At 40.3% G+C, this 144,179-nt stretch overlaps 1 long non-coding RNA gene across 1 annotated transcript; it reads right to left on the bottom strand.

Annotated features, from left to right (window-relative positions):
- Nucleotides 1–87,775: 87,775 nt before the first annotated feature.
- Nucleotides 87,776–127,790, bottom strand: LOC120318003. Its single transcript, XR_005559382.1, has 3 exons — nt 127,692–127,790; nt 97,370–97,492; nt 87,776–88,498 (listed from the first exon to the last, which is right to left on the bottom strand). It is a non-coding gene; the product is annotated as an uncharacterized LOC120318003 (long non-coding RNA).
- Between the last annotated feature and the right edge of the window lie 16,389 nt (nt 127,791–144,179).

The following is a 144,179-nucleotide window of genomic DNA, read 5'->3' as shown; positions in this document are numbered from 1 at the left end:
ACCTGCTTGTGTTTTCAAGTTCCACTAAGGTTAAAATTCAGCAATGTGAACAGCAAATGAATAATTACAAACTAGAACACATCACCATGTTCTGTGGCAATGAATCCCTTAGGCTGATAATACTTAACATATGAAATACTTAATATATAATAAAGAAGTTTCTGATCTTCTTTATTGTCAATTAATTTAAGTAGGTTACTGATCTTTAATCTATTGTCAGTTAATTTAATACCCACAAATTCTGAGTGCAGTATTTCCCACCTGTTTTTCTAACTGTTTACATTTTTTCAAAATTCCCACTTGTCATATACGATGTCTACACACTACCTCTAAGCCAGGGCTTTTCAACCAGTGGTATGGGTACCACCTGTGGTACATTGGCACCTGGCAGGTGGTACGTGACCATCCTAGAAAAGTGGTAGCGGGGGAGGAGAATGAGTTGAACCAGTGGCAGCACTGCACAAGCCTGAGCGAGAGATGGCTGGAGATGCAGGGCTGTCAGGGCTCAGCTGATCCTGACGTTTCTTCGGGGCTGTCAAGGCTCAGTGGAAACACCAGCTGGAGCTCAGCGCTGATCCTGGTGCTTCTGCTGAGCCCTGAAGTAGCACCAATCAGCTGGAAAGCAGCACTGATCCTGGCGCTTCTGCTGAGCCCAGAAGAAGCACTAATCAGCTGGAATGTTGTAGCATCTCCAGGGTCTTGTGATTTACATTCAGATGCTTGGCAACTGATTCATATTTATGATGGTCACATTATCCCAGGGTCATGTGAAGTGACCAAAACCTGCTGCAATCACCCAGCAGATAGGGGGAATAAAAACCAAACATCCCCCACCCCACCCCCGCTGCCAATCCTCCACAGAAATGCTCACAACAATGAAAACCTCGGACAAGAGGAAGAGCGCCGCCGGGTGGGCAGGCAGGTGTCTTGCTTGGCTGTGGCTTGGGGGGCACTTTTTTCAGTGCCATTGTAACTTCGAACAGTCACTAAGCAAACTGTTGTAAGTCGAGGATTACCTCTATTTTATCATTTTTGATAGGTTTTGATTTAGGAGAAAAGGTTAAATTTATGATTAATAAATTTACTTGGGTTTGGGGGGGAAAGAGTTAAGAGCCAAGTTTATATTGTTTAAAAGAAATATACATCTCGGTGTGGAGAAGGTGGATAAATTATATGAAAAATAAATATGGGATTTAATGGATAAATTATGATTAGAGTAGATGTGATTAAAAGTATCATTTTGATTATGAATAATTTTTGGTTTAAATTTGGAATTTTTTAATTCGCTTTGTATTTGATTTTTATAGTTGATTGTGAATAATTTTTGGTTTAAATTTTTTAATTTGCTTGAATTTGTTGTTTAAATTTGTTTCGTATCTGAGTTAAAGTAAGTTATTGATTTTGTTATTTGTATAGTTGGATAGGTTTAGTTAGATTCAGTTTGTATTAGTTAAAGTTAAGTAGATTTTGTTTAATATGTTTGAAAACCCTGTGCCAAGCTCTGGGAAGTGGGGGGGGGGTTGGGGATGGGTGGGTGTTCTGGGGAGTGGCGGGAGGGGGGTTGGGGGTGGGTGGGTAAGTAGGTTAGATAATAGGATTAAAGTAAGATAATAGATGGGACAACTTATGAGAGAGATGTTGCTTGGGCATTTCCCCGGCACTGTATCCGAAGAGGGATGAGAGTGGAGGAGAAAGGTTAGGGAGGAAGTAGGACGGTGAGAGGAGAGGGGGAGGGGAGAGAGAGGTGAGGGGAGGTGAGAAAGAGGAGGGAAGTAAGGGAGAGTGTTAGAGAGGGCGGATGCAGTTTGGGGGGGTAGGCAAGCAACACCTATGTGTATTTATTTTATTTTGTCAAGTGTGAAATTTTTTCTTTTTTGTTTATATAATTGATAAATGAAAAATAAAAACTTTTTATATATATATAAAAAAAGACTTCTCAATGACGCCCTTAGTAACTTCTTTTTTATATTTTTTTGTTTTTTTTTCATCCAGTATGCATCAGCAATAATATCTTGTGTTCCTCAGCCTTGCCTAAATCCAGCTTGAATATCTGGCATCTATTATTTTGCCAGTATATGAAGTTAAAGATGGTATATGATAGTTTGTACACACTGTTAAGTCTCATTTTTTAAGTATCAGAATGTAGATTGATCTCTTCTATCAATTGGCTACTATGTCATTCTCCACATTTGCTAGCATAGCTTGATTCAGAATATTCTTCTGCTGTTTGCCAAATTTTAGAGGGTATTCCATCAGTTTATTTGTTTGTTTGTTTTATTTCTATAGCTGCCCATATTAGCTATAAATGATTCTGGACAGTTTATAAATCAGTTCCTATAGCCTTCCAACTTGATAATAATGAAAGGATTAATTTAGCTCAACATCTTGCACTAGAACAGTGGTTCTCAACCTGTGGGTCGGGACCCCATTTAGGGTCAAATGACCATTTCACGGGGGTCGCCAAACAATGCAGTCCACCATTTTTTCCCCTTTTCCTTAGCTGTGCTACTCCCTTTTATTCTATTGGCTTTTGAAAGCCAATAGAATAGACTCTCTTGAATAGAGTCTAATTCTATTGGCTTTCAAAAGCCAATAGGAATTGTCCAGGCTGTCTCTGCCCTGCTGAGCCCGCCAAAAGTCCCATTCTGCAAACGGTGCTGCACCAGTTGAGTAGTCCTCGACTTAAGACCGGTTGAGTAGTCCTCAACTTACGACCAGCTGGGGGTCACGGCATTAAAAAGGTTGAGAACCACTGCACTAGAAGTTCTTGTAAATAGGGAATATCTTCTAAAGTATCTTGGATGTTAACATCTCTACTGTATAGTGCTTCAATATACTTCTTCCATCTTTCTTTGATCTCCCTTGAATCCTCCTTTACTATCTGGCCATAGGTATCTTTTAGCATAGTAACTGGAGGTTGAGACTTCTTTCTGAGTTCAGAGATCTTTTAAAAATTATTATTCCATGTCTGTTTCTATCTTTAATGTATTTACAGATATTGTTATAATACTGCTTCTTGTCTTTTCTAATCACTTTGTAAAATCGTTAACTTCCTTTCTCAGATTTTTACCTTTCTTGACTTTGGCTTCTCTTCTTGGTAATGATCATGAATTGTTTACTTTATTCTATTTCTGTATTTTTGGCAGTCTCTTTTTACATTCATCCTTAACAACTTTTTAAAGTTCATTCCATAATTCTTTTGGTTCTCTATCAATGATATCGATAAAAATATTCCTTTTTTTCTCTTTGAAATATGCCAAAAGGGGGTATAATACCATGTTTCCCCAAAAATAATACCCGGTCTTTTTTTTTTTTTTTTGCCTCCAAAAGGGGCACCAGGTCTTATTTTCCAGGGGGGAGGGGTGTCTTTTCCACTCACCTCCAGCACTGACAGCCCTGCCCAGCCAGCCCACTTCTTCTGTGGCCAAAGAAGCGGCTTCATTCTCCAGCTGAGAATGGAGCTTCGCCTGCCTTTCGCAGTCAAAGATCTTTCTGGAAGGCCTCTGCAGCCAACAACCAAGCAATGGATTCAATCCATAGGTCCCTTCTTGGCTGCAGTGGCCTTCTGGAAAGGCCTCTGACTGCAAAATGCAGGCCTGGAGATGCACAGAAGAAGTGGGCTGGCAAGGAGAGGCCTAGCTGCAAGGTAAGTGGGTATGAGGTGTGTGCAGCAGTTCCAACCCCTCCATCCCCATCCTAGCTTGATTTTTAGGTGTGTGCCTTGCCCTAAAACTAGCTTATTTTGGGGGTATGGCTTATATTAGGCCCACTCCCAAACTCAAGCTAGGGTTTATTTTCGGGATAGGACTTATTTTCAGGGAAATATGGTAATAATCCTCCTTGGTCAAGTTTTTTTCCCATTTTAATGTAATCCTTGCTAGACATTTGATTCATAATTAGGCCCTCTGCCTCCCAGAATGCAGGGGACATCACTGAAGTACTACAGCAGCTACTTTGCAACTATTGTTAAAAGAAATTAATTTATCCATTTCAGCAAAATCTATCAACTTCACCAATCATTCCTCCTAGTGAGTAGTGTCAAATCATTCTATCTCTGTGCATATAGCCATCTTGCCAAGTAATCATACATTGAAATAATTTTCTTTTTTTCCTGTTTATCCATTAGTTCTAAAAGGAAAAGTTCTGGATTCAATTGAATCTTGATCTTCCAGGTGAAGTTTATGGATTCTGAATGAGGTTTTTATGGTTGGTTACTGTAAATGTTTTTTTTCCAAGTGTCTATGCAAGTGGAGGCAGCACAACAGTGAAATCATCAGCCAGAAGAGAGTTCTGGTTGGTGAAAATTTCACCAGAGGAAGGAAAAATTGGGCAGTCAACCACTTGTGCTCTACAAGAGCTGTTCCTCATGAAGAGATTGCAGGAATTTTCTTGTACTTGATATGAGTTGAGTGTCTTGGGAGCTGAGGGATATACATACAACATGCACTAAACTGCTGTGCAGCTTTCATAGACAAACCCTAACTGGCAAACACCTCATCTTCTTAACCATTTTACAATTTAATTATTTTATTATCTAAGAGGTTTAATCAGAAATGGTTAAAAATTCTTCTTTTTAAAATTGAAAAGAAAAATACTGTTTTAAAGGATTTCAATTTAAAAGCAAAAAGTTTAATAAGATCATGATCTAAGAAAGTTCTAAACAAAGGGGACAGTGACTTTAAAAAGTAGAAGAAATATTTTTTTCAGACAAAAATGCCTTGGAAAATAGTAAAATTAATTAGATTCTTCTGCTAAAATTTTCTGGTTTCTTAATTCCTTGACTCCAGCAAAGCTCTTTTTGTCTATTAAAGGTAATTAGACTGACTGATTAGGGCTTATTTGAGGAGTGTCATTGTTAACAAGCAAATCATCATTATTTTATTCCTTTCTCTAAAGCCTTTGACTAATTATTGTCAGATATCCTTTGCGTAAGGAATTACAGTTTTTGTGCTTTGGAGAAAGAGACAGAAATATATGGAAGTTTAAGTTAAATAAGGACTGTTGATTAGAATAAAAAAAAATCAAACCCAGCATACTAAGCCCAAACAAACACTATTTAGTGCATATGGCTCGTCATAATTCTCTACATCTCAATAAGCCACTTTTTTCTATTCCCTGCCAGGAAGTAGAACAAAAGACAGAATAGAAGAGATGAAGTATTTGGCAATTACCTGTATGAATGAGTACTTATGTTCAGCACTGCAAAATACTTTGCATGGTATTTTAAACTCCTTCGAAGTATTTTCTCCTTCCTTTTCCAATAACATTTTGCTTGTCCATAGAATTTTAAACATTGGAAAAAAGAAACTTTGTGAAAGCTTGATTGTATACCCTCACAGCCGTGGAATGGGGCAATTCAGCACAGCCAGCTAGGATGGCCAGCTGGGGAACAGCCTCCTTGCCATTGTCAAGTTGCTTCTGCCAACTCACTGCCACCAGGTCCTTGCAGGACAACTCAACATGAGCAATTCCCTGTGGGAGCAACTCGCTGCAGGCACCCAGATGGAAAGCCAGGTGGGCAGGTGAGCAGGTAAACAGGTGGGCAGAGTGCACAGCAACTGCCCACTTTTCTGTCTTCCATGCATGCAAACACCCCGTCCCACAGACCTGCATGGGGATTAAATGTCTCTTGAAATCTGCTTCCCATTTACTGTGAGGAATTGAAGTTCTTCCACTCTTCTCTGCCATCTTTTCAGTCCTTGGATCTATTGACCCTTTCTTCCCCACTCCCAAATCCAATACCCCAAACACTTTTCTTAAAAGCAGCCTGCTTTTCAATTTTTCCTCTATTGCATTTCTCTCCCCCCTCCCTCAGATTCCCCAGGGAAAACCTTGGCCAACTAAGCCAGGGAGCAAAGAAATAGGGGCATCCTGTTTTGTAGCAGCAGCAGTTGCAGATGTTTTGGCATGTTTTTATTTGTTCACTCTTGGAGAAGAGATGTTTTCCCCTGTTCCTTCCTGCCTGGCTTTGTAAGCACCACATATTTATGAGCAATTGTGGGCTTCCCAACATGCTAAAAACTCTTATCTCACTTTGGCTTGGGCAGGATCTGACCCCATCCACTGCTGCCACACTGCACACTCTGCCCACCAACTCGCTTACTCGTTTGCTCACCTGCCTGCCTGATTCTCCTCACTCATTCACCCACTCACTCGCTCACACACACCGCCCCCCTGGCTCTCCATCCAGGTGCCTGCACTGAGTTGTCCTCACAGTGGATTGCCCATATTGTGATGTCCTACAATGATCTGGTATCAGTGAGTTGGCATAGGCAACCTGGCAGTAGTGAGGAGCCCTCCTCCAGTTGGCCACCCTCAGCTGGCTGTCCCGAATTGTCCTAGATCCGTTGGAACCATATGTTTATTTTTCTGATACCGAATAGTAAGTCTTTTGAGTGGAAGTCCATTTTCTTTATTCAGAAGTAAAAAATAAAGTGCAAATTTCATTGCATTTACAATAACTTAAATACAATAAAGTCATTTTAAAAATACTTCTTGTTGAAAAAGATACAATTAAAAAGAACCAAAGAACCAAAATAAGATGTACACATTTAAAGGGTTTTGGAAAAAAAGATACAATGAAAGAAAGATTTTAAAAATTAATAAAATTATTAAAATGCTTTCAAAATTATATTCTAGGTGTCTTGGTATATGATTTGCTGTCATGTGATTGAATCTGATTAAATATCTGCTATAATAATATTATATATAATATTATTTATAAGTTCAGCAATTTAGAACTAATATAGATCAGCTATGGATGTTTGTATAAATCATGGCATTCGTTCATTGTGTATATTTGTAAATATACATCTTGTATGTTGTTTCTTCTTTCAGTTGTTTTCCCCCTTTTATAATTTTTTGTATATAATAAAAAAAAATAAAAAGACAACCCCCCAAGAATAGAATTTTAGATACAATGAAGCAGTACTATTGTTGAGCACTTATTACAAAACTTTGAATGTTTATGTACATAGGTATGTTCTTAAAATAGAAAAAACACGAAAATGAACAACTTTACTCAACTAAATGTGACATTTAGCATTCCTTTTACAATAAGCTGTATGATGTGCAAAAACAGATTACATAGATAAAAAGCAGGTTTTGATTCATTATATGCCATCAACTTTTAACAACCACATAAATAAATTTTCTCCATGACAATATATGCCCAACCTGATCTTTAAGTCTTCCTCTATGCCCTCTTTTCCATTGTAATTGAATTCATTCCCCTTACTGTGACTGGTCATCTTCTCTTCCCTTTCACCTTTCCCTGTGTTACATTTTTCCAGAACTGTCTTCACATAATGTATTCAAAATATGATAATTTAAAACTGGTTATTTTAATTTTGAATGACATTTGTTTGGTTATCCATTTTGTTTTCTTTGCCATCCATGGTATTCCCAGTAGTCTTTCACCAACACCAAAATTTAAAAACAAATTTTAAAAGCAAGAAGTATTGTTAATTCCTAAAGAAAAACATCTCATTGGGACAATAAATATTCTTAGCCTGTTGGAAAAGCAGGACTAGAAGCAATGACTCTAGGCACTTTTTATCCCATTAATCAGCAGGAGCAGTAGAAGTAAATATAGAAAGCAGTGAACTTCCTTTGTGTTCCTGCCTTTTTCTAGTTTGTTTTGTATGGGAAAAATAGAATACTTGTTATCAACTCCTCTTTCTCCTCCATCATGAGAGCAACAAACTTTAGAGAAACAAGCTTTCTATCTCAGTATAAACTAAATTTGCTCCTTTGGAACCTTAAGCATTTATCTTTGTATTGTCTTAATTGGCTCTATGCACTAATGTGTTCTGCTAAACATGCATGCTAGGATTTCCACCACAATTACCTCAAAATCTTCCTGACATACTGTACTTCCAAAAAATGAGAAACATGCTAGTTTTTCACATAACTGTACCAATGTTGTTAAGTATTTTGCACTGTCCTTCAAGTGCCTGCTAATCAGCACTTACTGTTAATAGGAGGAACAGGCAAGGTACAGCTTAAATAAAAATATGTTACCAGGCAGTTTAATAACACTTATTCCTGCTCATTCCGTCTGAATCATATTCAATCAGCTGCAGGAAATTAAATAAGATTCAAGTAGATTTGGTCAGGTTTTGTTTCCTCTATCCTTACTAATTTGCATTTTTCCTTTTGGCATTAAGAAGCTGAATTCCTTTCAGCCCTCCTGGCTATTTTAGAAAAGCATCCCCCATGTTGACAAAGTAGTCAGACATATTGGATATAAAGGCACCCCTGTTAGAAAAACTAAAAATGGTTTCTGCAAATTAAACGGCAGGCTTTTGCAAATTAATGCCTGATTAGTTCTGGAATTTGGACTTAGAAGGTTACTATGAAAAATGATGAAAGATGGCCAGGAGCATAGAAACCACAAGGTCTGAAAGCATGATGTAGAATACGTTAATAGTCGGGCTAAAATTTGATACAGGAAGACACACATATTAAAGGAAGCTTTCCACATTAAATTTTTGTATAAATGAATCTTTGTATTCTAATTATAAAGAAGCTGTAGCCATTGTAATTAAGCAGTGATACAGAAAGAAAAAGGCTGCATGACACAAAGCCCTGTTCTATTCTCTACTTGAAGTCTATGTTTGCAAAGCAAGAGTACAACATAAAAATCAGGAGCCTCACTATCCATATATCTTTTGATGGGAAGCCACATTCTATACTAGCATAAACTGTGCTCATTCATTATGCAAAGCCATAGTTTGTGTAAGTCATGACTTAGCAAATTGAAAAATTTGGCTGAAATGCCTATGCCAAACCAATTGAACATCCAGCACATTCTTAAGTGTGATACTATATATTATTTCAGATTTACATTACACTTTGCTTTGTAGTATTTTAGTTTGTTCTAAATATAGTGTCAAAATGTTTTACAATCTGCACTCCGTGTCAGAATGCTGGGTTTAACTTTAAAACCCTAATTCACTTGAAATTTGAAAAATGTTTTTCTTTGTTCATCATTCAGCTCTTGACTATCTCCATTTAAGGTTCTTCCTAAGGTAAAAATGGATACATAGTGACAAAAGGTGAGAAATAAATAAATAAAAGAAAGCACTATTCATTCACGATGCCCCCATTTTTAGAATGTCTTGTAAGAGGGCTAATCAGTAAGGGGGTCCTCTCTCTGTTAATCATTGCATCCATCATACCTCCAAGCTCTGGAAAACTGGAAGTCTGATTGCTATATCTGTCATAAGTGTGGCACATCTTGCATTGTATTGGTGAAGCAAGTCTGCCAATATGTCTATTGTCCCTCAGTTGAATTACTTTGGTAAAGGAAGATTTAACAAGTTTTCTCTTTAATAGAAATGATCTTTCATGCAACAGCTCTTTAGGTTTCACTTTTTTCAAACCAATTTTTATCTCATGATGTCAATTCATTTCCATTTGTTACAGAGGAAATTTAAAAAAGCATACAAAAAAAGTTTACTCTTAAAAATCCTTTTAATACTCATTTTTTTAAATTGTTGAGCCAGATTGATTTGCTCTCTCTTGTTTAAGAGATGGATTAAAATACGAAACAAAAAAGGTGGGCAAACTGAAAGAAATTGTATGGCTAAAAAATGCATAAAATACATATGCCAACTCTTTTCAGAAATATAACATTTTAATAACGTGAGGCACAAAATCCAGAAGAAAATATTTCTGATTAAACCACTTTGAAATTTAATGCAGCCTGTACCTGAGAATTTGCTACTGAATTGTGCCCATGTATCTTCTTCAGAATCTTGGAGATTACGGGGCCAGTCAATCTCTCAACCCAACCTATTTTGGAGAGTGGTTGTTATGGGAAATATCAAAAGAGGACACTATACGTTTCAGTATAATCAATTGTTAGGGAGGTGGAGTTTAGATCAAAAGGTTGGTATTACTTTAGAGGATGTGAATTTGGTAAAACAGATTAAAGATCAAACTCGAGCCCATATAAAGAGAATTTATAAAGTTTTAATAGAATTGGATTCTGAAACGGAGTTAAAGATTGTATGGTAAAATGGGCTCAAAATATTCAAGAGCTGATTTTATTGGATACATGGGAGACAATTTGGGTTAGAAATGTAAAATTTACTCAAGCTCAAAATTTAAGAGAAATTTTTTATAAAATGTTTTATAGGTGGCATTTGGATCCCCAAAAGTTGTCCCGCATGTATCCTAATTTACAGCCCAAATGTTGGATATGTGGAAGCTTAGATGCAACCTATTTTCATATTTGGTGGACTTGTAGAGACATAAAAGCTTTTTGGATTAAGATTTGGTGGAATATTCAAAAGATTTTTAAGAGAAAGATAAAGTTTACTCCGGAATTATTTTTGTTGGGTGTTATTGTAGATTTTGATGTTAAAGAAATTAATTTGATGTTGAATCTTATAACAGCTGCAAGATTACTGGTGGGGCAATATTGGAAGAAAAATTCTTTGCCTACTATGAAAGAATGGATACTTAAGGTGTCTAATTTAGCAGAAATGGCAAAAATCTCTGCTTATTTGAAGGACTATTCACAAAAAAAATATATTTCGGTTTGGAGAAGATGGATTGATTATATTCAAAAGAAATACCAGGCTGAAAAGTATTATCTTGCTTATGAGTAATTTTTAGATTATTATTAATAGTTTAATATGGTCGATTTTATATTTTTAGTATTATGATTTAATTATATTATTATTTTTGTTTTCAATTTGTTAATATTTATTTTGAAGAGGAGTTAAAGTATGTTATGGATTTGATCGATAGTATAGTTGGGTAATGTTATTTAGATTATGTTTGTTTATTTGTAACCCTGTAATCAGCTCTGGGAAGTGGGGGAGGGGGAGGGGAGATTGGGGATATATATTGTTTGAAATTTTTAAAACATTTAATAAAAAAAGGGGGACACTATACATAATGCCTTCAATTTCTGAAAGAAAGATATAAATCTAATAAACAAGTACCTACCTCTACCATCCTAGATCATGTACTTGGGAAGCAGACTGCCAGCATATATGTATTTTTTTTTCCTTAAAGAATTACTCTTTTCTTTTAAGGTTTTACTTAATTGGAAACATAGTTGCATTAACATACTATTTTTAATTAGAATTTTTCAGTACAGTAGAAGTATAAAAATTAAAAGAATAAGAAAATAAAGAGTATAACACTAAGGGGAAAAAAGAAATGAAAAAGAAAGAAAACATAGAATTATGACTGCCATTCTTCTTTCCATCTATTGAGCAATTGCCTTATTATTATTTCCCCTTCCTCTTCAACCCTTTTTAATCTCAAATCCATGAAACATCAGTTCAGTCTAATCTAAAATGATCCTTCTTGTTATCCACATTTCCAACATAAATTTGAATTTTATATATTCTAGTTAATTTTTCTGTAGTCATATACCAATAGTACATCAATTTATTAGTTTTCTTTAAGATTATAACATAGTGCAAATCTCAATGCTTTCAGTCACACAATTTCCCATTATTTTGACTGCATATTATAATCATTTGTTTGGCCTACAGTACTTTATTGTACATTGTTTTATTTGTTCTATTTCAAATATCAGTAAAAGTTTATACTCTCTAGCAATCACATGTTCATCATTAAATGTGTATTATTATAAGACTGACTGTTTCGAAGTCAGTCTTATAATATTCATTACCATAAATTTATTTGTCTACTTTGAATCTTTCTGATAATTGTAAATAAGATAATCAAGTTTCATTATAATATTAATCCACAATATCTTTCCCATTGTTGTATATATCCAATTTTTTTCACATTCATTATGCATGATAAAAAGTCCTCTCTTCCTTTTCACACTTCAACTGGTTTGTTATTCCTTTGTACATTTTTGACAGCTAAATGGTCTCATATGCTAATGATACATCATTTCATAACAATTCTGTCTTAAATTATGACACAATGTACATTTTAAAATGCCTGAGATACTATTATTATGCACCCTCATTCAATACTTCCATATGTGGCAATTTGTCTGGCATATAGAATTACAATGCATTGTAATTAGCCAAACAGAAACTGACTCAAAAACATAGACAGCATTCAGATTATATCAGATCACAGAAACATATGAAAAGAAAGCAGTAGTTAGTATATCCCAAACTTCCAACATTCTGATTTTCCAAACAAATAAACAAAAAACAAACAAGCAAACAAACAAACAAACAGGAAAGCCTTTAAGTCTAAGCAACAAAAGATGCCTTATGTTTCAAAATGTTTTAATGAGAAAAGTAAGATTTCTCTTTGATCCCTGTATGTTTTTTTCTGGTACACACATACCTGAAAATAAATGAACTCAATGGTTTAGGCTTGTACAAGCATGTAAACCAGACATATTAAATTTTTAAAATTTTCCCTTCCTTGTCTCTTTTTCCAGTTTTTCATGATGTTGTCTCCCTTGTCATTATTTTCCTCAAGTTAAAGAACTAAGATTAAAACCAATAATATTTAAGAGTGAGAGGGGTTTCCCCCACAATATCCTCCCATAGATTCAAGAGATCACAACCCACCTCGGGCATAATTACAAAGTGTCCTTCTTATACACTGAGGCTTGCAGACAAACTCTCAAGAGTTGTTGGGTAGCATCTTTAAACGTAAATAATCTGTAAATAATCTAAATGTAACAATATCTGCTTCACATAAATAAAATGCTACCTAGATATGTAAGACAACCTAAGATCATAAGTAAATTTTGAAAATCTAACTAAATGTAAGAAAAGGAGAAAGAGAACTAAATGAACATTCTAGGCAGACTCCAGATGGACACAGAAGTCAGTACAGTAAAAGTTTCAAATGTGTTAAATTCTGTTGGAGATATTCCCCAAAAAGGGAAAAAAAGACCCTCTTGTTCATCTGTTAATGCAATCTGTATATTTATGCAAAGAAAATTACAATAATGATGATGGAGAAGATGAATGCTTTATCTACAGAAAGTTCCAGATTGAGTCCATATGAGATAGCAGAAAGGCAGACTTTATCTCATCCTAGACCAAATGATTGGTTCTTCTTGCAGCCAGTTTTTCTCAATGCCTGGTTTTCTTAATGTCTCTTAAATTATTCTGATCTTTGTCTCACAGAAATATCCTTCATGATCTTGTCTAATGTAGTTATTGCTTTATTCCCTAAAATTAATCTCCTCTTTACCTTCCCAGAACACCTTCACTTTCAGGAATGGGACAACTTGCCACAGCCAACTCATTGTGACCAACTGGCTACGGCCAACGGAGCACAGACAACTTGCCACAGGACAACATGCCACAGCCAACTTGTGATGGGATAACTCACTGCGGAACAATTTAACAATTCTATTATATTATTTAAAAAAAATTAAAAATTCATTTTTGTTGATTACATTTCATTCTGTCCCTCCTTTTGCATCCTTTCTTTAATGATTCTGTTCCACCATTTCTTTGTTATTGGTGTAAGTTTTGTCCAGCAGCGAGTTGTTCTATGGCAAGTTGGCCTTGGTGAGTTGGCCATGATGAGTTAGTGAATTGTTATAGACTCTTCACTTTCATCAATTCTTGACCTTCAAAAGATACAGGACCACCTTCATTTCTTCACTGTCGACTGTGAATTTCTAAGCAAGCTGATTGACAGTATTTACTTCTTAATATTTGACACTAACCTAGATCATTCATTTTTTTTACTTTCATAGTAAGCTATTTGGTCTTTTTTTCTTTCACTTAATGAAATTGTTTGATTGCCTATGAAACTTGGGCACTCGAGGGGCATAGACCTGGAAAGAATCTAATCCTTGGATCTGAGAGAGGAACTCTCAATGCTTTTTCAAAGTTGCTTTTTTGTTCTCCCCACTCCTCCAACAATATGAACCATAAATATTTCAGGCAAATTAAAAGGCTTTTTATTAAGGGAAGTCTAGGTTTTTATATAGGGTATACATGGTATGTATACTCGTTCAATATATGTGGCATGTGAAAAAGCAAAATACCAAACAATAAAAGACTTTGATTAGATGTGAAAAAAGACAACCATTCCTAAAATATGTTGCATTTCCTCCTTTCCCGCCAGGGTTTGTTTCTTTAATGCTTCAAGAACTTCATAATACAGCCCTATTGTTTGATTGACAGTCATTGAAGGGATTGGTTTTTATACATCAAAGGAAACAGCTTTAGCTCAAATGAAAAAATGGTTCCTAAACTTTAAAAAGAGGCATGGATGCCATGTTAAAATGCTAATATCACTTTTAATAAAATGTTAAAAATAAAGGCTGAAATGTCATATAACAGTTTTATCTCCATTTTCAATTTGTTATTCTTTCAATATTGAATCGATGTAGCTATCATGTCTCCCAATCCTGTCATAATATACTACCACACATGTTATAGCAATATGGAGGGAATGTGCCTCTTTATCACCCTTCCCTTCCTTTTCTGAATCACAATTTTATAGTTCTTACCATGTTATGATGCCCAGGGAGAATTATCAGTTCATCCAGCATACTCTTAACATGTTCTACATTCTGTTATGATCCACATAATTAAAGGTAACCTTCAATTCTATTGCTTTCTTTGTTAACTGTCTTAAATCAGATATCTGATCTCATATCTCTCTGCCATTTGCTGAAACTAATTTTTTTTTAAATTTGGCATTTCTCTTATAAAGGTTGCATAGACATCTGGTGTAAGAGGCTTTGGAATTACTATAGCTGAAGCCGTAAAAATGACTGAGTAGAGTCTGGGGACTATCAAAGCCTTTGTGATCATACTGGACAGAGGCAGTTGCTATGACAACAGCTTGAAGCCATACTCTTGACAGCAGGCATGTTCCTTCCAACTGATTTTGAGTCTCCATAGTCAACTGTGGAAGATAAAGTTGAAAAGATTGATGGCAAGTGCCTTTTAATTGCCTTATTAGACTTCACTATAGCACATCATATTAATGTGGGGATAGAAGATTCACTATATTATCATCAAAGCCATTCAATGACCAATATTTGAAGTGAAAAAGTATCCAACTTCTGACTGACACTAAAACATAGCTTAAACTCCCTAGCAGAAACATATTCTCCAGCATTTCTCAGATGAAAACTGGCAGCAGGTGATTTTCCCAATGGACACACCTGAACTTTAGTATTCTCAAATTATTTTTCTCTCTTACTACCATTGTTCCAACATGGTCCAACATCATAGGTTGTGTTCCATCTTCATACCCTTATATTATTTATCTTAAGACATCAATCCATTTAGCCTAGAACAGTATTCTCTGGCATTAGCTCCCAGATGCAAGCCTTTCCTAATCTAGCGCCTGACAGGGAAAAGGTGGAGAATAGCTTGCTCTATCCATGGAACCGTGATATCTAGCCTTGCATCACAATAAATCTGGCACAAACCAGTTTATATATGCTTTTCAGCCAAAAGAAGTAGCATCCAAAAGGCCACTTCCAGAGCTTCTTACTCTGTAGCACAGGAAGTTGAGAGGAAAGGCTTTTTTCAGTGCCTTTAAAAATATTGCACCATCCCTCCCCCCTCCTCTAAATTAGCACTACAAGAGTACAGGAATGCTACAGATAGGTTCAGATAATTATAATTAGGTTTTGTTAACTACTATATATACACTGCAGTCTGCAAAGAAATTCCACCCTTACCAAAGGCTTACCAAACTATATGCTGAGGTGCATGGAACACTGTTACCTTCCCATTGAAGTGATATCTATTTATCTACTTTCATTTGTATGCTTTCAAAATGCAAGATGGGCAAGAGTTGGAGCAAGTAGGAGGTCAACCTGTTGCACAAAGGGGCTTGGGTCTCAAACCCAGGCTGTCAGCTTTCCAGCTGACAAGGACAGTGTCTTTAACAGCAGAGTCATCACACTTGCTAAGAGATAATATAGCATAACCTAAAAATGAACTGCAGGTATAGTACAAAACACAGGCAAAAGATAATGCAAGAAATGTCTTTTAACATGCAAAAAAAAAAAGTCTTTTAACCTGTTAAAATGATTTTAACATGCCCAGATATCCCCAAAGTGGGAAAAGGTTTACTTCTGGGGTTCTCTTTTGCTTGTTCATAGCAGTGCTCCCTGTGTCATATAACCAAAGGAACAAAAAAAGCAAGCTTCTAAACCACTACCGACCTGTGGTTTCTATATGGATGCACTGAAGTAATAACTCTACAACAAACCTGACTGCAGCCATCTGGCTCGTTCTAAGTTGTCACAGAACTGGGAGGGGGTGCGGAGGATTTTTGCTAGCTTAAACATTTCATTGTCCTGTGGGAACCAAGGTCATTTCTTTTTTTTTATTGAAAAATTTTTTAAATTTTACAAAACAAATCCCCTCCCCAGACCCCCCCCACCCTCCCTTACCCTCCCCCACCTCCCCAAACCTCCCAAACCCTCCCCCAACCTTCCCAGAGTTGAGTACAGGCTTAATTAAAATTTTCCAGAAAAAGAAAAGAAAAACTTGAAACACATATAAATCCTAAACAAATCTAGATACCTTAAATTAAATAGATTATCTTCTCTAAAAAGTAATAATTACAATCATTAAACACATTATAATATACTCTAAACATTTTCTAATATGCTTATAATGTTATCCATCATTCTATATAAACTCCCTCCAAAACACAAATTTAAACATTACTTTGTTTAAAAATCTATACCTACAATATAAAATCTAATATAAATCATAGGCAAATCTGAATACATTTAATTAAACAAATTATACTCCCTCCAAAGCACAAATTTAAACATTACTTAAAACTTAAAACATTAGAATCCCCTTATACGCTTTAAAATCTTTACCAATAACAAATTCCATCTTAAAAATAATAATAATAATAATAATTAAAAAAACCCAAACATTGAACACATTATAATATACTCCAAACCTTTTCATATCATACTTATATTATTATCCATCATTCTTTATAAACTCCCTCCAAAACACAAATTTAAACATTACTTAAAACTCAAAACATTAAAATTCCCTTATACACATTTAAATCTTTACCGATAATAAATTCCATCCACAATAGACACATTAAACATTTAAATCTTTACCAATAGTAAGTTCCATCCACAAAAAAACACAGTCCTTATCAGTCTCGATTGTCCATATAAAATTTTCATTCGATCTCCATCCTTATCAGTCTCTCTTATCCATAAGGCGCGAAAGAAATGCTTTGAGATCTGCCCTTAAAGGTTGCTCCGAAATTATAAATCCTGACTCTCCCGCCGGCTCAGAAGCCAATACATGTGAAGATTCCTTAAACTCCTTCTTCTATTGGTCTTTTTCTTTACTATTATATGTTGCACAAGTTGTCCTCCGCTCCTTCCTCTCAGCTTGTTGAAGCCCCTCAGACTGAGATTTCCCATTTTCCATTTCTTCAGACAGCAATTTTACCCTTGAGGGTTGCTCCCGAAACTTTATAAGTCTTGCTTCTCCCGCAGGTTTAGAAACCAATAGATGTGAGGCTTCCTTAACCTTCTTCTGTTGCTGCTTCTCTTTACAGTTGTATGTTGCACAAGTTATCTTCTGCTCCTCTATCTGAACTTGTTGAGGCCCCTCAAGCTGAGGTTCCCCAATTTTCATAAGTATAGGCTCTTCAGGGTATAATTCTACATTCTTTTCTTCCAAGGCTTTAAACTTAGTAGATGGCGATGAACATACCCCCAGGACCGAAGTATAAAAATCTTTTGCCTGAAAAACAGTATTAAGTCTATAACATGTCCCCAGGTAATTCACCACCATTCCAATCAGAACATCCGATCTGAACGAGATTCGTCTCTTTTTAAGTTCATCTGCTAAAAAAGCAAACTCCTTTCTTCTTCTTAAAATTTTAGATGGGATCTCCTTTAAAATTATAACGTCTTGTAAGGCAATTTGAAATCTCTTTTTATAAAAAGCTTGTATAATTTCATTGCGCAGGGATCTTTTCCCAAAGTAAATTACCACATCTTTTGGCAAATTCTTTTGCACTGCCACCACAGAATTAACTCTAAATAATTTTTCAATTTCACTAAGTATTTCCTCTTTTTCTTTATTCAAAATCACAGCAAAGTCCTTTGCAACCATCTCTTTCAGATCTCCTTGCAAAGACTCTCTCAAACCTCTGATTCTTAAGGCGTATTCCATTTGTCCATATTGAAGCATAAGAATCTCATTTTCCATTTCTTTTTCCATACTTTCAAATTTTTCCTCCATCAATTCCACTTTTTCTGTTACCTCTTCCACACGGGAATTCAGCTTTTCAAAAACAGAGGCAACTCCTTTTAAAGCCAAAACTATATCTTGCCTCAAAATCTTATTATTTTCCTCTAAAATCTCTTTCATTTCTGCCCTAATTTGAGATATAACATTTCCCATCATATCTTGCAGATCCTTCACCATTATTGGCTGAGCCAAGGAAGAAGGTGAGGCTATTGATTTAGGAGCTGTAGGAATCCCTGGACGCTTTGGAGCCATCTTAAAAAAAAAAATCTTTACTCCTTCTTGAGAATTACAGAAATTAAACAAAAGAAAAAGAGAGATTAAATCCAAAAAAAAATTTCAAAAAAAACTTCAAAAGGAGGTCATTATAGCAAAAAAAATACTAAACACTTTGGGGCCACAAAAATTAAACAAAAGAAAAAGAAAGATTAACTCCAGAAAAAAAAATCAATAAATCCTTCAAAGGGAGATCATTATAATAAAAAAGGGAGAAAAAAAAGGAAAGAAAAGGAATTAAATAAAAAGAAATCCATTCCATTTTTTTTAAAATACAAAAAACAAAACAGAAAAGTTAAAACATCCATTCCAATCATTAAAAAGAAAAGAAAAGAGAAAGGGAAAGAAAAACCAAGGTCATTTCTGTCGGTTGGATGGGGGAGGGCATGAGCATTTGGTGGGAAACATAGCTGATTGCATAGCATCGGGGTGGGAAGTTTAACTTTGTAATAGTGTTTCTCTTTGAAGGGGATTTCAGATGTGGTTTTACTTTTGACCGTGCCAATACTATGTAACCAATAAACATGTTCTTTGAGGAAATCTCTAGCCTCGGAGCTCTGATTTGTTTGGTCTCATCTATCGGAACCTTGACAGTAATCTATTTTTAATGTTTTCCCTCCAGACCCATACAGATGAAACTTAGTTTTTTATTGGCTGTATTTTTCACCTTACAACAAATTTGGTCCCACTCTGTTCAATTTTCAGAGCATTATTTGGAGTACATACATGGAGTGTAAATAATTTCTCTCCAATTTTCCCTTGGGAAAAAATGAAAAGGAATTGTAAGATAAGAAAGGAAGATAGGCATAAGTGATTCAAGAGCATGTAAAGAGGGAATTAATGTTTTATCCTATTTCACAGTTTCAGGGATGATTCATATAAAGTTGGTGGAGAAAGATTACAAATGAATTTTGACTAAATACATGATAATAAGAAAGGCAAGCTGTCATTATTTTCTTCTTCCTTACTGTATCAGTAAGTAACATTCAGAAAACTGCCAATAATGAACATGATTTGCTGGGCAGTCAACTGAAGGAATATATGACTTAATCTTTAGCATTTTTTCTTATTCCTAGGCCTTACTCATATAAGCAAAATTAGAGTTTTAAGGAAAACAAAGGAGGGAAAGTATGCACTTTTGCTAGAATTGCGTATGCAGTTTCCAAACTCAGCTTTTCTTGATATAGAAAGCTTTCCCTTCCTAAACACAGAGGATACACAGTCCTGTTTATACTACAGCCAGCTGGTAATATAATTTCAGTATTTACAAACTGCAGTAAGCTTAAGGAGACTCTTTAATTGTGTAATAAGCTCCCCCTCGGCTCTTTCAGCCACCTCAGAGCTCTGTTGTACAATTGAGCACCAAGATAACATCCATTCCCCTATCATCCTCTTTGCCAAATGGAATCAAAACAAGCTTTGAATTCAATAGTTTTGTAGCATGGTTAGAAAAGCATCAGAGCTCACTGCATGAAGGGCTAGCAACTGAATTCTCAGATGAGTATAAGCAAAGCTCTGAAATGACATCATGGCCATGGAAACCACCAAACTTGTTCAAGTTCTACTAGGGTGATAAAAACTCTTTCATGTGGACTTGTTTGCATATATACATATACATATACATATACATATACATATACATACATACATACATACATACATACATACATACATATATATATATATATATATATATATATGTTTTCTGAGGTTTTCGCGGGTATTTGTATGTAGGTCTTTGGTTGAAACAAATCCCTCCTCCCTCACAGCCACACATGAAACAAACAGTGCATAACATCTCAGATAGGATCCTCACCAAAGCCGAAACCAATGTCCTTTCCAAAGGATTCAACTTTGCAGTCGCTCCCAAACACATCCCCACTGAAACCATTATATGTGGAGTTGAAACCAGCCTGACCAAAATCAACCCCGACGACGCTAACAGAATCAGACTCGAAATCACCAACATCCTCTGCACCAGCAAGCCACCCAAAAGCAACTTACCCAAAGAGGAACAGACAGCACTACGTAACCTGAAAGAAGACACCAGCATAATAATCCTACCAGCAGACAAGGGCAACGCCACGGTGGTTATGAACACATCTGACTACCAAACCAAATTAACCAACCTACTCCAAGACTCCACATACAAACCCCTAAATACAGATCCCACCACCTACCTGGAAAAAACCACCAGATCCAAAATAAAAGCCTCCCCCATTAGCGAAGAGATCCAGCAAAGAATCATTCCCAGAGAGAAATCATCCAGATGCCCCAAACTCTATGGTCTCCCAAGATACACAAAGAAGGAACCCCACTCAGACCTATAGTCAGCTCCATAGGCTCACCTCTACAAAACCTAGCCAAATTTCTCGCCAAACAACTACAGCCCTATGCAGAATCCATCACCTCACACGTAAAAAACTCATTCCAGTTTATAGAGATCATAAAGAAACAAAACTTACAGCCCAGCGACCTACTAGTGAGCTTCGATGTCATATCCCTCTTCACCCAAGTGCCTATCAAAGAAGCCTTGACAGCTATTCAAAACAAATATAACCCCCCCAAACACATCTTAGATCTGACCAACCACTGCCTATCCAACACATACTTCATCTATAATGGACAAAAATACAAACAAACAGAAGGAGCACCCATGGGATCACCCCTCTCACCTGTCATTGCCAACCTCTACATGGAACACTTTGAAACCCAAGCTCTAGAAAAATCGGATCACAAACCCAAACTCTGGCTCAGATACATAGATGACACCTTCATAATCTGGCCACATGGGAAAGAAAAACTGGACAACTTCCTCACACACCTCAACAGCCTACACCCCAAAATACAGTTCACCATGGAAACAGAAGCTAACAACCAACTTCCCTTCCTGGATGTCTTAGTCTACAAGAAATCCAATGGCTCCCTAGGACACACCATCTACCAGAAGAAAACACACACAAACCGCTATCTGCATGCTCTCTCACACCACCACCCAGCACAGATCAACTCTGTAGTCAAGACACTCATCTCCAGAACAAAATGCTTAGCTGACGAACAACACCTAAAACCCGAACTACACACTCTCACCAATGTACTAACATCCAATGGATTCCATAGAATCCATAGAATCCATAGAGCTTGGGGAAGGAACTTAGCAGAATAGGCTGTAGGCTTACTTTCTCAGAGGTTTTACCAGTGTATAAGGAGCAAAACGGAAAAGGCCAGCGCATAGCACAATTCAATATGTGGCTAAAGGAATGGTGTAAAGGGGAAGGCTTTGGATATATTAGTCACGATGTCAGTAGCTGGTCCAATCAAAAGATGTACAAAAGAGATGGTTTGCATCCATCAAAAAAAGGGACTGAGTTACTCGGCTATAAATTCACAGATTTTCTGGAGGGAAATTTAAACTAAACAGCGGGGACAGGGAGTTAATTGATACGGAAAAACCCTGTCCCCGGCAATTTAAAAACTATAGGGCTATCAGTGCATGTAGCATAGATGTGTGTGTGGACAAGAATACCAACCTTGCTATCAATCAAAATGAAGACTCTAATAGCGAGTGCCACATAAAGTGCACTAACCAAATAGGTGGTAAGACAATAGGGGAACTCAGGCACCACACAGGTTATGTGGAAAGGAAACACAGGGCCACCCACAAAGGGCTCAAATGTTTATACACCAATGCATAGAGTATGAACAGCAAACAGGGTGAACTAGAAATTCAGGTTAATGAGGGCAGATACGATATTGTTGCCATTACGGAAACATGGTGGGATGAAAATCACACATGGAACACACAGCTAGAGGGATTTAAATTATTTAAAAGAAACAGACCAAATAAAAGAGGAGGTGGAGTTGCTCTCTATATAAGAAATAACTACATCTTCACAGAAATAGAGTACAACAATGATAAAAACTGTCTTGAATGCATTTGGGTCCATATAAAAGGGGGGGGGAATGACATTGCCATAGGTGTATACTACAGACCACCACCAACAACCACAGAAGAAGTGAAATAACGAGGGCGGTCGGTCGCCGCCACTCATGATCAGGAGCAGGAACTACCAGGGATGGTGCTGTCAGTCAGCTAACCTAAAGTATGTAGGAGCACATCACAATTAGTGAATGGGGGACTTCTAACTACCTGACCATCAAATGGAGACAAACTCCGCACCAAGTGGAAGATCAACAGGTTTCCGGCAAACCTCAGCAGACAACTCTTGTCTCCCCAAAAAGTAGAAGGATGGAAAACTAGGGGATTGCCATTTTGGATCTAATTCTCACTAACAGAGATGAAATGATAGACGGTGTTGGAGACATAGGAACCCTGGGAGGAAGTGATCATGCAATATTAGAATTCAACATTATAGAAGCACAACCAATAGAACACAGTCAAACTAGAGTCTTGGACTTCAAGAGAGCTAATTTCAATAAACTTAGAGGGGGCTTGGGAAGGATTCCATGGATGAGAATCCTCAAGGGGAAAACAACTCAAGAAGCTTGGGAAATTTTGAAAAATGAGATAATAAAAGCACAGTCTAGCACAATACCAACAAAGAGGAAAAATAACAGCTCTCAAAAGAAACCAGCATGGCTGCATAAAGAACTCTCGGACAAATTGAAAGGAATAAAAAGGCAAGTATAGAAAGGAAAGAGGGGAACATAACTAAGTCAGAATATCAGCAAATAGCCCGAGCCTGCAAAGATGAAGTGAAGAAAGCCAAGGCTCAAAATGAACTGAGGCGTGCGACCAAAGTCAAAAATAACAAAAAAAGCTTCTTTCAACATGTAAAAAACAAGAAAAAAGTGAAGGAAATGATTGGTCCATTAGTGGGTGGAAGTGGCAAGAAGGTGACAAGCAACAGGGAGAAAGCAGAACTATTTAACTCATTTTTTGCATCTGTCTTTACACAAAGGGAAAAAACAGACCAACCTATCAAAAATAGTGCCACAAAAAACAAAACAGAAACACAAGTTAAGATAGGCAAGAAAATCGTTAGTGAGCACCTGTCCAGCCTAGATGAGTGCAAATCGCCAGGACCAGACGGATTACACCCCAGAGTTCTCAAGGAACTGGCAGATGTGATATCGGAGCCACTGAACTATATTTTTCAAAGATCCTGGAACACAGGGGAACTACCAGAGGACTGGAAAAGAGCTGATGTAGTTCCCATCCTCAAAAAAGGAAAAAAAATGGATCCAGGAAATTACAGACATATCAGCCTGACCTCAATACCTGGGAAGATCCTGGAAAAGATAATCAAACAACGAATCAACGAACACCTAGAGGCAAACAAAGTCATTACTAAAAGCCAACATGGGTTTGTCAAAAATAGATCATGCCAGACAAATCTTATTGCATTCTTTGACCAAGTGACAAAATTAGTGGATCAGAGGAATGCTGTGGACATAATTTACTTGGACTTCAGTAAGGCATTTGATAAAGTAGATCACAACTACTACTTGACAAGATAGAAAAATGTGGGGTAGACAGAACCACCACCAGATGGATCCGTTAGTGGGCTGACGGCCGTACTCATTGCGAGTGGTCCTCAATGGAACCACATCTTCAGGGAGGAAAGTGTGTAGTGGGGTGTCCCAGGGCTCTGTTCTGGGCCCAGTGCTCTTCAACATCTTCATCAACAATTTGGATGAAGGGATAGATGGGGAAATCATCAAATTTGCAGACGACACCAAGCTGGCAGGAATAGCCAACACTCCAGAAGACAGACTTAGGATACAGGAGGATCTGGACAGACTTGAACATTGGGCACTATCTAACAAAATGAAATTCAATGGTGAAAAAAGCAAGGTTCTACATTTAGGCAAGAAAAACCAAATGCACAAGTACAGCATAGGTGGCACCATGATCAATAGTAGTAACTGTGAGAGGGACCTCGGAGTCCTAGTAGACAATCACTTAAATATGAGCCAGCAGTGTGCTGCAGCTGCCAAAAAGGCCAACACAGGGCTAGGCTGCATTAACAGAGGGATAGAATCAAGATCACGTGAAGTATTAATACCACTCTTCAATGCCTTGGTAAGGCCACACTTGGAATACTGCATCCAGTTTTGGTCAACACGATGTAAAAAAGATGTTGAGACTCTAGAAAGAGTACAGAGAAGAGCAACAAAGATGATTAGGGGACTGGAGGCTAAAACAGATAAGGAACGGTTGCGAGAATTGGGTATGTCTAGTTTAACGAAGAGAAGGACAAGGGGGGACATGATAGCAGTATTACAATATCTCAGGGGCTGCCATAAAGAAGAGGGAATTAAGCTATTTTCCAAAGCACCTGAAGGCAGGACAAGAAGCAACGGGTGGAAACTAATCAAGGAGAGAAGCAACCTAGAACTAAGGAGAAACTTCCTGACAGTTAGAACAATTAACCAGTGGAACAACCTGCCTCCAGAAGTGGTGAATGCTCCAACACTGGAAGTTTTAAGAAGAGACGGACAGCCATTTCGTCGAAATGTGTAGGGTTTTCCTGCGAAGCAGGGGTTGGACTCGATGACCTCAGTCCATTCCAACTTACTACTAATACTATTACTAAATAAGATTACCAAACCTAATCAAAAGAAACCCCACTAAAATCCACGACAAGAACAAGGAACTCCCCCCAAGAAAACGGCAAAGCCTCCTCCCATACATAAAAGGCACCACAGACAGAATCAGTAAGATCCTCCATAAACACAACATCCTCCCCCCAAAAAAAAAAAAAAAAAAAACAAAAACCAAAAAAAAAAGATTTCTGCACAAACAGAAAAATATCCACCATCCTTAGAAACGCCAAAGCATAAAATTGAATTAGAAAAAATAAGGAGTATTACGAAAATCCAATGCACCACTTGTTCCCACCCACATACATCGGACAAACCAACAAGAAGAATTAAGGAACGCCATGAAGAACATAAGAACTCAGTCAAAAAAAGAGGAACCAACATCTTCCCTGGTCCAACACCTTAAAGCCACAGGACATGAAATTGACTTTAAAAATACCAGAACCATTGCCAAAAGTGAACATTTTAATAACAGAATAATCAGAGAAGCCATTGAGATAGAAAAACACCCACACAGCATGAACAAGCGAGATGATACCTCCCGCCTACCAGCCACTTGGAAACCCGCCCTTATTGACAAACGACTCCCTAACACAAAAAATGATACCAGACCCACACTCACAAAAACCACACAGGATGTCACCACCACACATCCACGCAAAAAACAAACCCAAAGACACACCGATGACGAGGCACGACCACAAACCAGAAGCCAGACCACAGCTGCATCATTAGCCACTTTAAACCCCTCCAATCCATACATGAAGCAAACTGACACCCTCCATAGAGAGGAGGCACGACCACGAACGTGAAGCCAAAAAAAAAAAATAGCAAGGCAGCCCAAAATCTTAAACCCCTCTGCAACTCAGACTAACCTGAGCACAACCAAACAGAACACTCCCCCAGCCAATCAGAGCACAGCCAAGCCCCTAACCATTCAGAACACACTTCCACCCAATCAGAACACAGCCAAGCTCCCACCCAATCAGTTCATACCCCCACTGGCAGTTAAAAGGAAGAAACAGCTAAGACCACACATTGCTGCTCAAAGCACGAAGCTGAAAACACCAGCCTGGAGATTCGAACCTGGGCTTATCTGCATGTTAGGCAGTTGTTATAACCTCTAAGCCACAGGCTCTCTCCCACTCTGTTAGCTATCAGGAGAGAGACAGGGGGAGGAGATTTTTACCTTGAATGTACACCCTGTCAGCCCAAACATGGGAGAAAGAAATCTTCTTTCTTTCTACACATACACACATTCTCTTAGTTGATCTCCTTCCCTTCAACCCCAGTATTTATTTCACTGTAGTTTATGATAGATTGATTGGGTTTACATAACATGCTTAATTTAGCTACTAATTGGCCCATTTTCTAGGCTCACACAGTATGCCTGAATCCCAAACTAATGAAACATACTGGGTTCACTGAACATATGAAACCAGCCAAATAATATGACTTATACTCATCATTCTGGTTTTTTTGGGCATATGTGGCATTGTGTAAGGCAGCGGTTCTCAACCTATGGGTCGCGACCCAATTTGGGGTCGATCGACCATTTTTTGGGTGTTGCCAAAGGCAGCGATCCGCCATTTTCTCCCCTCCGGGGGCGGCGCCGCGCCTCTGGGGGCGGTGGCACGCATGCGCACCGCGCATGGGGGCGGTGGCACGCATGCGTGCTGCGCATGGGGGCGGCGGCACGCATGCGTGCCGTGCATGCACATAATGTTTGTGTGGCGGGGGTCGCCGTCACACAAACGTTGAGAACCGCTGGTGTAAGGTATAGAAAGAGAGTAAAAAATAGTGATAATCAGAATATATTAAATGAATGCTGAAATACATACAATAATATATTCTTATACATGGCCTAAGAAAAAGAAAAGGATGCCTGGATAAATCCAGTTTACACTAGTTCATATCAAGTCCATTTACTATACCCTCTATATCTTTCTATTTGCTTCCTGTACATCCATATTATCCTTCATACACTGCTTCTTTCTTCTCACTTTTTTCCTTTTTGATGATGTCTTTAGTTCCATCCAACCATTACTTTCTTAGTCTCAGACGATTCACTTTTCCTCCATAACCTGAGATTCACGTTAATTTTCCTATATGACCAAACCACCTCAGTGGTGGAATTTATTTCTTTGGTATTAGTATTGTTTGCTGCTTTTATAAATCTCACAGCAGCATTTGATATGGTAAACAGAGAAGTACTATGGCGTAAACTGACAGCTCTTAAAATAGAACCTAGACTGCTGGTTTTGATTAAAGCTTTTTACACAAGTACCTGTTTGAAGGTGCAATATGGGGTTAATGGGGCTTTAACTAACAGGATTCACACAAATAAAGGGATAAGGCAAGGGTGTATTCTGGCCTCTTATTATTTAGTTTATATATCAATGATTTGCTAGGGTTATTGAAGGATCCCATGGTACATATGATCCTAAATACATACTTAACAGTTTGCTCTATGCTGATTGTTATGTCCCGAGCCTTGCAAACGGCTCGGGCGTTTGCAGGCAGTCCCGGGCAGGTGCAAAGCTGCCCGGGACCAGACAGGCTGTCGCCAGCGCCGTGCGCATGCGCGGGTGCTGGCGCGGGAAAAGTAACCCATTTACCCGGGAGTTGCCTATATAAGAGGCTGCGAGGCGTTTGGGCGAGGCTGAAGCCATCTTACTGTAAGCTGAACGCTGAATAAAAGAAACTGAGAACTCCAGCTGCTTCTCGTGTCTGTTTTCCCGCCAGGACTCAACACTGGCGACGAAGGTGGGATGCCTTGCACTACCTGGAAAGGAAGAAGTGTAAGCTTACCCAAGGAGTCCTGAGCGGCGGAAGAGGAACGGCGTCGACTCGGCAGCTGCCCGCCAATCCGGTGCGCATTCGGGGGTAGGCTGGCTGATAGACCCGTCTCCTGAAGATCCAAAGATGGCGAAAATCGGAAGGCTTTCGGAATTCGACGTCTCACATCCAGAGCGGTGGGAGTCCTACGTATCCAGACTGGAGAACTACTTCAAGGCAAATCAAGTGAGGGAAGATAGCTTGAAGGCGGCCACCCTGCTTTGCGTTTGCGGCCAAGACGCCTTCGAAATCGCAGAAAACATTGCAGCACCTATCCCAGTAGAGTCTGTAAGCTACGCAGACCTGAAGAAGCTGCTGAAGGAGCACTTCAACCCCAAGGTGTCCGTTATCTCATGGCGCCACATCTTCGAACAGAGGGATCAACGGCCCGGCGAGTCAGCCAAGGAATACATCGCCGCATTACGGAAGGCCGCCAAGCCCTGCGAGTTCAAGGACCTCGAGGAACGACTGAGGGACCGATTCGTGTGCGGGTTAAGGCATCGCGAGCTACAACAGAGACTTTGCGCAAAGGAAGAATTATCCTTCCAAGACGCCTTAAGGGAAGTCACCGCAGAAGAAGCAGCAGGCGGCGCCATCAAAAACATGCGGCCGATCAGAAACAGTGCAGAGGGTGCGTCCGTGCACCAGGAAGACGTCCGACGAAACTCCGAGGAGGATCCCGGACGAGGAAGTCGACCGTCTCCACCACGCGAGGAAAGAACCCATAAGGGAGCTCTTCGGCCTCCGCTCAAGTGCTCGGCTGTGAGGTCGCAACGGGAGACCGACTGCAAGTTCCGCTCCGCTACCTGCCGGGCATGCGGTAAACACGGGCACATTGCAGCTGTGTGCCTGGGCCGACGAAAGGCACAACCCCAAGAAGAACGCCTGAAGGGTAACAGATTCCCCAGCCAGAATAGGGTAGGTTTTTGCGCTTCGCGAAGAAGCATCTGTAGAACAGGCACACACCAGCCCATGAAGAAAAAGCTGTCACTCAACGTGAAGCTACAAGGGGGTCCATTATCTATGGAACTAGACACAGGGTCTGCCCTGTCCATCATTTCATTGCATACATTTAGGAAGATTTGTTCCAGAAGTGGGTCTAAGGCCAAGTTAAGGCCTTCTGATATTGAATTAACAGATTTTCAGAACTCAAGAGTGTGTGTTAAGGGGGAGGCCACCCTTAACGTGCAATACAAGAGTTTTGAAGGTCCACTAGACTTATTAGTAGTAGGGGGTGAAGGAACGAGTCTCATAGGACTCGATTGGTTTGAGGCCCTGGGGATACACGTCACAGGACTCAATAGCTTACAAACACTCGACCTACAGAAAGTCTGCACAGACTTTGCAGATGTTTTCAGCCCCCAGCTGGGCACATTCAAAAGGACACCTGTGGTCCTTACAGTGAAACAAGAAAAAGAAAAGAAAAAAAAACCATGTCTACAATCCCATTAGATTAAAGCGAAAGGGTCCCTTTTGCTTTAAAAAGTAGATTGAACACTGAACTAGACAACTAATCCACAGGATCCTAGAACCTGTTGATTCAGCCCGTGGGAGACCCCCATTTTCACTACCTCTAAAGGCAAATGCGGGACATTCGCATTGTGCTGATTACAAATGCACACTCAATAAGGCAGTGCAGCAACATGCCTATCCTGTTCCTGTGGTCAGTCACATCCTGGCCTCTCTCAAGAGGGGGGCGTGTTTTTGCAAAGCTTGACCTAGCTCAAGCATATCAACAGCTGCCTGTTGATGATGATGCTGCCATAGCTCAGACCATTGTGACCCACAGGGGAGCCTTTAAAGTAAAAAGTCTACAGTTTGGAGTGAATGTCGCTCCTGGGATTTTCCAAAGCGTTATGGAAAACACACTACGAGGTATACCAGGGGTCTGCCCCTACTTTGACGATGTCTTGATTGCAGGAGACTCCACACACATTCTAGCTGAAAGGCTTAGGGCTGTCCTGTTAAGATTCAGGAAATCAGGCCTCAAGCTCAGAAAAGACAAATGCCAGATTGGGTTGCCTTCTACTGAATTTCTGGGATTCAAAATTGATGCTGCTGGGATTCATCCTGCTGAATCCAAACTAACTGCTATTTTAGATGCACCCAGGCCAAAGTCTCAGGCCGAACTTCAGGCCTTTCTAGGCCTCCTGAATTTCTACAATTCTTTTCTTCCACATAAAGCTAGTGTAGCTGAGCCTCTTCACAGGCTACTAGACAAACAAGCTGTGTTGCTGTGGTCACAAGCACATGAGGCTTGCTTTAAAGAAGTCAAGGCCTTGCTCACTTCTAACAGTGTTCTTGCACATTTCAACGAGTCTCTTCCTGTGTGCATCGCTTGTGATGCATCCCCCTACGGGGTTGGAGCTGTCCTGAGTCACCTCAGGTCTGATGGAACTCAGGTTCCTATTGCATACTACTCAAGAACACTGTCTTCTGCCGAGCGCAACTACGCTCAGATAGACAGGGAGGCTCTGGCTGTTGTTGCTGGAATTAAAAAATTCCACGATTTTCTATATGGCAGGCATTTCACGGTCTTCACTGACCATACGCCTCTGCTGGGACTGTTTTAAAAAAACCCCCACACCAACACCACCAACAGCCACCCACCACCTAAACTACCCACAACCCCCCACCCCCTAACCCGAAAAACATCCCCCGACCACCACACGTAAGCAGACTCCCCACATCATTTCCCCTATAATGCTTAGGTGGTCTATTTTCTTGTCTGCATATGATTTTTCATTACTCCACAAGCCTGGGAAAGAAATGGGCCATGCTGATGGACTCAGTAGATTGCCTCTGCCAGTAGTAGAAGCTGACCCCGCGCCAGCTGTCAACATTCTATCAATCCAAGCCTTGCCCGAGCTCCCTCTTAGTGCCAAGGGATGTTACCCGCTGAAACGGTACAGATCACGCACTTTCACGTGCCGCTCCTGGTCCCTGTTCCGGTGGCCTGAGCACTGCCCTAGTCCTGAGTTTCAGAGTTTCTGGTCCAAAAGAAACGAACTGTCCCTTTCTCAGGGTTGTCTGCTTTGGGGAAACAGAGTTGTCATGCCCACCTCAATGAGGACTAGGGTCTTAGAATCCCTCCACGAGGGTCATCCTGGCATTGTTCGTATGAAGGCTCTTGCACGCAGCCACTTGTGGTGGCCTGCTTTAGATAAAGACATTGAGGCTAAGGTACACGCATGCCACCTGTGCCAACAATCTCGCCCAGAGATGCCCCAAGCTCCTGTGCATAGATGGGAGGAAACACAGTCCCCATGGTCTAGGGTGCACATTGACTACGCTGGGCCCTTTCAGGCCAGTTCTTCTTGGTCCTTGTTGACAGCCATTCAAAATGGCTTGAGGTTGTACCTGTCTCATCCACCACCACTGCAAAGACTATTCAGGTACTGAGGGGGATTTTTGCTGCACACGGGCTGCCATATGTCATTGTGTCCGACAACGGCCCTCAATTCACCTCCTCCGAATTCCAAGCTTTCTTACAGGCAAACCTGATTCGTCATGCCACGTCTGCGCCTTTTCACCCTCCACCAACGGTATGGCTGAACGCATGGTGCGCATCACAAAGGACGCCTTGAAGAGACTCACCTATGGGGACTGGCATCACAGGTTGGCTGACTTTCTCCTTTCTTATCGCACCACACCGTCCACTTCTACAGGGAGAAGTCCAGCTGAACTTCGTTGGTGGCGCCAACTTACTACTAGACTTGACCGGTTGCATCCGGACAGACTGCCTTCATCTACCTCACATCCTAGGGCACCTAGACAACTACTTGTGGGTGCCCCGGTTTTGGCTCGCAATTACGGGCCTGGTCATACATGGGTCCCCGCTTCTATTTCCAGGGTCACAGGTCCTCTCTCCTATGAGGTAGCCCTGGACAACGGTCGTGTCCTGCGTCGGCACATCGACCAACTCCGCCCTTGGCGGGACTTTTCCGATGAGACTCCTGGGTCTTTTTCCAGGGGGGGAGGGGGACCCTTTGGAGCAAAGGGGAGGGCACGAGCTGTTGCCCATCTCCACTGATGGAGCCACAAACGGCCCATCCCAGGGTTCCGCGAGAGCTCCGAACAAGAATTCTATGAGCCTACCTAATTACCAGGCATCCACGCCTACTCCAGCCAGGGAGTCCCCCCGGGGGCATACTCATTTTCCACACACATCACACAGCACTCCAGTCACGGAGGATACCCGGGGGCATCCCAACAAATCATTCCCCGCAAGAGAGCTGGCACACAATTCCCAAGGTTGGCCTGACCTTACCCCAAATCCTACAGGGGGTCAAACATACAGGGAGGTGGTCGAGGAACCAAGTCCCGACTACAACACCTCTAGCCCAAATCAGGGAGTAACTGAGTTTTGGGAAAGTACAGAAACCCACACAAGCCCGGACACAGAACGGGGTTCAGGGAATGGACAGCCTCCTGACAACTCTTGGATGGACCTAGAGGTTCAACAGAGACGCCCAGCAGTGGCTATCACTTCAAGGGGCCCGAGGGTCTACAGCTAGGCAGGTCAACCAGGTCACAAAGTGACAGAAGCCCTGGCCTTACGAGCCCGGTGGGCGAGCAAGCAGGCCAGGCAGCGGGGCACAGTCCTTGGAAGGCACCAAGGCAAAATAAGGAGAACAGGCTCACATCTCCCTCCAGTCAGGGAACTCATGCTAGTAACCCAGAGCTGAGAAGGTCACAGAGAGCAAAGAAGTCTCCTAAATACTTAGAGGATTACATAACATTGCTGGCTAAACAAAAGCCAGGTAACGATAGGAGCACTGAGAAGCAGAACACTGCATAAAATAAATGATTATATGTTGGTAGTAGTTTTAGCCCGGGGGAAAGGGGTGTTATGTCCCGAGCCTTGCAAACTGCTCGGGCGTTTGCAGGCAGTCCCGGGCAGGTGCAAAGCTGCCCGGGACCAGACAGGCTGTCGCCAGCGCCGTGCGCATGCGCGGGTGCTGGCGCGGGAAAAGTATCGCATTTACCCGGGAAATGTCTATATAAGAAGTTGGGAGGTTTTGGGAGCTGCTGAAGCCATCTACTTGTAAGCTGAACGCAGAATAAAGAAAACTGAGAACTTCAACTGCTTCTCGTGTCTGCTTCCCGCGACGGACTCAACAGTTGTCATCCGAAAAAAACTTTTTAGAAAAGAAAAGATAGTTACACAAATTTGGTTGATCTATGCTGATTTACAGTATTGACTATTTTTGAAGGAAAACCTAAATTAAAATCAATAAAAATCAAGCTAACAACTGGAAGAGAAAGGTCATACTTTTCAATGATTTGCTCATGTTCAGTTGACAGAAAAAGTTAAATTGGACGAGAAGAATTATGATTTTACAAATGAGAAAACTGACTTTAAATTGGATTTGTGTACGAACGATGAACATGTTATTGATAAGATGTAGCAGTCACCCAGTGATAGTGAGATGGTGGTATATAAATGTAATAAATAAATAAATGAATTATACACTTTTATTGAAAATGAATATGGAAGATGAACATATTAAAACTGCATGATCAAATGGGCCCACATTTTTGGATACAATATGGTGCTTTATCATTGGGAAATACAATCCTCAACCAACCTTTAATGCAGGGGTGGGCAATTAATTTTTCCAAGGAGTCACATGAGAAACTGGGACTGTTGTGGAAGATCAAAGCAATAGGGCTGTGAAGGCATGTAGGCCCGTATGCAAACACAGACATAAATTGGGGGAAAAATAGCAGTCGCCTTCAAAATAAAAACTATGCAACTGTATTGTGTGCATGGCATACACTTATTTATATTTGATTTCTAATTTCCAATTGACCTCAGATGTGGCCCTTTCCAGCCCATATGAGATCTTTAAAATGCTTTAATGGAATTTGCTTTTTCAAATGCTATATTTTTAAATAAGATATTGACAAGCTTAGTATTATTTTCATTTTAATCTTATACTGTGGGATGTCCTTGAGACACGATCGTATTGGAGTCTGCCCATTATGGTTAAATGTTGTGATGATGGTTAGGTGAAGCATCTGACCTAATGACTCCCCCCATCCCTGCCCTCCCCAATAAATTGTTAAACGAATGCTCGAACCATTGAGCGGAGCAGAGGGAGCTCAGGGTGGAGGAGGCCCTTGAAGGCCTAGCACAGGCCCACCTACCCTGGCCCTCCCAAGGCCTTCCTTCACCCTCCCAAATGCCGAGCTCCACTTTCTGCCACTTGGGTCCCCCCCCAGCGGTTTACCATTTCCACCAGGTCCCCACAGCCTTTTTCCAACTCCCACCAGGTCCCACCAGGCCTTAGGTCTGATACCCATCCACCAGATCAAATACTATCCTCCTCACCTTTTGAAGAGCTACAAGGCCTTTCAGAGCACTGGAATGGATTACTTTTTTTATGGGCCACAGGGTGCAGTTCTGGAAGTGGCTGCCATTTTATCCTACCCACAAAATGACACCTTCATTTGGACTGGCAGCCTCCAGATGAACTGTTTGATTACGCTGTCTTAACAGGATCTACACAGCGCTACAAAACTTTTCTGCAGCATTCAGAAGCTTCTGCAGCACTGTGCAGACCTCATTAAGGCAGCAAAATAAAGTAGGTGGGACAAAATGGTGCTGCATTTGGGTTGCCTCCGCTCAGCCCAGGAACACATGGCCTGCCCTCCTTCCCCAATATGAAATCCAGAGAGCTTCAAAAGATAAGTGCGATGGATGACAGGAATGAGGGGCATGCGGGAAGCAGGATCAAGCTCTGCAGGGTCCCACAATTTGGCAAAACTTATGTGTCATAAGTAGCGTTTAAAGCACAAATTGCTATGAAGCCCTTATAAACATACATGCCACATTTTTAGCTTTAAACCACAGGAAAGATATATAAATGTGCTTTCTTTATGGAGTCATTGCTATATATCCTTGTTCACTATTGCAATGTTTTAGGGGCCACTGCTGTGCAATGTAACGGCTTGATCTGATGACCCATAGGAGCATCCTTCTTGCAAAGAGCATTCAAGGTTGTGATTGGGCCAGGTTGACAGCAGCAGCTGTTCTATGACTTACTTTAGGTCTTAAGAGATCATGGTGGGAACCAGCACACAGAGCATCCTCCGAAGGAGAACAGGCCAGGTAGGCACAAGCCTCATCTGCTGTCTCCAGGCTAGATGGATTCCTCAAGATACTGGATAATAGCTTTTCTTATTATTCTTTGTACAAAAATTGTGCATAGATCCTGTATTTGGGATAGGGAAAAATACATATCGGCATCTATTTCAGGTAATCCTCATTCTGACAACATAGGTGCCTCCCTCCAGAATAGCTTTATTACTTCTCCTGGAAGACCACATTTTAGTAAGTGTTAACCATTTCAGCAAACACTGTGGCAATTATATTCCTTTGAATGCCTTCTGTTTCAACTGAGCACAGGGAGGGTTTGCAATTCCCAATGTCACCACAGAATTGAAACATTTATAAAGTTTTTATAAAACAATGAAACTGAGATGCAAGTATTATCTAACTTGCAAATCTTCATTCAAAGATTTTTAGGACAGGACCCAAGAGAGCCAGAATTTAACTTAGATGTATTAATCTTCATGAATATTAGTCAAGTTTACAGTATTTCAGGCAGATGAAAAGTAGTCAGTTTCTGAATGATCTGCACTGTCTTTGCAGTATGAAATAAATTATTCTGACACTAGCTCTTCCCCAGGCTGCATTAACAGTTCTCCTTCCCATCTTTGAATCAGGAGGAAAATAAAACAACATTAATAAAACAACCACCACCACCGTCTACATTTACTACTCCTCAGCATATTAGAGTTGGACAGTGTTGCTGTTCTCATAAAATTTACAGGAGTGTCCTTGCTGGGGAATTCTGGGAGTTGAAGTCCACATGAAATCCTCCATGTCTATTTTGCATCCAGGGGCAAATGGGAAAATTATGTGGTATCTCTCAAAGAAGTGGATGTGGTTTTGGGATCTGATTACCAGTTTCTGCATTAAGTATCATTCTTTTTTTTATGCATGGCTCAATTTTCACGACACATATTAATTGCCTGTCATCCACGCCCACCCTGGCCACACCCACCCAGTGGGCCACACCCACCCAGCACCTAGCGATACATAAGTGGGTTTTGGGTTGCAGTTTGGGCACTACACCATTTCAGTACAACACTATTTTTATAGTAGTTAAAGAGAAGCAATCTGGAATTAAGGAGAAGCTTCCTAACAGTGAGAACAATTAACCAGTGGAACAGTTAGCTTGAACTTCAGACGCTGGAGGTTTTTAAGAAGAGACAACCACTTGTCTGAAATGGTATACGGTCTCCTGCCAGAGCAGGGGGTTGGACTAGAAGACCTCCAAAGTCCCTTCCAGCTCTATTCTGAATTTGAATTTGAAAGAATATTGCAGGCTATGACCACAGTAATACTGTCTTAATCATACTCTCCAAACTAATATTTAGAAACATATTGCTTTTGATAACAGAACTGAAATACAGCCACCAAGATTAAATTAGTCCAGGCCTCATTTATAACTGTCCAAGTTGATGGTCATCATTACATTCTAGTAGCAAATGCAATTGCCTATAGCCCGCAGCTGCAAAAAACAGTGGCACGTGCAACCGTTAGCTGCCCCATAAACTTTCTAAAGCTCAGTTGGCTAGCAGAAAACACATCACTCATCTGTCTGCTAACAGCAGGAAGAAGTCAGTGATACCCAGCAAGGTCACGGAAGGGAAGAAAAGTTTCATCTCTCTCCCTCTTGGCAATTCGCTTTGATTCTTGCATTGTTTCCTCTACTGATGTATTTATTAACATAGATTTTAAGAATATCCAACAACTGAGTGCTTTACATTTCAGAAAGCTAGTAAAATAAAGGAGAGAGGTAGGAAGGAAGGGAGAGAAAAAGAAATGAATATGCATTAAAAAGAACCATGCAAAAACCAAATCAAATCTTACAGTGGCTTACCACCACCCCTGCCCCAAGACCTGGGAAAATAACCCTATTTCCAATGCCTATCAGAATGTCATCAGGGTGGAAGCCATACAGATCATTTTGTTTGCAGATATGTGTACATACAGGTACCAATATTGAGCCATTTTATTTTTAGTTTGGGACACAATAACTATTTCAATGTTTGAGATTGGACAATTCATCTACTCCTGAGTTGCAAAGTTGGAGAAGTCCTGTACGTCTATGGAGATTCTCAATCATTCAAGTCATGATTGTCCCAAAGGTATTTTTTCCAAAAGGCAACTGGACTTTCTTAGTTTATTCCCTTTAAAAATGTTTCACTTCTCATCCAAGAAGCTTCTACAGTTCTAACAGCTTGTGCAGTTCTAATAATTAGAACTGAAGAAGCTTCTTGAATGAGAAGTGAAACATTTTCAAAGGGAAAAAAAAACAAGAAAGTCTAGTTGCCTTTTGGAAAAAGCATCTTTGCAACAAGTCCTATTCTTTCATCTAGCTTGAACTCATGCAGCTTCAGTGAATATGAAAATGGCACAATCATCTTCTGATTATGCATGCCTCCCCCTTTTTTCTGTACAAAGAATCCCAAATATTTTCACAACTTCTTCACTGGGTGTTATTCCAGTGCCTGAACATTCTAATTGCCATTTTCTACCAAAGGCACAATATAATTTTTGAAATACAATGAATGGAACTATGGGTTAAATTCCAAGCGTCGCTGCATCCCAGATTTCTGAAACTGTTTTCTAATCAGCAAATATATACAGCAATGGTTTCCTTACTATAGTAGTTTACTGCCTTCCGCTGATGCTTGAAACTACTGCAATAATTAAGTATCAGGTATCTGCCCCCATCCTCCCCATCTGTAACTAGATGACAGCATTTGCGGGTATTATGTTTGTGTGTGTGTATGTGTGTGTGTGTGTGTGTGTGTATTACACAGATTGATTTTATGATTGTAAGCCAACAGAGTTAGCTGATGGTAATATGGGTGTCAATAAAATTTATAAATAAATAAATCAAGCTACAGCTAATGCTGCTAATAATCTATGGCAAGAGCATTTCAAAATGTAGAAGCATTTTTATATTACTCTGGTTGAAAAAGACATTAAAAAGAATGTATAGCCTATCCCTTTGCTGTAGATAAGCCTGGTTTCTGGCTGCTGCTGCAGTTTCAACTAGGCTTGCACACCTGAATATCAACCATTCTTTTTGGGGAAAGGGAGATCTTGATAACTACTGTAAATAATGCTGTGTATGATTTCTGTAAGAGTCAGAAAACTTTACTCCCAATATTATACTTGACTTTATTCTGTGAAATAATGCAGAATTGCATTACTGTGTATGTAAATATGTAAAAATATGTAATATGTAAAAAAACCCCGCATATTGTACATGAGTAACTGCTCGAGAACAGGATCAATTATTGTAAAAATGGCTACATTAGATGATTTTTTTTCCCCACAGTGGTTGCCCCAGTTGCTTTGGTACACATCCCTATTCTGCTCTGATGTTTTACTCCATATGAACATTGCTTGGGTGAATGACACATAAAAGGGTTGACAAAGTGTCTCCTTGATATCCTTATTTTGGAATATCACACAGAGGTCGTGTTTTATACTATTTGGTGAGGACAACATACATAAACACACATAGACATACACACACACAAACACACATTCATATATACATACACTATTTTGTGCCTCCAAGTCAGTGTTGGCTCCTGGCAACTACCTAGGCAAGTCCTTGCAGTTTTCTTGCCAAAAATTTGAAAGTGGTTTGACATTGCCCACTTCCTAGGGCTGAGAGTGTGTGTGACTGGCCCAAGGTCATCCAGATGGGTTTGTGCCCAAGGTGGGACTACAGCTCACAGTCTCCTGAGCTCTAGCATGTTGCCTTAAATCACTACACCAAACTAATACTATATGTCTGTCTGTCTGTCTGTCTGTCTGTCTATCTATCTATCTATCTATAATATTTATATATAAAAAGGAAAAGGGTAAAAAAATCCAACTTCTGTCTTTAAAATATATTTTTTTATTGTTAGAATAATGGAATACAAGTAACAAGGGGCTGAAGTTCTAGACTGGATGGTAATAGAAATAACTACTAAGTATAAATAAAATATACATAAAAACATTCCCCTTCTGTTTATTTCTCTAATTGCTAACTACAACCTAAATATTTATACTATACAATAGTCCTCCACTTATAACCACAATTAACTCCAAAATTTCCATTGATAGGGGAGACAGTTTGCCCCATTTTACGACCTTCCTTACCACAATTGTTAAGTGAATCACTGCAGTTGTTAAGTTACTAACACGGTTGTTAAATGAATCTGGCTTCCCCATTGACTTTGCTTGTCAGACAGTTGCAAAAGGTGATCACATGACCCTGGGACACTGCAACTGTCATAAATATAGGCCAGTTGCCAAGCATCTGAATTTTGATCATGTGACCATGGGGATGCTGCAATGGTTGTAAATGTGAAAAACAGTCATAAATCACTTTTTTCAGTGCTGTTGTTACTTCAAACAGTCACCAAACGAATGGTTGTAAGTCAAGGATTACCTGTACATAAAACAATAAAAATTATTGCTAGTACCCAAATAAATCCTTATCTATAAATTATAATTGCTCTCATTACTTTCTTTCAAAAAGCTATACTGCAAATACGGTATATTATACGGTATATATTTCGTGCTGAAGCACGAAACGTCGAAATGTCGCCAAGACATTTCCAATTTTACGCGGGAGAAAACCCGAACAACCAAAGACCTACATACAAACACCCGCGAAAATCTCAGAAAAAGATATATATATATATATACACACACACACACACACATACACACTCTCATTTCCATGGTGCTCTATAGCAGTCAGAACATTGAACAAATTGAAACATGCCAACCTATATTTACAATTGCTTGGTATATGCTTATCAACTTTAATTTTATGAATTATGAAAGACTAGGATTTATGGTTAAACTATTCACTTATAGCACTGCAGTTATGGAGAGGTAATTATACCAACTGAACAATGCATGCCCCATTGATTTTATTTTTTTAGATTCTTTTAATTAAAAAAATGAGACATGAGCATGCCGCAAATGAAAGCAATAGCCTCAAGCATGATCTTTATTTCTAAGAATGCTTCCTGATTCTGCACATGCCTCAAAGATATGCTTAGGAAATAAAATGCTTTCTTTGTCAGAGATCCAATAGGTAACTTCAAGTTTTGTGACAGGTCAAACTTACTAGGGCAGCCATTTTGTGAACATTCCCACAATATGATGTCAACATCCTATCTGTATCAATTTAGCCCCCAAACGATCCTTGCTTTATTAAATGATGTCTATGGAGATTCTCAATCATCCAGATCATAAATGTTCCAAAGGAGCTTTTTCCAAAAAGCAACTGGATTTCCTTGGCATTGTAAAATTAATCTGTCTTACTCTTTCGTTGAGCTGCCTTTTGGAAAAAGCCAGTTGCCTATTGGAAAAAGCACCTTTGGGTTTATTAAATGATCCATTCTTCTAATCCAGATCTCTTATCTTCTTATTGAGCACAAATTCCTTATGTTTACCCTTCAGTTTTTCTCATGATTGCACATCCCTGCAACTTTCTCTTACTAGATTCCACTTTCCATCATCCTGCCATTCTCAGGGGTGTTAAAACTGCCAGCCTACGGGCCAGACACATCATCCGGAAGCCGCGCCCACCCCATTGCCAGCAATGGCAAAACTGTCCCGATACGTTGCGCGAAGTCACGTGACGTCGCGAGTTTAACATGTCTGTCTTAGATGATTCTTTTCTTCCTGGTGGACAAAAGTAAAGAGGAGCACAAACCTGAAGAATTAACAGCACAATTAAAAAAAATTACCCAATTTATATATGCATATCTCACACAATGTTAAAACATTGCTTTAACTATGGTTTATTGAACAAAGCAGAATCAGTCTGTAAATGAACAGAAGAGATGATTTCTCTGGTAAATTCCTAGTTTGTTTACTTTTCTTCTTAACTAGTGACTATCTAGGGAAAGAAATTTTCCAAATTTTCAATAAAGAAAGCACTTTGGAAATTACAAATACACTAGCTTAATGTGAGCAAAGACCACATCCTTGAGCTCATTATTGATCAACTCATTGGTGAGTTCTCAGATAGGTATACAATAAGATTCAGCATGGTTTTATCACCAACAAGTAAAACTAGACTGACCTTTACTTCATTTTTTGACAGACTTTACTTAGCTTAATATATTGGGGAAAATAATATGGCAATAGTATACATTAACTTCAGTAAAGCACTTGACAAAGTCTCTCATAATATTAATAAAACACTAACATATTGGCTCAATAGTACCTATTTATCAAAGAGTTTAATAACTGGCTGAATGGCAGCACCCAGAGAATATTAATTGGTTCTACATCAATTTGTAAAATTGTATCAAGTACAGGAGCATATAGCTCAGAAGGAGACAGGGATGACAGAATGATTATCTATTTGCAGATAACACAACATTCTAAAATTCTCTTTCAAACGAGAAAGCTGAGATTTTTAAAGATTTAGAAAAAGATGATTAAAAATGTTCTGCATCTGAGGAGGAAAAAACAAAGTATAGGATAGGAGAGAATTGGTTTGATAGCAATTACAAGTGAAAAGGATCTGAGCATTGTAATAGATCACCAACTGAACATGAGTCAACAATGTGATGCAGCTGCTAAAAAGGCAAATGTTGTTTTGCAACATATTAATAGAAGCATAAAATCCAGACAATTCTCCTACTCTATTCTATCTTGGGCATGCCCGACTTATAATATTCCAAATATTGTGCTGGCAATGCAATGTAAAAAAAGGTCTGAGAAACTGAAACAAATTGCAGGAGAGATACTAAGATGGTGAAGTGAATGAGCCATAGTTAAAGGAACTGGCTATGTTTAGCCTGCAAAAGGAAAGACTGAAAAGAAATATACTGTCTTCAAAGATCAAAAGAGTCGTTCTCTTTTGATTCTCTCATTTTCTCTAGTCTAGAGTCATTCTCTATTGTTCCAGAAATCAAGATCGGAATCAGTAGGCTGAAACTATGAAAAGTAGATTTAGGTTAGATATTAATGATGAATTCCCCAATATTAAGAGCCATGAAGCAGTGGAAGTGATATGCTTCCACTGGAGGCCTTCAAATAGGGGTAGTATGTTCAAATAGAATCATCATCAAAAATGGGGATCAGTAAATTTCTTAAGAGGCAATTGATGGAACACAGAGCTACCACAAATGGTGATATCCAGTGTTTTAATGAGCCACAGGATCATAGAGATGGAAGGGGCCATTTAGATCAGTAGATTGTACTCCCCGCTCAATGCAGAAATCTAAATTAAAGCATTCCAAATAGAGAACTGCCTAAACACATCCAATGATAGGTGACCCACCATCACTTCACATCATTTGGAAATTATACTTTTACTGATACAGTCTAAAAGAACCTTCATCTTCTTTTGCAGGTATATTCATATTACTGGCTTGTATTCAGTTTGCAACCGACTATACCACTGAGATCTTTTTTTTTTTTTTGCATGTACTATTTTCAAGCCTTCTGGAGTAATCATGTTTTACAAGATTCCAGAAGGACATGATTATTTATTTAAAAGATTTGTATGACTGCCCACTCCAAACAACTCTGAGCAGTTTATAAGAACTATTGGAGCCACCCACTGTCTTGAGGGGCAAGTTGTTTCAGAGGGCAAGAAATGCCACAGAAGATGTCCACTTTTGGCCCCCTTTCCACCACGCTTCTTCAGCAGGCAGATTCTGACAGCAGACAGAGAAGTTCATTCCAGACTAGGAAGGGAGAATCTGTTTGGGATAAACCATCTCATAGATACCCAGACCCTTAGTCATATAGGGTTTCATAGATAATTACCATCATCTTGAAATACACCATTTTTGTTTGTTTGTTTATAGAACTTGTATATCTATCTTATATACTGATTCTAAACAGTTTACAACAATCCATAAAAACAAAGATTAAATCAGAAGTACTTGTCCCCTGGGTATCAGATTAAACAACTTCCCAGGTCAACCTCCATCTTAGTCTTCATGGTCTTCTGGAAGACTAAAAGATCTGCCTCAGATCTCAGGTGGAGTCTACTCCAAAAGGATGGGGCAACCATCGAGAAGGCATACCTCTCAGGTCCCATCAAGTGACAACATTTAAGGGAGAGAACCTGGAGCATGCCCAACCTAACCTAATAGGACAGGGTGTCCTACAAATAACCTTTCTACCATGTAGGGCAGGGGTGTCAAACTCACATCATGTGACATTTCACGACATATTGCGACTTTTCCCCCACTGCCGGCAATGGGCTGGGCGCGGTTTTGAATTGATGCGTCTGGCCCATGGGCCGGCAGTTTGACACTCTGATGTAGGGCTTTAAAGGTGTAACTGACACCTTGAATTGTACTTCTAAGGTACAACTCACGTAGCATCATTGTTACTTGAATGAATCACAGAGCATCCAGAACTGCCCCTGCCCCTGCATTCCAAACCAGTTGCATCTTCCGGATGGTCTTCAAGTCCAGCCCAATGTAGATGTGTTGCAATAATCCAATGGGAGATGAACAAGGCATGAGTGACTATCAGCAAACAATAAAATAGGCAATCAGCACTTAACACAGCAGAGATATTGCAACTGAGGGTGTTCTTGCAAGCATTCTAGCAATTGCATTTTATATCAGTAGAGGTTTCCTGATGGTTTTTAAGGGAAGTCTCGGGTAAAATGAACTACAGCAACTTTTGGCCCCCCAAATGACAAACATGATACCCTATTTCATTTCGTTTTGTTATTTTCAGACCATTTATCCCACCAAAATAGTTTAGAATTCTGTCTTCCAGGGTATTAGTTGTCCATTCAATCTCTTCATCCAAATCATTAATGAAAATACTGAAGAGCTGAGGACCCACGTCTAACCCTTGTGAATATGGCACCTTTTTACTATTACATTCTTTATAGCAGTGCCAGCTATATATCTACCAAAAAGCCTTTTTAAACTTAAAAGGCTTTCTATAAATTCATGAACAAAATCTCCAGGTTGAAAGGTCTTTAAATACCAATCACTGAAAGGGATGGCGCTCGTTATTATAAGCCTCCAAAGCAATGTCAGGGTGGATATTTTTATGAACCAGTTTAGATGAATCCTTGGTCTAATCCAGCAAGGTGTTTGGAATGTATGAAGATGCAGATATGTAAATGTGCATCTTCCTGGGATTGTGCTGTAGCTGGGAAGGCAGAGAGGTGGCTGAGAGGTATTATGTGAGTACTATGTACTCCTAAGCAGCCTTCTGCAGCTGAATACAAGACACTGCAAGCCCTACCTCTGATGATGATTGTTCTACTTTTGGTTAAGATGTGTCCAATAGCAGCAAAATAGTGACATTTTAGAGTAGTTCCATTTAAAAAAAAAAGTGACAACAGGCACACAAGCCGAAAATGATCACTTTATCTTCGCAATCTCACTGGAGCAAGAGTTATTCCTATATATATCCACAACAGTCTGCTGTGGGTGTGAATTTCACAGATTGCTTGTTGGCAGACTATTTACTCTCAATTCATTGCATGCCAGGTTATTCTTATGTGAACAAGCAGGCTGGGAAAGAGAGCTTCAGCTATTCTGGCATAGAATATTTTAGCTCCTCTGTTCAGATCTCCTTCCCTGCTATGCCATCCCAACTGTTCAAATTTGTGTCAACATCTTTTCTGCATCTATTCCTTCATTTTTATGTTACCACTGTTACTAATCAGTCAGGTCATCATATTTCCAGAGATCATTCTCCAGGTCTTCAGGCTTCCTTAGTAACTATTTATCAAAGATAAAATAGGATAAATTGGGTTACTTTGAGGAATGCCCCCTCAACTTCAACCTGTGGAACTCCCCAGCATCGTCAGGGCTAAAAGACCATTACAATAAAGGTGGTTTAAGTAGGTTCAAGTAACGTTTGCGCACGGCTCCTAGACCGTGTTACTGGCCCTGATTGGCCAGCTGATAACCAAGATGTGTCTATAACGTTATGTTCTTTTCTTCGGATGCCCTTCCCTATCCCTCCACGATTGGTCTTTGGAGGCGTTAGTAACCTTGCATCCCCTCCTCTTCCGATAATACCAACGCCTGCCGTATCGGGGGGAGGATTCAATCTGATGTTTTCTTGTGTCTTATAATGGGGATAGGGTTCCACTAACTGTGGGTTAATATCCCTTCCCAATTGTATACCTCTCTCCTCCTTTGTCGTGTCAACAGCTCTTATCTGAGTATGGTGTGCCTCAGCAATCATATCTTGTAAGGAGGACTGGGGATGTAAGGAGGACTGGGGTGGGGAATAAAGACACATATAGACACATCTTTGTTATCAGCTGGCCAATCAGGGCCAGTAACACGGTCTAGGAGCCGTGCGCAAACGTCACTTGAACCTACTTAAACCACCTTTATTGTAATGGCCTTTTAGCCCTGACGATGCTGGGGAGTTCCCCCAGCGAAAGCTTGGCAACTTTTTAGTATAAGTATATTTTTAGTAAAGTATTCTTATTTTAACCCTCCCGGTGATCGTATTTTATTCTTTTATTCATAAATTATGCCTGGGAGTCGCATTTTTACCAATATTCTTGAATATATATATATATATATATATATATATATATATATATATATATATATAGATATATATATATATATAGGTCTTTGGTTGTTCGGGTTTTCTCCCGCGTAAAATTGGAAGTGTCTTGGCGACGTTTCGACGAAGTCCCATTCGTCATCTTCAGGCTGGTGCTTTCAGCTTCGTGCCTCGAGCAGCAGTGTGTGGTCTTGGCTGTTTCTTCCTTTTAACTGCCAGTGGAGGTATGAACTGATTGGGTGGGAGCTTGGCTGGGGGGTTGGCTGTGCTCTGATTGGCTGGGGGGTTGGCTGTGCTCTGATTGGCTGGGGGAGTGTTCTGTTTGGTTGTGCTCAGGTTAGTCTGAGTTGCAGAGGGATTCAAGATTTTTGGCTGCCCTGCCATTCCTTGGCTTCGCGTTCGTGGTCGTGCTTCCTCTTCATGGAGGGTGTCAGTTTGCTTCATGTATGGATTGGGGGGGTTTAAAGGGGCTAATGATGCAGCTGTGGTCTGGCTTCTGGTTTGTGGTCGTGCCTCATAGTCAGTGTGGCTTTGGGTTTGTTTTTTGCGTGGATGTTTGGTGGTGACATCCTGTGTGGTTTTTGTGAGTGTGGGTCTGGTATCATTTTTTGTGTTAGGGATTCGTTTGTCAATAAGGGCGGGTTTCCAAATGGCTGGTAGGCGGGAGGTATCATCTCGCTTGTTCATGCTGTGTGGGCGTTTTTCTATCTCGATGGCTTCTCTGATTATTCTGTTATTAAAATGTTCACTTTTGGCAATGGTTCTGGTATTTTTAAAGTCAATTTCATGTCCTGTAGCTTTAAGGTGTTGGACCAGGGAAGATGTTGGTTCCTATGTGTGTGTGTGTGTGTGTGTGTGTGTGTGTGTGTGTGTGTGTTTTCGCGGGTATTTGTATGTAGGTCTTTGGTTGTTCGGGTTTTCTCACGTAAAATTGGAAGTGTCTTGGCGACGTTTCGACGAAGTCCCATTCGTCATCTTCAGGCTGGTGCTTTCAGTTTCGTGCTTTGAGCAGCAATGTGTGGTCTTAGCTGTTTATTCCTTTTAACTGCCAGTGGGGGTATGAACTGATTGGGTGGGAGCTGAACACAGCCAAGCTCCCACCCAATCAGTTCATACCCCCACTGGCGGTTAAAAGGAATAAACAGCTAAGACCACACATTGCTGCTCAAAGCATGAAGCTGAAAGCACCAGCCTGAAGATGACGAATGGGACTTCGTCGAAACATGGCATGAACATTAGACATTTGCAAGGAGGAGTGAGTTCTTGGGGGCAACAACTCTACAGAGCTACAAGTAGGGAATGGCAAATAGTAACCATCCTGGGGCATTTATTCTGGGTTTTGGCCATGACAAATGATCAGTGGAAGAAAATAAAGATCAGCAGCAACAAAAAGTGCCTTCTCACCAAGGCCAGTTAAGTTGCTACAATATTGTATTGTATTGTATTGTACTGTACTGTACTGTACACTATGGCATTGCATTCAAAGCCAAAAGATTTAGGAGATGACATTTAGCAACATTTTGGAAAGTTGCGTATTACCCTATTCCTGACCTAGAAATCATTATTCCTTTGAAATTAACGCAAGAACTTTAATTTATCACTGACATCCTTTTGTGTGTGTATCTACAACTGAATTTGAAAGCCCTCTTCTAAACTAAAGTGCTTACTTTAATCCTACAATTTATTTTCTGAAGATACACTCAAATAAGCCTTTTCAGGGTAGTACTATTTATCTTAATCTCTATTAATAATTACCATTTCTATATTGCACTTTCATGTATTGAAATTTCTTTGTATCAGTCCTATAAAAACTAGATTATTTTTATTAGCTCAATACTCTTTTTTATTATCTCCTTAGATTGTCAATAGTTTAAGAAATGTATTAGCCAGTAATGCAATGCTGCCAATTATCCCCACAAAGGGAGAAAGGGATTAAGCTGCAAAAGAGGTTTTGTTTTTTTTTAGAACAGTCTTAAAATGCAACCCATTCTTACCACAGACTGCATATCATGTGAAAGCATAGAAAAGGGTATTGCTGGTATAATGAATCTAGATGATAGCAGGTCGCAATACAGTAACAAAAGGAAAAACAAATGGAAAATACTTTACGAATGAGAGAGGAATGGGAATATTCCCATATCCATTCAGAGATATCTATTCAGAGATCCATCTTAACACAGAAGCAGCACCAGCAAAAATCCCTCTCACATCTCCCAGAAACATGGGGAAGAAATTTCCCATACTCTCTTGACATTATACATGGCAGATAGTTAAAAAAAAACTCTGCACTGCTGCTGCAGATTCAACTTGAGCTGCTCTCTGTGAGAGTGTGCATTTTGGGGGTGGTTTTTCCTTGCTTTTCTTTTTGTGTGCCCTTATGTCTGTCACGATTCTTGGCAATGTCTAATCCCTACAGTTTTCTTGGCAACATTTTTGGAAGTGGTTGCCCTTGCCTTCTTCCTGGGATACAACATGACAAGGCACACAAAATAGCTTAACAATAAAGAACATTTTAGAGAGGGCTTCCGGTACGGAGCGACAGCGATGGCGGCTATCCTCTAGCCGTCCAGCTGGGAAAGTGTTAGAGCCGCGGAGCGCAGCGCGCATCAGCTGGCCCGCGGCTCGGAATTCCCTTCCCGGGCAAAGGGAAGGGACAGAGAGTACAAGAGTAGAGGTAGAACCCCTGAACCCTCTCTGGATTTAATTCTAGAGGGGTGAAAGGAGTGTTCCCTCGAAGCTCTTGTTGTCTCCGCCTCCCAGCTGTTTTTGCTTCCTAGGAAGCAAAAGAAACTGCCGCTTCTATCTCCGTGCTTATAGAGAGTTGGTGAGTAATTCCTAAAAAACCGGACAGAGCAGTTTAAAGGATTTTTTTTTATATAATTTAGGTGTTTATTTTTTTATTTAGTCTTGATTATTTCTCCTTTTTTTTCTTTTTATTACTGTGGAGAAGGAATTAAGATGGCGTTTTGAAAGTGACGGAGTTTTTTTTCCTTTGTCTTTTGTTTTACTTTCTCCTTTTAAGGACTGGACTTTACTTTTGCTTTTGGTATTGAATTCTCTTTTTTGATTTTTTTTCTTGGTCTTTTTTCTCTGGATTTTCAAGGATTATAGTGTTTTTGCTGCCTCTTTTAAAAGTAAAAATTTTTCTCTTTCCCCCTCATCTTTTTTGGGGGGGGGAAAGGGAAGTGAGAACTGTGTCATTTAAAATGGCTTCAAAGAGACAGCCGCCTTCTACAACATCCAAGGTGATTTCCTCTCCTATAACTTCTACTGCACAACCACAACAACAACTTAAACATGCACCACCGGCACAGCCACCACCCTCCCCTCCTTTGCCTGGACTTTCAGCACAAGAGGTTAGAGGTATAATGGGAGAGGCTGTAGCTCAAATGAGAGAGGAAATGAAGCAATTTTCTACACAGCTTAAATCAGAAATTAAATCTGACTTCAAAGAAGAAATAAGTGGGATAAAGGATCAATTGGAAAATAACAATAATATTTTGCGACAAGATATACTTGCAGCAGTCTCAGGTTTGGCTACAGTGGTGGTCAAGCTGGATGCAAGACTCGAGGAAGTTGAAGATAAAGTTGATTCCTTTGATGATAAAATTCAAGATGTGGAAAGGAAGGTGGAGACTTCACAAGAAGATATTCTGATGTTTCAGTATAGGCAGATGGAATATGCCTTGAGGATTAGAGGCCTCAAGGAAGATATGAATCAAGATCTGATGGAGGTGGTCCTTACTGATTTGGCTGTGGTTTTGGATATGGATAAAGGAGAATTACGCAGAGAAGTTGAAAAAGTGTACAGGCTTAACTCTTGGATTGCTAAGCAGAAGAATTTGCCTAGAGATGTGGTGATTTATTTTACGAAGAAGTCTCTGCGTAATGAGATCATACAAGCCTTTTATAATAAAAGATTTCAGATAGCTGCCCAAGATGTCATCATACTAAAGGAAATCCCATCAAAAATTTTAAGAATCAGGAAAGATTTTGCTTTCTTAGCTAATGAGCTTAAAGCTAGATCGATGCCATTTAGATGGGAAATCCCGATGGGTATTGTTTTGAGCCATGCGGGGACACGTTATAGATTGAATACGGTTGATAAAGCTAGAGAATTCCATACTTCAGTCCTAGGTGCAGGCTCAACTTTACTTGTTCAGAAATCCCTGAGTGGCAAAGAGGCGGAGCAGCAGTCTGAGGCATTAGGTTTGGTTTCTGCTGGGATGCTGCAAGCTGAAGGGCAACGCCAGACAGAGGTTAAAGAGCAGAGAATGACTCGTGCAGCTTATAAACGTAAAGAGAAGGAGCAACGTAAGAAAGAGGCCAAAGAGATTTCTCCTGGAAATGTATCACCGCCGGTGGGAGGAGCAAGACCCAAGAGTCATGCAACACATGTTGCAATTTCAGATCTCCAAGGTGTCTTCTCCAGGCTGCGGGCCAAGGGAGATGGCAAAGTTTTTGACCTGGAATGTTAATGGATTGAATTCTCCTCAGAAAAGGAAAAAAATCTTTTATTATTTGAAGCAACGTAATAATGATGTTATTTGCTTACAGGAAACTCATATTTTACTTAAGGATCAGAAATATTTAGTTAATGCCCGTCTGGGATCTCACTTCGTATCTTCTGCTCCCGGGAAGAAGGGGGGAGTTGTTATCTATGTTAAGCAAAATCTACCAGTTTGTCTGGTGGAGTCTGACCCCCAAGGGAGATATGTGATGGTTGAATTGGGCTTATATGGTAAGAAAGTACTTATAGTGGGATTATATGCACCAAATCAGCAACAGGAACAATTTTATAGACTCTTACATGAAAAAATAAATTTGCTGGACTACAGATCCGTGGTACTAATGGGGGATTGGAATGGTGTCTTAGATGTACAAAGGGACAAAAAAGGTTCCTCTCCTCTTCTTAAGCAGGCAAAATTACCTAAAGCCTTTTTTGATATGAAAGAGGACTGGGAATTACGGGACTATTGGCGGGAATGTAATCAAGAGGAGAAAGACTTTACCTTCTTTTCAGATAGACACCAATCCTTCTCAAGAATTGACTTCTTCTTGATTACAACGGACTTATATAATAGAGTAAAGAATGTCAAGATTTTCCCTAGGTCTTTGACGGATCATAGTCCAGTCTGGATGGAGTTGACTCAAGAAAAAGAGGAGAGAAGATCCTGGAGGGTGAATGAGAATTTATTTAGACAAGAAAAAAATGTTCAGAAACTAAAGGAGTGTTTAAAGGATTATTTTGCTTTGAATATGTATAAGGGGACTTCAATGTCAATGGTATGGGATGCAGGGAAAGCATTTATGCGTGGGATTTTGATAAAAATGAATAATTGTCATAAGCAAAAACAGATTCAGAAACGTAAAGAATTGGAAGATGAAATTAAATTAAAAGAAAAGTCTTTGATTTTAAATCCTTCTGATGAAAGTATTAAAGAATCCTTAAAGTTGTTAAGAACACAATTTAATATGTTGTTAGCAGATCAAGCTGCAACCAATTTATTGTTTATGAAACAAAATACATTCTGTAATGCTAACAAGCCAGGGAGATGGCTGGCTTATCAATTGAGAAAGAAACAGAGACAGAGAACAATAGATAAAATAAATTACAAGGGTAAATTAGTTTCTCAGAAGGAACTGATTAAGAAATCTTTTTTGGATTATTATCAAAAATTATATAAATCTACTAATGTGCAAATTTTAGAGATAAATAAATATCTAAGCGAGGTTAGTTTCCCTAAATTGACAGAGGATCAGAAACATGAAGTTAATGGTTTAATTACTAAGGAGGAAATTTCGCTAGCAATTCAACAATTGAAACCAGGGAAAGCACCGGGTACGGATGGGTTAACAGCTGTTTATTATAAAGCCTTATTGGAGGAGATGATTCAACCATTAGGTGATCTTTTCAATGGCATTTTACAGGGTCAAGAGATTCCTCCCTCATGGCGTACTGCTTTTATATCATTGATTCCAAAGGAAGATCAAGATCTTACTTTACCAAAGAATTATAGGCCTATATCTCTTTTAAATGTGGATTATAAGATATTTGTAAAAATCTTAGTAAATAGGCTTATGAGGGTGGTGCACCACCTTGTGCATAAAGATCAATCTGGGTTCATAACTGGAAGGTACATGAAAAATAATGTCAGACAAATTATTAATTTATTAGAATATTTAGATAAAAATAACCAAGTTCCTGCAGGGCTGATATTTTTAGATGCTGAAAAAGCCTTTGATCAATTGAATTGGCATTTTATGTTAAGAGTAATGGAAGAGATGAATTTTGGTGAAAAGATATTGCAAGCTCTTATGGTAATATATCAAAAACAAACGGCACAACTTATCGTTAATGGAGGCTTGTCAGAGGTTTTTACAATAGAGAAAGGTACTAGACAGGGTTGCCCATTATCACCGTTGCTGTTTGTTTTAACACTGGAAATACTGTTGATCAAAATTCGAGAGTCGCAGGAAATTAAAGGAATAGAAGTTAATAAAAAAGAGTATAAGTTAAGAGCTTTTGCGGATGACTTGGTTATTACTTTGTCGCAACCTACTTATTCTGTAGTAAAATTATTACAGTTGATTCATAATTATGGTTTGGTTTCGGGTTTTAAGATTAATGTTAATAAGACTAAAATTTTACCTAAAAATATGACTAGTCGGGAGAAGCAGACTTTGGTTAATTTGACGGGTTTTGAAATTGTTAATAAGGTAAAATATTTGGGGGTGATGCTATCTGTTTCTAATGCAAAATTATTTAAAAATAATTATGAAAGGTTGTGGGTTAGGGTACAGAGAGACTTGAAGAATTGGGAAAAGTTGCAATTATCCCTCATGGGAAGAATTGCAGTGATAAAAATGAATATTCTACCCAAGTTTCTCTTTTTGTTCCAAATGATACCGATTTTGAAGAATGAGATCAATTTAACTGAGTGGCAGAAAGGCCTTAATAAATTTATTTGGGCAGGGAAAAAGCCAAGGGTTAAGTTTAAAATTATGCAAGATTTCCGTGAGAGGGGAGGACTCAAGGTGCCGAATTTGAAATTATATTATGATGCGGTGGTTTTAACATTAGTTAGTGACTGGGTAAATTTGACAAATTCTGATATACTTCACTTAGAGGGATGGAATTTACTTTTTGGGTGGCATGCCTATTTAATATTTAATAAAAAAATGGATTGGGCTTTTAAATCTCATATCTTAAGAATTTCTTTACTTAGGGTTTGGAGAAAATATTATAAAAGTGATTTCAAAGTACCATTATGGGCTATACCTTGGCATGCAATAGAAGGAATAAAAAGAGGGGTTAAAATGGATATGGTGTCCTATAGACAGTTACTTAAATGGGATGGACAAAACTGGCAGTTAAAATCACGGGAAGAGTTAGCACAAGAAAATATTATTTATTCTTGGTTCCAATATAGGCAATTATTAGACAGATGGAAGATGGACTGTAAGGTGGGTTTTTTCAGAGAAGATGAAAATCTTATTAAGCAAGTGAAGGATCAAAGACAAACCCACATTAAGAGGATTTATGGGGTTTTAGTTGAATTGGATTCAGAAACGGAACTAATTAAAGATTGTATGATCAGATGGGCGCAGAATTTTGGTGAGCCAGTTCCATTGGACACCTGGGAAACTATTTGGGTGAGAAATGTCAAATTTACACAAGCACAGAACTTAAGGGAGAATTTTTATAAAATGTTTTATAGATGGCACCTTGATCCACAAAAAATGTCTTTTATGTACCCTGACTTACAACCTAAATGTTGGAGATGTGGTTGTATGGACGCTACTTATTATCATATTTGGTGGTCGTGCAGAGAGATAAAAGCATTCTGGATTAAGATATGGTGGAATATCCAGAGAATTTTTAAAAGGAGGGTAAAATTTACTCCACAATTATTTTTGTTAGGTATAGTTATTGATTGTGATACAAAGGAGGTTATATTGATGTTAAATTTGATTACAGCTGCGAGGCTGTTAGTAGGACAATATTGGAAGAAGGAATCTTTGCCTACATTGCAGGAATGGTTTCTTAAAGTGTCTCATTTGGCGGAAATGGCAAAGATTTCGGCTTTCTTAAAGGGTCAAACGCAAGAGAAATTTCTTGCTGTTTGGGATAAATGGATAAAATTCATACAATTTAAATTTGATATAAAAAAATACTATATAGTTTTTTCATAATTTTTAACTTTATATATATATATATTTTCTATTTTATATTTTTTTTTATATAAATATAAATTTTTTTAACTTTTTTTAATTAAGCCTATATTCTGCTCTGGGAGGCCCTGGGGGGGGAAGGGGGGGTTTGGGTAGGGGTGGGGGAAGGGGGGTTTTGTTGGGTAATGTTTGTTTTTATTTGTATATGTTGTTTTTTGTTTTTGTATTGTCTTTTATTTTCTGTAAAATTTATAAAACTTTTTAATAAAAAATTCATATGTTACTGTGAAAAAAAAAATAAAGAACATTTTATAGCTTTGTAATTTAAAAAAAAATGAGGAAAACATTGTGCTGATATTCAACGATTAAGTTATACAATTTAAAATTTAGGACCATGACCAGAAACTCATAATGATGCTAAGAAAATCTTCAATTGTTTTTTTTTATATAGAAAATTAACATCACACTTTGATTATTGACTTTTAGAACAATCTTACATATGATTGTCCTGGAGGAGACCAGCCAATTTTTCTGGTATCTCTTAAAGTCTTCATAGGATCAATGAGAAAGGGAAAGTTTCTGATGAGAAAAGGATCTTATTTATTTCATCTGAAAGAAGAATGTTAACTGTCTTACTATCCAATCTTAACTCAAATATTTTTGGTCCTCTTTTTGTACTGAAAAGCTATGTATGTATGTATTATTACAATAGTAACAACTAATACAAGCTGAACTTAGGGAAAGAGAAGAGAAAGAAAAAATAAATATTGCAGAAAAAAGATTAAGAAAGTGTGTGTGTGTGTGTGTGTGTGTGAGAGAGAGAGAGAGAGAGAGAGAGAGAGAGTATCTTCCTATCTTCATCACAACACATATAAACAAATTTAACAACTCCACCTAAGTTTCAGCTGCCAGTTTAATAGAGCTGTCAGAGCCAAACTGGATCTTCAGAGATTTTGATGAAGGTAGGAAGACAGAAGTAGGAGAGGGAAGCCTTGAAAGTAGATTAATAAACTAATAATAAGGAACAACACCATATTACTGTGCACTCTCTTTTCCTTTATCACAAAAACCCTTCCCTTCTGAGGGAAGATTAGAGTCTGGAGTATAATAAGGCAGAAGGTACACAGCTTAAATGTAATCACACAAGAGTACGAACTAAGCTAATTAAAAATCATATCTCCAGTCTGAAAATCCAATGAAAAGCCACCAGGGTGATCTCTCCCTTCAAAAAATACTGTCACTCGGAAGTTCATGTCTGATTAAGATATTGGAAACAAGACGCAGATCTGAGTGCTCGCTCTCATAACTCTGTTTTCATCACCAAACACACTTCCCTTTCACTGCTTAACTTCACTTGCATTCATTTCTGCATATTTGTTCATAAATCAGTCCTGTGACTTACTTTAATTAATTAATATTTGTTATATTTATTTGCTGCCCATGGGGCTACTCTGGGTGGCTTACAACAATAAAATGGGTGGGGGAATGACAAAAAAATGTGAACCTAACAACAAAGGAATAAAACAATAAAAATGAACAATAGAGGTAATATGAAATTAAAATACTGGGTGGAAGGGGAGCAGGAAGCACAGGAGGAAGGTGGGGTCAGCTACCTTCAGTGATGTACTCCCTTACTGGGTCCTCAGGCCAACCAGCAGAGCAAAATGTTCAGGCTCTTGTGGAAGGATAGGCAGGTGGGGGCAAACGTCACCCTGGGGGGCAGGATGTTCCAGATGGCTGGCATTACAGCTGGGAAAACTTTGCTAAAAATCAATCACAGGCAAAGCATATGTATTTAAAAAAAAAAACAACTCTCCCTCAAATCAGACAACTACAAGAGCTCATCCTCAAAATTTACTTAGCCCTAACAGGCTACTACAGTGATGGCGAACCTTTTAGACACCAGTGCCCAAAACCCCTCCCACCTGCTCCACCCCACCTGTTCTGCCTCCCCGTCCACCCTGCCCCCGCTCTGCCCCCCACCCCACCCACCCGCAGGGCCACCTACAGCTTCCACAGCCGACCACAGCAGATCAACCAAGCGGCCCTGCAGCACCATGGCAGCCAAGCCTTCCGCCTATGCCCCACAGCATCATCTGCGCACAATGGGGCGCGAGGGCTGAGTCTTGTCCCTGCTGCCCGGCTGCCATATCCTTGGCTGCGCTGCTCTGCATGGGCTGCGCCCAGGGGCAACTCTCCTCCGGGGGGGGCTGCTGGTGAGGAGGGTCCACGGGGGAAGGCGGGGTTGGGTGATGGCTCGTGTGCCCACAGAGAGAGCTCTGTGTGCCGCCTCTGCCACATGTGCCATAGATTCGCCACCACTGGGCTACTATATAATATTGTCTTCTTCTACATCTTTTTCAACTTCCCTGATTAATACTCAGTCCTGGAGTCCTCAGTGGTTTCTATCTGAGCATTAACAACTGGGCCCAATCCTGCTCACCACATTTTTTAGACCCAAAGTTAGTTTATCTGCTGCCATTATATTATGGACAATTAACATATGCCTTGACTTTAGTCTTCTAATCTAATCAGGTTCTTTCTTGACCAAATGAGCAGATCCTAATGGAGAAGGATTGACTGATCATATGCCATTTAAACAGAATTTATATTAGAGGAAGAATTATAGTACTGCTTGCATAACAATATATGCTTCTGGGACATCAATGCATTCATTCTTTTGTTGGGAGAGAAAAAATACCATTATCTCTCTGAAAGAAAGTGACAATCAAAACAGATGACATATTTTGTAGAACTCCAAGCTTTCTTTAGCAAAGGCACAATGACTTAACATACCTTGATTTAATCAATACTGAGATGAATACGCCTAGTTTTTCAACTGGCTTGACAATGCTGGAGCATCTATTCTGCTTAAATGAGAATGCACAAGCATAAAAGGAGAAATTTTCTGATAGTAAGAACAATTAAACAATTGAATAGCTTGCTTCCTGGGGTTGTCAATGCTCCATCACTGGAGATTTTCAAGATAACTATTTGACTGAGATGATATAAGGTCCTTCCTTGAGTAGAGGGTTGAAGTAGAAGACCTCTGAGATCACTTCTAGCCCTATCATCTTATGAAAATAACAGTAGCTAGGACAGAGATAGACAACCTTGGCTCTTTTATGACTCGTGGACTTCAACTCCAGAATTCCTAAGCCAGCCATGCTGGCTCAGGAATTCTGAGAGTTGAAGTCCACGAGTCATAAAAGAGCCAAGGCTGCCTACGCGAGCTAGGATAAGCAATCTACAAATGTTGACTCATTTCCCATTCAGATCAAAACTATGCTTGCCATCCTCTGGCCATTCACCATCCTGCTGAGAAAAGGCGTTCAGGTAAGACAACACCCCTTCTAATTGTAGGTGGAGAAAAATATGGGGATCAGCCTCACAGAGGCAGACAAATCCTTGGTGCTTCAAAGTATCTCCTAGCCTTACCCCCACAATGAACAATTTTTATGATAAAAAAGATGAGGCTTGCTAAAGGGTCATTGGAAAACAAGAGAAATTTTATTGCTTTTAAAGTGCCTAACCCTAACCCTAACCTAGTGATGATGAAACTTTTAGACATGGAGTGCCCAAAAATGTCCCTATCCCCTGCCCCATACACTCCACCCCTGCTCTGCCCATCCACAGGGCCACCTATCGCCTCCATGGCCCACTGCAGATCACCATGGTGGCCCTGCAGTACTGTGGCGGCCACACCCTCCACCCACACCCTGAAGCATCATCTGTGCGTGACAGGGCATAAGGGCGGAGTCTTGTCCTCGCTGCCCGGCTACCATGTCCTTGGCTGCGCTGCTATGCATAGGCCACGCCCGGAGGTGACTCTCCTCCGGAGGGGGGCTGCTGGCGAGGAGGGGGCCGCAGGGGGAGGCGGGGCTGGGGCGATGGAGTGCATGCCCACAGAGAGGGCTCTGAGTGCCATAGGTTTGCCACCACTTCCCTAAGCCTAACCCAGATAATATGCTATTTGCTAAATATTAAGAATGTTATTTTAAAAAAAAACCAACCCTAGCCCTAATCCTACAAAAAATAATAAAATATATACAAAAAAAGTGCCTCTGAAATGTTCCTGAAGGCAGGAAGAGTTTTACTGTCTCACCTTTCTCCAAATCTAGAGAAAGTACTCTTAAATGGCACAGATTCTTGCCATTTGTGACACCTTCCTGAAATTCCTTTAGCTCAGCGGTTCTCAACCTATGGGTCGCGACCCCATTTGGAGTCGAATGACCATTTTATGGGGGTCACCAAACAACGCGATCCGCCATTTTCCCCCTCAGGGGGCGTGCCGCGCATGGGGGCGGCCCGTGCATGCACGCTGCACCACGCATGGGGCGGCCCGCGCATGGGGGTGGCCTGCGCATGGGGGCAGCCCGCGCATGCGCGTCGCGTCCGTGTGACGGTTGCCGTCACACAAAGGTTGAGAACCGCTGCTTTAGCTAGTGAGAGGTATTGGGTCCTGCCAGTAATAACAGCCCAGAGGCATCCCTTAATTGATAGACTCATGTTTTCCCTCGTATTATTTGATAATGTTTATGTTTGTGAAAGAATGGGAATGCTGAGGACAGATTGCACCCAACTATTGAACCATTTTAAACAAATACAAAAAATGTTGGGGAAGAGAATTGAGAAATCTCAGTTCATAAAGCCTTGAAGTTTAGAAACTACCAGTTGTGGGAATCTCCAGCACGGAGAATAAAGGGCATCAGGGTCAGAAGGATGCAAACTGGGCCCCTTTTGTATATGCATTGTGATATCACATGTAAATATGAAAGGAGCGGAGTTTGCCATACAATGCATGCTCTTGTCCCTTGATGAAAGAAGTACAATCCTGCTGTCAACCAGTCTTGCCCTCTTTTTACAATAAGAGATCTTTCTTGCACTGAAACCATAAATAATATTGTTTTGGCTACTTCCATACACCACTTCATTATTATTTAAAATTCTGTCCTATTTTTAAAACACAGCATTCCCTTAATCCAAACCTTGTCTGCAATCAAAGATTTTTTTCTTCATTTCTTAACCTCTGAAACTAAACTACATAGAGTGTCTGAAAATAATCATCTTTCAAAGACTCTTCCTACACCAGCTGCAACACCAATTGAAAGTGTAGCATGAAATAAACCTCTGAAGCTGCTGCAAAGAGAATTGAAATTGCTCAGGACACAGAGATCTAACAGCTATTGTAAAACCACCTAGATCTTGATTTCAAAAGGAGCTGCAATGACAGAGCCACCTATAATGAGCCACTGGACAGCCAAGTCTTCACAGAGTAGTAGACAAGCATAACCAATTTTCATTTTCCCATGATGCAATGAAAAAATTATAGAATCAATTGCTTTCACATGAATTTCCCTCCATATAAAGTTGGCCTATAATTATGTCACTGTTTGTACATATGTGATCTACCGTAGACTTTCAAAGCAAATGAACATTCCCCTGTCCATTTCTCCTGACCCAACAAAAGAGATTTCTTTGAAAGCTATATTAATTCATCTTCATTTAATTCTTTATGACAACAGCCATGGCAGGCAAAAGCACAATTTTTTATCTTCCTCAAAATATCAGAAAGAATATATTAATAGTCTATAAATAGGGAAGTATATACATTTTCCAACAGTCATCTTGCAAACAGATGCTATATGCTGACAGTAAAATAAACCTCCACTTCCTACAAACTCTGCTCCAACCAGGCACTTTCCAGTTTAAATGTACATGAGCATCAGAAGGAGCAGGGAAAGGAGGGTAGATATATGAACAATGGAAACAAAAATAAAATTCACAACCATTATGCTGGAATCTGTATTACCAACATTTTTGGAGGGTACAAGATTGTTAAATATTAGCTTAAAATGTGAAATTTGAAACAGATCCAATTTTCCATTTAGTAATTACATGTTTTATTATTAAGATAATGTATGAGCTGTTTAACCTAACCATAAGACCCTCATTTGTTACACTAGATTTTCTTTCATATTCAGCAACTATTCCCTTTCTTGACACAAAAAATAAATCCCTTTCTCTGTAGGAAGCTTTTAAATTGATTTTGTTATTACTTCATATATAACTTTAGTCTCCTACAATAAATTATTCTGTCTCAGATAAAAGCTTCTATTGCAGTTGACCTCCAAGGGAGGTACAGTGAATTGAAGACAGCTCTGTGAATCCAATATCCACAGCAAAGACAAAGGAACCAGTTTAATCACTTGGAATCCTTGTGGATAAGAGAGGGCAGGAGATTGCCTACATGGGCTCTGGATGACTGCTTCTTGCAAGGAGACTGCAGGATAGCAATTTTCCATGGGTTTGATAACCGAATTAGTAAACTATAGTAGAGCATTTTAAAGCATTTTCTAATCACCTCTGCAAATTGCCTATTAAGAATTTTTAAGCTATTAGACCTTTAGAATGATAAGTTTGAAAAGTCTTCATTGGGCGAATTTATCTTCAACTGTGAACAAAAGACAAAATTAAATATAAGCTTAAGAACTTAAAGAATCTGAAATAAAGAGCTAAAAGCTAAATAAGATTTTGATCTTAGAAAGTTATAAACAGACTATGGGACCAGATAAATTTGAATTGTGAAACTTTTACAAGGAGATTTTGTAATCAATTATAAAGAACACGAGCTTCTTGTTGGCCATAGATCTGTTTTGGTTTCTGGAAGATATAACAGATATAAGTAATTCCATGATTTATAAATTGGACACTAGAGAAGATTAAAAATTTAGTCTTTAATCTCCCTATCAAATGCAAAATGTTATGCAAGCCTATCAAAAATGCAAAATGTTATAATAATGAGAATACTAAAGGAGATATTTGAAGAATGGAGAGAAAAATTAGTAGCCACATACCAACAATGTCAGTAATCATGTCCAAAAGGTGTTACTGAAGAAATGACAGATGTAGAATAAATTTTATCTGACAAGTTAGAGATAATATGAACAATAGATTTACAATTGATAAGCCAAGATAATGACTTAGAAAAAGATACTTTACTGGATCTACAAAAGAAATTGGCTGATGTTTTAAAATTCAAAAGGCAAATGCAAATGATAAACATTTGTGACTTGGAAAATGTTTTCCTATTGAGTTTACAAAAAAGGCTTGTTAAAGCCTTGAATAACTCCATGCCAGGGTACAAATAAGAAATGAAATCAAATCCTAAGACAATATTTGAATGAACTAGATCAGGGCCTGGCTAAGGAATTCTGGGAGTTGAAGTCCACAAGTCATAAAAGGGCCAAGTTTGAAGACTCCTGAACTAGACTGTCAGCAGTAAAAGGAAGGAATATTAAGTTGGTTAATTTGATGCAAGTTAAAACAAAATATAATTACTTCTGACAATCCTTATAGATTTTTTCCTGACACTAGAACTGAAAAGATTAATATTTATGGATTTACTTATAAAGGATGAAATATGTAATAAAGAAAAATACTGAATGAAGAGATAATAGTTGTAACCTTAGAGAGGGTGAAGACTCACCAAATTTGTTTTGACTTGTGATGAAGATTGTGATGAAAATTGGAAGTCAGTTCTCTCTATATATTCTTTTTATTATATTCTTTTTTTCTTGTAACTTTTTCTATTTTTCTTTTTAATAAACTTAAAAAGAAAAATAGAAAGAGTAAAAGTTACAAAAAGAAAAAGAAAAAATACATATTCCATGTATTGTGTTTTACTATCATAATCAAAATTCTTAATAAAAAATTCTTAATAAAAATTATGTACCTAAAAAAAGAATTTCCATCACAGTAGATGAACTTTTTGCTATTCTCAATCTATTTAAGTATCACTCTCACACACTGAGACCTTCTAGCAACTGGCACATTCCCATTTATTCAGAAGCTGTGAACTTCTTAGGCTGCTTTTGCTACCACAACATCTGCATTGCATTAAAGGGACTAGAAGCATGTTTAATGAATGACTTCAGGCAATTAACTAGATGCTACAGCCAAGGTCACACTTCATAGCCTCAGCAATAACATCTGTTAGCTCCATTGTTCCTTCCAATACCAGTTGCATCAAATCCTGTATACAAAATCTTGGCTAACACTTCAGGCACAAAAGGCTGCCTTTAAACATTAAACATTGGCAATATTGCTACAGCTGGAGAAATGTAGTTCATTTTATGGTATTTGTATAACTCTTTCACCTCAGCTATTTTGCTGAAGGAAATAAAAATAAAGGTGCATTTCTATTTTTATCTGTTTCTAAAGATGCGTATCAGAATGGGTGGGAAGGTGCTCTTGACTAAATCAGCAGTGTTGGAAGAAAAGCGGGCATTTATTCTCTGCTTAAACTATAGATATGATGAAAGCAGACCCTCTGAAGCTGGAATATGCCCCATGGGGAAAGTTGCTAATGCTTTCCCTCTTGGAACAAATAGCAGTTTAAGGAAAAGCAATCATTCTAGGGAACTGAATCCCTTTACTCAGTTAATTTTAATTCACAGTATTTAACGAAATAATGCTACAGTTTCTTAAGATGTCTAATGGAACCATGTCAACAGCAAAATGCTGGTGTGCCCAATTTTGCCCTGAAAAAGAAATATATAGATCTCATCAAAGGCCTGATGAAATACAGTATCTACCCCATGCTAGATCATAATGGCTCAATCATCACACTAAACCAGACATGTCAAACACAAAGCCCGGGGGCCGGATGCGGCCCACAAAGTGGTTTCATGTGGCCCATGAAGCCATCCTGGAAACAGTGAGGGAATGGCCCCCTCTGCCTTGGCCCAGGCCAGCCAAGAGCCAATGTACAATTTTGTGGTGGCCATCTATGCTGAAACGTATTCAGTCTGAGCTCCATAAGCCCGCCCCCCCCGCATGGCCTGAGATGAACAGTGAGGCTCCTCCAGTGGACCACACCTTGGCACTTGCTCTGGTCCTACCCCCTTCTGCCAGAGACCCTTAGATCTATCCTATTCCTGCCCAGCCCCCCACAGGCACCCTTAACACAAATGATGTAGAGCTGGCCACACCCACCCAGTAGGACACACCTACTCCATCGATGCCCACCAAATAGGCTGCACCCGCCCTGGCCACACCCACCCTGCCCCCTGAGGGCAACCGCAATGCGGATGCGACCCTCAATGAAATTGAGTTTGACACTCCTGCACTAAATCATAGCTCATTTATAAAATGCACGAGCAAGAACAAGTTGCAACAAGTCACACTCCATCTTACTAAGGAAGGAAACATTCAGATTATTTTGCACTCCTGTAAACCATATATTACTGTTTTCATCTAGACTTGGAAATGTAGTGAAGATAATCTATAGTTATTTTAAATAAGGCAGACTTAAAGACTAAAGTTAAAGTGGTTTTTTGAAGCATAGAGAGCCCTAATTATAGTTGCAAAGTACAGAGAACAAACAAATGCAAGAGGAAAGAGGGTGAAATAGGAGTCCAAGGTTTACTGTGCTCGTTCCTACTTGCCTACATAGTAAGTGATATATGGATGCACTTACTGTATAGTTGCATATATTGACAAAAGATGATCCATCTTTTTTTTACTTGAAGCTAAGAATGGAAGATGAACTCGGAAACTACAGACTAGCAGGTGCCCTAGAAATCCATTTAAATGATGGACATGGCACCAGCAGGCAATGGTAGATAGTTCTTGAAATGCCTACGGACCTGTTGTGTTCTAAGTACATCACTCCAACCAGGACATTCAGCATTTGATTGCTTCTCTTACAAAATGTGGCTTTTACTTGGAAGCTGTCCTGCACTGTTCAGTTGCACATTTAATGTTATCCTGTGGTGGAAACTCTATCTCCCATGACACTATCACTAATATTAGATGCAAAGTACTGTAGAGGAGCACAGCAATTTCAATTACCTTCCAGTATTTTGCCCCTGGCTAATATTAAATTATTGAATATGATGCATTTATATTTACCGAATATGATATTTTAAGGAACAGCACACAAGCTATCTAAAATATCTGGTTAGCTTGCTGATGCTATATGGATGTCATCACTTTAACATCAAGTGACTCAGAGTTACGTTACTCATAACTGAAGCCAGTCTTTCCAATCCAATGGTCTCCAAAAGTGTTTGGATCAACAGTACCCAGAATTCCCCTCTAACATGGAGTTGCATGTTGTTTTAGGAATCCTAGTTGGAATCCACCAGGGAACTCCAAATAGGGAAGGCAAACTCAAAACAGTCTTTTCAGTCTTGCTTTATGAACTAGGGTGGTGCAGTGGTTAGAAGGGGTGTTGTCTTACCTGAACACCTTTTCTCAGTACGGAGATGGAGAATCCACCAATGGGTTTTCTCTGTCTGCCTGCTCTTGAGACCAAGTAGCCAAACTTGACACGCCCCCTCTTGCCAGGAGATTCAGTCTTAACGAGGGTGAAAGTGGCTGAAGGTGGACAAGGTGTTGGCTCTCAAACCCTAAATTTGGCCTAACTGACCTAAAGGGCGGTGTGGATTCTCCAACTCCGTACTGAGAAAAGGCGTTCAGGTAAGACAACGCCCCTTCTCCAGTACAGGAGATGGAGAATCCACCAATGGGACATACCAAAGCCTCACTGTCCCGATGGGTGGGAAACAGATAAGGCCGGAATAGTATCCCCGGAGACCACCTGCTGAAGGACCTTCCAACCAAAAGAGGCATCCGCCAAAGCGAAGCGGTCAATCCTGTAATGGCGTACAAACGGGGAGGGCAAGGACCATGTCGTAGCCCTGCAAATCTCCTCGATGGACGCCTGAGTGGCCCATGCTGCAGAGGTTGCAGCACTGCGAGTGGAATGGGCAGTAAGATGACTTGGAGCTGGCAGGGAAGAGGACTGGTAGGCCTCCACGATACAGGCCCTGATCCACCTGCCAATAGTGCCAGTGGAAACCTTCTATCCCAGAGAAGTTGGATGGAAGGAGATAAATAGGGCCTCAGACCTACGAAAAGGCTCCGTGCACTTCATGTAATGCCGCAGTGTTCTGCGGATGTCCAGTGTGTGCCACTGCCACTCCAAGTCATGGGAAGGATTGGGGCAAAAATTTGGCAAAATGACTTCCTGTGCCCTATGGAAGAGCGAGTTGACCTTGGGCACAAAGGTGGGGTCCAGATGAAGGACCACCCAATCGCTGTGAAAAATACAAAGGTCATTCCTGACTGAGAGAGCAGCCAGCTCAGAGATGTGTCTGGCTGACGTGATGGCGATTAAGAACGCAATCTTAAGAGACAGGTTCCACAACGGAATAGTAGCTATGGGCTCAAAGGGTGGTTTTGTTAGAGTGTGAAGGACGCGAGGCAATTCCCAAGAGGGGTACCTGTGTACCACTGGAGGCCTGGTGTTGCATGCACCCTTGATGAAGACGCGAATCCTAGGATGGTGAGCCAAGGGAACTGAATCCGCACAAGTGAGTAATGTTGACAGAGCCGCCACCTGTCTGCGAATAGTCGCAGGAGCCAGGGCTCTGTCCAGACCATCCAGAAGTTAATCTACGATCTGAGGGATGGTCAATTTGTAGACATCCAGTTGTCACCTTCTATACCAATGGCAAAAAAATTTCCAAGTAGAATCATAAATGCGATTGGTCGCTGGGCGACGAGAGGCCTGAATCATGGTAATTGCGCGCGGGGGGGGGAGTGAAATAATTCTTGTGTCATGATGCTGCGCTCAAGCGCCAGACGGTCAACTGTAACCATTGAGGGTCTGGGTGTTGGAGGGTTCCCTGGTGTAATGACACGCGATGTGGAGGAATCTTCCACGGAGGAGACCAGAAAAGAGTCACCAAGTCTGCAAACCACGGCCTCTGTGGCCAGTACGGAGCCACAAGGATCACTTCTGTCTGCTCCTGGAGTAGCTTGCGGATGGTCGCCGGTATTAGTGGGAGGGGAGGGAAGTCATAGAGGAGACCTTGTGGCCACGGGATCTGCAAGGCGTCCGTCCCCTCTGCCCCTGGAAGAAAATAGCGGGAGTAGTACCTGGGGAGTTGGGCATTGGTTGACGATGCAAACAGGTCAAGGATCAGATGGCCAAACCTGTGGGAGATCTCAGAAAACAGATCCGGATGCAACCCCCACTCCGAGGGGTCCACCATAGAGCGACTCAAAAAGTCTGCCTGCTAGTTCTCAACCCTCGATATGTGTTCAGCCTTCAGAGAGGCCAGGTTGGATTCTGCCCAGGAACCCAGGATCCATGCCTTGGATGTAAGGGACCTGGACCTGGTGCCCCCCTGACGATTGACATGTGCCTTGGATGCCACGTTGTCCGTAAGGATCAGAACGTGATGTCCCCTGATCCAGTGCCTGAACTGGCGAAGAGCTAAGTGGATGGCCCTGAGCTCCAGCCAATTGATGTTGTGTCTCAAGTCTGCGCGGGACCAATGGCCCTGCGCAAACTGAGACTGTAGATGGGCTCCCCAACCAAATAGACTGGTGTCTGTCATAATGGTGATGCGGTCCGGTTACTTGAAGGGTGATCCCTTGGTCACCGTTGTGAAAACCACCAGTGCAGAGACCTGAGGATGTGAACCGGGACCCTGGCCTGACATTGGAGGAACCACTGGAGGTCCCGCAAGTGGAGCCTGGCCCAGGGAACTATGACTATGCAGGAGACCATCTTTCCCAACAGTTGGGAGAGTAAGACCAGTGGAACGGTACGGTCCCTGTACACCCGACGAGCCAGATCCTTGATGCTGACCAATCGCTCCTGGGAGAGATAGACCATGCAGCTTGTGGTGTCTATCACAGTCCCCAGGTGCAGAAGCCTGGATGAGGGAACCGCCTGGCTTTTTTGAAAATTGACCGAGAAGCCATGTTGCTGGAGGACCTGAATGGTGTGTTCCAGGTCCGCCTATGCTGCCTGGAAGGAGCACGCTTGAATCAGGATGTCGTCCAGGTAACACTGGATGCGTATTGGTACCTTCCTCAAGTGGGCGGCTATTACAGCCAGGATCTTGGTGAACACCCTGGGGGCCGAGGAAAGGCCAAAAGGAAGGGCCTTGTACTGGAAATGACTGCCCTTGTAACAGAACCTGAGGAATCGCCAGTGAGCTGGATGGATAGGGATGTGGAGGTACGCTTCCGTGAGGTCTATTGATGCCAGGAAGTCTCCCTGTCTGATGCCCCCCAGGATGGACTGGAGTGATTGCATCTTGAACTTTTTGTAAGTGGTGTAATAGTTTAGACCCTTGAGGTCCAGAATCGCTCTCCATCCCCCTGAGGCCTTGGGAACCACAAAGAGGATGAAGTAGAACTCCCCTCCCCTGTGGTCTGGCAGTACTGGTTCTATGGCCTGAATCTCTAGAAGATGTTGAATGGCCTCCTGCATGAGTCCGTTTGAATGGATCCCGGGAAGCGGGACAGGCAATGAATCGGTCTGGGGGCTTGGCTAGAAACTCCAGGGACAGACCGAACTAGATGGTTTGTAAGACCCAGGAAGTGAGTTCCCACTGATGGAAGAAGTGGGCCAGCCTTCCCCCGATGGGAAGTGCCGTGTAAGAGTCATTTGGACTTCCTGCAGGGGCGTCCTGCCCCTCGGAATGGCCGCTTAGACTGGTTCTGCTCCTGGACCGAAAGCCTGGTCTGTCATAAGGAGGTCATACGGTCTGTCCTGTCTGGGAGTGTATGAGCAGGAGGGCTAAGTAACTGTTGGCCCTGCTGCCGGCCGAAAGGACTGCCTATGAAAATAGGGAGCGGGATGTTTGTCGGACCGTTTGTTCAAGTGAGCCATGACCTTCTGCTTGTCCTTGTTTTCCACAAGGTACGGAGCCAGGGCCTCTCCAAATAAATTGTTGCCCAGATAGGGAGCAGTCGCTAGACGCCATTTGGCTTTGGCGTCAGCCTGCCAGTGTTTCAGCCATAGCATCCTTCTGGCTGTGATGTTGGATGCTAGAGACCTAGAAGCAAAGTTGGCTGACTGAAGCGTTGCATTTGCAGCGTACTTAGTAGCCGCCACCATTTTGCTTAGGTCCTTGTGGGTCTGAATGTCCTCAGCAGGGACCCTGGCCTGAAGCTGACGAAGCCATAAAAGGGTAGTCCGGACAAAAAAGGACTTGCCCATGCTGCTGATTGATGGGTCTTCCGGAAAGTTTAGTCCCATTTTCTGTCGTCCACTTTGAGCGCCTCCGACATGTCCCCAGCGACTGCAGTCTGGGATACCAGAGGGGACCAGGCTTCGTCTACCTTGGGGACCTCCAATGCATCAGTGAGGTCTGTGGAGGTGCTAAATATCTTGTCAGTCCCGCTTACGGAAGGGAAGGAGGAAGGGGAGGCCCATTGTTTCTTGATCCCTTTAAGAAAAATAGAGGGGCACGGAACATGATGTTGGGCTGTCACCGTTTCAAAAAATATCGGATTTAGGCTGGAATCCGATGTAGCCTGCGGCTGAGGGAACTGATCGGACCCTATGCTTGCCGTTGATGTGGCCTTGCGAAGTAGGGTAAGAAACAGGGCTGGATTGAACAGGCCTCCTGAAGGGGAGGGCTCAGGGGGAAGTTCTTCCTCCTCTGACAAATTAAGATCCGGCTGCTCCTCACCTTGCGGGGAAGAGTAACCGCTCATGGAGGAGTGTGCAGGAGACATGGGCTTCTGAAGAATAGGGTGCCCCGTTGGAGGAACATAAGGTGGCATGGCTGATGTGGAAGCCCCCAACCAGGTGGATGGAAGGAACGTTCTGCTAGAGCTCGGTCCACGACCTTGGATAGCAAGGCCTCAAGGCGGCCGTTGGAGAAAATGTCTCCAATGTCCGGTCCCCTGAGTCCTGCAGCCGTAGGAATGAAGGTGGCCTCTAGGGCTGAACCTGGAGCTATTGTGTGGTGCACCAATGTGGAAGCAGAGCTGAGCGTGACAGGCGTCCCTGTGAGGGACCACACGCCTTAAGCTGAAGTTGAAGGGCCTAAGGGAAGGTCAAATTCAGGGACCGCCATTTGATCCGTCTCTGATCCAGCCTGCCTCTGCGCTCTGGAGAACTCCTTCTCCAGAGCCTGGTGCTTACGGCTGGCTTGCTTTTCCGCCAATTTGGAAGGCTTCTTGAGTGTGGTCTTAGCCTTAGATTTGGGCTTGCCTGCCGCCTCCTGTTCAGAAGGTTTGTGCCGGCCATAACTAGAGGATGGGGAGGCTGTGCTCATGGGTTGAAGCATCGTTGTGTCCTCCATCCTGGTTGAACAGCCTCAGGGGAACTGAGACAAAGCTCTGGCAGGCAAGCAGTTGGCGGAAGCAAAATTGGAACAAGTAACAAGACTGCTCCCCTGACCACCTGACCAGAAAAAAATTCTATCTGGGCTTTGGTCACGGCAATTGAGTCAGATACCGAAGGCACGGTTGGGGACCCGCTCTGGGCTCCACCCGGAGGCCTTAGGTGGCCAGTCAATGTGCACCAGCAAAAAGGAAAAGCCCCAATAAAGGCGCAGAGGGCCTGAAGGAAAAAGGTCCTGGCAAGGAAGGATCAGGCTCAATTGGTGGCTACACAATTTGTATTGTATTGCAGAGTTAATGTGTGATAAAGGAGAGACACCCCCCAGATGCGGCCTAGGTCATGCCCACTACTGTGAGTAGGCCTTGTTGGGCCTAAAGAAGCTCCCACGTGGCATTTAAGATGGCGGCCGTCCGGGAGTAATCTGGATAACTCTGCCCAGAGGAGTGCAGTGAACTTGGGAGTTAAGTCCTAAAAGGGGCTTTGTAAGGTAAGTCCCTGAGGGGCAGATCGCTGAAAAGATCGAATTAGGGCCATTCACGGCTCGTCGCCTGGTTCGGCGGCCCCCAAAATGGCGTCCGCAACTCGTTCTCCACTAAGAACGGACTCCGTGGCCTCAAAAACAAAGATCAAGAGATGCCAGATGTACCAGCTGGCTTTAGAAAAGGCAGAGGAGCACTGCTGATATATGCTGGATAACTGAGAAAGCCAAAGAATACCAAAAAGAAACCAGTGTGTGTTTCATTGATTACAGAAAATCACTTCAAGCTGCGGAAAGTGCTCAGAAAAATGAGAATCCCAAAAGTTCTCATCGTCCTCATGAGAAACTTATGTACAGGCCAGGAAACCAGTGTGGCAAGAACATGCCCCCCCCCCCCAAAAAAAATGGCTCGAGACTCCAGGCTCCAGACTGACACCATTACATGCTCTCCCCTTCTTTATTCAATATTCTAAAAGTCAAAGAACACAGTGAAAATATGGGACTGAATTAAATATAAACAAAGTAATGACAACAGGCAGAATAAACAGCCTTAGAACTGACAATGAAGATATCAAAGTAGTGGGTAGCTTTTTAGGATCGATCATCAACAGTAAAGGAACAAGCAGTCAAGAAATATACTACAGAAGGGGTCCCCAACCTCTGGTCCAGTACCAGTCTGCGACATGCCAGCAACCGGTCTGCACAAACAAGCAAAGCCCCATCTGTGGGATGCAGCAGCACACAAAACCACACACTCTCCAGTCTGCGGACAAACCTTTCTCCAAGAACCGGTCCCTGGTGCCCAAAAGGTTGGGGACTTCTGCACTACAGAGTAGTTCATGGAACAGCAGCCATGAAGGCCTTGGAAGAGATAATCAAATGCCATATGTGCCTATATCTACCAAAATCAGAATCATGCAAACCATGGTATTTATTCCCTGTGACATTTTACTGGACTTTAAAATTAGACTTTAAAGACACAGAATAGGAAGAGTATTGACACATTTCAACCACGGTGTTGGAGAATGCTATGGACAGCAAAAAAACCAACCCCAAATAAATTGATCATTGAACAAATGAATACAGGGTTCTCACCTGAGACAGGCACAAATAATCAGGCTTGAATTATCCTATTTTGGACACATGCAAAGACCTAACTCGCTAATGCTGAGAAAGGCAGATAGAAAAAGAAGAAAGATGAGCAAGAAGGTGGATGGACTCATGGTAGCAATGGGTGCACAACTGGGAGACCTGAAACACCAGGTTAGGAATAGATCATTGTGGAGAAAATCTATTTATATGGTCACTAGGAGTTGAAAATAACTTGACGGCACATAATCAAAATCAATCTGTTTTCCATTGCATTCTCTTTTTCTTCCTTATACGCCCAGCGCCAGCATCAAAATTTCAACAAGTTTCACCTCTCATTACAGTTTGTAGAAAGGATTAGAGATGTTCCCATCTCCCTCTATTTCAGTGGTTCTCAACCTTTTTAATACCGTGACCCCCCCCCAACCGGTCGTAAGTCGAGGACTACTCAACCGGTCGTAAGTCGAGGACTACTCAACTGGTGCAGCACCATTTGCAGAATGGGACTTTTGGCAGGCTCAGCAGGGCAGAGACAGCCTGGACAATTCCTATTGTCTTTTGAAAGCCAATAGAATTAGACTCTATTCAAGAGAGTCTATTCTATTGGCTTTCAAAAGCCAATAGAATAAAAGGGAGTAGCCCAGCTAAGGAAAAGGGGAAAAAAATGGCGGACTGCGTTGTTTGGCGACCCCCATGAAATGGTCGTTCGACCCCAAATGGGGTCCCGACCCACAGGTTAAGAACCACTGCTCTATTTCTTTTGGATACTAATGCAGTAATCAAAATAAAGTTGTGCAACATCCTCTACACTTTAAAACAGGCCCCTAGCCCCTGGTTCGTGGACCAGTACCAGGCCTCAGCATGCCAGCAACCGGTCAGCACAAACAAGTAAAGCCGCATCCACAAGATGCAGGCAGCACACAAAACCACACACTCTCCAGTCCACGGAAAAACCTCTCTCCACGGAACCGGTCTCTGGTGCCCAAAAGGTTGGGGACCTCTGCTTTAAAACATTTGCTTAACCCAAAAAGAAGCTCATTGTTCCAGGAAAACACATATGGGAAAAGTGTATCCCAAGAACAAGATAACTTCAGAAAATTTGTAACAGAGTACCAGTAGCAGAGAATAGTGGGGAATTTACTTCCCAAGGAAATGGAATATAAAGCAGTCTTTCTCCCTCTCTCAAAATCACCTTTGTGCCTCCTTGTTACTTGAGCCTAGAGTGTAAACACAAGTAATTTATCTCCCCTGAAAAAGGCCTGTTCCTGTTGAAACACCTCCAAACAGTGCACACATTGTGCGGCTTCATATGGGGGTTAAACATTTTCTATGATAGCTGTCTGACTTTTGGAAGATGCACCTGTGAGATAGCAAGTGCCTACAATCATTGTATTTCTCACACCTATGGAAAAGTTCCACAAGATCTTCCCACCGATTATCATCTGTGTCAACCACACCAATGCAGTACCTCTGCCACTGCCTGGCTGTACCTTACATGGATATGGAAATGTGCAATGATTACTGATGACCAGGCTTAGTTCCGTTTTCCATACATAGAACCGTCCTCTTGGAACAGGATTTTTATTATTAAAAAAAAAAAAAAAGCCGGTGGCTGAAGCAAACCCCGCTAGCCTGGCAAGTCCCAGCACGGCGCCTCACCGGCACCGAAAATTGGCCTCAGACCTGCGGACGTAACCCCGCACTTCCGAGAGGCGCGTGCGTTGCACCTCCAGAAAAAGCAGCAGAAACCTCCAAGCCTGTCCCCGGCCAACGCCAAAGGCCGCCGACCCCGCTGCTGCCCTCGCCCGTCCTTTGCCCCTGCCTGACCTGTAGGCGCTGCAGGTAAGAGGCCGGCACGTAGCCCGTCTCTCCGGAGCCCGCCCGGGTCACCAACCACCAGTGCTGGTTGCTCCGCTCCAGCAGCAGGAAAGTCTCGCCAACGGCGAAGGCCAGAGAGTTAGGCTCCGCCGACCGGAAGCCGTACAAGGCCCGGTACATGGCGCTGGAGGGGGACGGAGGAGGGCCGGCGAAGAAGAAACTAGCCGGCAAACTCAGTCGGAGACCCCTCCAACCAAGTGGCGGCGCCGGCGGCGGCTACTGCTGTAAACGCCACTCTAAGCGCTCCGCCCCCTACCCCGGGCCTGCGTCACCCTCCCGTGGCGCCAGGACGCAGCCTCGCCCCCTTCCCTACCGCGGTGCTCCAGCGCCATCTGCCGTGGCGCAGTTTCGCAAGAAGTGCGGCCGGTTCAACTTTCCATCCCGGCAGAAACGAACGTGAACGAGGTCGGTGGAAATCCGGCGAGCAACTCGTGTTGCCCAGGCTGCCTTTTCCACACGTGCAAATCATCGTTGACTCGCGAGGTGTTCAGCTTAGGAAAGGTTCTCGGTTCGAGCATGTAAAGCTAGAAGCATGTAAGCGGAAGTAAAACTAACCCGATGTCACTCCTTGTATAAATTTTTACAACGCTCCTTGGTACTCTCTGAGCTTGGTTGTTTTCTTGCAGACATTTCATTACCCTAACTAGGTAACATCATCAATGCTAGTAAGGAGTGTGCTGGTGGGTGAGGGCTTTCTAAGGGATCCTCTCCACCAGTAATCAGCACTCAGAACAGCAGAGATTAACTCCAAGGTCAACTTCAGCCCAACAATCAAGCAATACTCCAATCAAGAAACTGCCGAAGAGCCATTAGTAAAGACCACCCACACAGACAGGCAAGACACTAGAATATAGACTGACAGCAAACAGCACTCCTTACTAGCACTGATGTTGTTACCTAGTTAGGGTATTGAAACATCTGCAAGAAAACAAGCAAGCTCAGAGAACACCAAGGACTGCTCATTTCAACCCTGAGCTACAAATATTCTCCTTCATTGGTTATACAATGCTATCAACTGACAGTGCTTTCTTATTTGATTTGTCTCAGTTATAAATAAAAACCATTTTTTCCCCACTGGTGAGTTACTCCCCTGAAACATTTTTGGTTTCCTCTATTTACTTCCAACTACTCTTTTTTTATCCTGTAACTGATGATGGATTAAGAAAAAGGCACTCCCCACTTTTATCACAAACGCTTGCTTTAGGCGTCTTTGGTAATGGATCTTATCAAAACCCTTGTGAATGATGAAGAAAACAACAATAACAGGGTTGACATTGTCCTCAGTCATATAATCAGTCATATAATGGGGACAGTAGCTCAAAAACAGGATTGGGAATGCAAGTTCAAGTGCCTTTATGGTGGCTGTTTCTCTGCCTCCCAGATAACATTATAGATCAAACCCAACACTTTAAATCATATCCAGAAACCAAATGCTAGCCCAGTGGTTCTCAATCTTTTTAATGCCGCGACCCCCAACCGGTCGTAAGTCGAGGACTAAACCAGTTGTAAGTCGAGGACTAAACCGGTCGTAAGTTGAGGACTACCCAACCGGTCATAAGTCGAGGACTTTTCCTGCCTGGGAGCGCCGTGCATGCGTGGTGCCGCCCCCTGCGCCGGCCGAGGCGTAGCTGGCAAGCGGCAGAGATGGAGCAGGCCAACCACCGGCTGGGCCACCAGCTGGCCCAGCCCAAGGGAGGTAAGGCACCCGCCGGAAAAGGGGAAAAAAATGGCGGACAGCCTTGCTTGGTGACCCCTGTGAAATGGTCGATCGACCCCAAATGGGGTCGCGACCCATAGGTTGAGAACTACTGTGCTAGCTCCATGTACAGTGGGTTACACTAGTCTAATCCAGTGGTATTGAGGTGAGAGTTATTGTAGCCAGGTCCTCTTGCCCCAAGCGAGGTAGCTATTGGAGTACCAGCCAGAACTGGACAAAGATCATTCAAGCCACAGCTTCCACTTACTTCTCGAGCAGAAGGAGCCCGGATTGTGAATCTGTTCCTTTGGAGGTAGTGCTTGCCTGTCTATACCTAACACTGGTGTTGATGGAGAGTCTCAGTGTACATACAAGACTTCCATCTTGCTTGGATTCAGCCTGGAGATGGATGTATGCTATGAACCGAAATGATAACAGAGGAAGTAGCCTCCAGGCATCACTGTTATGAATAACATGCTGGCGTTGAGTTTTGTAAAAGTTCATTTATTTATTTAATTATTAATCAAATTTACATGACTACCCATCTCATAGAAAGTGACTCTGGGCAGCGAACAACAATTCAACAAAAGAATAAATATAAAACAATTGTCACCTACTATCGTTATAAATTAATAAGAAGCATTAAAAAAATATAAAAGCAGAACTAAACAGGAAATAATAGACAGAAAGATGTGAATAATAATGGAGGGTTACTTGTCCCCTGGGGTTCCCTAGGCCTGCTGGTATGAACAGGTCTTGAGAGATCAACCTCATCTGTATGTGGGGGGGGGGATCCCATAATGTAAGCATGACAGCAGAAATTATTCTTCCAATTATTCTTGAGAAAACTGTCAGCTTCACAGTAGTTTCACAAGGAGTATCCTGATTAATCATGATCCATCATACTGCATTTCCTTCCTTTTTAATTTTTTAGGATCAGTAATAAGGAAAAACTATAGGAAAAATAAGGGCTAAGAGAAAGGAACAAATGGAATAAAAGAAATAAAGTTTGGGAGCACTAATATGCATGTCAGTGTATAAATTTACAGAGAACAAAAAGTTTTGAAGCACCGTTTTAAAATAAATCTATGACAAACTACATAGCATAAGTTACAAGTGAAGATAACCTGTTAGGACATGGCAAAAATAGGTTTAAAATGAAGGTCAGATCTGACTGACGCCATTCCTAATTGAAAGAGTTTTGTTCCCAACCTTTTAAAAGTCATGTTGCTTTTTTCAGCCACTGTGACTTCCCATACTCAAACATGTCATTCTTCTTCCTCTCTTTGTATTTTGTTTTATTTGTTGCATAAACATAAATCAAGATGTTTATGCAACAAAATGACAAAAGATTTTAAATACACGCTCATCGATGTCATTTGCAGCATGACATTGCTTGGGACATTAGGGGAGAACATTTCAGAAAATTTTGAATTTAGGCAAGGTGAGTTACAATAAAAAAAAATCTGACCCTAATTGCTGAGCACAATATGGAGTTAATAGCAATAGTTCTTGTTGTCCCTATCAGATTAATAAGGGTACCCGTAGCACTATGGGATTTTTATTTTATTTTATTTTATTTGCAGATAGCACAGTCATCATTCTGTCCTCTTTTCCCTTAGGAATTCCCTTTCCTGGCTCAGGAATTCTGGTGTTGAAGAGCCAAGGTTGCCTACCCCTGCCTTAACCCAATATCAGCTAGCTTCCTCCTTCATGCTAGTCTCATTTGCCTTCTTCCTTTAGCCTTAAGGTGGAAAAGTTATGAGTAATCTCTACTAATCAACTGCCTATTGGTCATAAACTGTCTTCTTGGGCCACTGAAGTTCCATCACAATTTGTCAGGTCTCTGGAGGCACAATTTTTAGTTATCTTCTATTAAAGGATGAAAATAAACCCATGACAGATTATTCATATTAATCCCCTCAATCATCTAATGGTTATTATTGAAATACCGGTATTGATTATTTATTCATCTATTGATGATTGATTATCAATTGTCTATTGATAACAAGACTAGAGGACCCCCAAGATCTCTTCTGACCCTATTATTCTATGTTCTATTTTATATTTTTCTGCAGTATAAACAACACACACATTCTGTTGCTGCACTTCATCAGTGTAACAAGTAGATATAATATTCTAGCAAGAAATACATAGCTTGGTGTTACTGTAAATGACTAGCTTGGCATTTTGCTCATGAGATATCACAACTCAAACTTGGTTTCACAAAGTTCCCAGTATTTCAGCAATATCTAATGATTCATAACCAAAAGAAAAACAACCCACCCACCCCACCTACGTAATTTATTGCCGGTAAGTCATTATCTGGTTTAATTATTAATGAACAACAGGGGGCGCTCCTCACACATAAAATAGCAATATTATATAGCAATATTTATATAGCAATGATTCCTCTTACATAAAACAGCTTATTTTTCATTCTGTGCTCTGGGTTTAACAGGAACTTAGGGGGCGAAGTTGTATTGTTCCAGCTTAAAACAAAAAAATGGAAATGCATATCTAGTGCTATGAACTCCTGTAGAGAATAGGTTGCAAAATTACAGTGACTTTTTCATAAAATAAAAATGGGCTATGGGTAACACAGTCTACCCAGTGGTGGGATTCAAATATGTGAACAACCGGTTCTCTGTGTGGATGCTGCTTCCAGACGTCCATTCTGGGCCTAGGCAACAAAAAAATTAGCTACCAGTTCTGCTGAACTGATGCAAACTGGTTGAATCCCACCACTGACTCTACCTGAACTGAAAAAAGAGCAATTAGAGATAATTTAGGGCATAAGTACATATTGAAGCCACATGGGTAGCCTGGTACTTTGGAACCTCTTTGGATAAGGAGATCACCAACATTTGCTCCAGATAGATGCTACAGTAGTCCTCGACTTACAATTAATTTATTGACTGTTCAAAGTTACAACGGCACTGAAAAAGTGACTTATGACCATTTTTCAAACTTATGACCATTGCAGCACTCCTACGGTCACACGATCAAAATTCAGATGATTGACAACTGACTCATATTTATGACGGTTGCAGCATCCTGGGTGATGGGATCCCCTTTTGTGATCTTCTGACAAGCAAAGTCAATAGGAAAGCCAGTTTCACTTAACAACCCTCTTACTAATTTAACAGCAGCAATGAGTCACTTAACAACTGTGGCAAGAAAGGTCATAAGATGGGGAAAACTCAGTTAACAAATGTCTCACATAGCAACAGAAAGTTGGGCTCAATTGTGGTCGTAAGTTGAGGATGACCTGTACTTGCAAGAGATGGCAGGACAATGAGTCTGAGTGCTGGGACACAAAGGGATGAATCATCAAGTACACAACTGCAGCTAGGACCTTACACTAGGTTTGTTAACCTAGCTTCTAATCACTTTTGAAAATTGCTTATTTAAATATCTTAAGGCTATTAGGGATTGTTGGAATGACAAGTCTAAAGGTCACCTGAAGAGCGAACCTTTATTTCTGAACAAAAGAAAAATTAAGTATATTATTAAATATACTATATAACATTTAAACTGGAAATATGAACAACAGTAAAAAGTGTGGATTACAAGGTAGAAAAGACCCAAGTGAACAACCTTGGTATGGATTTTTTACTGGATATACAAAAGAGGTTGGTTAAGGCTTTGAAAAATCAAAGGAAAAATACAAAATCCCATGCAATGATCTGGATAATGATTTTCCACTGGATTTATAAAAGAAGTTTGTTAAAAGCCTTGAAGAAGCCTTTGCAACAATTAAGACTGCATACGGATGAATTAAAGATCAAGATGGTTAGAAGTAAAAGAAATGAATATAAAGTTGTTTTGTTTGATCAAGGTTAAAACAGAACATGTTTTTATAAAGCTCTGGTAACCCTTTACAAAATTTTTGCTGATATCAGGACTGAGAAGTTGGCAATTTTGTGGTTTTGCATATAGAGGGATGGGTTGTGCGAAGAAAAAATATTTGTAACTTGGTAGGGGGTGACCAGTTATTTTGTTTTTACTTGTTGTGATGAACAGTGGAAGTCACTTCTTGACCTATTTCTTTTTTTCCTTTATTCTACTTGTTTCCTATTTTTTCTTTTCGTGTCTTTGTTCTGTTTATTCTTTTTCTCCATCTTTTTTTTCCTGAGTTTGTATCTGCTTTAATTATTGTGTTTAAAATCTTTAATAAAATTATATATGTATATATTTTTAATGGAGATTAGGTGGCTTGCAGGACCTGTTTCGCTCTTATAATCAACCTGTGAAATATATATAAGGTAAGAAATAGGGACCGGCCTCTGATAACCGAACAGCTTTCTTTAGAAATCTGAATTGGGATGTTCTCTGTTTTGCTTTGCAGCTTCCTGTTTGTACTACCTCCTAAAGAGGGCATATCCAAGAGAAAACTCCATGAAATGTTCTAGTTTTGATCCAACACGAGGAGTGAGTATAGGTAGCTGCTATTTCATATGCTTGTGTTCTTTATTCTCCTAAAAATGGAACACAGGTATCATTTAGAAGGGTTTTTTGGTTTTTTCATGCCCATTTTCTGTAGAAGACACCCATTCTTAAGAGTGCTATAAAACAAAAATCAGTGAGTTGGCAAACCAGTTTTTTTTTTTCCCCCACAAATTCAAAGTTGAAGGACACTGAATGAGAAACAACAGCCTTTGGCAAAATCAAATGCTCCTCTCTTACCGCCACCCCTCCCTTTACCATTCTGTGAAGTTGTCAATGCAACAGAGGACATTGTCCCCACAGTACATCGTATGTAACAGAGTGTATTTCAGCAGCGTTGTTTCTCCCCTGGGGAGTTCCATATTCTATAAAAAAAAACGCATAGCAAATGGCCCAATGCAGAGAGGAAGAGATATGCTGGATCACTCAAGGTTACTCTATTGGCAGAGAGAAATGGTCATCATCAGACAGCAGTCCAAATGCAAGTATTCCAATGTGTCCCAAGGAACTGAGTTCATCAGGTGGCATGGTTCTGTAAAAAAAAATCCCATTAAAGCTGTTGCCAGATCACAATCTAAACATTTCCTCAGTGTAGTGGGAATAGATCAGTGATAGCGAAACTTTTAGAGCCCGAGTGCCCAAACTGCAACCCAAAACCCACTTATTTATCGCCGGGTGCCAGGTAAGCGTGGCCCACTGGGTGGTCATGGCTGTGGTCATGGCAGACTGGGTGGGTGTGGCCAAGGTGGGCATGGTCACCTCAATGTTGCTTGTGGGGAGGGATACCTATAGGGGCCGGGCAGGGTTAGGGAAGATCCAGGGAGTGTCTGGCAGGTGGGGCGGTGGTCAGGAGGCTCGTCCTGCGGGGTGAGGTGAGGCAAGGCGAGGGAGGGTGGGGGTGCCATTGCCACGGGGCGAGGCAGAGGCCGAGGCAGCTGCTGCCTGACACCATTGGCTCCTGCACACAGAGGCCAGCGAGCGCATGGGGGCCGACAGTGTCCGTCAGCAGCCACAGCCTGCTGGCCCCTCAACCTGCGCATTCTGGGGCTCCGCAGCCCACCGACAGCAGTTCAGAGAAGCCGCTTCTGAGCTGGATGGCCGGCCAACAGCTAAGGAGGCAATGCAGTGGGTTGTTCCCAGGAAAAGGAGAGCATGTGAGGTCAGGAGGGATGGGGGGGAGAGAAACCAGCCATGTTGGGATGCATCCAGCCACATGGGAACTCGGTGAATAAGCGGGCGGTTGGTTGAAGAGGAACAGTTGCCATCCCCAGGGCATGGTGCGCGTGCCCACAGAGAGGGCTCTGAGTGAGCCTCTGGCATGTGTGCCATAGGTTCGCCACCACTGGAATAGATCATCAGGTCACTGGAGATTTCCCCTTAGATCCACCCTTTTCTTTGCTTTTGTGCTGCAGATCTGGAATCCTGCTTGCTACCATAGGTGAACAAGAAAGGCACACAATGGCCAGGACTAAATAAACAGCAAACAAACAAACAAGCAAGAGGCTGAAGGTCTATCATATTGTGCCCGGTTGAGGAATGGAAATTTAGTGCAGACTACCTGGCAGTCCTTTACATCTCTGATTAAATCTGAAGTCTAATCATTTTTCATTTTAAAAGTAAATTATATCCTGCATGAGGATTACGTACAGAATCTATGCCAGGTGTGTAATATTCCATATATGATCTGCGTTGACATCCTGTTGAGAAAGCTGGTTTATGATTTTTTGGACTTAGACTTTTATACACTACTATTTTGCAGTTCTATAAATATAAAACACAGGTTTGGGATATGGAAAGGGCATAATTGTAATTTGCAATAACATCCAAAGCACAACTTGGCTGAAACAAAGATAATAAATAAAGAGGAAAAATAACTGCAAAATATAAAATGCCGAATTATTTTGTTCAAAATGATTTGTCAGCCAAATAACTGAAACAGGAACAGTCAAAAAGTTAAAATAAATATATCCAATTCAGATGAATAATACACTATTTTCTTAGAATACTGTATGTTTTTTATTTCCTCCGAGTTGTCATAGCACTTTCCAGATTACATCCAAGTGTGAATGTTGCAAATTATTTCTCAGAAAACTTAGGAACTTCTCAAAAATGGGTCGTATAGCAAGGACACACATAAGTAGCATTATTTCTTATGCTTAGATAATACTCTTGGTGCAAACTTTACTCTTGCTCATCAAGGCATACTGTATTTGGCTATCTGCAGTTACTGAATTGTCTAGTGATTCTCACACTAATACAGGCAACAGTCCTCTGCATTTCTGGTCTAGGATGCAAGTTGTGGAAACATTAATGGAAAATTACTGGGTGATGGCCATAAAGATATTGTACAATACAACACAAGCATTTCCCATTTCCTCTTGTTTTGGGGATGCTCCTATGACTACCTGGCTGGCAAAAATGACAAAAATGTCCTCATTTTCTATCCAAGTGTTCTAAGATTGTTGGAGTCGAAACCTGAAAGGGAGGGTCTAATGGGCAGCTGAAGTCAATGTCAACAGTTCATCTGGTGATGGTGACAGCATATGTAAAATTGTGACTTGGAATATGAGAGTAATAAGTGATAAAAGGAAGAATGAAAAAAATGAGAGAAAAGGGGACAGTATCTTATACGTTTGTGAAACTAGAAAAAAGGTGAAAGATGTAAGGCTTCAGAATGAAGGTGGTCTGATCTTGTGGAATGGACTTACATGCAAGGAATTGAAATGTAAGTTTAATAGCAATAGCACTTAGACTTATATACGGCTCCATAGTGCTTTACAGCACTCTCTGAGCAGTTTACAAATGTCAGAATATAGCCCCTAAAACCTGGTTTCTCATTTTACCGACCTCAGAAGGATGGAAGGTTGAGTCAACCTTGAGCCAGTCAAGATTGAACTCCTGACTATGGACAGAGTTAGCCTGCAATACTGCAATCCAACCACTGCATCACCAGTGCTTTGAATGAAAGATTTAACAGTTATGTCAGAAAGTATGAACTGGTATTACAGGATGATGATAGTGTGTATTATGCAATGATGATGAAGATGAAGATGATGATGATGATGATGATGATGATGATGATGATGAAAGAACCAGGGATGAGTTTGGGGAAGAACTGTGTAACTCTCCAGATGAATAAGATCCCGAGGAAAATTATTCTGTTAGATGATGTGAAGGGAGAAATGGAAATGAAATTAGGTAATACAGAAAAAGTGGACCAATTCTAACACTGAAGGCAATTACTGGGGTTTTTAAAAGTTAATTTTAGAACTTCTGCTAAGGACACACTTCTCTTCAGATTGACCACATTTTAATGATTATATCTCAGATTAATAAACTGGGATATGAAGAATGTTCTGGCTACCCATGTAACTCTTCTCTTCGCATGAAAAAACCTTAAGTAATTCTATTAACAGTATCTCTTCTTTTTTTTTAGCCTGAATTGGAAGTTATGAGTAACAAGTCCTGAGCAAGGCAGGTTGTCAGCAATGGCTTCAAACCAAGGCATCATTTCCAAACTCTCTTAATGAGCATGTTACCATGTTATAGAACAGACATGTCAAACTTGCGACATCACGTAACGTCGCACAACGTATCGGGGCTGTTTTGCCATTGCTGGCAATGGGGTGGCCCATGGGCCGGCAGTTTGACACCCCTGTCATAGAAGAAGAAGCTAACTTTTGACTCCCCAACAGCTCTTCCCAGGGGACTGTAGCTCCTCCCAAGAGACTCTAATTGGTTTAGTGCAGTGACTCAGCTTTTTCCAGAGTTTAGCAGAGGGGTAGTCAACCTTGGCTCTTTTATGACTCGTGGACTTCAACTCCCAGAATTCCTGAGCCAGCACAGCTGGTTGACTACCCCTGGTTTAGCACAAGGATGTATCCTTAATTTGATCTCTTTTGTTAGAGTTTGCCCCCCCCCATCCCAAGTGCACGGACAAAATATTTGCCTTGGATTTTGTTTGTATGGTTTGTTTTTTTTCATTTGGGGTCTCCATAGAAATAATTAAAAGGGTGATTTATGTCTAGCAGAAAGTGAAAGAATCATTTCATCCCTTGACCACCAGCTGGTTCCACTCAGTGACAAATCATGGATTTTTTTCCCCCTGACTTTTTCTTAGAGGAATAAGTCAGATTCCTTTGTTCACCCAGCAAAATTAACAAACCTTGGATGAATATATCCATGTCTGGTCACAGGAAAAAGCTATTGTGCTGAGGTAGTCTATAATCAGATTCTTGTAATGGGTGAACAGATTCAGGATGACTTTGAGAATCAGATTTAACTATCGTAAACATTCTTAGCAAGACACATAAACAACTAGTAAAATGTTATTTTAATTTTGTTCCATAGCCATATTTTTCCTCCCGCTATTTCTTGAAAGAGTTAAATAAGGCTTATGATAAAATAATAGCCTGAGGGGCACTTCATATCAGCTCTTCTTTGCCTCCAAAGGGAAATAAAATATTGTAAAGAATAGGTATCCCATTCAACAAGCAGGAAGCAAAGAGGACCCTCTGAAGATCTCTGCGTGTTTGCTTTTCTTTTTCAATTCCTGTTAAAAGGTGCCTTAATTCAGAGGTCCCCAACCTTTTGGGCACCAGGCACAAGTTCCGTGGAGAAAGGTTTTTACGTGGACCAGAGGGGGTGTGGTTTTGTGTGCTGCCTGCATCTCACTGATGGGGCTTTGCTTGTTTGTGTGGACCAGTTGCTGGCATGCCGCAGCCCAGTACTGGTCCAGGGACTAGGGGTTGGGGACCCCTGACTTAACTCAGTTAACACCCAGATGAGAGGAATATTACAAATGAAGATTTCAAGCACATATTGATTACTTGTACAATTCAAATCATAAAGATGTTCACCTACTGTACTTTTCCACACTAGGCAAAAATGTACTTTAATCACTATTATATAGGGATCTAGATCTATGTTCCAGCCTCAAATTAATTGGGACTAAATGTAGACCATTTCTACACAGAAAGCAGAATGGTTCTGTGACGTGTAGCATGTTGTTGTCATAATTCCAACAAAAGAGGTCAACATTAATTAAAGGAGACTGAAAGCTGGAAATAATATCTAGAATAACTGGAATATTTGGCTTAGTGGTACAAAATAAAGAGATAAGCCTAATAGAGCTCTGCCAAGAACATTTAATATTTATAATAATTTTTATAACAAATATTTTGTATAGTAAATATTCTTCCAATAATTTAAAAATTATTTTATACATTGATAACACCAGATGAACAACAACATCAATTTGATTATAAACTTCACAAGCAAAGATGAAGAAATTCTATTCAGACAGTAAAAACCAAAACCTCAGCTAGCTAAACAAATGTGAACAGAATGCCTACAAGCAGGATTAGAGTGCAATTACACACTCATGCCTGCATTCTCTGTTCTCTAGTCTGGAATTTGAGGATTCGTTGCATTTATAGTCTGGCACAGGAGCAGAATTCCTCAAGTTAGGCATGCTATCTAGAATTCTAGAAATTGTAGTTTCTATTTATCTAGAGCAGTGTTTCTCAACCTTGACAATTTTAAGGCATGTGGACTTCAACTCCCAGAATGGCTGGTTGTGGAATTCTGGGAGTTAAAGTCCACATGCCTTAAAATTGTCAAGGTTGAGAAACACTGATCTAGAGCCACTGAGTTGGGAAAGTTTACACAATCATATCATAAAAAATAACTGTTATCTCATCCAAAAAGTGACCAAACAATTTAAAGCATGACTCTTATCTGATTCTTCCACATGTGTTCTGTCTTCTAAAGAATAGCACACAACTGTTTTACTGCCAATCTTGAGAAGTACTCAGTGTTTGTGCTCCATGTGGCACCAATGCATAGTCACATCCCAAGACACTTCAACATACATTGGCAAGAGGCTCAAGTATACTGGCTGTTTCTCAGTAGAGGTAAACTAACCTGTACTATATTCCTGCAGTGGAGGAAAAGGAACAGAAACCTCACCTTGGAATCCAAAGGATTACTTGACATTTCAACTAGTGAAAGAAAGCCTTTCTTTATAAATGAAAAATGGAATAAAATGCATGATCATGATGTAAATAAAGGAAGGAGTGTGGTTCAAACACCTAAACTACTGCCAAATCATGTTCATACTGTTTAAACCAGGGGTCTTCAAACTTGGCCCTCTTATGACTTGTGGACTTCAACTCCCAGAATTCCTCAGCCAGGCATGCTGGCTGAGGAATTCTGGGATTTGAAGCCCTCAAGTCATAAAAGGGCCAAGTTTGAAGACCCCTAGTTTAAGCATTTTTTTTTCAAGTCTTAAAAGCTATACAAGTAACTCAACTGAAAATGTTCTTAGCAGGTACCAGATCAGTTACCTAGACCTTTTCCACTAATTTCCTAAACTTTGTTTTTACAACACATCTCTTTTGCTTCAGAATATGTATGTGCAGAAAGAAAAGGTGTTTGAGCTATAGATAGTGTTGCCTCCCCAAATACTTTTCTTCTTCTTGGCCTTAGTTTGCAGCAACATTCACCAAACTAATATTATTTAAATGAACTGCATTGCAATGCCTGTCATTCACAGCCCTGCCATATTGTCATCTGTCTACAGTGCTTGTTCTTGTCTGATTCATTCCAAGTATAAAATTGGTCTTCTACCCAGTTATTTCCAATCTCTGAGCTGGCCTTCAGGATTTACACCAATCTACCCAGAATTCTTTGTGGCATTCTTTTTCTTCCTTAAATCTGGAAAGTTGTATTCATTACCTAGCCAAGTCTTCCAGATATCTGGATTGTTCTATCAGGCATCAGGTTTTTCTGATTAAGGAATTGGTATTACCCATCTCAATAGTGCAGAAAAAATGTCCTGTGCATTTTTCCACCAATTCTCACAGAATTTTATGAGGCAAAATGTGCTTTAGAAATTATTTCAAAGGAAAAGAGAATTTCAGAAAAAAATCTTATGGTTGTTGTTCTTACACTGATTTAAATTTCAGGATGTGTATAAATCTCATGCTTTTCATTGAATAGTTGAATAGCAATCTGAAACTTCCCTGGCTTTTCATAATACCATTCCCATGATACCATATTAGCTACTGCTATTGGAGACTCCTGGGAGAAATCTTTGTCAAACTTCTCCTTCCCTCAGGAAAAAAAAAATCCATCCAATTACATTGTCAGAAATATTGAAAAACCTATTCCTGGATCTACTTCAATAAATCACTAGTTCAGAGAAGACTAGTCTCAGCTGATATGGTCAGCTATGCTTTTGACTCCAACAGGATCACTATTAATGACTTATAGCAGTGGTGGCGAAACTATGGCACGCGTGCCAGAGGCAGCACTCAGAGCCCTCTCTATGGGCACGCGCGCCATCGCTCCAGCCTTGCCTCCCCCTGCAGCCCCCTCCTCAGCAATCCCCTCTGGGTGCAAAGCAGCGCAGACAAGCAGCTGGGCAGCAGGGACAAGATTATGCCCTTGCGCCCCATCGCACTCAGATGATGCGGGGCATGGATGGTGTGGCCACCATGGCGCTGCAGGGCCGCCTGAATGATCTTCAGCGGGCTGTGGAGGTGGTGGGTGGTCCGGCAGGTGGGGTGGGGGCAGGGCGGGGCAGAGGTGAAGCGGATGAGGAGTGATGGGGGTGGGGGCAGGGTGGTTTTGGGGCACTTGGTCTCTAAAAGGTTCGCCATCACTGACTTATAGCATCTTCTCAAATTATAGAGCCATCATTGCTGAGCTGACAGTAATTTAGATAGCTTTGTATCACCTCTGTATGGTCAGGTGACATGAGAAGGTGCTTTACGTCACTAAAGGGAAAATGGCTCCTGTACAAATGACTCAGGTAGCTATCTGCTTCAAACTAGGTCTGTTAGAGAATTCAACAGATAAGTCTCCACCAACAAATTTTCTGTCTGTTCCTCCCAGGGTTCTTTCCATTCTGCAATCACTGTGCCAATTTCCTTGGCTGTTTTGCATCTAGTTTGGCCTCTATTCAATATTTCCAGAACTAAGCAACAGGAGACCCTGGCTGCCAGGTGTGCCTGGAACTTCTTTTGTTCTCTGGACTGTATTCAGCTGCTGTTTACACTTCAAGCCATTCAGCCATATTTCCATGAAGTCAGCAGTGCAAAAAAAGGCCACCAGGGAAACACAATACACTTTCTTGCAACCTGCAGGGCCACAGATGTGACCAAGGTTTCTCTATCCTTTGCTTGGCCTAGAGTCTAATGGTTTGTTTTGTGAAGAAGGCAAAGCAGGTGGTGCCCTGCGGTCCCCTTTGTTCCAGTGCTTTCGAGAATCATCTCTGCACCAATATTGCAAAGCCAGTAAATGAGAAAATGTCTCCTTCCAATTGAACAGCTGGGCAAACATTTAGGCATAACTGCATGGTGAAGTCAGCATAGCCACAGCAAACAAAAAGCATACACAAAGAGTGGGCCTCTCAGGGTGACCACTTTAATTAACAAGCTAGTCCAAGCCAGTTAATTATGAGACAAAAAAGAAACTCCTCAGGCCAAAATCCCTTCTTGAAATCTGGGGAAATTATTGCACTGAAGAGTAAATAATAATGAATGACGGGCTGGGTTATATTGTCCTCTGCTTGGTTTTAGTGTTTTACATGAATTATGGTTTGTAAACCATGGTTTATGACTTAGCTAACTATTTGACCAAATAAATTGTGGTATAACTAGTGATAACTAGCACATCTGAAATAACGCACCACTTCCCTTTGAATCTATTATTGGCAATGAACCTACTATATACAGTAATTGAAAAATATATATTTGCATTCATTACTGGGTGGTGCCCGATTATTCCTGAAACCCATATTTCAACATGGATTTCTAAATTCTCCTTTACATAATCCTTAAAATGATTTTATTACAGATGAAACAAGATACATTGATCAATCATTCTTCAGTGATATTATGTAAACAGAAATTTGATCTGCTTCCTTGTGCCACTGAGCAAGTTGTACAGACAGCCTTGATAGGATTGAATTCACCAAGGCTAAATTTTGAAAATGCCAATGAAATGTTTTCTGATTTCTAATGAATTCTAATTCTGGGTCATGATTGACTTGAATGGGCATGAAGAAACTGGGCAAACTGTAGCTGGGCATAATTGCCTCATAGCGAATTGGAGGATTTGTCCAGTTCTTTTGGATTATCCCAGTTGTCCCTAACCTAGGAATTGGCCAGGGATTATCAAAATCCAACAGGATTGAGTCTGTTGGTTGGGAGAAAGTCCGGCTCTTGCGCCTAGCAGATTCTCTCTCCCTGCTCCTTTTAAAAGGAATCGCCAGGGAGTGAGGCTGGGATCTTCTACATGCCAGGCAGGTGCTTTGTCACTAAGTTGTAAAGATTTCTCTGCCCCCCCCCCCCCATTGCTCCATTTCATTCCAACAATGCACAGGCTGAAAACGTAGCGTTCTTTTTTTAGAAAGTACCCAACATAAATCACCTAATGTAAACAAGGAGGTAGCAGAGAAAGGAGATTTTACTTTGCATTTTCCCCAGGGGCCTCGCCTCTTCCTTTCTCCTCTTACAGTTCGAGCATGTTTCCTTGTGCTCAGCCTGGCCTTTTGCTTCCTTTCCCTTCTTGGAATGCAGTTGGCACAAGCTGATGCCTTTAGAGCCACCGCACAGAAAAGAAACAACGCCAGCCAACAGCCGGGAAAGACAATCCTCGCTCAGTAAGAATAAATCATCTCCCCTCCCTCTGACTGAGGACGCCAGGCTCCGTTTAACAAGGCGCTGTTAAGGCAAGCCCGACCGACTGCCAAGGGGGAGAGCCCGCAAACAGAAAACAGCCCAGCCGTTTCTATCCAGCCAGTGAGAAGTAAATAAAACCCAAGGCAAAGGGCAGTCTGCATCTGGGTGGCTTGCTGGAATTGTTGGTCTTTGTAGATACAATGGGGCGTTGTTGTTGCCGCTGCTGCTGCTCGCTTCCCCTTTTTCAAAAGAGCCGGTTATATAACCTGTTATGCCGAGAATTCATTCTATAGCCTCCTGGCTGGGCCCCAGAGCCTCTCCCTTGAGGTTGCAAAGAAAGAACATTTTGCCGCTGTCAACAGCTGGAATTCCTAGAAATGAAGGAGGAAAAAGAAGACAAAAAGGTCACACAAGGACCGGGAACAAGACAAGCAACAACACTTTTTAAATAATAATAATAATAATAATAATAATAATAATAATAATAATAATAATAATAATAATAATAATAATAATAATAATAATAATAATAATAATAGGAGCTAAGCTCTGAGGTAGGAAACATAAAAGGACCCTCTGTCTACAAAAGGAACTTCAAGGCCAATTGTTGCAAACCATGAATATATCCAGTCTTGATTTTTTTTTTCTTCCTAAGTGAAGAAGGTTTCAGTGACTGCTGTGGCTTGCCAACTAAGCATATACTGTACCATTTGTTATTTTCTTTCCTGAAGGAACTCTTCTTCGCCCAAAGTTTTGCTTCTCCCTCCCTCCCTCCTCCCACCCCCTACCTTGTTATTCTTAAAGCAGAGAGGGTACTTTCAAGAGTTCTTCCCTTCTGCGTGTGCAATTCAGGGCAAAAGAGGTACCTTTCTCTTCAAAAGCAATACTGGTGAATCGAATTAGAATCGAATTAGTAGTAGGCCTTGACTTACAGCCACAACTGAGCCCAAAATTTCCGTTGCTAAGCAAGACAGTTGTTAAGTGACTTTTACGATTTTTCTTGCTACACTTGTTAAGTGAATCAGTGCAGTGGTTAAGATAGCAACACGGCAGTTAAGTGAATCTGGCTTCCCCATTGACTTTGCTTGTCAGAAGGTCACCAAAGGTGATCACATGACCCCGGGACACTGCAACTGTCATCAATACATGTCGGTTGCCAAGCATCCAAAATTTTGATCACATGACCAAAGAGATGCTGCAGTGGTCGCAAGTGTGAAAAGTGTCATAAGTCACTGTTTTCAATGCCAACGGACAGTCATTAAATAGATGCTTGTGAGATGAGGACCACCTCTATATCGAAATGTTAAGAGCAACGCCAGCTGGGGAATTCTGGGAGTTGGAATCCACACCATTTAAAGTGACCAAGGTTGAGAAACACTGCTCTACAGAATTCCCTGCGTTCCTGGTAATGACTTCTCTTCAAGAGAATGAATGGTAGAGCCTAAAACATTTTACACACCTTGAGGCCATTGTTGGACATGTTGCAATAAGATGGAAAATGTTTTAAAACAGATAAAAGCAAGACCTTGCAATGGCTGAGGGTAGGAGAGCTGAAGAAAGAAGCAGAGGGGATAATTCTGGCTGCACAAGACTAAGCCTTAAGAGTTTGTTGTCATTATTTTTGTCCCTAGCATAGTGTTTTTATATATATTATTGTCATCTTCTCATATTGTGATGCTTTTAATTCTCTGTTGGCCACACAGAATCATTTGGCAAATAGACAGCTATGCACATGGAATAAATAAATGTTATTGAAATTAAACAGGAAAAAAAAGAAAATGTTTTATAACATTCAGCTAACATTGATTTTAAAATATCATAGGGCCTCTCTCCAGTGGCATCTAAGTACAACATAAATATTTCTTGGCAATATCTTTTTTCTATGATGTTCCTATAATGTTATTTTTGTCTTTTCTCCAGCCCATGAATGAGATACATTTAAACATTCTTAATTGCATTAAAGTTAAAATATCATTTCAATAACACTTACACAGGATGTACATCAGTTCCTCTCTGCCTGCCACCATTACTGAAAACACAGTCAAGTGACCAGTAGTGGGTGGAATCAGAGTGTGGCTTATTGGACATTTGGGTTCATAAAGGCAGGGGTTCCTCTTCTTTAGACTCTGTTCTTGCCATTAGATCTTGCCATTTGTGTCTTCTTTCTCTAAAGAAATAGATACAGCAACTCTGTGCAGCTGGCCTATCAAAACTGTATAACACTGGAATTGTTCAGCCAGCAGTACCACAAGTGCATCAACCCCTGTGGTCCTTACCAATCTAGCAAAAGATTGAAATAGCGTAAGAGTGGAAAGATGGGATTAATTTTTTTCCCTGACTGTGTCCAAAACAGAGCATGAAGGAATATAGATATCAGCATGGGAGGGAGGGAGGGAGGGAGGGAAGGAAGGAAGGAAGGAAGGAAGGAAGGAAGGAAGGAAGGAAGGAAGGAAGGAAGGAAGGAAGGAAGGAAGGAAGGAAGGAGCCAAAAGAAAAATACTACTTGTGACTGAGTTCCCTACTTGACTCTGACCACTACATTCTCCTTCTCCTCCTCCTCCTCCTCCTCCTCATCTTCCTCCTCCTCCTCCTCATCATCATCATCTTATGTTAGGATGGAGGCAGACATCAAAGAAAATGGCTTAGATGTGATGGAAAAATCCTGACACATTCCTATCCCAATTCTCCCACTGTGCTGTGATGGTGGATGTTTTCCCCCACCACTAGTGATGCGCAGAAGAAGAAAAAAAAAACAGCAAAGCAAGGGGGCAACAAATAACCTTATTGTTTATTACATGCTGCACACATAAAAACAAAATACCTGTTCAGTCAAAACAGATACAGGATAATGATCAGCAATGTGGGCAGCAAATTTCATGCTGGCATTATTTTTTGCCAGCTCAACATTAGGTGGTTAGCACTTAACTCAGCAAAAGGCTAGTGATGAGTTAAAGGCAATGCCATGGGGTCAAGGGAGAAGATAGATTAAGTGGAAATACTGTAAGCACTTTCACAGTCTTCCTGAAGATAGTTTGAACAGTTGACTCCAGGTCGTAACCTTGCAAGACATGGAGAAAAACTCCACATTTTCCACAACATGATTTTACATATCTCTTTTACGTCCTCCTACCTCTCTGCCATTCTCTGCTTATAAAGGGTTAGGGTTAGTTAAGACTAGTAGAGGTGCTTAGGATTGGTTTGTGGTTCAGAAAATTTTGATGTTAATTCCTTTGTTTTGGTTTGTTCTTGTGTTGCCAACAAGAAGATCACAAAGAAAGTATTGCAATGTGATCCTATACAGAAATTAATCTCATTAGATTACATAGAACAAAGTGGCATTTTAAATGGAAATTAATCTATTGTGGCACAAGCTTTCAAAGGCGAGGTGTGCTTATATCACAGGAGCTTGAACAGCATTTTTAAGAGTAGTATATGTGTTTTAAAAATGAAAATAATAAATGCACATAGTAAGTTCTATAGTAAGGAATATACTATAAATATAGTGATCATAATTTCTGCGGAAAAATAAAGGACACACCTAAGAAAGGTCAAATCTGAAAAAGGTTCATAAGGATACATAATTTTAATTGTTTAAGTTTATAACTTTTCTTTACAAAGGAAAATTTGTAAAGCACAGCAAAACCAAGAAAAACTGTAAAAAACACATATTCTAATAAAAGTTTTCAAAAATCAAATTGTATTTTTAAATCTGTTTTTAAAAGATAATTCAGTTTCTATACTTTTCACATGAATGTGAATGTTTGTGCATTAAGTGGTTCCATTTATACGGTAAAAGTTAAATGACCAAATAACGGAAAAAAATGAATTTTTGAAAAGTAAATAAATCTAAAGGACAGCTTTCTAAAATAAAGGATATAGAATAGAATAGAATAGAATAGAATAGAATAGAATAGAATAGAATAGAATAGAATAGAATAGAATAACAGAGCTGAAAGGGACTTTTGAGGTCTTCTAGTCCAGTCCCCTGCTCAAGCAGGAGAACCTATGCCATTTCAGGTAAGTGACTGTCTAGTCTCTTCTTAAAAACCTCCAGTGATGGAACACCCACTGTTTTTGAAGACAAGCTGTTCCATTCTTAATTGTCCTCACTGTTAGGAAGTTTCTCCTTAATTCCAGGCTGCTTCCCTCTTTGGTCAATTTCCAACCATTGTTTCTTGTCCTGCCTGCTGGTGCTTTAGAGAATAGTTGATGCCCTCTTCTTTGTGGCAGCCCCTCAAATACTGGAATACGGCTAACATGTTACCCCTGTTTCTTCTTTTCTTTAGACTACCCAAACCCAAGTCCTGCAGCCATTCTTCATATGTTTTAGTCTCTAGGCCTTTGATCATTTTAGTTGCTCTTCTCTGAACTTTTTCCAAGGTCTCAACATCTTTTTTATAGCATGGTGACCAAAATTGGTTGCAGTATTCCAGGTGTGGTCTTATTAGGGTTTTATAATGCAGTACTAATACTTTGCATGATCTTGATTCTATGTCTCTGTTTAAACAACCCAGGATTGTATTAGCTTTTTTGGCTGCTGCTGCACACTGCTGGCTCATAGTCAAGATATTGTCCACTAGGACTCCAAGATCCCTCTCACAGTTGCTGTTTTTGAGCCAAGTCTCGCTTAATCTGTACTTATACGTTTGATTTTTTTTCTGCCTAAATGTAAAACTTTGCTTTTCTCCACACTGAAATTCATTTTATTGGATAGGGCCCATCGTTCAAGTTTGTCAAGATCTTTTTGGATCCTGAGGTTGTCTTCATGGGTGTTGGCTATTCTTGCCAGTTTAGTGTCATCTGCAAATTTGATAAGTTCCTCTTCTATTCCCTCATCTAAGTCATTTATGAAGCTATTAAAGAGCACTGGGCCTAAGACGGAGCCTTGTGATACCCCACTGCTTACTTCTTTCCATATGGATGTAGTACCATTGAGGACTACTCGCTAAGTATGGTTTGTCAGCCAGCTACAGATCCATCTGGTGGTGATGTTGTCTATCCCCCCTTTTTCTAGCTTACTAAGCAGCAGGTTGTGGTTTACTTTGTCAAATGCCTTACTGAAATCTAAGTACCGTATATGCCGGCGTATTAGGCGACCCGGCGTATAAGACGACCCCCGAGTTCGACGCCGGGTCGCAAGACGATCGACGCCGAGTCACATATAAGACGACTTTCTAGGCATGCGACTCGGCGTCGATCATCTTATACGCCGGAAATGACGTCATTTCCGGCGTATAAGATGACTTTCTAGGCATGCGACTCGGTGTCGATCATCTTATACGCCGGAAATAACGTCATTTCCGGCGTATAAGATGATCGACACCGAGTCGCATGCCTAGAAAGTCATCTTATATGCCGGAAATAAACGTAGTTTATAACGTTATTTCCGGCGTATAAGATGACTTTCTAGGCATGCGACTCGGTGTCGATCATCTTATACGCCGGAAATGACGTCATTTCCGGCGTATAAGATGATCGACACCGAGTCGCATGCCTAGAACGTCATCTTATACGCCGGAAATAATAAATAAATAAATAAACGTTATGACTCGGCGTATAAGACGACCCCCGAGTTCGGAGGCTGTTTCATCGCTCTCAAAAGTCGTCTTATACGCCGGAATATACGGTATACTATGTCCACAGCATTTCGTGGTTTACTAATTTAGTCACTTTATTAAAGAATGAAATAAGATTGTTTGGCATAATCTATTTTTAACAAACCCATGCTGTCTGCTAGTTGTAACTTTGTTTGCTTCTAATTGTTTACAGATCTGTTTTTTGCTTATTTTTCCCAGGATCTTCCCAGGTATTAATGTTAGACTGATTGGTCTGTAGTTTCCTGGGTCTGTTTTTTTCCCCCCCTTTCTTGAAGATGGAAACCACATCAGCCTTTTTCCAATCCTCATGTACTTCCCTAGTGCTCCAGGATGTTGGTTCCAGTTCTTTCCTGTATAAGGAATTGCTTCTGTCACTCAACTCACACCTGTATTGTGTTATTCCAAAAGAATGGCACTTTCATGGGAGTGTTAAAAAGTTGAGTTAATAAAAAGGGAACAAAAGGCCATCAGGTACTCTTTATTAGAAACACTGATACAATTTATTAAGAGCTCAGATTTGTGTTTTAAAGACTTATAAAGCAATAAGCCTTTGGGACAGTTCATTCTGTTGTAGCTCAGATTAAAATCCCATTTGATTTCCTCCCATCTAACCAATGATTTAACTCCTCTAATGCCCTAATCTTTGTTTTAAGTTTCATTTACTAGCCATGGAAGAATTGGGAGATAGGAGTACTGTCCTTGGACACAGAAGGGAACCAGATCTCTATCCTCTTCCTTTTTCTGGCATTAGCACAAAATGTCCCAATTGTTTTTAGAAATATTGCTTTCCAAATTATCAGGTAGCTGGTTTCAGTGAAGACTTCACTCTCCTCTGTCAAATCTATCAAATCTCTACATGTCTGACTTTCCAATCCTCCTCTTTTTTCTGTCTCCTTCAGTAATTGCTTCAGCCAGAAAAGCATGTGCCAAGTTGCCCAAGAGCATAAAAGTGCTCTGAAAATTACGTCCTAGCTACCTATTGCCCTGTAAGAATATTGCTCTCCCACAGCCAAAGTGTTCTTCCCAGTTTTTTGCCCAGGGATTCTTCCATGACCACCAGATCCTTTGTGGGGCTAGGTCACTGGTTCAAAAATGAAGGTAAATACAAAAAAGATGAGGGCAGACTTTGCAGACTGATCTAAGGGTTCGCTAATGATATCTCCTGGGGCCTAAGAGGGTAATTTTAAGGCTTTGCCCTCATAACTCACAAGACCTGACATTCCACTTCAAAAACTTTCACTGCAGGAGTATAAATTATACATCATCATGAGAGAGAGAGATGGAATAACTAATTGGAGGGTGCTGAAGACGATTGTATAAACACAGGCCCATAGAGGTGGTATTTTTATCCTTCAAATAATACACAAAATTATTTTTACTGTGCTAGAGCTAAAAAAAGTCAGACAGCCCCCCCCCCCGGTTCTGGACATGAAATAAACACCAGTGCCTTTCTATTACCATCTAGTTTTCCCTGTATGTTTCACCCTCACTCAGTTGGCATTAAGAAGCTAAGACAGGCAAGACTCTAACACTGCAGCGTCTTTCAGAATGCCAGGCTGTCCAAAAACATCTGAGAGTGAAAGAAGGCTGAAATGTCCCGAGAGCTTTATAAAATGTTCTTTGCATAAGTAATTTGAAAGGGTGAGTCCGGGAGGAGGAGGAGGAGAAGAAGGCAACTCGCAATTTCCTTGTTTGTAAAAAATAAAGTAGGAGTGGCTGAGGGGCAGTGTGCTGGAAACAGCAGCACATGACACAACAGCATCTCTTAAATCAGAAAGATTTAATAAACAGAAGACTTTAATAAACCTTGGATGAAAAACAAGAGACTCAGCCAAGATTAACCCAGCAATTTTCATAAAATGACATCAGAAACTTGCTCTGTAGAAACTGCACACAGAAGATACATATCTCCCTTCAAATTATGGGATGTTCTTCAGGCTACCACAGACATAATTCCCATCAGAGAATGGGATTTATCTCTGTTGCTGCAAGCAAGTTAGCCCAATCCTTCTGCAGGTCTGCTTTCTCTTTAGAAAACATAATCGGAGTAACTGAGGCAATATTTGCTGCCATAGTAGCTTAAATATAAGAAATATTATTATTTGGTCAGTTTGTTTTTACTTTCTTTTTTATTATTTGTTTGTTTGTTTATTTAGCATATTTTATAGCCTCCTTTCTCATGAAAATGTGACTGGGCAATTTAGAAATATAGCAACAATTAAAACTACATGACAAGCTCACATAAATAAAATATAAAAAAAGTAGAATCCAAAACCATGGGAGAACTAACACTGATTAATACTGACCCTGAAGAAAGGAATGAACCAGTGCAATAGTGTGCCACCCACTCCCCAGCCACAGCACCAATTCAGAAGGATACCATGATCAATGATATCGAAGACTGAGGCAAGGACAGGGATACTACCCCTGCCCTGCTCCTGCCAGAGTTGCTGTCATCCCATGCCCAGGCTTGAATCCTAACTTGTCCAGATAATCCATTTCCTCTAGGTGCTGAACCTGCTGCAGAGCCACCTTCTCTATAACCTTGTCTTTAAAAAGGGGAGGTTTAACAACTGGATGAAAATTGTCCAGTATGGTGGGATCCAGTAATGGCTTATGAGGAGGGGACAAAACATTGCCTCCTTAAAGGGTGATGGGACAACTCTCTTTCAAGGAAGAATTAACAGCTGCTAGGATCCAACCATACAACATCCCCCCCCCCCCAGGCAGCCTTAACTAGCCAGGAGAGGCGTCGGTCTTAGCAGGTGACTGAGTTCACAGTCATAAGATCCTGTCCACTTCCTTAAGCCCAACAAAATCAAATTGCTCCCAGATAACAGAGAAAGACTGTACCTCAGTCATATCTCATGTACCTGCACCAAATGTGGCATCCAGCTTGGAATGAATTTGAGTGATTTTTGTCTGATAGATGTTCTGCAAATTCTTCCAACGACCTTGTAGGCAAACCTCTGAGTCCCCATTCATCTAGAGGGCTTGGATCATCTTAAACAAGGCTGCCAGTTGGCTATCTTTAGACACAACAAGGGCAGAGAATTACAGCCCTTAATGACACAAAATAGGCCTTAATAGCAGCTCTCGTTTGTGTTTGATCCCTTCCAATGGTGTTCTAGACATCTCTTCTCCCATGTCTTCTCCCTCAGCTCTTCTGAAACATAGAGAGTGATGGATTACACAAGAAGGGAGAGGTTTGCCTGGGCACAATCCAATCCAAGGCCTCAGCTGTCTGCTCATTCCAAGTGATGGTCGAGGCTTTATTTGGATCATGCAGCCATCTGGAATAACCCCCAGCTACCCTCTGGAACCTATCACATTCCATTGGTCACTGGGGTTGCACCAATCTAATGGGTCCCCCCTCCCTGAGTCATAGACAGTGCCAGAATGATTATTAGGGCATGATCTGACCATTATATGGAAGATACCAAGGATTCCTCCAGTTCTAGATTATGTTGCCACTGTTCTGGCAAGAAAACTCTTGCGTCATAGTTGTTTAAAACATTTTTAAAGTTTTGGTGACTTTGCACTAAAAAAAATAAACAAAAAGAGCATCAACAAAGCCCAACTTTTGTGTAAAGTAGAGTCAAATAAAGATAGGTAATTACAACCTTCTAAATGTCATTGACTTACCACTGTAATCAGCCTTAGACATCATGGACAATGGTGGGAGATCTCTCAACTCCAGTAAGTTGAGCAACATTTAGAAAGCCATAGGTTCATGATTCCTGGATTACAGAAGATGGCATCCAGATCCTGTGCAGATTGCAAAAAGATTATCACTTTCTATTTGTCATCTTCATCAAGATAGGTGATGACCTACACTCACAAACTGGTGCTGCAATATTTGGGAGTTCAGAACGGCTGTAATCTTTTAAAGTGAATGTATACATAGTCAGCACCATAAACATTGGGACTACTTATACTAGGATCCAAATAGTTTGGCGTGCTCACATCTCACTGACAAAACCTATAAAGTGTACCCTTTATAGGTCAATAAAAGTTACTTTTAATTGTTTAGTCTACGAATGACTCTAACTTACGTCAACAGCTCTTGGGGATAAGGGGAATCCATAAATGGTTAATCATTAATGCAGGCATTGCTGAAGATTTTCATGCCAAACATTTGAAAGAGTCACCCTCACTCCAGGATAACTGAAAAAAGTGCACTTGTGTTGCCTGGTGATAGTGAAATTCTTGCCTAATAATTGATCAATATTTTATCAATGTATGCTTTTATTCTACAGTGTACTTTTCATCATTCTAACGCCCTTCCAGGATGCTGGGGTTCTAGAATGCTCCATCTGCATTTTGTGGGTTGCAAATAGACATCCGTGGAGCTAAAGCCCAAGAAAATTAAATTGAGCTATAGCTCAAGAAAATTAAATTGGGGAAGACTGGTTTAGTGTAAACCTAGTCAGGAAAACATCAGAATCCAGTGAAAGGTCAAGTAGGGATCACTTCTCTTTAAGTGACCTGCACATATATCTGCAAGTTCCATCTATAAATAGTTTAACTTTCATAATTTTCTCCAAGGGAACTCTAGAAATGGCTGTATGCTGGAGCTAGAAATTCTATGATCACAGGGAACTCTTGACATCCCTTAAATAACATCACATGGAGAAACTATGCTATTGCCAACAAAATCAAACTGACTTGAGTGTAATATTTACAATGTAAATGTTAGGAAATAATGAGTGCTAACTTTTCTACTTTCTAGTAAATATTATCACTACTCATCACTGAATGGATAGTTCCTTTGTTGTTTCCAGACTATTTTTTGATATAAAAAAACATGCAGGATATGAAGTGTAGGATCACATTTTAAGCCTCCCCCTGTCTAAACAACTTTCTACATTTTAGCCTTCTGCATATCATACATATTGATTATTATCCTTGTTGAGAGGCTGTTTTTTATTTATTTTTTATTTTTAATTTTTCTGTGCTTACTAGTATCAAAATAGATAGCAAGGAATGCATGGTTTCATAAGATGAAGTTTCCAAAGGAGTAGTTATATATGATGACTGCAGCAAAAACGAAGTCTCATGATCCATTAAAGTTAAGTTTATTATGATTTAAGCTTTTGTGGACTATATCCATCAAACGCACCCTAAATGCAGCCATTATTGCCATTACTCAGGGCATGAAACCAACACAAAAAGTACTCCTACTCTACTTCACAGAAAAGTATAATGCTTTTAATGAATATTATTGATTGTTTGCTTGTTTTAATCCCCTTCCTTTTGACTCTGAATACTTCTGGATGCTTGATTTATGTTTATCTCCAAATAGCAGTTGTCTGGAACAAACTTTAAGCACAAGAGTTAGTTACTAATCAGAAGGGTGTATTTACTTTTCACTTATTTTCATGATTATATACTTTGCAAGTATTTTGGAAATTCAGTCTTAGAAGCAGAATGCCAGTTCATTTTTTTTCTTTCTTTTCTTTTTCTTTTTTTAAAAAGGGAACACTTATGAGTTTAGTTTGAAGTTACTGGTATGAAAAATGGTGGGCTGCTTCTTAAGATCCATTGGTTGGTTAATTGTTGTATATTTATAATTATTTTTAAAAATCTCTTTATAAATTTGCCAGTCTATCTGAAACCTCAAGTATATACATTTTGATTTTTTGATTTTTAAATCATTGAGATATATCATGTCCTTTTGTATTAATACTCAAAAACTTACTCTATTCCATGGCAGCTCTTTGGCACAAACAACCTAGAATGATCTATACAATGAAGCATAATAAGTCTGGTTAAAACCTCAGGTCATATTAGCTTACCACATTTTCATTAATGAAGATTCAGGAATCTCCTATGGTAGGTTTGCAATTTTATGAGAACAGCCAGCTTAGACATGGTAATAATTTTCCTGAGATGGTTCCCCAGAAATGTAATAACATCACCAACCCAGAGACTGTGATGGAGAGAGGTTCACTTAGTCTCAAATACGATGTCAAACCAAGGGAAAACAAAGACTAGCTCATCAGTTTGGTCACAGATATAGCAAAACAGATTATCAAAACAGCAAAGCCTACATCAAACGTAAGAAGTAAACAAAAACTACAATTCTAGAAATGGCAGCCTGTCAAACCAGTTTTAAGGATATTTTCAGGAAGCTGATCAACAAACCGTTCAATGTTGGAAAAATATCCTAACACATGATCAAATCATCTGATTTTAGAAGTCTATATGACTTTTCATTTCCTGATTTATCTTTGCAAATGACAGTTTGCATTTTCAAGTGAAAGTGCTAGCAGTCTCTCCGCCCCCCTCTTTTAGGAACATTTCTTCTGGCTATAAACAAACATAGTATAACGTTCAAAAATACAATTCTACTCTAGGATCATGTATTGTCACATATTATACAAGGATATTATGATTAGAAGATGTGAGATTAAATTTCCTAAATTATAATGTGATATTTCCTTTAGATTGTCTATGGCAGGGGTCCCCAGCCCCCGGTCCATGGACAAGTACCAGGCCGCGGCATGCCAGAAACCACTCCACACGAACAAGCAAAGCCCCATCCGCAAGATACAGGCAGCACATAAAACCACATGCCCTCCAGTCCGTGGAAAAACCTCTCTCCACAGAACTGGTCCCTGGTGCCCAAAAAGTTGGGGACCTCTGGTTTATGGGACCTGACTTTTGATACACCATGTAAAGAATAACCTTCTCATCTCCATGGTTGGTATGCATATTTCTCAATCTCAGGGCCTCTACCAGAGACCTTGGAGTTTGAGGGTTCTGTGCAATGTCTTAGCTGTTCCTAGCATTTACTCTTCTGGACAGAGAGCTCTGATGTTGATCCTAGGATCTGTTAGAGTTTCTCAAGTGCTCCTACCACCACATCTACTCCAGTTCCTACTTTAAGCCCTGGTACTTCTCCAGCTTCTCATACTCCTTCTTCCAGATGTTGCTGTCTCTTGCTATCACTACTGCTGACTTCTGATCCTTGTCCTCTACCATGATGTCTGGTTAATTGGCCATTACCTGCCTTTCTGTTTGGATTTGAATCTTAGCCCTGTTATTCCCCACAACTTTCTGTAGAATCTTCCATCTGGACCTGGGAGGATCTAGCCCATACACTGTGCAGACGTTCTTGTACACAATACCAGTCATTTGATCATGCCATTCAGAATATGTTATTCCTGACTGCATCTTAATTAAACCCTGGACTGTCTCTGAAGCCTCTCTGCCTAGTCAGCACCTCAGGTACTGTCTAGTGTGGTACAACCCTGCTTCTATAGAGCTGATCCTTAGGATTCTTCTGCTGTTATGACCAGCGCCTTGGGGCTACCTTTCAACCCAGCCCTTTCCAGCCATGGGTAGGATTTCCCAGTGTCTGCCAACTCATCTATCTGTCAATGGTACAACCCATATTGGCTTTTGTCTTGCCATGGCATTACCTCTGCTTGATCTTTCTCCCACACCTGCTGCTGTCTCAGGCATTCTCTCAGGCATTCTCTCAGCAGCTCATCTTTAGTGTCCTCTTGCTGATGTATTCCTGGATGCTCTAGGTTTCATCCAGGATTACCTGCTTACCCTCTTTCTGACTGGTGTACAGTCTCTGGATATGAGACTTGCAGTGAAGCCTTTGTACATTGTGAGAAGCTTCCAGGTGTTCACATAGTCAGTTCCCATATCATACTTTGGCCAGCTCACTCTACGGGCAGGATATCTTAATGACTAGCATGTTGATGGCATGGATCTTGTTCTTCCCATTAAAGTTGGCTCTTCAGAACCTATATTATCCTTTAGTGGTACTTTGATGTTACTGCCTTCCTTGCCTCCTCATTGAGGTATCCCATGTGATTGTGGGATATTAAGGTACTTGTGGCTGGTCTGTGTATCTACTGTGTGGCCTGATGGTAGTTCTACATTATCAATTTTTAACTACCTTTCCTATCTTGATAACCATCTGGCCACACTACTCCAGTCTGAATGGCATCCCAGTGTTCTCACTGTAAATCATTGTCAGGTGGCTCAGTGAGTTGATATCTTGTTCACTATTTACATACAGCTTGATGTCATCCGTGTAGAAGTGGTGGCTGATGGTGGTTCCATTCTTGAACATGTATCCATATCCAGTCCTTGTGAATACCTGAGTGAGGGGGTTCATATATGTGTATACACACACACACATACACACACATACACTACACAAATCTTGGACTACCTCATTATTGGAGCGGAGGGTGGAAATGAGAACAGAATGTCAGGACTATATACAACCAGCAGGGTGTTAATTTAATTTTTTAGGTCCTGCCTAGTTCCAGATGATTCTAATCAAGCAATGCCAGAAAATCTGGATTATGGCACTGTGACCATCAGATTGAAAGAGGACAATCAACATGCCAATAATAAAAAAAGACCAACTATCATGCAATATGCCTAATTTCATATGCTTGCAAAATAATGCAGATTAGGGAGACTTACATGGAAAGGGAGATGCCAGATGTTCAAGCTGGCTTTGATGAAGGCCAGGGAAGATGAGACATTATTGCTGAAGCATGCTGGATAATTGAGAAAGTCCAAAAAACAAAAAGTAAATATGTGTTTTATTGATTATAGAAAAACCTTCAATTGTGTCAACCATGTCAAGCAATGGAGTGTTCTTAGAAAAATGGATGCTTCAGAACCTCTCACTGTCCTCATGCAAAATATACACACCTTAGGAAGCTACAGTACAGCCGGAACATGGGAAAACAGATTGGTTCCAGGTTCCAGGCAAAAGTTGTATACTTATTTATTTAATCTATATGCTAAATATATATTAAATGAAGCTGGATTGAAAGAAGATGAGCATAGTAAAACTGGAGGAAGAAATATTGTATTGGTATGCACAATACCGATGGCAGTATTCTAATACTTTAACTGAAAGGTCTTAGAAAAGGTATACAAATGCCGTGATGTTTCTATAGCTACAAAGATCAAAATTGTGCAAGGAAAGGAAGCAGAGGTTGAAGTTTTAAAAAGCAAGGTAGAAAGAATATTAATGCTTTTGAACTTTGTGTTGGAGAAGTTTCCCGAGAATACTATGGAAAGCTGAGAAATCAAATAAATGGATCATTCAACATATCAATCTACAGTTTTCATTTGAGATGCAAATGATCAGACTCAGATTATCATGCACAGGACACATTATGTGAAGACCTAGCTCTCTGGAGAAGGCTGTGATGCTGTGAAAGATGGAATGAAAGAAAAGAGGATAACTAGCAGCAAGGTCATTGAACTCACAGTGCTGATGAATATACCATTGGAAACCTGGGGGATTAGAGTTTCTTGGAGAAAATCTATCTGTGTGATTGCTAAGAATCCATACCAAATTGACGGAATAGAATAGAATAGAATAGAATAGAATAGAATAGAATAGAATAGAATAGAATAGAATAGAATAGAATAGAATAGAATGTTGGAAGGGATCTTGTAGGTCATCTAGTCCAACCTCCTGCCCAAGCAGGAGATTCTACACCATTTCTGACAGATGGCAGTCCAGTCTCTTCTTGAATAGAAGCTTCCAGGGTTGAAACTCCCACAACCTCTGAAGGCAATCTGTTCCATTGGTTGATTGTTTTCACTGTCAAAATTTCTCCTTATTTCTAGGTTGAATCTCTCCTTGATCAGTTTCCATTCACTGTTCCTTGTCTGGCCTTTGGTTGCTTTGGAAAAAAGATTTCCCCCTGCTCTCTGTGACAGCCCCTCAAATATTGGAACACTGCTATCACCTCTGGTCCTTCTCCTCACTAGAATAGCTATGCCCAGTTCCTAGAGCTGTTCCTCATATGTTTTCACTTCCAGTCTCCTGAACATCTTTGTTGCTCTTCTCTGCATTTTTTCTGAAGTCTCCACATCTTTTTTATAGTGTGGAGACCAAAATTGGTTGCAGTATTCTATATATGCTCAGATTAGGATCACTGTTAATAAGATCGAAATTCCAGTAAATATATCTAATTGTGTATCTTACATTAGCATTTAGAAATATTATGCCAAGTTTTACCCCTTTAAGTCCCCCTTCTTGAAAGCCAGTTTGGTATAGTGATTTACATACTGGATTAGAAACTGGAAACCTACCTGGCAAAAGAGGAAAGCTAGAATAAGATTGGAAAATGAAATTTAAAATTTCTTAAATTGGATTAAAGGCAACCTAGAACTATAGACTGATCTAAGGACTGAGATTTTGAGTATGAAGTAAAAAGATGTCTTAGAGTTGGAGTGAATCAGTAATTAATTGAATGTTAATTAAATATTGAAATGATTTAAGGTTTGATATTAATTTGTTAACTTAAAGAGATTGATTAAATGAAGGATTAGATATCTAGAGAATAGTTTGATAAATATATACATTTAGATGTGTCTAGGATAGATTAATATTTTTGTTTAAAAATGAGATATCTTTCTATATAAGGAATTAAAGACAATTTAGAATACTAGGAATGTTCCTTTCAGAATGTTAGGTTTATTTCTATGAAAATTATGATGTAATGGAATGACGAAAATTGAAGAGATGTTTCAGATTTGAAGTGAACTAATAGTTCATTGAAATTTAATAAGATGATATGATTTTCTGATGATATGGACATTATTAGTCATGATAATTAACTGGAGACTTGAATTTTGTTTAATGGATATGATTTAAGGTATGATATTATTTTTTTAGCTTGAAGAGATAGATCAATTGATAGATTTGATAGGTATAGGATAGATTAACATTTTACTCTAAATAAGGGAGATTAATGGAAGAAGAAACAAATAAGATTTTGATAAAATTAAGAAAGTAGAACATATGTGGAAGGGATATTTGAATTGAAAATGTTTTTATTTAAAGTTAATTTGATTATGGTAGAAATTGATGAAGCTTAAAAACAGATTCAGGTTGAATAAATTTAAGCTAGAATTGGATATTCTAAATATACAATGCTATTTGAGGGGAAAAGAGAGGGAATATTTGACGTATTGATTATATTATGTATATATGTCTTGTTTAAGATGTTTGATTACCCCAGCACCATGGGGTGTCCTGAATATGTTGCTTTAAGAACTTAAAAAACAATAAAATTTGTTTTTAAAAAAAGATGTAAATGGGGATATAGCTTCTGTCATCTGGATGGACAAAAGATTCTGCTGATCCATAATATTTATTCAAGGCATTTAAAGATTTTCCAGATTTGCTCCCTGACCTTCACAAACTGTCCAAGACAAAATCCTCTGAGAGGTAGATTATAGGAACACAGTTACATAAGGCTCTTTATACTACTTATTTGGGACTGCCGACATTAATACCAGGCTAGCTTATTACTAATTACTGACCCAGATCTCACCTTTGCTGTGCCCAGTCATACTTTCCATTCTGTTCCAAAGAAGGGCTGTCCCCAGCCTGCCTCCCTTCTTTCTTTCCTCCCTAAAGTTTAGGGATTTCAACTTCCAAAATTTCCAGACAGAGCAAACACATCCAGAGGATGCTCAGTTGGGGAAACTGCTTTAAAGTTTCTTCTGTGGGCAACCTTATTGTATTTCTGTTGTGGGAAGAATCCAAATCCTTCTTGCTTTTCCCAATATCTGTCTGCAGTTAATATTCCTTGAGGAAAGAACTCTAAAGGCAAATATGTCAACCCCCACCCACCTATCTCTAACCAATTTAGAGAGTTGTTTAATTGTTTTTATGGGAACAAGGGAAGATTTCATGAGACAACTTTTGTATGTGAGTGTGGGGGGGGTGAATTGGCATGCTCAGCTGAGGCTTAATGTTATCTATCAAAGGTGTCCGCTGAGTATAGCTAAAAAAGTCAAGATGGTAGCTATGAAGACATGATTAAAATTGTGACACACAAATTGTGACCCAGTCATCATCTTGACTTGTATAACCGCTCCTTGTATATACTCTCTATTATCTGCAGTAATTTATTCATTATTTTGCTGAAACAATGTGGAAAATAGAACACAATTTTTCAATGTCTTGATGTCAGATTTTGGCACTGTGGCAAGGGGCTGGAGCCTGCAAAAAAGGAGCTGTAATGATACCACATGGAGAGACCTGCGTGGTGGATTTGAAGGTTGGAGTAGACTCCTGCTGCACTGCATGCATGGAATGTATGATTCTGTTGTTCAGGGACAGTTGCATAGGTGTTCCTTTTATACATCAGTGAATTTTAACATCATTTCCTGCTTGAATGTGCCTTGCCTTCTAACTCCTCCCAGCAGGAAGCTGGAACCAATCGGGATGCACACCTCTGCACAACCCATAGTTAGGATTCAGGAGGTATGCATGCTGGTCCATCTGCAGCCCTCTGAAACCTCTACTTACCCGTCAACCCCTTCACAGCAAACGTATGCAGCAACAGCTATTGGCAGTTGCGGGCAACCCTAAATCAGCCTTTCAGAAGCCACTTAACAACAGATTATTATAGCTACCGCCTACCAATACATCTACAGAAACATGAGCATTGAGACTATATTAGGATATTTCCCAACCAGCTGGTTTTAAAAGATTGTCTCCTTGAGGTGAATTGTGGGATTTCTCGGGTATGTCATCCATCTTAGTGACAAGAAAAGGGAGAAACATTTCCTTACAGTGTTCCCTCATAAAATTTCACAAGGCAGCTTCAGTTTCCTTGTGGGCTGTGTGATACCATTCTTCTCCTCCGGCTTTATCTTTACATCATGATTCACTCAGCCCAGAGCCATTGAAAGTATCCAAGAGAACTCAATGGATCTTTTGTCATGGATGCATTTAAGCTCCAAGCAGATAGAATATGTGGTACAAGTAGAAAAAGGTCAGCCTATCAGGGTAGGACTCTGGAGTCAAAAAGAACAAAGGATCCCACATGTAACTGAGTTAGCTTTTTACATATTGAAGGAAGCAAATAAGATTATTTCAAAAACACCAGCATTATCTTAATCTACCAGAATAAGAAAATCACTAACTGCATTATAGCTTCTAAGTCCACCTTCTGCTTCCTCCTTGTGGAAGGAAAATTAAGGAGCTGGCTACCTTAATCTAAATCTGGCAAACTTGGAATTCATTGGAACTATCATTCCCAGAACTACCTGTGGCGTTTTCTTCAACTCTGAGGGTAGAGAATTCTGGGAACTATGATACTTAGATATCTGAAGAATACTGTGATGGAAAAGCTGCTGAAAGGATAATTTGAGCACTTAGTCCTTAAAAACTACTGCGAGTTTTGCTGTCTCTGGCAAAAATAAGACCTGGAGAAAAGAAATTGTTCAGAACAGTCAGAGGACATCCATTAAAAAGCAAACACAAAGAGAGTTAGGGATTTATTTCCTGCTTGCGGTACTCCATCACAAAATAGCATTGTATTTCTGAAACAAAAGTTCAGACTTGTTTAATGATGATGTATTATTGTTGATGTTGTTGTGCAGTCACTAAGTCATGTCCCACTCCACTGACCATAGCACAGGCTCCCCTGTCCTCCCCTGTCTCCCGGAGTTTGCCCAAATTCATGTTCATTGCATCAATGACACTGTCTAACCATCTCATCCTCTGCCATCCCCTTCTCCTTCTAGTTTCAAACTTTCCCAACATCAGGGTCTCTTCCAATGAGTCCTCTCTTCTCATTGGATGGCCAAAGTAGTTGAGATGATGATATGTATGTCACTAAGTACAATAGCTAGAATACCCATAGGGCAACTATGTCAATTCAGTACAGGGACCCTGATAATAAACCATTCTCTATTAGTTCTTATAAAATAAGTAGGTTTGATTTCAACATCCCATGTTATCCTACAGAGAAGAAAGACACGAGTCCTACTAGGTAATATTGCAGGATAGGAAACTCTTGCTCAGAATTTCACCAACCAGTCAGGTATCTGCACCTTTCTGCAGAATGTTCCATTTTACTCTTTCCCCACAAATACTGTATTTCTATTTCCACCCAATAGTAATTCAGAATTGTGTAGCAATGGGCAGTTTGCTCCTATTAGACTTTGCACTTGCACACACACACACACACACACAGAGAGAGAGAGAGAGAGAGAGAGAGAGAGAGAGAGAGAGAGAGAGAGAGAGAGAGAGAGAGAGAGAGAGAGAGAGGCACACTTTTCTGTACTCCCAATCTGGAGATGTCTCCATTTTGTGGGTACTATTTTGACTGTTCCATTGTCTGGAGTCCTTTGGCACCACTGAATTGAATAAAATAAATAAATAAATAAATAAATAAAATTCCTTTGTAAGTATTTGGTACCCAAAGATTGAATACAAAGTTAGTGCACATAATATATCACCTGTTTTCTGAATACAAAGTACAGTTTCAGTCGTCAACAGCAAGTCTGCAAAAACTCTTGGTTTTCTATGAAGTTTGATGAGACTAACTTGTCTGTTTAATTTTCTTGCCATCCACAACAAAAATCACAACAAATAAGTTCAGAAAATATAATTAAGCCTATATGTTAATGAAATTACTTTTTCTAGCATCCGAAAGACTGATTTTTGAATTGCAATATTTTTCCAACAAATCTTTATTTTCAAGAACAGATGCTAGCGATGATATAGAATTAATGATGCTGCAATTTTCAATTTTTTCCACAGAAACATAATACAAGTCATGTGATCTACAGAGATCATAGATTTGAAGGGGATGGACTGAAGCTGATTGCTGGACTCAGGAAATAACTTAAACAATATAAATCTAGGCTGTTTAGAGAAAGAAAGAAGCAGACAATTTACAAGATCACAACACATGAACGTTTGAATGACTACTGCTGTGAAAACATTAAAAAAAATCCCAAACACCAGACAATATTTTATTTTAAAGCTATTTATTTATTTATTAAATTTCTCGCCAAGACGACTCTAAGTATAAAGCTATGCCTACCAGACAGACACGACAGACCGAAAGACATGAGGAAAAAAAGGAGAACACGTCCTCCTTTTGCCAGATGTCTGGGGACTCTAAATGAGATGCATTTCAGACTAAGCAAGTTATTTACACTATAGTTTAAAAGCTGGCTGTTCAAATGCATGAATTGGTTCCTGTTCTTTCTGATCTGCTGAGAAATTTTGTTGAGCCTTATGAGATCAATAAGCTGACCAACATGGTGGCAGCTCCTGATATCATGACCAATGAAGAACAGTGGGGAAAAAGTGAACATGTGTAATCAGTTGCATGTCCAGTTTTTGGAGTGCACTAACTGGTATTAGAGCTTACATGATGCTCTTGAGAAGCATTGTTTTGTCTACTAAACTTACAACAGAAGTGAGATCTATTAGGAACAAAGGACTAGAAATCTATTCCTAACTGGGAGCATCAATCTCTGAAATGAAATTCTTGTGATTTTAACTGCTGGTTTATCATACCTTTAATATAGTTGCCTAGAGGGGCGGCAAATAAATCTAATAAATAAAATAAAATACATACTACTTTTTCAACTAACTGCCAAATTGTCTCATATTTAACCCCCTGTGTTCTTCTAAAGCTTCTACATCAAATTGAAAAGGGAGATAGGCAACACATACAATAATACCTCTTCCATGTCACCTTCATTAAAGGTGATCAGCTACCTGGATTTTATGCTGCATTATGCTACTAATAAAGCTAACTCAGGACCATCTATGAGCACTCTGCAGCAACTTTCTGAGAAAAAAGGTCTTTCCTATTCCTACAAGTTACAAGTATTCTCTTTTGCCCTGTTCTTCATGTCTTTTCAGCTCTGCTTTCCAACTTAAGCCCCTACCCAATGAACAGTAGAGAGCCATAATTAGTATTTTTAAAATTCCAAGGAAAGGTTTTACAGGAAGGTTTTCTAATGATTCTACTTTGATTTTTTTTTTCATTTTAGTGTTAAAAAAAAAACAGCTTAAAAACTAGGACTGTCAAGCAAAGCTATAGTACTGATACAGTACTGTTTCCCCTGAAAAGCCCGTAAGAAAATCACAGTTTGCCCCATTATAGATTTTTTTTCCTTCAGGATCTTAATTGGTATCCATGAGACTCTCTCTTAATATTGTCCCCCAAAATAAGAGCATAAGGTAGTTTGTGTTGAGAGAGAATAAATGGGTAGCCTAAAGCTATCCAACAAATTTTAATGAATCATAAAAAAAAAAAACACAGCAAGATTCTGCAGATCTCACTGGTCTTCCCCAATCTGGTGACATCTGGATTGTGTGACTTGCAGCTTCCATAATCTCCAGGTGTCATCTCTGCTGAGATTTTATGGAGAATCAGGAAGATAGTTTCTACCCAAAAGAATTAATGAAACAAGATTTTCTGAGACCAGAATAGCAGCATTAAAAAAAAAGTAGCTGGAAAACAAAAACAGTTTTCATCTTCTGTGTGATCGTCCTTGATCCAAAGAATTTCTTTAAAAAATGAATGTACCCCCAAACAGATCTTTTTCAATGAATCAAAACATTTGATTGCATTGATGTAACTTTAGGACATTTTGTCTTTATCATTTCAAATAAATAAATATGTTATTGTAGAAGGAGAGTTGTGTTAATCTATGATATCAAAAGATGAGAAGTCTGGTATCATCTTTTCTGATAAACACCTTTGATTAAATTTTTTATTAAAGGTTAATAAAAAAAATTTGTTGGAAAAAAGTGCTACCAGACTCATTTTACTATTTTAATAAGCTCACAGGTGCTATGTTGTCAGGTAATCATCTAACTTTCACAATAACTGTTGTGAAAGGTCATTCTTCATCCATTGCCTATGTTTTCGCCTTCTGATTTCACAGCATATTAACTTGCCTTACTTCCAGCTAGTTATGTATAATGAAGAGTTGTCACTGAGAAAGGTACAGCATGCATATGAGAAAACTGCTGTCATAATAAACGAACTATTGTTTAAGGTAACGCAGAGACCGAATGGGGAAAACAGAGCAATGATTCTCCTGGTCTCCTTCAATGACTTTGTCCCAGTTCGACTTGTTCCATAGAAGCCTTCTTGCCTTTGGCTGCATATTCACCCTATTATGTGGATTACAAATCCAAGCATTGTAGCTCAGCTCAGAGTGCGTCATTAGTGTGGGCACTCAGTAAGAAGTGACTTGGAGGAGCTGTACCATCTTGGCAGATGGGTGAGCACAGACTCCCACCCATCCACCCAATTCAAAGGAATGCTGCTGTTTTCTTCCTCTTTGCCTGCAGCGTAAAGAAACCTAATGATCAATTCTGCTGACCCAGCAAAAGGGAGCACAACAGCCAGGAAGCTGGGGAGGAGGGCTCCTGGCCAAGATGAAGCCGAGAGAGGAAAAGAGACAGAACAAGCTGAGTCTTTGCTTGGGAAATGTATCATACTGGAAGAAACTGAACTTCAGGAAAGTTGCCAAGATTTCCTTTCTGCCCCGGGATATTATGGTTTAGCAGTTCAAATAAACAAACAAAACAGCAGTGGGGACAAAACGCCCCACAACAATATAATGTGGTGATGAGCACACCCTTGGCTTTGTGTTGCAAGGTGCATAGGGAGTAAAACAGGTTGCAAATGTACTCTGATACTTAATTAGAAAGTTGTTTACCAAAGCTTACGGATATGCTCTCTCCTTCTACTTGAAGAAATGTTTAAAGGTGGACATTGAGAAGGACGTGTGAATCAGAACTGCTTTCCTTATTGACTTTCCCTGCAGCACTATGTTGCCAGCATTGCCATAGGGCAGCCTTCCACAATCGGGTATCCCTTGCATGCATTGTGGTTTTAATGCCAGTTTGTGCAAGCTGTCATTTAAAATAATCCCATTTTGTAGCAGTGTCAATCATTAGAAAGATCTGAACTTCTAATCAAGATTTAATGCAAGTACTCTATGGCATCCTAAACAGAATGTTGCTTCTTGTATAGCAGGGGTGTCAAACTCAATTTCATTGAGGGCTGCATCAGCATTTCAGTTGCCCTCGGGGCCCAGATGGGTGTGGCCAGGGTGGGTGCGGTCTACTGGGTGAGCGTGGATGGAGTGGGTGTGGCCTACTGGGTGGGCATGGCCAGCTCTACATTGTTCGCGTCAAGGGGGCCTGTGGGGGCCTGGGCAGAAGTGGGACAAATCTGAGGGTCTCTGGCAGAAGGGAGTGGGACCAGGGCAAGTGCCAAGGCATGGTCCATTTCTTCATTCCTCACAAAGGGTGACATCTCCCCAGCATGCACCTAGGGGGCGGGGCCAACATGGCAGGGGCTGGTTCCTCGCTGTTTCTAGATGGCCTTGTGGATCTAAGACTGAGTGCGTTTCAGCATAGATGGCCACCACAAAATTGTACAAGGGCCAAGGCAGTGGGGGCCGTTCCCTCACTGTTTACAAGATGGCTTCATGGGCTACGTGAAACCACTTTGCAAGCTGCATCCAGCCCCTGGGCCTTGTGTTTGACATGTCTGTTCTATAGAGTAGACAGAGGCCTATGCAAAGCAAGTTATGTAATACAAGGACACCATGATAATTGCATGAGTATAGCAAAACAACCTTATGAATACGTATGTTCTCTTAGCAGCAAAAACAGTTCAAGTTAGGACATGAAACATACACCCCACCCAGAACCTACACAAAACCTATTGTCTTTCTTGTTATACAACATTTCTGATGGAAATATCACAAACAGGGTACTCCCTTGCAGGAATATTGACACTGAACCAAATTTCTTATCTTGATAGTAAGTAAAAGACCATAAACAAATGGATTATCAGCGAAAAACAATGTGATAATTAGCAGAATTCTGCATGGATTTATCAGGAACAAATCATGCTAGAATAACTTTGTCTCATTTTTTGATCATATAATTTTTAGTAGATTGTAGGAATTTTGAAGATATGAAATACTTTTACTTCAACAAAGCATTTGATAATGTTTAGCAAGTCAGTTAAGTATGGGCTAGATTAAGTAGACATTCATAGATAACTGGCTTAGAAATTACACTTGAAGAATGTGCATTAATTGTATCTCATTAGATTTGAGAGATATATCAAGTGATGTGCCACAGAGTTCACTTCTGGGTTTCTACAATAGTTTTATTAATGACTTGGATGGGAATGGCTTATCAGTTTTACAGGCTTCACAAAACTGGGCCTTCTAGAATATGAAATAAAATCCAAGCTTACCTTGATCATTAGAATGATTTTTTAAAAGTAATAGAATATAAAAGGCAAGAACAAAAATCTTAACGCAAGGAACAAATAGAGCATGGGGAGAAATGTGACTAAGAAATGGTATTTGTGAAAACTATATTAAAATAATAGTTGATTGCAAATTGAACATGAGTCAATAATGCACTATTTTGTAAAAAGGGAGTACAATTTTAGGCTGCATCAACAAAAGTACAATTTTCAAAGCATGTGGAGTCATCCTTTATTCTAGTTTGGAGAGACCCCACTGAGTACTGTATCCAGTTCTGAGCACCGTAATTTAAGAAGGATTCAGAGAAATTGGAACAAGTTCAGAAAACGAGAGTAAGGATGAACTTATTCCTGTGAACAAATTCCTGTGAAGCTAGAATGAAGAATTTTTTTTAAAAAAATATGCCTTGGGGAGGGAAACATCGCATTCTTCACATTTCTGAAAGGATGTCCAGATATTTTCTCTCTCCAAGATGTCAGATAATGGATTTAAGTTACAGCAAGGCAGATTTCAAAGAAAAGTTGAATCCATTAATCAGGAAAGTGGTGGGCTTCTCCTTGTTGGAATCATTCAAGCAGTGGCTAGAGAGCCATTTGTCTGAGATGGTTTAATCTGAATGTTGCACTAAGCAGGGGGCTGGATTTGATGGCCTAAATTGCCCAGAGGTATTTTCTACACAGCTCAGTCTGGTTTCCATGAAGCAGTTGTCAATTTGTTCCTACTCAACTCCACGATGTTTGATCAGGGTTAGCAGCTGCCATCAGCAGTTGCACTGAAGCTGCATGAGCTATCAGCCATATTTTGAGTCTCAGGCCCACCTTCTTTCAGAGAAGCAGCGTAAGTCATCATAGAGTCCCCATTTCTGCCACCTCAAGTCTGTTCTCCAGATTGACAAGCTGATTGACATGGCTCGGTTAAAGGAAAACAAATATTCAACCAACAGCAAAACAATCTGCCACAATGCTTTCATCAGACTGACCCCATTGCCCCTTTCTACTACCACCCCAGGATTCTGAACCTAATTTGGCATCTTTTTTTCCCTGATCTTCTAATCTAAAAGAACTAACTCCAATTATGTGCCATTAAGTCAGTGTCAACTCTAAGTGCCCAGGTAAATAGATTTTCTCTATGATAATCTGACCATAACATGGTCTTTCAGGTCTTCCAACCCTTCTTCTCTTTCCTTTCACCTTTTCCAGGATCAGCGCTTTCTTCAAAGAGCTAGGATGTTGCAGAATGTGTCCAGAGTAGAATAATACGAGCCTGTATCAACGATCCAGCAGAATTGTGCAGTTAGCGTTGGACTGCTCAGTCAGCATTATTTTAAGGCTATAACCCTATAATTTCTTACTCATTTAATACAAGGCTAAAAAAAGAAATCGGTAGAATGGTGGAAATTCCGCTGTCCCCCAAACAAACAAGAATCTGAATGTCAGCATCTGTTGTCTATATAATGAAAGGAAAGCAACGGGAGGGAACTTCTAAATAACAGCTCTACTTGTAACTCAGGTCATTATATGACTTCAATTTGTCTTCTGTTTTAGAAAAAAAAATTGTTCTTTGAAGAGGAGCCCAGAAAGGAGCCGAGAGATGATGGACAGAGCTCAGCAATCAGTTCTGCCCAATTTTTCCTCTAGCATTGGAATAGGTGGAAGAATCAACTTGCTTATCATGTGTTGCACAAGCAAAATCAAGACAGCATCATTCATTATATGAGCTTATGATTATTTGTGAGCAGCATCTCTTTTCTCTACTTTTAATTTTATTTGGGGCATCCTTCAATCGATTTACAATATTTTTTTATTTTCAAAACATATGTCCTAAATAGCTGGGAATGTTACACAGGCTTCCTCCTATACTGTGCCCATTTAGTGAACTTTTTTTTTCTTATTCAATCTGTTTGCTTTGTTTTCCCAGAGCCTCTAAGACAAAATATGGTGGGCCAACCTCTCCCAGGCTGTTTTTCCCTAGCTATATTAGGCTAACTATCTTCAGAGGCCAAGTGGCTGGAAGGGAAGGAAATTGTATCTAATACATCTAAAAGACTGGGGGAAATTGCTGAAATTCCTCTGTCATCTGAGTTGTGGAAGTGGAACAAGGACCTTTTGACAGGGGCTGCCTGGGATCCAATACACTAGCAGATCCAGAGTTCATTTAAAAAGGCCTGATCTGATTTTATTATTTCTGCCTTATGGTTTAGAAAGAAGAAGCAAAACAGGGGCGGTTACTTGTTCTTTGTCCCTGCTCCTTCATGTTACCTATAGAACTTCAGTTTCCATCTATTCTCCGATGTGATTTCAGCCAAGAATAAAGCGGAAGGTAAGAAGCTGTATTGTGAGAAAGAGACCATTGTAAGCATTCAGTAAAAACATGTGCTGTATTAAGGAAGCAAGATTGAAATTCCAGGCCCCTGGTATAAATAGCGAAGGGTCCTCGGCACTCTCTGAGTTTGCTTGTTTTCTTGCAGATGTTTCATTGCCCAAACTACGGTAGGTAACATCATCAGTGCTAGGCATCAGTGCCAGCACTGATGGGGCTACCTAGTTTGGGTAATGAAAAATCAAGCAAGCATAGAGAGCACCAAGTACCCCTCATATAAACCCTGAGCTACATATATACCCCTTTATAAATAATTTTGTATATAGATTAACCCTATGTATATAGAGCATTTCTATCCTATTGTTTAGTTTAGTGCTTTAGTGGTTCTTTGGCACCTGGCAGGTGGTACACGTATGACGGGTTGAAAAGTACTGTAAAAGAAAGTGTAAAAAAAGTGTAAAAGTGTAACGGGGGATGAGCAGCGGCAGTGCCACAAAGGCCTGTGGGAGAGTCAGCTGGAGCTGCAATGTTGCTAGGACTCTGCTGATTGGCATTTCCGGAAGCAGCGTGCAGCCTAGGGGAAAGGAGTCAGATGGAGTTGCACCAAAGAGAAAAGGAAGAGGAGGAGGGAGAGAGGAGAGGATATAAAAGAAGGAGGTTTTGGCAGGAGAGGGAGGGGGGGGAAGACAACAGGGAAAGAGAAGGGGATGGAGAAAGAGAGATGGAGCAGCATGCAGCCGGGGGAGAGGAATCAGCTGCATTTGCACCGAAGAAAAAAGGAGGAGGAGGGGGAGAGAGGAGAGGATATAAAAGGAAGAGGTTTTCATGGGAAAGGGAGAAAAAAAAGACAATGGGGAAAGAGAAGACAGAGAAAGAGAGACGGAGAAGAGGAGAGACTTCTTTGAGACAAGCAGAGGGAGAGAAGGGGATAGAACAGTGCAAAGATTAATGTCAGAGAACAGGCATACGTTTCCCATTAAAAGTGCGGTAAGGGGATGTACAGATAGTCCTCAACCTACAACCACAATTGAGCCCAAAATTTATGTTGCTAAGTGAGATATTTGTTAAACGAGTTTTGTCCCATTTTACAACTTTTCTTACCACATTTGTTAAGTGAATCACTGCAGTTGTTAAATTAATAACACGGTTGTTAAATGAATCCGGTTTCCCCATTGATTTTGCTTGTCAGAAGGTTGCAAAGGGTGATCACATGACCCTGAAACATTGCAACCATCATAAATATGAATCAGTTGCCAAGCATCCGAATGTAAATCATGTGACCCTGGGGATATTGCAAGGGTCATAAGTCACTTTTTTCAGTGCCATTAAAACAGTCACTAAGTGAACTGTTGTAAGTCAAGAACTACCTGTATTTTATCATTCCACCCCTTTTTTTGGTCATTAAGTTTTTGACACTTTGCCAGGCAACTGGTGGTACTCGAATATTGCCATATCCTAAAAGTGGTACAATCTATGAAAAGGTTGAAAAGCCCTGGCTTAGTTGTTTAAGACAGTGTAATATTTTCCTAAGTAACAATGACCTCTTACCATATGTATCTATAGGTAGATCCCTTTTCTTCTCCCATAGAGATTATCTACTTTGACAGTCCCCTTTGAAATAAGAATGTAAAACTGGGTAGATGTACTTAACAAATATCTCTGTCCAATACCCTAATTTGCTACTTGGCCTTCTAACATAGTAACGTGTGAACAAACCCAACCAACCAAAAATTGGATTGCGTATATTAAAATGGCACATGATATCACTGCATGCATGAGACTGAAATAAAAGCATTTGAGTGGTTAAGTGGTTAAGGACAAAATAATATGTGTAAATGTGGGTGTGTTTGTATAGATATATAAGATAAAAGCTAGGTAGTATTCAACTTCAGGGTTTTCAAATATCGTTCCATAGTGATCATTATCACTATGAATTTTTCTTCTTAAATTCCCAGCATCCAATTGTCTAATCTCCAAAACCAATTCAAAAGCAGAAATGGGGAAAATCCAGCCCAGGTTCCTCCCAGGCTAAATAGGATGATTTGGTGGATCAGTTTTGGCCCATAGATGTCAAATGTAAATGTCCCATCTAAAGAAGTGGCACCTTATTCAGATGTTTTATTTACATTCATATCCAAGGAGCAAAAAGCAAAATGCACGTTGGGTTGTTCCTGGGTACGGTACAGAGATATTGCTACCAGTTTTCCAAATGCTTTTTAAAAGAGAGGAAAAAAAAACCAGTTTTAAAGGTTGTGCTATAAATATACTACAAATACACAAAAAACACTATTAATATCAGCTGGCATCCTGCTCTGATTCTCTTTTTACTGTAATTCCTGTTCAAGGGTAAGCACGACCTGGACAAAGGCTGAGAAGAAGTGACATGTGGAATATTTGTCCAGATTATTTTGCCACTGGTTTTAATGCCATTAATTCATACAGTACAAATAAATTGCAGCATAGAGAAAAATACTAGAGGTGTAGAACAAACCAAATGCCATGCAAAGTATTTTATTCCGACCTGCCCTAAAGGTTGGAGCTGTTCATTGTTATCTCCTTGTGGCTGCCACAAGGGAGTATCATTGAAAGCCTGTGATCACTGGCCTGCAAGTTATCATCAAAGTGAACTCTGTTCAGAGAAAGAAGACAAGAACCCCACAGGGAAGTGTTTTATGTTTTACCAGCTCCTGAAGAGCATTTTATGTTGGCTTAGCAGAGGCCTTCTTTCCTGTTCCAGATTTATTGAGAAATGACCAATTTACACACTAAAGGATGTACTAGGGAGAAGACAACATATGTAGGACACAATGAAAGCAAAGAAAAAAATAATGAGTTTTGGCTACAATCCTAACTGACATAAGCAACCTAGAAAAGAAAGTGTCTGAAAGACAAACAAATGTTAGGTAATTTTTCCCTCCTATTCCAATAATAATGTTGTTAATCAACCTTTCATTCCACAATATCATGCTATTTGCTCTACTCATAAACATCTTTACAACTGCATCAACTGTCCATACTTATCTATTGTTCAGCAGCTACAGTTTTCTTGATTTGGGGCCAACATCTTGTGTCCTAGAAAAGTCCTGTTACTAGAATCACCTCTAGTTTCAGAAGGCATATAATCCAATTTTCTCTTATGCAACAAGAGGAGATACTGTAGAACAGTGTTTCTCGACCTTAGCTGTTTTAAGATTGATTCTAATCTTCATCTTTAGATAAATTTAAAATTAATGCTAGCATGGTGACTAAAGAATTCTGGGAGGTCTTCAAAGCCAAGATTGAGAAACACTGCTGTAGAGGAAGTGGGTCTCTATAGCTATCTATGCATTTATTTGACTTTAGATGAACTGGATGGTATAAACAAAGAGGTTCTGAAACTGAAACATATATATATATGTTAGTACACTCAAAATGCATCCTGTGAAGATTTTAAAATGTGAAGATTCCTAATCACCTTTTACGAACATATCTCCCATATGTAATTGTCAGATAGAATGGATTGTGAAGAGATGATAATAGGAAGGATTTTGGGAAATGGGTAAAAAGGGAATAAAGGTTATTTGCTCTACAACCTGCAATCAAGTAAATATGATCAGTGCTTGCTGAGATGCCTAATGCAATGTTGTGGAATGCAACCATTGCATATGATTTGAAAACTGAACAGGTATACTGGTTCTGCTCACCATAAATGGGACTTGATTTTTTAAAACCAGGCTGAGAGTAATAAATTATTGAACTCTGTGTAATATTCATTTCATGTCTTGTTGTAATAAACTTCTTTTTCTCTGATAAAGTTGACTGATTCCTTCAGCAGCAGTGCACCTTCAGGAGACCTCAATCCACTGTAGAGAAGCAATCTGAAATCCTCCTCATATTTTTAATTACAATACTTATTACCTCAATCCAACATAGTCAACAGTCAGTGACATAGCCCAAACTCAAATTCTCCTAAACAGTTCCAAGAGTCCATGGCTATCATATCAATTTAAGTGAACTAACCATTGGTCCACTTTTTAAAAACTAAAACAGGGGATGTAGTCATGAAACACATACATTACACACAGCTCAATAAGGCAGTCCAGACAGGTCTCAACAAAGAGAATTGCAAAATTTAAAATCATCCTGGGGAATACCAAGCCGGCCTTTTCTAAGCATGACTCGCCAATGATGGGAAGGAGTGGAATCTTCCAGAAAGCTTGATTCAGTCCATGATTGGAATAGCTGAATCATTTACCTGACTTAATATAAGGTAATAATAGCAATAGCTCTTAGACTTATATACACCTTCATAGTGTTTTGCAGCCCTCTCTAAGCGGTTTACAGAGTCAGCATATTGCCCCCCCAAAATCTGGGTCATCATTTTACTGACCTCAGAAGGATGGACAGCTGAGTCAACCTTGAGCCCATGAGGATTGAACTCCTGTTCACATGACATGCCTAAATACAATTTGCACCTGTGGCTTGTATTACCTTTACTAAACTATGATTCCAATCTGAGTTGATGGCATGGTTTCTCTACAGGGAGAAAGAGTGATAGAAACAGAATCATTATAGTTACAATATCCTTGTTGTTCCCAATTTTTTTAACATACAGGGGATGAACTATGGAGAACAAGGTGGAGGAGAAAAATTCAGCCATCTCCTACTTTTCCTGCAGTGGGTCCATTTCTAACTGGATCACCACATTATTGTTTATTCTACACCAAATGTGTAGAACAAAGAAGTGAATGAGTCCAAAGTACCAGCTGAATTGTGAAATTTGCTAAGATGTCCGATGAAAGGAGATGAACCTGATGGTGGTCTGCTCTTGCTTCACCTGGGGAATACTTGCTGGTTGAGATTCTTAAGCATGATGAATACTGAACACGATTTAACTGGTTGTGTAAGCTTGTGCAGTGCCACTCACATCTCTGGGCTCGATTCTGCCAATCTCTAAGGACTTCCAAAGCTGAATACCTTATTGCCTTTTTGAAGCATAATTCTTATATTCAACTAAGAAGGAATCAGACAGTGGACTCAGTGCTGTCTTCAACTTTTCTGTTCATAAGCATTAGACTGTACAGCAGATTCTCTACATTGTCTCAGTTGTATTGTTGTGTTGGTTTGGATGGGTATTAATTTTCCCTGATTCTAAGCCAAGGGAGCCTGCATTGTCTGAGAAATATGTTGTCTGAGAGATGCTTCCATCATCATCTGGCCAGCATGAAAATATGGAATGCAGTAACCTTTCTGACAAAATCGTACCTATTTATCTACTTACATTTGCATGCTTTTGAACTGCTAGGTTGGCAGGAATTCGGACAAGTAATGGGAGCTCACCCCAACACACAGCGCTTGGATCTCAAACCCGGGCTGTCAGCTTTCCAGCTGACAAGCCCAGCATCTTAACCACTGAGCCATTGTGCTGCCCCTTAAATTTGAAATAAGATTTTGGAATTTATTATAAGACTCCTTCCTGTGGAAAAATACTTTTTGTTTTGAATTCTTTTTAAAAGGCAAACATGACAGGATGCAACCTTGAACGTTGGATACCAGGGGAATTAGAAGGAACTAAGGATTTCAATTAAGGGGAAAAAAACACTTAAATTTGACTTAACAATATAGAATGGAACAAAATATTTTAACATTCAAAATACCAAAATATACTTTTGAACAATGGACTCAGAAGTTAATTTTAAGGCTTGTTAAAGTTCTGAACACTTTTGTGAGAATGGACAAAGAAAAAATGAAACGAAATCAAGTTCTATCTAGGACATTATATGAAGGGATTAAAGATCAAGATTGTTAAATGTAAAAAGAAGGAATGTAAAGTCGGTTTATTTGATCATGATTAAAATAAATATGTTTTCTTTGGTAACTCTTAATGGCCATTTGTTGATCAGGACTGAAATGATGAAGTTTTCAAGGACTTGTTCATAAATAAGAGTTGAGATATGAAAAGAAGAGATAATTTGTTTTATTTTAAGAGAAGGTGATAATTTTCTAAAATTATTTATACCTGTAATGAAGGGAGAAGTATTTTCATTATATATTTGTTTTCTTTTCCTTTATTATAGTCTTATTTTTCCTCTTTTGTTTCTATTTTTCCTCCCCTTCTATTTTTTCCTTTTGTTGTTTAGTTTGTTTTTTATCATTTTAGTTTTTTTTATCATTTTTCAGTAAAAATTACTATTAGAAAAAGGGCTTCAGTCATTTCAGGAGGGAGGGGGAGAGAGGGAAGTGGCATTTCCCTTTGCTCACTAGGGGTGCCAAGCTCAAATTGAAAGCCTAAAGGGTGTAATGACCTTGCCTCAAGAAGACCTGGAAAGTCACCAAGGAGGAAAAGACAAAGAGAACAAAATTAAGCCAGTGTAAATATTTGATCCCCAAAGGATAAGATATGTGGGCACATTCTCTAGAAATGATGCTGTAATAAGCAATCTTAGAATACCAATCAAGTTGTTTTCCATGTGGTGATCTGCTTTTCAGAAAAAACATATGGGCACTGAGCATTGATCACGAAGCGTTTGTTTCAAAATAACAGAGCAAACCCTTTTGTGTGTCCTTCAGAGGTTTTTCAAAATAGTTTGGGAGTGTTGATGGGCTGGCATGCAGGTACATGGTGATCTGTATACTTCGGAATAAGTCAAAGTATAGCTGGCTTTCCATGGGCAAAATAAATGTAATGGGTTTGAAAGCCAACAGCTTCATTTAAATGCACTTCGTAAACAATATGAAGCAAAACTGCATTCCAAGTCAGAATTGCTAAACCTGAAATCAAAGAAAAAGATGCTGTCATATACCAAGCTGCCCTTCTGCACTTCCCTGGGGCTCTGCTAGGCTCTGGTAGGCTCTGCTTTGCTTGGCTGGTTACCCTCCTGAGATACCTGAGATTTTTTTTCCTGACACCCTTGACTAGCTCTGGGTCAAGTTCTCACCACCTTCTCTTATCACCTGTTCCCAAGGAAAGCTTCTTAACTGCCCTTTAAGATTCTACTGCCTCGGTTACACAAGTGTCTTCTCCATTCCTATTTGTGACCCCAAGATGTACAAAACAACAAAAAACAAAATTAAAAAAATAACCCCGGTACCCAATAAGTTCCTCTCAGTTTATATAGTTGCTATATCCTATATAATCCTTGAATGTTCCAGAATATTCAGTGCAGCCCATGTTCATCCCCATCTTCAGTATCTTGGAAGATAGTCTACCCTTTGCAGAGACGATCATTATCTTTCAATGACAGCTATTTGGGGTTCCTTCTGATTTCAGAAGGAGTGAAAAGTTTTGGGGATCCATGACCATCCATGACCTCAACCCTATGGACTTCAGCCTGGGCATTCAGTTGACACCTGTTAGGAAACACCCAGCCAGGTGGGGGGGGGAGTTACAGCATGGAATTAGCCTTGAATCCTTGTGTAGCTGCAAGAGGTCCAGAACTGACAACAACACCACCCCGAGCTCCATAGAACGTATCTATTCCCAGGTTACGAATGGCAGTCTGGGGAGATTCTTGTGTGACAGACTGAATATAATAAAGTAGTGAGCTTGAACCTTAAATGTGTAGGTCTAATTACTTGTGCCTGACAACACCAAGATTCAAATACTTTAATTCTTTGAATTAAAAAGTGATTTGTAAAAAAAGGTATTAGCACACCACAAGAAATGTGCTTCCTTCCTCAATATTCAGCCACAACTATCTATTTGGAGATCATGCTTTATGGGAACTTAGATTTCTTCTTGTTCCTTCATAGGTAAACACAGAACCAAAATAAACCAGTCTGAAGTTTATTTTTAACAGTTATAGGTACATCCAAAGCATTGCTTCATGTTTCATTCTTCTCACTTCCTGGAGCAGCAGAGAAAGTGTGTATTTGTGTAAGAGAGAAAGACAGAGACAGAAAGAATCTGAAACTTACCTGATTTCTGTAATACTTGTGACACAGAATAGATGGGAGAAGTGCAGACAGCTGGACCTCAAAATCTTAATTATTTTCAGACAGGTTTCTCAACCTTCATTCCATCAATCAAAATCTACTTTGCACTATGCTTTTCCTGCCCACTGATCCAGTTAAAACTGTTCCTTTTGACCCAGATCAGGGTACACAGTATGTGACATAAATTCCAGCAGCTTGAAAGAACCTACTGGCATCCATATTCTATTAATGGAACATATTGACCACCTGCCAGTTTGCTATATGTCTATTTTTACTACTTGCTTCTCTTAGAAAAGATAAGTAACCTATAATTGAATTCTATGCATACTCAGCACCACTCAGTGTGATGGGAGATATTCCCAGATAATGGTGCCCATCTGCCATCCCCAAACTGCTCCCTTCCAAATATTTTGAATTCAGCTCCCAAAATTCCAGTCAATAACACCAGTGGTCCCTGACCACTCTTGGGGTGACGTGGTATTTTTAGAGATCCTTTCAAAGAAGGAGGAGAAAGATTTGGAAGAGGAGTTGCTCACCTTTGGAATGCAAAACATTTGTACAATGTCTGAAATTGTTCAGTCATAAATAGTACAGCTGAACTGCATGAGAAAAAAAAAAATCCCAGGTTCAATTGTCCATGTACAGCCTATGTTGTCTAAGCCCCTGGATAGCTGCTATAAGTCAGCAAGAATGCTGCTAACCCTAATAATAAACCAGGAAATTTAAAGCACGACTATGAGTTAATGATGAATTCATTCTTCTTATGCAGCCAAAATGAAAATATCTAAGCAAAAGGAGTAGAATCAGCAAGTCTGAGTTTCTGCCAACATCTGCATGAATAATAACAATACAGTTATGGGATGGTGATGATAACCTTACAAGAGCATGGGGGGAAATCAAAACAAAGCCTATTGTTAATTAAATATTCTTATTGGCGTATTTAGGCGAAGCAAGATGAAATGGATAAAAATCATATATAGCTATACAAGGAATACAGGTGTCTTCAACAAGTGAAATATAATGGACCTCACTTGTGGAAAATTTTCTCCTAGTGCATTAGATGTGGCACTCACAGATTATCTTTTGGGATTATGCTCCCTGCTCCTAAGCATTGCTATAGATTTCTCGTCACAATTTTAAATTAATCTGGGGTATAGAATTATTTTATGATTTCTACATCTTCTGTAGTGTTTATTATTGATGTTTTAGTATTCTGCTCTGCTATTGACTTTGGAAAATGTTTTCACTTACTTTATGATCTGCCCCGAGAAGTTTGGTTTTTGCAATGCAAGAAATAAAAGTTCTTGGCTATTTGGCAGCCTGACCCAGGCAGTCCGGGCTAGGATATTTGTTGCTGATTCTGGCTGACCTGTATTGGATATGTAAATTTTGAGACACTACACAGTACACAGACTACCATTTCCTACACTCCAAACTTTGAAGCATCTCCTGAAATTGTCCTGGAGATAATGATGTTTTCTTTATACATCTTTAATCCAAAGAACAAACATTCTCTTGTCTTACAAATCTGCAAAGATAAGCTGTTATTTATTATACGAATACATTCTTTCACTTAAGTGTAATTATGTGGGTTGGGCAAGGTCAGAGAACAATGAACAATGATCCTTGATATATGAATAAGAATCCTACCAGGTTGCTCCCAATTTCACTTGCGGTAACTTGGCCAATCCGTAACACAAATAAACTGAATGCATTTCATGAGAATAACCACTTCAATATTCTGCTCCAACTTGGTCCCTTCCATTTGACCATAACTCCCATAACCTGCATCCCAGACTTGTTGGGAATTCTGGAAATAATAGTCTAGAATGCCCAATAGGCCTAAGCAAAGCTGAGTTTAAAATATCTTGATGGTTGTAACTTTATGAAAATGCCAGCTATTTTTATAGCTGTTCATTCCAACATTTGTTATTTCCGTTTTTAACATTCAAGTTGCAATCCTAAGCATATACTAGACATAGTCACACAACATACTGACCCTCTAGAGCAGGGTTGTCAAACTGCCAGCCCACAGGCCAGATGCGTCATCTGGAAGCCGTGCCCACCCCATTGTCGGCAATAGCAAAACTGGTCTGATACGTTGCACGACGTCATGTGACGTCGCGAGTTTGACATGACTGCTCTAGAGCTAAAGACTTGTATCTGCATTTATGCAGCATGTTAACTTAAATTTGGCTACTGTTAACCAGTTTGGTTTCTGGCGGCTCATCAAGTCATGGAAACAGTCTTTTTGGTTACCTTATAGTTCAGTACATTGGTCAGTCCAGAACATGGATTCATTCATTTGTTCAGTAACTGGCCTAAGATGTCAAATGAATGCAGCCATTGAGTTAACATAGTTAGGATTGCTCTTAATTATCTAGCCAAAGAGAAAAAGAGAGCATAAAGGTATCAGTGTCCAGCCAAGTAGGGTCAATCATCTCTGGCCATGATGCTATCACTTGGGTCCTCTCTGCTTGGGGGATTGGAAGAGTGGGGAGGCTGGCCTTTGCAGTTTCTAGCCCAGGAGAGTGGTCGAGGGCAGGGAGCCCCTCTCATCCCATTGCAATCTTGCTGCAAGAAATCTTGCATATTATTCACAGGTTCAAGAGAGAATCTTCTCCCCTCCTGGTGCTGACCAGCCCTACAGCTTCCCTGTTCCATTTTGTTTTACAATACAGCAGTGGGGAACAAGCCACCAGTTACCTCAACTTCCCTTATAAAGCAGCTGCCTAGACAAACATGTTTTTTTGCTCCTGGTGCTTTGTACCAGACAAACAGGTTAATATTTCACTCATGTTTGGGCTAATGAGAGAAAGCCTCTAATTCTAAGACAATACAGTCTACAGGTTCCTGCTGAATCCAGCAGTTTCCACAGGCCAAATATCACAGGGCAGATACAAAACAGGCATCTGTAGTGATCTGTAGATTTCCCTTACCCCATTCCTGGAACAGATTAAATTCATTAGCATTGCCCTTACTTCAAGAGACTAAAGGAAATTAATAAGAAAGTGGGGAACAGTACAAAAACACTGTTTGCTTCCTTGACAACCGACCTTCATGTACCTATTTAAAAATGCTAGCACCGTGAAACTCAACTTCTGGAGCATCCCAAAGAGGAGAAAATAGCAAGGCACAGTCAGCATACTCAGCCTTTCAGAAAGAAAAAGCTGGAGTTTGATCACTGGATGAAAAGATTTAGCTTCTAGTTCGACTTTGAGCTGTGGTGTCCTCCTCATGAGAAGTTTCCTGGCTGCCAGCTCCTATCTAGAGTTGTGTTCTCTTACAAAGAGGTCACTGGAGATTAATGACACATTGGTGATTAGGGTTTGGGGTTTCGTAGTATTAACATTCTGGGGATTTCTGCTGTTCATCAGATTTCTTGATGCTTCCCATAGTGCCTGTGCCCAGGAATTATTTGCCTAGCAGAGCAAGTTCTTGTCCCATTTCAGACCAGGTCTGTATTATACACACAGCTTCAAAGTCACTGCTTAGGAGTATATATGATAGACATATGTGTGAAGGGGGAGAGGAGAGATGCAGTGATGTATGGTGCTCTCTTGCATATCTTTCATGAGTGACCTAATGATGTTACCTAGTTTGGTAATACAAGTCTGCAAGAAAACAAGCTCAGAGAGCATTAAGGACCCCTGCAGTTCAAACCTGAGCTACAATATTCTCTCTTCTATCAGAATTTGCCGTGTTGAGAAAATACTGCAAATCCAAATACAATTGCTAGGTACTTTGCAGGAGATCCAGTTCAATGGCTTTCAAAAGAAAAATAAACAACAAATGCTCTGGTTCTAATCCTGAATTGTTAAGTTGATTTTAGCAACTTTTTGTCATGCATCAAGACTTTATGGTTTAATATCTACAAATCTTACTGGGGTGGGGGGGGGAAGACTTCCATAAAATATGTTTGTGACTTCAGACCATCCAAATGTCACCAATGATCTTCTCCCTTTTTATTTTTGTTTCAGCGATCGCTAGTGATGAAGCAACATTTTCTTGTAAGCTAATAGCACAAAATAAAAAAGTCAAAACAATAGGGTTTGTTTTGCTTTTGTAGCTTGGCAAGAAACCACATGGACGTAAGTTATAGGGAATTGAATAGTAATGCCTTGTGTTTACGGCAGGCAACAGCTAAAATAATTGCACAGAAACATTTAAAAAGCATGCATGCATCATCAGTAAAGGATTGCTGCGGTTTGAGAATAACATTTTCTAAAGTGAAAACTTGGTGTAACGTTCAAGCAAATCAAATTACAAATGAAGTTCAGGTCTATGCAGCTGTAGATACATTTCTCATTCTCTCCTACGCCCTTTTTTCTCCTCTTCCTCCAAGTTATTGGCTGCAGCTTGCAGAAATATTTAGAACATGATAAGATCAAATCCTGTATTGCTATTATTTACTCTTACCAGGAAAAGCTCCAGGCAGGGCAGGGGAGGAAGATTACTAACAGCCACAAATGTCCTTTAAAATGGGAAAACAAAGTAAACATGCCGTGGAGACTGTAAGTCTATATTGTGGCTATTATTCAAAGGCACAGCTACTTCTACTTGGATTGCAATGATTCTCAAGCCCACCTCTTGGTTCCCCTGCCTTAAATAGTCCCATTGTTTCTCTCCCCCAAAATATTAAAGCTCTTCTCAGACTCACCCAGTTGCTTGTCACCCTCACAAATGCTCTCAAAATCCATATGGAGAGATTTTGTCCTTTCTACAGTTTCAGGGAAATGAACCTTTGAAGGTATTTACTCCTGCAGAATTAGATTAGCACAAGGATGACAGACTTTATGGCACAGGTATTAGAAATGGGGGTCAACATCATCCCTCCCCAGAAGAGCAGGATACAAACCATTTATGGTTATGGCACAGTCTTGAGGTTCTGTTAATCCTCTTTGCTCCCACACTTTAGAAAGTGGATATCAAATTATTCCCAGGGCAAAAGGAAATGGGTGGACTGGCATAAACATCATTGTCCATTCTAGAAAAAGCATACTGGAACATTCTGGCCTCTCTGAGAAAGGGAGAGGGATGCCTTTGGCCTTGAAGGAGGCAGTGGTGTATACTCATTCTTCAAGATATTATCCTTGGATCTTGGACGATTATCAGCCTGTCTCAAACCTGCAGTTGCAGAGGACCTGGGAGGAAATGTATTATTATTACGGTTGGTCCCACAATCAGCCAGACATTTAGTTTGGATTTGACATTTTTAAATCCAAGTCCTTCCCAGGGACCAGAGGTAGGCAGATGTTGTTACTTTTAAAAATTAAAAATATCACCACAGGATAGACGATGTTCCAAATAAAAATAACCTTTTGCAATTGTTTGTTGGTGATTTGCTTTCCTTTGCCACAGTTGTTCTACTTTTATTTGCAGGTCTTTGTATTTTGTAATTTCTCTCTAGTTCTTTTTCTTCTGTTCTGGTCTCTCCAAATACTGCAATCTCCACTATGCAGATTTTTTTTTTGTTTTGTTTTTCTTATTGACTATTGTTAAATCTGGTGAGTTGTATGGCAGGTGTTTATCTGTTTGAATTCTAAAGTCTCAGAGCACTTTGGCAAATTTATTTTCTATTGATTGTCTATTTTGTAGTCCCAGCAGTTTTTGCGTGCATTGTTTTTTGCAGACAATGATCATGATCATGATTAAGGTCCTACAGTATTTGATGTAGGTTTATAACATTGTTTTACAAATGAATGATGAGTATGCTGTTCTGAGCACAGTATGAACCTCAATTCAGGAATTCCAAACTTGAAGGGAAAATAATCTGTTTTTCCCCACTTCTGCAGTGGGAAAATACCTCAAAAATTCAGACTTTACATGTTGCTTCTAAAGAACTTGAATTTTAAGGATCAAACAAGGCAGAGAAATGTATGTTTATTCAACTCCCTCCCCAGATCAAACAACACTAGAGAATACAGACCTATTTTAACCCATCAAAGAAATAATTTGAGAAAAATTCCCTAGACAAAAATAGAAATTAATGACCTGGTAAGCTCATGTAAGAGATGGAGAAGACAGTCATAGTAACCAGTAAGAGTCTAGACTGCACAGAAAAATGTTGGTGCAAAGACCTACATAGCAATCACACATGGTGTGCTAACCAGTGAGCACAGGTGTGCAAAATTTCATTTTGCATCCTGAACTTTGATGAGAAGTGTCATTTGATTCCTAAGGCAGCTGAGCTTTACAAGCTTGATAAAGCTGCTCTCTGAACTGAGTGAATATACCAGCTTTCAGTATACTCTCACATTACATGGTGTTCATTTTATTCCTAGATTTAGAATTCAGGAAAGATCTCTTTTGGGGGCATTTTTTTTAATCATTGGGACAAATTAATAGCTTGTTGATGGATTTTCTTGTGTCAATTCACAGTCCCCCCTATTCCCATCTTCTTGGGCTCTTTGACATTTCCTAAAGTGATGTGGGCAGTTTTTCTACGACTAACCTAATTTTCCAAAGGTGCTTTTTCAAGAGACAACTGGACTTTCTTGTTTTTTTTTGAAGAAGCTTCTTAGATGAGAAGCGAAACGTCTTCAAAGAAAAACAAGAAAGTCCAGTTGCCTCTTGAAAAAGCATCTTTGGGACAACCATGACTTGGATGAATGAGAATCTCCATAGACATTTAACCTAGTTTCATTTCTTATATACAAACCACTTGTATGCCAACATTTTGTGGTTAATCCTTTCATTCCAGAAAAAGAATGTTGGTGAACATTCTATAACATCACAGAAACTTTGGCAGGAGCCAAGCAAAACAGATAGTATCTGTATGCACATAAACTCATGTGTGTATGTATGGAAAGTACTAGCACCCCCACATCACAAACCTGTCTCCCATTATTTAGCCCTGAATTACAGTAACAGGAAATTAGCATTTGCCTAACTTACTGGCACCTAAAAAGTTTACATCCCTGAAATACTAATAAATGTGCTTTTAAAAGATAATAGCTTTAAAAGCTTCATTAATCAATAACATAAATATGCAAACATGTTTATATTATAAGAGAAATATTGGAAATCTTTTGAAATAACTAATGAAGTTATTGTAAACTACCTGCAGGATCTTACTTCAGAAACATTAAGCAAAGATCCAGTTTTCTGGAAAAGACTCTAATGCTGGGAAAGATGAAAGGAAGTTGAAGAAGAGGATGAGCAGCAAGGTGAATGGATGCACTTGGTTACAATGACACTGACTGCATATTAGGAAGATTTGAAAGCTTAGGAATAGATTATCTTGAAGGTCTATCTATGTGATCACTCAGTCAAAAACAACTTGATGGCACATAACCAGTAAATCACACACTTTATTATGAACTCTGATAGGCTGATATTTTATTACAAACTTAGTTTCTCAGACAGTATATTTGCTTTATTGTGTTTCCTTAGCGTTTCCATAGTGCGGGAGCTTGGTCCAAAACACTGGTACTCAAGTATGAACATGCCCATCCCATAGAGGATTCTTGCTGACTTCATTAAATTTCAGTGGTTCTCCTTGCTGAAATTAGCAGAACAAGCTTTGCCTGTGTCAAGATGTATGGAGGGCTTGCATGTCTGCATGCAGTTCAAAATATTTTAAAAGTGGCTCACATGTTGAGGTGGCAGTCTGCCTGTGGTCCCCAGAGCCACTCCAAAACTGTCAATAGGTAAACTTTTATATGAAATGGGAAGAATATTAATTATAGAGACAGTTCATTTCAATGAAAATGACCTATATTAAAATATAATATCTAATATTTTAGACAAATGTTTTTGTCTTATCTCTTCCATGAGATGAAGGCAACATGGGCAGGTAAGTAGGGAAAGGTCCTTAGTCAAAGCACTTATGTACTGTTTTTTTGGATATTGTTCTTCTTGCTTCCAGGCTTAAATAGTACAATCTTAGGTGTCTCTTTTGTAACAGAACTTTCTGTGAAATATATATCAACCATAATTCCTACCATCTATTCTGCTGATTTAAAAATATCTCCCTCCCTGAGCACTTGCAGCCACTCATATTTTCCAAATTTTGACATTTAGTGAAGCTGAAGATTGTAAATTCCATTGCCAATATTGAAAATTGTAAATTCCATTGCCAATATTAAATTATGTTAGTTTACATTCATGTTTCCTAAACTTGGCAATTTCTAGATGTGTGAATTTCAACTCCTAGAATACCCCAGCCAGTAAGGTCATTGATTGGAAAACACAGTTCTATATTAATCAATCTTCCTTCGGTGCTTAATCATATCAAGTTCAGTGATGAGAAGAAGTAACAATGATGTGAAAAAAGTAACTTTAAAGAAAATAAAGTTCACAAACATCCCTCTTTCTCACTCATGAAATATTAGATGATGGGAGCATGAAACTTGGGAATGTGGATTTACCCACAAATATGCCATTTCCTGGGAAAATCAGTCTTGGCTGTCATATATTAATCAAGTTCTTAAAGAACTTCATACTTCACATTCTGAAGTTTCAATTGCTATGAGGAAAGATGTTCTGTCACGTACACAAATAAAAAGTCCCCATTGGTATTATTGCTTCTAGTTTTTTATTTTTTCCTGTACATGTATAGCATTCTGTGTAATATTTGGCTGTGGACAAGATTTATTTTAATTTTTTATCAGCTTCTGAGCTGAAATTTAATATGAATGCAGAGATCCTGCCCTAACAATTATAACAAACTATCACCATTTTGCAGTCTGGTGAAAACATTGCATGTGTTTAGCTTATTTTTATTTAAATACATTTAGTTTATTTCTTGTGAGAGTGGTCTACTTCCCCAATGTCAGGAAGAATTTCTGGTTCTTCTAATCACATACATTTTTATTATAGGGCCAAGAGGCTCTACTATAGAGACTATTTATTTCCTTTTTTAATGTTACCTTTACATACTCTAGAAGAGCACTACAGGTTGTTGGAGCCTTATATCTTTCAGACAAGGTTAGGAAAGGATAGAAGACAAAAATTATTGCTAAACAGCTACACCAGGACAGAAGTTGGAATCAGAGAGTCTAGACCCAAAGAGTTTCTGGGAAAGAGGTTTGGAACTTCCAGTTTTTCAGTTTCCAGGCTCAAGCCTGTAACTTCTCAATCCAATAATTTAAATTAATTTAGAGTATAATAACAAATATAGTTTAACTATATTTCCAAGCCCAATTTTGTGCCAAATTTATTAACATCTAGTTTGTTTCTGGATGCAGGGTAATGGGCAAAATGGATAATGCTATTCCTCAAAGTTCACTTCTGTGTTCTCTACTTGAAAGAGTCCCATTGTTAGGAATGTAGAGCTTAGTCAACATGACTGTACATCTCCTCTAATTATACAAGTGTTATGTCAAAAATAAGAATAAGAATGTTTAGACATTGTTGAACTACAGTTCCCAGCAGTCCAAATTAGGAAGGCCAGGACTGAATATCTTGAGCAACAGAGCTTCTCCCTTCTCTCTGGTTTAGCATTTCTGAGAATAAAACTCTCAATTTAGTAGATTTATGACAAGTGCTTTTTAAGACTTAGCAAAAGGGCAGCTGCATTAATGGTATCCTGATTGTGTACGCGCACACACACACACAATATAGAGAAAAGAAATGGGAAGATCTGTGAATAAAAAGAAGCAATTGTTTTTACAACTGGTGCTGAGAAGGAAACCAGTTTGGTTCTGCAAAATATTTAGGGTGTTTTCCTAGAAATTATGATGTGGGGCAGTGATATGATGAATCCTCATTTTATAACACTGATATTAATCCCTCTGACTTCTGCCAAAAAGCTGGTACTAACTTCTCACTATTACTTAGAAATATGGTAGAGGAACATCATACCAAATAGCCGTAATATCACCTTCTTCCTGTATGTGAATCTGTGCTGAGCAGTGTAGCACCAGTCTGAGCTTCTGTATCTCAGCTCTCAGTTATTACCTCATGATGAAAATACAACCCATCCGTTTTTCAAGTTTTGGATGTGACACTTCCTGTAAGCCCACTTTGGAGATTGGTAGGGTGACTCGTTATGGTAGCTGATGATGTCCAAGCAAAAGCCGAATTTAGAAGTTAACTATTGGACTGCCAGCATCTGAAATACTAGGTCCAGCTGCTTCTTCTGCTGTTTCAAAGCTACCCTCAGGATTGGCAAGCTGAAATGAGCATCTGTGCTTGCAGCTAGCCCTGACCTTTGTGAGTCTTTTTGTCTCTCTGCTTTCAGTTTATGTTAGCTATGCCTGAATTCTTTCCCAAGGGGAATAGATGTTCCTTACTTAAATGCCCTTCCAACAGCTGGGCAAATTAAACTACATCTAATTCATGTATCTCATCTGCAACATCTAGGAACAGTAAATAGAGAAAAAGAAATGCTTCTTAAGCAGGCCAGCCCTTGTTATGGCTGTGAAACAAATATGCAAATAAGTGGGATAACTTCTGAAGACAATATACAAACCATCTATGTCTTGTAAAGCCACGTGGTTGACTTTGGTCAGAAGGAAAGCCGTAAGGGGGGGGGATAGTTTCTATGAGAACAGATATTGCAGTCATATTCTGATTTATGGAAGCCCTTTGCAAACTTTTCCAGTTGATACAAAACACTATGCATATCAGCATCCATAGGATATGGACTCACACAATCTCCCCACCTCACCCACACACCCCCAGCATAATCGAATGGTACTTTACTGCTTACATTTTATTTTTGGACCTATTCCATTATATGAATCACACTTGCCTTGCAGTAATTTCATGTCCTCTGCAGTGCTTCCAGTGAGCAATTTGATAGATCCCAAGCAAAATATTTCCTTTATCTTCCTGTGCAAAGAATACATACAGGTAGAATGCCCTGTATAAGAATTTTGACAAGGTCAAAAAAAGTTGAAAAAGTTATTTTGTTTTTTAAATTAAACGGTCATTAGATAAGGGGACAGGATCTCCCACAGACTGGGATATGGCCAAAGAAGAGGAAATGAAAAAGTAGAGATTCATCCAATGTGCTGATAAGGAGAGCATAGTAACTCTTTTAAAGTAATTTTATTTATTTAAAACATTTGTATAGCTACTACCAATCTTAAACCAAAATCTGGGTGACTCCTAATCAAAAATAAAACCACATGTAAAAAAAAAGCCCAATAAATAAAACCAATAACCCAAAAAAACAGAAAAACCTGGTCCACAGCCACACTCCCCTGATACAAACCACATGTTTTCTCCACACATGTCCAGAGGCCTTTCCCACAAACAGGCAGATTACATTTATATTTGTTTAAGTAGTATTTTCTATGTTATGCTGTCATAAATCTCATATGGACACAATTTATTAAGTATCATTGATGATGTTGGAGATGACACTTCCAGAGGTCCTTCTCAGCTCTTATTGGCCCCTTTCAGCTCCAGTAGGCACGTCTCCTTTCTTCCAGTCACTGTGCGCTGTTCCTCGTGGTCATTTTGGCTTGGCCTGCAGGTATGAGAAGTAGACCTGGAAACATGGAAAGCAACAAATCAGGAAGGGAATAGCCAGCTTTGTAAACAAACTGCAGGTGGAAGATCTGCAAGCTATCCATTCCCTCGTTCCCGTTCTCTCCCTAAAAAAAAAAAAAAAAAACCCAGAATAAGAGACACGGGATATGAATTTTGGGAAACACATATAAGTGCAATCAGATTCGTACTTGTTAAAAGCTTCTATTAAATTTTCTGCAATTGCTTGATTCTGCAATAAATACCTTGTCTAAGCTACCTCTCTGTTGAGACTCATTTCCCATAGGGGAGCTGAATTCCAAAACAAGGATTATATGCAAGGGCCAACTATCTGAAAGCAGGAGAGATTGAATGCCAGGCATTCAGAAAAGGATCTACCTGTTGCGTCCTTCGCGAAATGGCAATGACACGAGAGGCAGTTGTAGTTCTCAGGAACCTCTTTATTCAGTTCAGCATACTGGTTACAACACGCCGATAACGCCCAAAACTCCCGGCCTCTTTTATAGGCCATTCCCGGGTCAATCTGCAACTTTTGGCGCGCCAGCACCCGCGCATGCGCACAAGTACTGGCGACAGCCTGTCTGGTCCCGCGCAGCTTGCACCTGCCCAGGACCGTTTGCAATGCCCCGAGCCTGCTTCCACAGGCTCAGGACATAACACTACCTGAGTCATGCTTCAGAAATTAGTGGTCAGGCAATATGCAGGTTCTTTATATACATGTTTGTAGCCCTTTTTTTGAAGAATATTAGAAATGTGTCTAGAAAACAGGACTAGGTCCCTCTTGGGAGATCTTTAGATTTGTATTACATAGACTTGTATTACATAGGAGATCTGGTTAAACCAGTAAAGAGTTGCATTCTGTTATCTGTGTGCTGCTGATTTGGTACTAAATAAATACAGCTTTTCTGCTTTTGACAAGGAGCCCTGACTGAGCACCCTTACAACTATTAAGAACTACTTTTGCCTTAAGCTAGCTCAGGGGTAGGCAACCTTGGCTCTTTTATGACTTGTGGACTTCAACTCCCAGAATTCCTGAGTCAGCACTGAGTCATAAAAGCTAGCCAAGGTTGCCTACCCCTGAGCTAGACAAATGACAGGCCTCTGACTGGAATACAGAAATCAGTCGTATGCTTGATTGTTCTTTCTGAACCTGAGTGTTCTTTTTTTCTTTCATACCTACACACACACACACACACACACACACACACTGTTTTAGTGTTGTATGCTGCCGTAGTGACTGTGGAGCTAGGTAACATTATAAATTTGATCTATACTGTAGTTTACTATACTGTACTGTAGTATACTGTACTATACTGGTAGTCCTCAGCTTACAACTAAAGTTGAGCCCAAAATTTCTGTTGCTAAGCAAAGCAGATGTTAAGTGAATTTTGCCCCATTGTACGACCTTTCTTGCCACAGTTGTTAAGTGAATCACTGTAGTTGATAAGTTAATAACATTGTTGTTAAGTGAATCTGGCTTCCCCATTGACTTTGCTTGTCAGAAGGTGGCAAAAGTGACCATATGACCCCAGGACACTGCAACCGTCATAAATATGAGTCAATTGCCAAGCATCTGAATTTTAATCATGTGACCATGGGGATGCTGCAACGGTCATAAGTGTGAAAAATGGTCATAAGTCACTTTTTTCAGTGCTGTTGTAAGTTCGAATGATCACAATTGTTGTAACTTGAGGACCACCTGTGTACTATACTATACTATACTATACTATACTATACTATACTATACTATACTATACTATACTATACTATACTATACTATAATATGGAAATAATGGAAATAATTTTCCTCATGCTACTCCCATAAATGTAGATTCCAGATGAGATAGGCTTTGGACCTGCTCTAGGTAGCTAATTTTTCTTTTCTTATGATGGAGTATCCTGAGGAGAATCACCTATTTTCTTCTCATTTTTCTTGAAAATTAACCCATTTTCTTAGAAAACTGATCTTAGATTCTGTTTGTAACAGAGTCAAGCATGATAAAGTTGCTTTAACAGGGGAGAAGGAAAGAGTGCCAATTTTTAAAAAACCGGCAAAGATGGGCGGGGAGCTAAGTGGAACTTTCCACTCTGCTGTCCCTTCAGAAGGTTAAATACCATGAAGGCATGAGAGATTGGGGCTCTTAGCCAGAGCCAAGCATTCTTAGGAGTTTAGCACTAGCAGAAGTTGCCAACCAGAAGTTCAGATTACCACTCATACTGGTTTGCGGATATTAATATTTTTCCTCTTTTTCTTCCATTCCCACTGGCTAATTGATAGCTAGTTCTTTTCCAAACAAATTGAAAAAAATGGGCTTTGCCTTGTTTTAGCTATGGCTGTATTGTATTCCATCCAAGAGGGACCCAAGTGAGCTTGTCACCTATAGAAAAATTGGTAGACCAACAGGAAGAATTTACATAAATGCCGGTGCTTGTAGTTACAAAGTCAGTGGATGATATCCAATATTCTACCTATGAATCAGACATACCCCTTTCAAGGCCATCAATAGACTAAGGCATTTTGGCTGGGGGATTCTGGCAGTTGAAGTCCATGCATCTTAAAGTTGCTGAGGTTGAGAAACACTGGTCTACTCTAGGACACAGAATTTGGCTATACTATTCATGGAATATGTCTGAAAGTGAATCTACAATATTTTAATTTTATTTTTGCCTTATATATGCCTATGAAACACACACACACACACACACACACACACACACACACACACACACCTACATATAATTTGCTCTGGTACCTAAAATTCAAAGGTGGCTATCTATAGATTGATCCCTGGCATGAAGTCTAATTAACCATTCTTCATGGCACAGCAATGGAGTTCTGGTTTATGATCTGGAACAACTTTTGTTAAAAAGTTTCCATGGCCACAGAGCTAAGTCCCAGAGCAAGCCTTTCTGTTGAACAAAACACTTCCAACCAACACATATCCTTCTTCATAGGATGATTGCAAGAATTTGAACACCTACCTTTGTTGATCTTCAGCAGAGAATAGCTGTGGCATTAATTTACCAATGAAGAATCTAATATTAAAATAGATATCCAAAGAGCCCGAGTACAACTTCCCTTTGGTCAGGTATTTCTAACTTGTACTTCAGGCAACAGGCCCCATCACACCTGAGATACTTCCAGAGAAAATATGTGTTTATTCAACTTGATTCATGTCTGTGGTCTATGCAAGATACCAATCCTAATGCTGATCAGATGAGTAGCTGGTGCAAGAGCCACATCAATGACACTAAATCCCTGCGCTAACTGGCATCTCTTTCATGATTAATTTCATCCCTCATATGCGAGCCACAAACATGTGAATGAAAATGGGCAACAGTGAGCAGCCTGGAAGCGTGATGAACCATGCTTTAAAATTCAGCTCTGGATTATACAGGTAACTATAAAAGGTTAAGCAAATGAGAATAGGTGAGTTGAAAGGGGCGGGGGGAAGAGCCTTTGGTCCAAAGACAGGGACTGGATGCCAAGCAGGGAAGGCTTCCAGCCTAACAGTGAGGACAATTAACTGGTGGAACAGCTTGCCTTCAGCAATCGTGGGCGCTCCATCTCTGGAGATTTTTAAGAAAAGAGTGGACAGTCATTTGTCTGAAATGGTATAGGTTCTCCTGCTTGAGCAGGCAGCTGGACTAGAAGGCCTTCAAGGTCCCTTACAGATTCTATTCTATTCTATTCTATTCTATTCTATTCTATTCTATTCTGTTGAGTGGTGTGATTCTCAGAAACCATGTAACCTCTGTTTCCTCTCTTTTTGTTAATCTCTGTTATGGACTTACCTCTCTCCTAAAATATTCTTCCCTTTAAAAAGCTGTAGTGCAACCACGCTGAGGCTTATGTCAGCTTTGTCTTTCAGATCACTCCCTTGTGAAAATCTGGTAGCAGAAGAATTGCAGCATGTTTCTGTCTGTGGAAGACCACTCAACAAGAGACAAGAAGGCTGAGTCATTCCCATGTTGCTTATTATCCAGCATTCCTTAGAAGATAGGAAAGCCAGAACATTGTCTCTGAAGCAGAAGTTGAACCATACTTTAATGACAAACCAAACATGTCCTCAGATTTAAACAATGTTTGTCATGGATGGCAAGTAGTTTCTGGATCTTTATGATGGGCCAGACAACATGGCAAATCTTGAGGTTGAAGACCCAGGCGTGTTGATTGTGGCAGTTGATTGTGAAAGCAAAGTGTCTCTGTGTTAATAATTTGATAACCACATTCTTTTTCCAGTAACTGTCACCCAGCAGTTAGCTGGCACAAGGGGGGGGAGGAGCTATGTTTTAACAACTTATACAGTACAGGAAAAGACATCATGTTGGACCTCTCTGAGCAGAAGAGACAAGAGTTTTGTCTAGTTTGAATTTAGGAGTTAGGAGACAGTGTATGGGGAAGAGTTCTCACAAATGCAAAAAATGGACTACTCACAAAGTTTGCACACCTATCAAAATAATAATTCAAAAGAAAATGCCAGTTTTATTGTGGCTTCCAGTAAACTGACTCAGCTCATAAAGTAAGCACGTCATGAGTTCCGTCAGTTAGATCATATTCTGAAGAAATGCAAAACATGGATGCGGAAGTGCTGTGAACTAAAGCAGATGCTGTAGTTTCATTTTACTTCCCGAAAACTATGGGATCTGTGATTGCAAACCACGACTTCCAGTCATTGCAAAGAAAGATTGAGTTCATCCATTTTTTCTCTTCAAACATCTCACTGATCACCTGGGTTATCTGAGCGTTCTGCTCCAGTTCCCATTTAAATCCTGTTTCTACCTTTTAGTTCATGGGTATAACTTAAATCCCAAATTGTTACTTTTTGGGGCCAAATATGAATAATAATAATAATAATAATAATAATGATGATGATGATGATGATGATGATGCCTTACTAGGAACTGCTTCCATCCTGAAACGATATCTGTAATACCATCAAACATCCACATCTGCCTATCCCAGGTCCTTGGTAAGGACTCGATGGGTAGACAAAAATGCCAAATCCAGTCTGAACATCTGGCTGACTGTGCGATGATCAATAATAATAATAATAAAGTTGGAAGGGACCTTGGAGGTCATCTAGTTCAACCCACTGCTCAGGCAGGAAACCCTATACCATTTCAAACAAATGGCTGTCCAGTTTCTTCTTAAAAACTTCCAGCGTTGGAGCATTCACCACTTCTGGAGGCAGGTTGTTCCACTGACTAATTGTTCTAACTGTCAGGAAGTTTCTCCTTAGTTCTAGGTTGCTTCTCTCCTTGATTAGTTTCCATCCTTGCTTCTTGTCCTGCCCTCAGGTGCTTTGGAGAATAGCTTGACTCCCTCTTCTTTGTGGCAGCCCCTGAGATATTGGAACACTGCTATCATGTCTTCATCCTTGCCAGTGAATCTTCTTGTTTCTTTTTTTAAAAATGGACAATTATGGCAGGACATGAATCATGATCTATCAATTGATAACAAATGATTTAGTTATTTGATACAATTTGGAAAAGCAGTTTTAGCTGTGGAATATACACATTTAATAAATCTCCAGCGTGCCCCCCCCAAAACGGCACCCCATTTTTGAAGGATTCAGACTTGAGGACTACCAAACTGGTTTCTGTTGGGTCAAAGTATGGAAGATGGAAAGCAAAGGGAACTGAACCCTAAACGCAGCAGTTCTAAACCAAAGGTACACAGTCCAGCTTTCCTGCCTCTCAGCATTTCAAAGTCCCACGTAGAACTTTCAATCTCCCAGACAGCTTTATCGATGGGCTGTGGCTGTGGCCTGACTCAACCCCTGCGGGCCGAAAAGATAAGCCTTCCCTTTTCCTCTGCAACCGATGTGCACCTGACGCAGCAGTTTTTTTTATCTTCTTCTTCTTCCCAGGCTCTGATGTTGTTTTCACTAGCAAACAGGCCCTTGGCACAGCATTAAAATGAGTCTTACAGAGAATGGTCTTGCCTTTCTTTGCTCTCTTGTAGTACAGTATGGAAACTGTGAGATAAGGCTGTGGAAATACGGGAGTGGCACTGAGATAAGCCTGCGTCATGCAGGGCTGGGGGAATAAAATTGGGATGGCTAGGTCTTTTCAGTTACACCATCAAACCTAAAAAAAAAATTGGTCCTAAACATGAGCTTATAGGGGGAGTGGAATTGAATGAATGTCAGAAATGCATAGCCTTCAACAGAAGGATCAACTTGTAGTCAAAGACATCATGACTACAACAAGTTGGAGAAGGCTGAATTCCCTGCACAGTTTTGTAATAGTCAAAGCTTTCTCCTATTTTGGAACTGTTTACAAATCTGCTTTGTTGCAAACAGATCCTTGAAGTTGAATTTTCCCATTCTGTCTCCAAAGTTGCCTTCAGGCTGCTGACAGTTGATACTCATTTGCTTCGAAGTCAGTATCTCATGAATTATCAACTAGCAGCTAGGAATCTAACCTGCAATTTATAGTGACATGTAGCACAGAGACTGGTGCTGGAAATAGGATTAGAGAGCTGTCATCCAGAAAGATGCCAGGCCTAGAATATGGACATTGGTTTTGATTATATATTCCTCTGCAGGGTTTTTTTTTCCTCATAGAATGCTCAGAACGGAGTTCCGGCACCTTTTTTGGATGGAACCTTGTAGGGTAGGCAAGGCGAGTTATATGACGTGTGTGAGTTCCGGCACTTTTTTTTTTTTTTTTTAGAAAAAAAGCACTGTTCCTCTGACATTCTCCCTCTAGCTGCACGCATTCTCTTGGCACAAGGTATGGGCAACAATGTGGTTGCAGCTACGTGAGCTGAAATGAGCTCCCTCCCGAATATGCAATAGCAATTATTGGTGCCAAAAATACCTGAAGTGTCCACAGGAGAGATGGTAGCCCTTCATCCGTTCTGCTAAGATATTGAATAATGGAACTAAATAGTAATAAACGCTTGTGCTGTTTTAGCCATTCCTACCATCTTTAGCCAAACATTCATTAATGCTGAAGTGCTTCGTGAAATGGGGCGTTGACTTACCTGAACGCCTTTTCTCAGCACGGAGATGGATAATCCACGCATGGGTTGAGACTGTATTCCTGGCCAATCAGATCAGTCAGCCAAAGTTGCCACGCCCTGTCCTGGACCATGATTCTCCAGTCTTGACTCGAGCGCAGCCATTGACTGACAGTAAGACGTTTTGGCTCCACTAAATATACCCTATTATCCTAGTCTATAAGGGTGGGTGTGGATTATCCATCTCCGTGCTGAGAAAAGGCGTTCAGGTAAGTCAACGCCCCTTCTCCAGCACTGGAGATGGATAATCCACGCAGTGGGACATACCAAAGCCTATTGTCCCTTGGGTTGGGGAATAGACTGGTCCCGTGTGTAACTTTGGTCTAGAACCTGCTGGAGAACCCTCCTACCGAAGGAGGCCTCTGCAGAGGAGTACTTATCGATTTTGTAATGACGAATGAATGGAGAGGGCGAGGCCCAAGTGGCTGCCCTGCATACCTCTTCAATAGAAGCCTGCATGGCCCATGCTGCTGAGGTGGCAGCACTCCTTGTGGAGTGGGCCGTGATATGCTTGGGGACTTGCAAGGACTCCGCCTGGTATGCCCCAGTGATGCATGCCCTAATCCACCTACCGATGGTAGAGGACGAGACCTTCCGGCCCCTAGTAGCGGGGTGGAAGGATATGAAAAGCGCTTCCGAGCGTCGGAATTCCGCTGTGCGCGAAATGTAATGTCTTAGTGCCCTTCGTACGTCCAAGGTGTGCCATTGTTGCTCCAGGGGATGAGCTGGGTTTGGACAGAAGTCTGGTAGGACTATTTCCTGTGATCTGTGAAAAAAGGAGTTGACCTTTGGAATGAATGAAGGGTCTATTCTTAGGACTACCTTGTCCCTGTGAAAATGACACAGGTCCTTCCTCGTTGAGAGAGAAGCTAACTCGGATATCCGTCGAGCTGACGTGATAGCTACTAAGAATGCTACCTTATGGGTCAGGTAGCGAATGTCACATGTTTTGAGTGGTTCGAAGGGCGCTCTGGTAAGAGCTTGTAGTACTCGTGGTAGTTCCCACGATGGATACCTGTGCACGGTTGGCGGTCTGATGTTTGCAGCCCCCTTGAGTAAGGATCATATTAAGGGATGCTTGCCCAAGGATTCACCGGGGCTGGCAGAAAGTATAGTTGAGAGGGCGGCGATTTGCCTGCGCAGCGTGTTTGGCGAGAGGTCCCTCTCTAGGCCATCTAGTAAAAATTCTAGGATCTTGGGAATTGTGATCCCTTCGAGTAACAATTCCTGTTTAGAGCACCATGATTGGAAGCTTCTCCACGTGGCCTCGTAGATACGGTTCATGGAGGGGCGCCTTGATGCCTGTATGATCCTAATTACACCCTGTGAGCAAGCCCCCTTGGCTAAAATTGACCGTTCAAGAGCCAGACGGCTAGTTGTAGCCATTGTGGCTCTGGGTGGGAGATCTCCCCCTGCTTGAGGGAGATCCTCTCCGGAGGAATCCGCCATGGATTCGTGCGGGAGAGACTCCTCAAGTCTGCGAACCAAGGTCTCCTTGGCCAATAAGGGGCCACAAGGATTACCTCGGCCCTTTCCCGCAGAATCTTGCGTACTACCGCCGGAAGGAGAGGTAAGGGTGGAAACGCGTACAGGAGTCCCCTTGGCCATGGGCTCCGTAACGCGTCCGTCTGCTCTGCTCCCCTGGATGGGAATCGGGAGAAGAAGCGAGTTAGGTGGGCATTGGAAGGAGAGGCAAAAAGGTCCACCTGGGGAAGCCCGAAGCGGTGACAGATCTCCCTGAAGATCCTCGGGTGTAGTTGCCACTCCGAGTGATCTATTGTTGATCTGCTCAACAGATCTGCTTGGATGTTTGCCTCCCCCGATATGTGGTCGGCCTTTATGGAGGCCAGATTTTGTTCCGCCCAGGCCCCCAGTAGGAGGGCCTCGGCCGAGAGCGAGCGAGAGTGTGTGCCCCCCTGACGGTTTATGTGGGCCTTGGCTGTCACGTTGTCCGTCAGGACCAGTACGTGCCTGCCTTTTATGCTGCTGTGAAAATGCCTTAACGCTAGGTGAATAGCCCGCAGCTCGAGCCAGTTTATGTTGTGTCGGAGATCCACCGCTGACCAGCGGCCCTGTGTCCACTTGGTCCCCAAGTGGCCTCCCCAGCCGAATAAGCTCGCATCTGTTGTGACTACTACTCTGTCTGGTTCCCTGAAGGGGGACCCCCTGAGGAGAGCTGGAGATAGCCACCACCTGAGGGAGTGTCGTACTCTCAGAGGTATGCCTACCCTCTTCCGGGATGCACTGATTTGCTGTCTCTGAAACGGGAGCATGAACCACTGCAGCTCTCTTGAGTGCAGCCTTGCCCAAGGAACTATTGCTATGGTCGATATCATCTTCCCTAGCAGCTGGGAGAGGCAGACCAGCGTCACTGACTGACCGCGGCTTACCTGTTTTACGGCTTTCTTTATGCTGCTGAGGCGTTCCTGTGATAGGTACACCTTGCACTCCTTTGTGTCTATGACCGCTCCCAGATGGAGTATTCTCGTAGTTGGGGTTAGATGGCTCTTTGGAAAGTTCACCGAGAAGCCGTGGTCCTGCAGCAGTTTTATCACTAACTTTAGGTCCGCCCGAGACTGCTGGGCGGACGATGACTGGATTAGAATATCATCCAGGTAGCACTGGACTCTGACTGGTACGTTTCTTAGGTGTGCTGCCAGAACCGCCAGAATCTTG

The sequence above is a fragment of the Crotalus tigris genome, unplaced genomic scaffold (assembly GCF_016545835.1).
Source record: "Crotalus tigris isolate CLP2741 ecotype Arizona unplaced genomic scaffold, ASM1654583v1 scf7180000019965.218198, whole genome shotgun sequence".
NCBI classification, from domain to species: Eukaryota; Metazoa; Chordata; class Lepidosauria; order Squamata; family Viperidae; genus Crotalus; species Crotalus tigris.
The sequence above is the reverse complement of the archived record's forward strand: the minus strand, read 5'-3'. Positions and strand labels throughout refer to the sequence as shown.